The sequence below is a fragment of the Coregonus clupeaformis genome, unplaced genomic scaffold (assembly GCF_020615455.1).
Source record: "Coregonus clupeaformis isolate EN_2021a unplaced genomic scaffold, ASM2061545v1 scaf1423, whole genome shotgun sequence".
In the NCBI taxonomy this organism is placed as follows: domain Eukaryota; kingdom Metazoa; phylum Chordata; class Actinopteri; order Salmoniformes; family Salmonidae; genus Coregonus; species Coregonus clupeaformis.
In genome coordinates, this window is record NW_025534877.1 from 1 (window position 1) to 142,023 (window position 142,023).

At 43.8% G+C, this 142,023-nt stretch overlaps 1 protein-coding gene across 1 annotated transcript; it reads right to left on the minus strand.

Annotated features, from left to right (window-relative positions):
- Positions 1-48,765: 48,765 nt before the first annotated feature.
- On the minus strand, positions 48,766-97,416 carry LOC123486999 (zinc finger protein ZFPM2-like). Its single transcript, XM_045218184.1, has 4 exons — positions 97,302-97,416; positions 70,347-70,529; positions 68,537-68,779; positions 48,766-51,230 (listed from the first exon to the last, which is right to left on the minus strand). Exons 1-4 carry the CDS (start codon positions 97,414-97,416, stop codon positions 48,796-48,798), a joined length of 2,976 nt encoding a protein of 991 aa, XP_045074119.1. The 3' UTR covers positions 48,766-48,795.
- Positions 97,417-142,023: the final 44,607 nt, after the last annotated feature.

Below are 142,023 nucleotides of genomic sequence, written 5' to 3' on the forward strand. Positions count from 1 at the left end.
GGGACGGCTTGTTCAATATGGGCGATATGGGCGACGCACTGCCAAACGGGAAAAGGAAGGGATTTTTTCTAATCAATTATAAAAAAATAAAAAATAAATAATTATTTAAAAAAATTATAAATTTATAAAAAATTATATCACGGCAACAGCAGTTATCAGTGTTCACGTCTGATCTGACAGCCACTAAATGTCAAATCAGGCTAAAGTCGTGCTTCAAATGGCCCCGCCCGTTTTTGGGGCGATTTCAGTCAGGTTGAAAATCGCCCAGAAGTCTCTCATAGCCTGTCATGTAAAATCTATTTGTTTCACATTTCAAAGCTTTCAACACATTCTCTATGGGTGTCTGTGGGCTTGCACTTACGCGCTTTCGTCATACATAACGTAACCACGAATGAACGTAACTAAGAAAAGACCAGGTAGCAGCCTCAATCAATTCACTACTACTATCAAAATGGCTAGGCTTCCAGTCCAACTCGATTGTGTCTTTGAAAGAAGTTCCTTTTTGTCGCGAACAAATGAAGATAAATTGGCATCGAAACAATTAGGACCTCCCAGACCAAATTTAATAATTCAACAGGTTTCTACTAAAGGCGGAAAGTCCCACACCCGAGGATTTTCCAAAAATTGGTACTGAACGAAAAGACATTGCCACTCACTCAACTGGATGACGAGGGATACAGGCTAGCTGTCCGCCGCCACAACGATGAGGTTAGTGTTGATAATCACAAGTTTACTGGATGTGGATATGGTGTAATAAAGGCAGTTTATTCAGAGGTAAATATATCTGGAATCGCGTTCACGGACCCGTTCGTCAAACTCTTAGGAGCTATAAATTAAGCCCCATTACTTACCATATCAGATAAGAGAAATTGCTGCAGCTACATATATTTTACATCCTGGCCCTACATAGTTCACTATTTGCATCACTTACCAAAATATTAGCGTTTGCTAGCGAAGAGATTTGTGTGGCAAATGAACTTGGGCTGGGAATTGCCAGGAACCTCACGATAAGATATATGCATCAGCATTGCGAGTCTCATGATTCTATACGTATTGCGATTCGATACTGTGATTTTATTGCGCACCATATGTCTGTTGCAGAGGGATCAGAAAGCCATGAGAACGAGTTTTGATCAGTCATGGAAATAAAAGTGCTGAAAACTAATTGGCTCCCAATGTGAAAAGATTGAGAACAAGCTATGAAGGAACAATAATGGTGTTTTTGGTGCAGGTACAGCCAACTAGCGCTAAAATATTGCGATATTGTCAATACAGTATATCGTAAAGTATCACTATGTAACTCGATTTATTTCACCCCAATCCCTCAAATTAACGGTAAATAACTGAATTGTTTGCCCCACATTTAGCTAAGATGATTAGCTAGCCAGCTAAAATGTTTTATTTAGTTAGCAGTCGCATCTACAATAGTTTACTGTCAATAACATGTCTCCAAAATGACGTGGTGTCTCCAATTGTGTTGACATTTTACAATTGCAATGCGCATCCATGAGTATCCACTTTCTGTAGCTCAGCTGGTAGAGCATGGTGCTTGTAACGCCAAGGTAGTGGGTTCGATCCCGGGACCACCCATACACAAAAATGTATGCACGCATGACTGTAAGTCGCTTTGGATAAAAGCGTCTGCTAAATGGCATATTATTATTATTATTATTATTATTATTATCTGAAGAGAGCCCCGAAACATTGTGTGCAGACATTTTATGCAATAAATGAAGTAGGTTCAATCTAGTAGTTCTGATCTTCTGATTGGTCCTGATGAGTTGGGCGAGGTCACCTCAGGCTACTGTCACTGTTGCATTGGCTCTGAGTCGGGTTCTCTGTCTTCAAATGTTCAGCCTAAGAGAGGGATTTTTGTGTGTGTGTGTGTGTGTGTGTTTAACAGTGATGATGTGTGTGTGTGTGTGTGTGTTTAACAGTGATGATGTGTGTGTGTGTGTGTGTTTGTGTGTGTGTGTGTCCTCAGAGCAAGAACTCGTGAGTTGGAAGAACTGAGAGGCCTATGGCGTGGGTGTTGTCCTTGGCCACCTGCTGACAAGGCTGACAAGATAGGACCCTTTTGTCCATTGTTATTGGATAGGAACAGAACTTATAACCAGCTCCTGACCTAAATAGATCTTAGCACAACATTTTACTCAACATATCATATTCCATATTCACTATAACAAATATATTTACTACGACATTAGCAAGAACCGCCACATCCTCAGCCGGCTAATCCAGTGTGTGAAGTTTTGCGGAGTGTTTGAGTTAGCTTTGCGAGGCAAAGATGAAACTGAGGGGCTCCACCAACCCTGGTAAGCCAACACTTTTGAGATCAGTCAATAAATGCTTCTGGTATTGACTTATATGCTGCCCCTGTCTTCATGTTGTTGCTGGACATATCTTTTTTTTAAATGTGTGTAGGTCACCTAAATCATCAGAAAAATTGCCCCTCCTGAGAATTTTTTCAGGAGCCGCCACTGGTGACAGGGTTTAGTGTGTGTATGCAAGGTGACAGGGTTTAGTGTGTGTTTGCAAGGTGACAGGGTTTAGTGTGTGTATGCAAGGTGACAGGGTTTAGTGTGTGTATGCAAGGTGACAGGGTTTAGTGTGTGTATGCAAGGTGATAGGGTTTAGTGTGTGTATGCAAGGTGACTTCGCTCTCACTGGAGCAGGAGCTCAATAGGTCAGAGGGTTATTAGTTTGGTGTCATTTAATCAGAGACTAAAGCCTGTATAGCTGTAATCTATCACATCAGTGTTGAAACACAAGCTCTTTAACCAATTCACCCTCCGATCATCCTGTCAGTGGTAATAGAGAGTTACATGGCTGAATCAAATTAAACCAGGGGTAGCCTACATCCTGAATGGCTCCCTACTCCGTTTATAGTGAACTACTTTTGACCATGGCCCATGGGGAGGATCTGAGAATGGGTGAAAGCGCTTGTGGGCCCTGGTCTAAAGTAGTGCCCTATAAAGTGTATATATATATAAACTAGTGCCCTATAAAGGGAATAGGGTACCATTTGGGATCCAAATGAAGAGTTAACTCGCATTGGCTCAATTCCAGGATACTTTCTACTCATTTTTCTTTTTTTTCTAGCCATCTTCCTGGATATTACCATGGTAACTGGATGGCTGTAGAAGATGTCAAGTAGCTCGATCTGGTGGGAAAACGAATCTGACAAATCCTCAAAACAGGACAGGAAAATAAAATATTGTTTTATATTTGGAAGGTTTGGATGCTGATTTGTGAATAGGCAATTGGTAGGATTTTAAATAAACAACTAATTAAAATGTACCAAAACTTAAATGAGAGGAATTACATCAGCTTTTGTTACTTTCTTAGTTGATTGATGTATCCTACTGTTGTAACCTCTGTAGCCTACTGCTTTCTGATTCATTACAATGTAGGCCTATTCTCATTCTCTCTCTCACTGTAAATACACTATTGACTTATCATGGGAGTCCTCCATTCAATTGACTGTTATTATGCGTGTGCTCCATTCAATTGACTGTTATCATGCGAGCCCTCCATTCAATTGACTTATCATGCGAGTCCTCCATTCAATTGACTTATCATGCGAGTCCTCCATTCAATTGACTTATCATGCGAGCCCTCCATTTAATTGACTGTTATCATGTGAGTCCTCCATTCAATTGACTTATCATGGGAGTCCTCCATTCAATTGACTGTTATCATGCGAGTCCTCCATTCAATTAACTGTTATCATGCGAGCCCTCCATTGAATTGACTGTTATCGTGGGAGTCCTACATTTATGAAAAAGTATTTGCCCCCTTTCTAATTTTCTCTACTTTTGCATATTTGTGATACTGAATGTTATCAGATCTTCAACCAAAACCTAATATTAGATAAAGGGAACTTAAGTGAACAAATAACACAACAATTACATATTTATTTCATAAACAAAGTTATGCAACACCCAATTCCTCTGTGTGAAAAAGTAATTGCCCCCTTACACTCAATAACTGGTTGTGCCACCTTTAGCTGCAATGACTCCAACCAAATGCTTCCTGTAGTTGTTGATCAGTCTCTCACGTCGCTGTGGAGGAATTTTGGCCCACTCTTCCATGCAGAACTGCTTTAACTCAGTGACGTGTGGGGTTTCAAGCATGAACTGCTCGTTTCAAGTCCTGCCACAACATCTCAATTGGGATTAGGTCTGGACTTTGACTAGGCCATTCCAAAACTTCCAATTTGTTGCTTTTTAGTAATTTTCATGTAGACTTGATTGTGTGTTTTGGATCATTGTCTTGCTGCATGACCCAGCTGCGCTTCAGCTTCAGCTCACAGACGGATGGTCTGACATTCTCCTGTAGAATTCTCTGATACAGAGCAGAATTCAGGCAAGTCGTCCAGGTCCTGAGGCAGCAAAGCATCCCCAAACCATCACACCACCACCACCATGCTTGACCTTTGGTATGATGTTCTTACTGTGGAATGCAGACTTAGGTTTTCGCCAGGCATTACTGGAACCATGTCGTCCAAAAAGTTATAGTTTTGAATAATCTGTCCATAGAACATTCTTCCAAGAGTCTTGATGATCATCCAGGTGCTTTTTGGCAAACTTGAGACAACTTTTTGGACGAGATGGGTCCCATTATGCCTGGCGAAAACCAAACGCTTTTTTTTTTTTCATAGCATTTAGGTTGGAGTCATTAAAACTCGTTTTTCAACCACTCCACAAATTTCTTGTTAACAAACTATAGTTTTGGCAAGTCGGTTAGGACATCTACTTTATGCATGACACAAGTAATTTTTCCAACAATTGTTTACAGACAGATTATTTCACCTATAATTCACTGTATCACAATTCCAGTGGTTCAGCAGTTTACATACACTAAGTTGACTGTGCCTTTTAAAAGCTTTGAAAATTCTGAAAAATGATTTCATGGCTTTAAAAGCTTCTGATAGGCTAAAAAAAGCACACAACTACTGACCAAAACTGATGACCACTACAGACCCCAACTTCTGAACACAACTACTGACCACAACAACTACTGACCACACAACTACTGACCACAACTACTGACCACAACCACACAACTAATGACCACAACCACACAACTACTGACCACAACCACTGAACATAATTACTGACCACAACCACGAACCACAACTACTGAACCACAGACCTACTTAATAACACTACTGACCACCACTGACCACCAGTACTGACCACAGATAAAACTACTGATGACACAACTACTGAACACATCCACTGAACATAACTACTGACCACAAAAATACTGACCACAACTACTGACCTAACCTACTAACCACAACCACATAAATGCTGACCACAACTACTAACCACATTTACTGACCACAACCACACAAATATTGACACCAACCACACAGCTACTGACCACATCTACTGACCCAAACCACTGACAACAACTGACCACAACTATTGACCACAACCAAACAACTACTGACCACAACTGCTGACCACTACTGACCATAAATACCGACAACACAACTACTGACCACAACAACTGACCACAACCACACAACCACAGACCACATACCACAATTACTGAACCACATGACTACTTACCTAAACTACTGACCAAAACGGATGACCACTACTGACACCAACTACTGACCACAACTACTGGCAACCACAACTACTTATCACAACCACACAAATACTGAAAACACAACTACTGACAACAACTACTGACCGGACAACTACTGACCACAACACCTGACCACAACCACACAGCTATAGACCACAACTACTGACCACAACCACTGACCATAATTACTGGACACAACCACACAGCTACTAACCACACAACTACTGACCACAACTACTCACCAAAACCACACAATTACTGACCAAAACTGATGACCACTACTGACCCCAACTACTGACCCCAACTATTGAACACAACTACTGGCCACAACAACTACTGACCACACAACTACTGACCACAACCACTGAACATAATTACTGACCACAACCACACAACTACTCACCAAAACAACACAACTACTGACCCAAACTACTGACCACAACTACTGGCCACCACAACTACTTGGAAAAAATGTCACGCAGGGGAGGGGACATTGAGAGGAAACTTCTTCAAAGGGAATCTTTCTGGATCCACAGGCTCAACACACTGTCTCATCTTGGCCTTAACGAGGAGTTTGACTTGAAACCGTTTTTATAGTTTCACAATGTCCAAATTGTGTTTTCAAAAAAATCCTAAATGAACATTGTATGAACATTGTATATATATTACTGTAAATATTCATTGCATTCCTTGTATATGATCATATATTTTCATTTATTGAATGTTAATATTGTGAACCTATGTTATACATTTTTAATCTCCTTTTTCAGGAAGTGATGTCACTGAGTACTGCCCCTATATATAGGACCTTCCACCCCTACCTGGGATATGGATGCCTGATGAATACCTAAGGGTTGAAACGTTGTTATAAATAAATATCACCTGGGAGCATGAGCAGCAGTGTGCTGCGTTTTCCTTTCTGTTTTTCATGTATTTGCCTACAACTCCAGCACCTGCGGAAAATACCTGGATGTGCGTATGTTCTTCAGCTTTTGTACATGAACTCTCTACCATAGAGAGTTTGAAATAGCAGACTCTCAAATGGCGGGCCAAAGTAAGTCATTTGAGTTCTCAGAGGATGATTATTCCCAGATCATAATGAAGGATTCGCTTTTTGATGAAACTGACCCAACGATAGACTGCAATGCAGACTCAATTATCACATCTCTCAAGAATCTACGGATCCGTGAGACAAAACAATACTATCATGCAGTGATTATCTAAGGAATAAAATAATTCCACGAGGATTACGGATACAGAAAGCACCTGCTCTTGGTTCGAACAATCCCTCTTTTTGTGACCGATGGTGTGAGATTCTTAATAAATACTCATTTGATTTAATGGCGCTCACCATCAGTGGCGGCTCCTGAAAAAATTCTCAGGAGGGGCAATTTTTCTGATGATTTAGGTGACCTACACACATTTAAAAAAAGATATGTCCAGCAACAACATGAAGACAGGGGCAGCATATAAGTCAATACCAGAAGCATTTATTGACTGATCTCAAAAGTGTTGGCTTACCAGGGTTGGTGGAGCCCTCAGTTTCATCTTTGCCTCGCAAAGCTAACTCAAACACTCCGCAAAACTTCACACACTGGATTAGCCGGCTGAGGATGTGGCGGTTCTTGCTAATGTCGTAGTAAATATATTTGTTATAGTGAATATGGAATATGATATGTTGAGTAAAATGTTGTGCTAAGATCTATTTAGGTCAGGAGCTGGTTATAAGTTATGTTCCTATCCAATAACAATGGACAAAAGGGTCCTATCTTGTCAGCCTTGTCAGCAGGTGGCCAAGGACAACACCCACGCCATAGGCCTCTCAGTTCTTCCAACTCACGAGTTCTTGCTCTGAGGACACACACACACACAAACACACACACACACACACATCATCACTGTTAAACACACACACACACACACATCATCACTGTTAAACACACACACACACACACACACACACAAAATCCCTCTCTTAGGCTGAACATTTGAAGACAGAGAACCCGACTCAGAGCCAATGCAACAGTGACAGTAGCCTGGAGGGGACCTCGCCCAACTCATCAGGACCAATCAGAAGATCAGAACTACTAGATTGAACCTACTTCATTTATTGCATAAAATGTCTGCACACAATGTTTGGGGCTCTCTTCAGAAATAATAATAATAATAATATGCCATTTAGCAGACGCTTTTATCCAAAGCGACTTACAGTCATGCGTGCATACATTTTTGTGTATGGGTGGTCCCGGGATCGAACCCACTACCTTGGCGTTACAAGCACCATGCTCTACCAGCTGAGCTACAGAAAGTGGATACTCATGGATGCGCATTGCAATTGTAAAATGTCAACACAATTGGAGACACCACGTCATTTTTGGAGACATGTTATTGACAGTAAACTATTGTAGATGCGACTGCTAACTAAATAAAACATTTTAGCTGGCTAGCTAATCATCTTAGCTAAATGTGGGGCAAACAATTCAGTTATTTACCGTTAATTTGAGGGATTGGGGTGAAAGAAATCGAGTTACATAGTGATACTTTACGATATACTGTATTGACAATATCGCAATATTTTAGCGCTAGTTGGCTGTACCTGCACCAAAACACCATTATTGTTCCTTCATAGCTTGTTCTCAATCTTTTCACATTGGGAGCCAATTTGTTTTCAGCACTTTTATTTCCATGACTGATCAAAACTCGTTCTCATGGCTTTCTGATCCCTCTGCAACAGACATACAGTGGGGAAAAAAAGTATTTAGTCAGCCACCAATTGTGCAAGTTCTCCCACTTAAAAAGATGAGAGAGGCCTGTAATTTTCATCATAGGTACACGTCAACTATGACAGACAAATTGAGGAAAAAAATTCCAGAAAATCACATTGTAGGATTTTTAATGAATTTATTTGCAAGTTATGGTGGAAAATAAGTATTTGGTCACCTACAAACAAGCAAGATTTCTGGCTCTCACAGACCTGTAACTTCTTCTTTAAGAGGATCCCTGTCCTCCACTGTTACCTGTATTAATGGCACCTGTTTGAACTTGTTATCAGTATAAAAGACACCTGTCCACAACCTCAAACAGTCACACTCCAAACTCCACTATGGCCAAGACCAAAGAGCTGTCAAAGGACACCAGAAACAAAATTGTAGACCTGCACCAGGCTGGGAAGACTGAATCTGCAATAGGTAAGCAGCTTGGTTTGAAGAAATCAACTGTGGGAGCAATTATTAGGAAATGGAAGACATACAAGACCACTGATAATCTCCCTCGATCTGGGGCTCCATGCAAGATCTCACCCCGTGGGTCAAAATGATCACAAGAACGGTGAGCAAAAATCCCAGAACCACACGGGGGGACCTAGTGAATGACCTGTAGAGAGCTGGGACCAAAGTAACAAAGCCTACCATCAGTAACACACTACGCCGCCAGGGACTCAAATCATGCAGTGCCAGATGTGTCCCCCTGCTTAAGCCAGTACATGTCCAGGCCCGTCTGAAGTTTGCTAGAGTGCATTTGGATGGTCCAGAAGAGGATTGGGAGAATGTCATATGGTCCGATGACTTTTTGGTAAAAACTCAACTGTCGTGTTTGGAGGACAAAGAATGCTGAGTTGCATTTAAAGAACACCATACCTACTGTGAAGCATGGGAGTGGAAACATCATACTTTGGGGCTGTTTTTTCTGCAAAGGGACCAGGACGACTGATCCGTGTAAAGGAAAGAATGAATGGGGCCATGTATCGTGAGATTTTGAGTGAAAACCTCCTTCCATCAGCAAGGGCATTGAAGATGAAACGTGGCTGGGTCTTTCAGCATGACAATGATCCCAAACACACCGCCCGGGCAACGAAGGAGTGACTTGGTAAGAAGCATTTCAAGGTCCTGGAGTGGCCTAGCCAGTCTCCAGATCTCAACCCCATAGAAAATCTTTGGAGGGAGTTGAAAGTCCGTGTTGCCCAGCGACAGCCCCAAAAACATCACTGCTCTAGAGGAGATCTGCATGGAGGAATGGGCCAAAATACCAGCAACAGTGTGTGAAAACCTTGTGAAGACTTACAGAAAACGTTTGACCTGTGTCATTGTCAACAAAGGGTATATAACAAAGTATTGAGAAACTTTTGTTATTGACCAAATACTTATTTTCCACCATAATTTGCAAATAAATTCATTAAAAATCCTACAATGTGATTTTCTGGATATTTTTTTCTCATTTTGTCTGTCATAGTTGACATGTACCTATGATGAAAATTACAGGCCTCTCTCGTCTTTTTAAGTGGGAGAACTTGCACAATTGGTGGCTGACTAAATACTTTTTTCCCCCACTGTATGGTGCGCAATAAAATCACAGTATCGAATCGCAATACGTATAGAATCATGAGACTCGCAATGCTGATGCATATATCTTATCGTGAGGTTCCTGGCAATTCCCAGCCCAAGTTCATTTGCCACAACAAATCTCTTCGCTAGCAAACGCAATGTGTCTCCAGCAATGTTTACTTTTTTGACGTTCTATGGCATCTCCACTTTCCAAGCATATATGACCACATGTAATATTTTGGTAAGTGATGCAAATAGTGAACTATGTAGGGCCAGGATGTAAAATATATGTAGCTGCAGCAATTTCTCTTATCTGATATGGTAAGTAATGGGGCTTGATTTATAGCTCCCTAAGAGTTTGACGAACGGGTCCGTGAACGCGATTGCAGATATCTTTACCTCTGAATAAACTGCCTTATATTATACAATTATCCACCTTGTCCAAAAGTCTCTACTTTTTCTCCGTTCTCCAGTAAACTTGTTTTATCAACAATAGTAAGGTTCAATGACACAGAAAGCAGTTCAATGTCGGGGTACAGTCGCTCTCTTACCAGGATCGCGGTCCGCTCTGACCAGGGTGAAGGTGGCCGGCTCCACCTCTCTGCCAGCAGCGTTTTCATTATTTAGTCCGTTCGTGAGCGGGTATGTACCACGATCAACAAGATCAGTCCAAAACCGAAGATCAGTCCAAAGCAGAATGTTTGCAGAATGTTTGTAAACTAAGTCTACAAATTAAAAACATAAAATAACGCCACACTGCAGGTCGCAACATAGACGCTGATAGCCGCCATTGTCTTAGTTACGTTCAACGTTACGTCACGTATGACGAAAGCGCGTAAGTGCATGCACACAGACACCCATAGAGAATGTATTGAAAGCTTTGAAATGTGAAAAAAATAGATTTTACATGACAGGCTATGAGAGACTTCTGGGCGATTTTCAACCTGACTGAAATCGCCCAAAAAACGGGCGGGGCCATTTGAAGCACGACTTTAGCCTGATTTGACATTTAGTGGCTGGCAGATCAGACGTGAACACTGATAACTGCTGTTGCCGTGATATAATTTTTTATAAATTTATAAAAAAAAATTATAATTTTTTTATTTTTTTATAATTGATTAGAAAAAAAATCCCTTCCTTTTCCCGTTTGGCAGTGCGTCGCCCATATCGCCCTATTGAACAAGCCGTCCCTGCTCACCATACAAGAAGTGACAGAACAATTGAGCATGACTAGAGATCAAGTGATACAGTTAAATGTTGATCTAGAAAGCAAGATCACCAATAAGAACAAAAGAGAGAACATTTTGACCAATGTGGAAAAGCATTTGGGGGACGTTCATTGAGGTAGAACTTGAGGGCCTCAACGCCACCCTGACGGGGGATATTAGTATATAGACTGGTAACATCAAAAGTACACAGAATAGAATTCTCAGGTATATGGTTAGGAGTTGTGTGGTTCAGTAGTTGTGTGGTTGTGGTCAGTAGTTGTGGTCAGTAGTTGTGTGACAACCACACAACTACTGGCCATAACTACTTACCACAATTACTGACCACATCCACACAACTACTGACATCAACTACTGACCATAACACAACTACAGAATAAAACGACTTACTACTTACTACAACTACTGACCACAACCACACAAGTACTGATCACAACCACTCACCAATACCACACAGCAACTGACCACAACCACACAACTACTGACCACAACTACTGGCCAAAACAACTGATGACAACTACTGACCACATCCACACAACTTCTGACCCAAAACACTCAACACAACCACAAAACTACTGACTACAACCCCACAACTACTGACAACAACTACTGACCACAACCACACAACTACTGACCACATCTACTGACAAAACTCTTGACCACTAATAACCACAACTTCTGACCACAACCAAACAACTACCAACCACACAACTACTGACCACAGCCACACACCACAACAACACAACTACTGACCACAACTGCAAATCTACTGACCACAATTACTGACCGCAACCACACAACTACTGATGACAACCACATAACTTCTGATCACACAACTACTGACAATAACTACTTACCACAACTACAAACTACAACTACTCACCAACATCACACAACTCTTAACCACAAACACACAACTAATGACCACAACTACTGACCACAATTACAGACCACAAATACACAACTACTGACCAAGACCACACAACTTCTGACCGCACAACTACTGACAATAACTACTTACCACACCTCCTGACCACAACTACTAACCACAACCACACAACTGCTAACCACAAACAAACAACTGCTGGCCATAACTACTGACCACAATTACTGACCTCATACACACAACTACTGACCACAACTACTGACCACAACAGAACTACAAACCAAAACTTCTTACCACAACTACTGACCACAACCACACAGCTACTGACCACAACTACTGACCAAAACTACTGACCACAACTACTGATCGAAAGCACACAACTACTGACCCAAACTATTGAACACAACTGCTGACCGAAACTACTGACCACTACTACCTGCCACAACCACAAAACTGCTGACCACAACTACTGACCAAAAATACTGACCACAACTATTGACCACGACCGACAACAACTACTGAACCACATAACAACTTATCAAAACTACTTACAAAATCTGATGACCACTACTGACCCCAACTACTGGCCACCTCAACTACTTACCACCACCACACAGCTACTAATCACACAAATACTGACCACAACTATTGACCAAAACCACACAACTACTGAACAGAACTACTGACACACTAGTGACCAAAACTACTAAAAATGACTGACCACAACTACTGACCACATCCACACAACTTCTGACCACAAAACTAGTGACCATTATTACTTACCACAACTCCTTACCACAAATACTGACCACAACCACACAACTACTGACCACACCTACTGACCACTACTACTTACCACATCCATACTGTAGGGAAACCTGCAAAGAACCTGCAACACAACCACACAACTACTGACCATACAACTACTGAACCACCAACTACTTATCAAAACGACTTACCAAAACGACTGACCACTACTGACCACAACTACCGACCACAACTACTGAACCACAACTGCTGACAACAACCACAAAATGTCTGACCATTACTGTCCACAACTAGCTACTGACCATAAGCACACAACTACTGACCACAACTCCTAACCAAAACCACACAACTACTGGCCATAACTACTGACCCCAACTACTGACCACATCCACACAACTACTGACCACAACACAACTACAGACCCAATCTACTTCCCAACACTACAGACCACAACCACACAACTACTGACCACAACCACACATCACAACAACAGAACTACTGACAGCAAACACACAGCTACTGACCACAGCTACTGACCACAACTACTCACCACAACCACATAACTGACTATATTAATTTCCCACTGAGCAAACAGTTTCTGTACTTACAGCATTCATATAAATTCATTTGTTATCAGGTTTTTACATTTGACAGACCTTTTTTTAATTGATATTTGTCAATATAACTCATTCATTCAACTGTTTATGTCAAATTGTTTTGTATTCTACTTTTAGCCTTGGTTGTCCTGAAAAGATAATGGTAAAACATTTCATTTTGAGGCTAATTACTTAGATTTAGCCTCATAATGAAGTGGTTTACCATTATCTTTTCAGGACAACCAAGGCTAAAAGTAGAATGGACATGCGAATAAATGAAAGTAAGTTAAATGAAAAGCTTATTTTTGCTGGGGTCTCGGGACTGATACCTTGTGCCTTGTAATTCCGTTACCAAAAACCCACATATCTTTAAGATATTTTCTCATGAGGAAGGAGGATAATGAAAGTTCACAGAAGTAACAAGTAAAGGTAGATCTACCAATTAGTCGTTGTGTTTTTACTGATATCAACTACTGACCACAACCACACAACTACTGACAAAATCTCTCGACCTCATAATTCTGTTACCAAATCAGTAATGGAATTACCGAAAAATCAGTAATGGAATTACTGTAATTGAAATGGCTACAATGGGATATCATAGTAGTCACAAACCATAGTTGGGGTCACCTGCTACCGTCCACCCTTCCACTGTGGTCTGGTGGTCAAAGCAAGACTGTGAAAACAGTCTGGACAACCTCTCCCTCTCCCACGCTCTTTCTCTGCTGCTCTCTCTCGCTCTTCTCTCTCTCTCCAATTAATGTCACCTCTCCTGGCTCTTATTGACACCTACCATGACACCTACCTCCTACCCTCTTTCCATTTACTGAAACAAGCATCTTCACCCACTGAGAACTGACCGACACCGGACGTCCATGGACTTGAAAGTAGTTGAAATTTGGTCGGTCTGTCCTGGCCAGACCAAATGTGGTCTTGTTTGGGGACAGAGCTCATTACAATCACAACCAGTGTGAAGAATATTACCCTTATGTAAAAGAAGGATATTGCATATTTCTACCTTTGTCTACCTATTCGGGATACATCACTATAAAGAGAATGATATTCATATCCATAATTGCAAATGTCGGATGTAATTCTATTACCGTAATTCCGTTACCGGAGGTAAATCCACTTCACCTACTGTAGTTCAATAACCAAAATACTTTTTTTCAAACTCGAGGTGTCATGTCATAGCTGACACCCCATTCTTTCTTCAGACATCTTTGAATCTTAATTTGGAGCAGATATTTAAGAGTTTTTGGAAAATGTGGTAGCATAAAAAACTGAGGGAGATTTTCCCGTAATTCTGTTACCAAACTTTGCATCTGCATAGTTTTTCCAGTAAATGTGTTTTTCTAAAATGTTCTGTGTAAATTGTTCAAAGTAGTCCTTGGTTTTTGTTTTGCATATATTTTATGGAATAAAAGTAAAAGTGTAATTCCGTTAATGTGTAGTCGTAGTCTCCAAAGTAACTACGATAGTTTGAATCTCTGTCTCTCCCTTCCATTCTGACCCCTCCACTACCCAAGCATTCATGCTAATGTTAGTCCAGTCCACTAGTGATCTATTTTAATTGTATTACGTTAGTAATCAATAACCTATGTGTGTTTGTATTGTGTTATTTTTTAGTTAGTTAGTAAATAAATAATTAAGCCAATTAGTGTTTTGCTGATTCATCAATAAGGTTAGTGTTCTTGCAGGTTCAAGGATTATGCGATGTTCAGAATGAGACTGATAAGAGGTAATTATTTAATAAGTGACTGTTAGAAGATATATGTTATATATATTGATAAGAGTTTAATTCGGGAGATGGTAACTCGTTAAACAACTTCTTCTGTGGTGCCACAAATTCCTAATGAGTTAATTGTTACATGATTAATTTAATCAAGTGACAATTCAACATAGTTAGGTGATTCGATAAATAACAGTCATACATTAAAGTAAGTCACATCACAACGTATTGGAGCCCCCTTGCGAGGAATCTAAGATGAGGCCTTACTGTTGAATTTAGTCTATATGAATTGTCCAGCACAATATGTTATACACCCAGGTTATGTTATACACCAGTAGAGACGTAGGCAGGATTTGTTGTTGAGGTGTCTGTGTTTCCATTTGAACAAGACACTAGAGGTTGCCTCCGGTGTTGTATATCTGATGATAAGTCAGTGTGTAGAGTGAATTACTGAATGCTACGAGCAAGGACATATTGGGCCGGCCGATTGAGGTATTGTCAGATATAGTCCCGTTGGGCCAAACGGGTACTATTTCTTCTGTCTCTCGCGTCTCAGGAGCGAGGTGACTCGGTCAGTATTAATTTCTAGAGCGAGGACATAGGGCCAGCAATGATAGACATTTGGATAGATATATTAGTTCACCAGGCCGGAGTTATTATTGATCTGCCTATCACGCTTCGGTAGCGTGGGTAGGCCGCAGGCAAATCTCTTATGTTACCGCACGTTCTGGTAATATAGTGCTAGCAAAGAGAATGCAGAATGGGTTTGAATGTGAGACGTCACTAGTAAACCCCTTCCCGTAGTGTATGGGATCCTGTTGTGTGTTTTAAACAAGTATAAGAAAGGTTAGCTGTGTACTAGATGCTAAGCTAACAAAGGGAGAGCAGACAATTTGTTTTTCTTGTGTCACGTTGAAATCCCCGTCTTGGGCGACGGAAATCCCGCCCCTCTGTACTCCCGTTCGAGTTCAGCTTTCTGCAATCAGTGACCCCTAGTGGTGAAGAATCTCAAGAAAGTAATTGTTTTTGGAAAAATAATTATTCTATGTGAGGGCAAAACGTGTTCTTATAGTGTGTAACTACATGCTACACTGATGATAATCCAACCAATCTCAACTGATTGGATATCGTTGTCTCATTCAATTTAATAAGTTAAATTGCCTAACATACCTTTTCAGGTTCTTCCAACTAATGAGACATTTGAAACTTTTCCATATTAATCTAGATAAAGCAACACTTTTCAGGTTAATTAAAGTTTAATTCCCAGATAGCCAATACAGGTATGATTAATCATTAACATTGATTAATCAATTCAATTTGCTTTTGCAAGCTCATTGGAGCCAACCCCCACAGTACTGAACCAGTATTGACGGAAGTCCCGCCTTCACGGGAATCCCACGTACCCTCACATTTGAACTACTGGTTACACTGATGATAATCCAACCAATCTCAACTGACTGGATATCATTGTCTCATTCAATTTAATAAGTTAAATTGCCGAACATACCTTTTCAGGTTGATCATTTGGATAAGATCCAAATGGATTTGGTTCAACAAAGGAGACATTTAAAACTTTTAAAGTTTAATGTGCAAGCTATCGGAGGGGGTGGTCCCCACTCCCCCGCTAATTAGTGAACCCTCACCCATAAAATGATTGATCGCTGACCTCTGCAGAGATACCAACCCTAACTCTGCCATTAGCGGAAAAACAGCAGAAATTGCAACAAACGCTCTCCAAAATCAACCATCGGGCGCAGGCCTTGTAAAGGTCCTCTCCAGTTTAGCCCTGATGTATCGCCATTAGAGATTGGCATCGGTCCAATACCGCAGTGCACAGCAGAAGCACGAGCAAGAAATGGTTGATATGAAAGGAAAGGTGGCGAGAAACGGGAAACTAATGACAAAAGCAGATGAGGAAAACATTCTGTTAACCGAGGAACTGTGTTTGAAAACTGAACAATTTAAAGTAATTGCAAAAACTGATGATGACGAACGAGCACAAACTCTTCAACAAAATCGTCTTCTACAGGAACAAAATTGTCTTCTACAGGAACAACTCGATTTAGCAAAAACTAGTCCACGCCGAACTAGATAAATCTGACGAGTTATCTACAAACAGGAGCATGCAATTTGATAACATACATGCAGTTTTGATGAACGTTACCCAAAGCAATAATGTTCTAGTCCAAATGCTGCACACCAAAGACGATCAGTTAATGAACACAATGACCAAGTTGGACGACAAATCAGTGAAACTCATTGAAGTCGCTGACCAAATGAATGATGTGAGAACTCAAGCGGAGGAAATCTCATAACTGAATCTCTCGCTCCGTACTCAAGACCTCTACCTGCAAACCATGTCAGATAAGTATGAGGCAACCGGAGCTCAGTACACAAAGGAGTGAAGACGACAGAAGGTTTCAGACTTTGCCTCTCGCAAATGTCCCTCAGTCTTCCCCTCTTGGTCATTCGGCACAGGGTAATATGGTGCCTCCTCGCCAACAAAGCCAAAGCTTCACTTTTCCTCTTGGCCCTTCGGCCCACAATTCCCCACAGGATGAAGCCAACCCTCCCCGCGCACTTGACACGGAACGCCTTGACAAACTCGTCAAAAACATCTGCACCTTTGACCCTGTTCCAGGTAAGCCAAACGACACTGAGACGTTCCGTGCAGACATAGAGGACGCCTTGAATGGCTACCCGAACGCTACGGGTGCTGACAGGCTTTACTTGTTGAAGTGAATGTTGAATAGACACGTGACAAGGTCTATTCGTCTCTAACAGCAACACGTGCAAAACGATTACGCTAAACTTGCCACAGCTTTGAAAATAGAATTCAGTGGTTCTGTGACTCGTAAACACGACAGCTCGCTGGCTAACACTGTCAAGCAAGCTCGGAATGAACACCCACAAGCTTACTATCATAGGCTTCGTACCAAAGCTTACTTTGGCCTACTCACTGAAACTGGAATGGAAGAGCTATTACCATTCAAACAAATGTTTATGTCGAACATGTATCCCACCTTCATTACCTACTTGGGTCCTACAGCCCACGTTGGTTTGCCAATCTCAGAACTCAGAGAGCTTGCGAGCACAGCTTTTGAGGCATCAAAAGTGCGCAGCGCTAAGAGCACTGACATCTACATTTTGGAGTTTGAACAGGAGCACTCACTCCAGTTAGAGGGTGCATTATCAGGTATTGAAGCGTCAAGAGATGACGTACAACAACGGTTTCTACCACGAAACCACGATACCAATACCCACCACGGTCGAAATAACTGTACAGTACGTCGCCAGCGAAACGACTACCGCCACAATCGACCGGATCGCTACGTTCCTGCACCCAATCCAACCAAAGTGTCACAGCACAAGGGTAACAAGGGTGAAAACAGGTTCAATGACGACAGAAGTCTACGCCAATACTCACTAAAAGCTCTGCTAAGAGAAATAAAGAACCGGAAATAATTTGATAAACAGGAAAAAGACAAGTCACTATGACTAGATTTGGAATTGCCGGACAACAGGTCCGCCAGAGTTAACACCCTTAGCAAGGACATTAACAATCAAATTACTCCCGCTCTCACTCGAGACCCTATCCAAGACCCGCTCGATCAAGACACAAGCCCACAAGCTTTGTCTATAGTCTCTGATACAAATGATGCGAAGAAAAAGGTCAAACACATCTCAAGAGCCAATTCCACTTGAAACCCGATAAGTCAATCTGTTTTCACCATGAACAGAAATGAGACATCACGTCGTTACGAACGACCACTCCACTTTGTGGGGAATATGACCACACAATATCGCTCATCTCTCAAACGTTGTTCAATGATCTCAAAAGGGCTTTGAACCCAGCTAAACGTTTGTTGAAAACGGATCGATGCGATACTTCAATTCGAGGTTTCACCCAGACTACCTCGCCTCTCACAATGCGACTCATGCTGAAACTACACTTCCAAGACGTATCGCTTGTTCACCCTGTGTATGTTACCAGCCTCGAAAGTGAACCCCTGCTACTTGGAGTAGACTTGATGGATCGGATGATCCCACTGACGGTTTGGAAGACCAACCAAGTGTGGTCCCAGGCAACCGTGCCGTCTCCACTGACCATACTGTCGTCTCCTACCGCTGACTGCGACACAGTCATCCACAAAGAGCATCTATCAAAAGAACCCTTTCGAAAAAGATGTCTCTAAACTTCTCTGTGAAGCATCTGACCCAAGGAGATATTACGATATCTCGTCACATTCAATCAGCAAACCTGATTGACCAGTCCTTTCATGATTTCAAGCCAGCAGTCTCTGTGAATGAGCAACTTCACTCCTCCTTGGAGTCATGCGATACTGTAGCTGAGATTAATTTATCCACAAGCACTGCAGCCATCTCAGGAATAAAAGCATCGACGTGCAGAGTGTACTCTGCTTCCGATGTTACATTTTCCGCTTTGAGGGGGACTGAAACCACTTACAATGAAACTAACGACGTCAGTCCTGCAACTGACCCGATGATTCCCACTGGTGAAATACTGTGCCATATCGCAGAAAATATCCTCGTCTCAGTTCGCAGGTACTGGAACGGTCGCCACACACAGACGCTGTGGTGACTGACAGGCCACGACAGCCACTGAGCGTTTTCAAGCACAAACACCAGGAGATTTGGTTGAATGGTTACAGCCAATCTACTAACTACGTGGCTGCTGACAACTCGTACAAAGGGTCTGACCTTTTCGTTTGTACCTCGGACACCAACACCCACCGCTGGAGCGGGGGTCCCAAAACACAAAGGGGGGGAATACTAGCCCAGACCCATGATGAGCCTCGTCGAGGCAGGTGGGGGGGTCGAGACTACGTGCAACACTGTACGAGACCGCCAGAGCAGGAAACAAATCTAGTTGTAAACTTCCCCATGACAACAAAAAGCGGACAAGCCCCTCGACCGGGATAACCTTAGAACACATCTGAGATATCACTGAGGGGTACCACACTGGTCGTAAAATAACTCCAGTGGACTTTCCACCTCCAAAACAAATGGCAACAATAATAATTCCTTGCCATGTGTAGTTTAAACTACAATGCAACTAGTAAAATACTCTAATCATGTTTTCCGGTAGGATAACATTTCAGAATAAATCGGTAGGATAGCTGGTCCCCTTGAGTACCAGTACCAATGCCAGCAACAGTCAGTCCAGCCACGATCAGTAAGAAGGTTAGAGACCTAACAAGTCAAATGGCCCTTGACAACAGCAACAGAGGAGTTAGTAGTCACTCAGATTGTAGTCAAACAGACGCCTCAGAGGTCCTCAACTGGCAGCTTCATTAAATGGTACCCATAAAACACCAGTCTCAACGTCAACAGTGAAGAGGCGACTCCGGAATGTTGACCTTCTAGGCAGAGTTGCAAAGAAAAAGCCATATCTTAGGTGATCACCTGAACCAAATCTTATTTAACGAGGAAAAGTATAAAAACCACTGCTGTGGTCATCACTATCCTCTTGCAATAGGACCAGCTGGATGGCAAAAACAGTGCTAATAGTACCTCAAAAGTAATATTAATCAAAAAATAACTATTGACCATACCAAAAGAGTTGAAAAGGAAAGTTTTGAGTGAGGAAAATAAGGGTTCAATTCTGGCTTTACTGGCAGAGGGATACAGTGAGCGTCAGGTTGCTTCCATCCTTAAAATTTCAAAGATGGCGGTTCATAAGAACAAGGTCAAGCAGCAGACATTGGGGACAACAAAGCTACAGACCGGCAGAGGGTGAAAACAACTCTCTACTGACCGGGATGACCGCCAACTCATTCGAATGTCACTCAACAACCGTAGGATGACATCAAGTGACCTACAAAAAGAATGGCAAACGGCAGCTGGGGTGAAGTGCACGGCGAGGATGGTTCGAAACAGGTTCCTAGGGACAGGGCTGAAGTCGTGCAAAGCTAGAAAAAAGCCCTTCATCAATGAGAAGCAAAGAAGAGCCAGGCTGAGGTTTGCAAAATACCATAAGGATTGCACCGTAGAGGACTGGAGTAAGGTCATCTTCTCTGATGAGTACAATTTTCAGCTTTACCCAACACCTGGTCGTCTAATGGTTAGACGGAGACCTGGAGAGGCCTACAAGCCACAGTGTCTCACACCCACTGTGAAATTTGGTGGAGGATCGGTGATGATCTGGGGGTGCTTCAGCAAGGCTGAAATCGGGCCAATTTGTCTTTGTGAAGGACGCATGAATCAAGCCACCTACAACGTTTTCCTGGAAGAAAACTTGCTTCCTTTTGCTCTGACATTGTTCCCCAACTCTGAGGATGGGTTTTTCCAGCAGGACAATGCGCCATGCCACACAGCCAGGTCAATCAAGGTGTGAATGGAGGACCACCAGATCAAGACCCTGTCATGGCCAGCCCAATCTCCAGACCTGAACCCCATTGAAAACTTCTGGAATGTGATCAGGAGGAAGATGGATGGTGACAAGCCATCAAACAAAGCCGAGCTGCTTGAATTTTTGCGCCAGGAGTGGCATAAAGTCACCCAACATCAATGTGAAAGACTGGTGGAGAGCATGCCAAGACGAAAGCTGTGATTAAAAATCAGGGTTATTCCACCAAATATTGATTTCTGAACTCTTCCTTAGTTAAAACATTAGTATTGTGTTGTTTAAAAATGAACATTATTTTCTTTGCATTATTCGAGGTCTGACAACACTGCATCTTTTTTAGTTATTTTGACCAGTTGTCATTTTCTGCAATTAAATGCTCAAAATGACAATATTTTTTATTTGGAATTTGGGAGAAATGTTGTCAGTAGTTTATAGAATAAAACAAAAATGTTATTTTTCCCAAACACATACTTATAAATAGTAAAACCAGAGAAACTGATAATTTTGCAGTGGTCTCTTAATTTTTTCCGCAGCTGTATATATTCTTACAATAATTTTGTATAGTAATTTAAATTGAACAATTCTAAGTTTTGAATCCGGCGTCGTTTTGTGTATCAGTTCATAAACCATGTGCCATGGAATCGGTACATCGAAAATCTCTTCCCAACTATTTTGCAATCTACATGACACAGCTGTCAATTTTTTGGTCCTTAAATGAAACTGGTATACTTTTTTATTCATCACAATTTTCTTAAACCAATTTTGGTCTTTAATACAGGGCCGACAAACAAGTTCTTTACTTTTCCCCCTTCCACTTGCTTCTTCCATTTTTGCGGTAATACTGCCATTAGTTGGTTGTAATTTTGGGTAGAGCAGACATTTCCATATATTTCTGTTAGCTGCATGTGTGACATACAGTGGGGGAAAAAAGTATTTAGTCCACCACCAATTGTGCAAATTCTCCCACTTAAAAAGATGAGAGAGGCCTGTAATTTTCATCATAGGTACACGTCAACTACAACAGACAAAATGAGAGAAAAAAAATCCAGAAAATCACATTGTAGGATTTTTTATGAATTTATTTGCAAATTATGGTGGAAAATAAGTATTTGGTCAATAACAAAAGTTTCTCAATACTTTGTTATATACCCTTTGTTGGCAATGACACAGGTCAAAGGTTTTCTGTAAGTCTTCACAAGGTTTTCACACACTGTTGCTGGTATTTTGGCCCATTCCTCCATGCAGATCTCCTCTAGAGCAGTGATGTTTTGGGGCTAACGCTGGGCAACACGGACTTTCAACTCCCTCCAAAGATTTTCTATGGGGTTGAGATCTGGAGACTGGCTAGGCCACTCCAGGACCTTCGTTGCCCGGGCGGTGTGTTTGGGATCATTGTCATGCTGAAAGACCCAGCCACGTTTCATCTTCAATGCCCTTGCTGATGGAAGGAGGTTTTCACTCAAAATCTCACGATACATGGCCCCATTCATTTTTTTCTTTACACGGATCAGTCGTCCTGGTCCCTTTGCAGAAAAACAGCCCCCAAAGCATGATGTTTCCACCCCCATGCTTCACAGTAGGTATGGTGTTCTTTGGATGCAACTCAGCATTCTTTGTCCTCCAAACACGACGAGTTGAGTTTTTACCAAAAAGTTATATTTTAGTTTCATCTGACCATATGACATTCTCCCAATCCTCTTCTGGATCATCCAAATGCACTCTAGCAAACTTCAGACGGGCCTGGACATGTACTGGCTTAAGCAGGGGGACACGTCTCGCACTGCAGGATTTGAGTCCCTGGCGGCGTAGTGTGTTACTGATGGTAGGCTTTGTTACTTTGGTCCCAGCTCTCTGCAGGTCATTCACTAGGTCCCCCGTGTGGTTCTGGGATTTTTGCTCACCGTTCTTGTGATCATTTTGACCCCACGGGGTGAGATCTTGCGTGGAGCCCCAGATCGAGGGAGATTATCAGTGGTCTTGTATGTCTTCCATTTCCTAATAATTGCTCCCACAGTTGATTTCTTCAAACCAAGCTACTTACCTATTGCAGATTCAGTCTTCCCAGCCTGGTGCAGGTCTACAATTTTGTTTCTGGTGTCCTTTGACAGCTCTTTGGTCTTGGCCATAGTGGAGTTTGGAGTGTGACTGTTTGAGGTTGTAGGACAGGTTGTCACGCCCTGGCTCTGGGGACTCTAGTATGTTGAGCCAGGGTGTGAGTTTTCATGTGTGTTGGTTCTAGTTGTTGTATATCTATGTTGGCCAGGGTGGCTCCCAATCGGAGACGGCTGTAGCTCGTTGTCTCTGATTGGGAGTCATACTTAGGTAGCCGTTAGGCATTCATTCATTGTGGTTTCTTGTTCTGTGTTGGTTCGTGTATGTAACCAGGGACATCACGTTTTCGTTTTGTTCGTGTGATCATTATATAAATAAATATGTTCACATTCAACGCTGCGCCTTGGTCCTCCTCTCTCACCGACGATCGTGACAGAAGAAACCACCAAGACTGGACCAAGCAGCGTGTCCAGGAGCCATCGCCAGGGAGATCTCTAGCAGATCTCCTTCGCCTCCTCGACTGGGTCAAGCCGGGTGAGGAAGAGAAGGGCTTGACATGGAAGCAGAAGGGCGAAAGGCTGGCGAGGGACATGGAGACCTGGTCCACGGGTAGGAGAGACGCCCAGAAATTTTTTTAGGGGGGCTAACGCCGTGGACGACGGGCCAGCAGGAGACCGCGGCAGAGCGGCCCAGCGGGTTGGCAGAGGAGGCCGCCAGGTTACGGGGCCACTGGTCAAGAGGGGATGGAAGGTGTAGAGGCACGGCGAGAGGTACTGGGGTGTGTTACCAGTCCGGTCCGGCCCATTCCAGATCCCTGCGTATGACCAGTGGTGTGTGTCCCCAGTATGGTCCGGCCTGTTCCTGCTCCCCGTACCAGGCCAATGGTGCGTGTCGTCAGCCCGGCTCGGCCCGTTCCTGCTCCCCGCACCAAGTCAGTGGTGCGCTTCGTCAGCCCGGCTCGGCCCGTTCCTGCTCCCCGCACCAAGTCAGTGGTGCGCTCGTCAGCCCGGCTCGGCCCGTTCCTGCTCCCCGCACCAAGTCAGTGGTGCGCTCGTCAGCCCGGCTCGGCCCGTTCCTGCTCCCCGCACCAAGTCAGTGGTGCGCTTCGTCAGCCCGGCTCGGCCCGTTCCTGCTCCCCGCACCAAGTCAGTGGTGCGCTTCATCAGCCCGGCTCGGCCCGTTCCTGCTCCCCGCACCAAGTCAGTGGTGCGCTTCGTCAGCCCGGCTCGGCTCGTTCCTGCTCCCCGCACCAAGTCAGGGGTGCGTTTCGTCAGCCCGGCTCGGGCCGTTCATGCTCCCCACACCAAGCCAGTGGTGTGCGTCGTCAGTCCGGCACAGCCCGTGCCTGTTCCACTGGTGCCTGGTTCAGCACGGGTCAGCTGCTTCACGCCGGAGCTAGAGCAATCCGCTCCACCAGTGTGCAGTCCAGCTCCGGTCAGCAGGGCCAGACCGGACCAGGGGTACTTTGGGGGGTTAGAGAGCGAGTGGGGATCATGCCCGAGCCGGATCCGCCGCCAAGGCGGAGTGCCCACCCGGTCCCTCCCCTGTGGATTGGTTGGCGCGGTCGGAGTCCGCGCCTTTAGGGGGGTACTGTCACGCCCTGGCTCTGGGGACTCTAGTATGTTGAGCCAGGGTGTGAGTTTTCATGTGTGTTGGTTCTAGTTGTTGTATATCTATGTTGGCCAGGGTGGCTCCCAATCGGAGACGGCTGTAGCTCGTTGTCTCTGATTGGGAGTCATACTTAGGTAGCCGTTAGGCATTCATTCATTGTGGTTTCTTGTTCCGTGTTGGTTCGTGTATGTAACCAGGGACGTCACGTTTTCGTTTTGTTGTTTTGTTCGTGTGATCATTATATAAATAAATATGTTCGCATTCAACGCTGCGCCTTGGTCCTCCTCTCTCACCGATGATCGTGACACAGGTGTCTTTTATACTGATAACAAGTTCAAACAGGTGCCATTAATACAGGTAACGAGTGGAGGACAGAGGAGCCTCTTAAAGAAGAAGTTACAGGTCTGTGAGAGCCAGAAATCTTGCTTGTTTGTAGGTGACCAAATACTTATTTTCCACCATAATTTGCAAATAAATTCATTAAAAATCCTACAATGTGATTTTCTGGATTTTTTTCCCTCAATTTGTCTGTCATAGTTGACGTGTACCTATGATGAAAATTACAGGCCTCTCTCATCTTTCTAAGTGGGAGAACTTGCACAATTGGTGGCTGACTAAATACTTTTTTCCCCCACTGTAGCACTACTGGGTGATCTGAAAAGTCATAGTCAATCGATCAATAATATAATAATACTTTTAGCAAAGATGTTTATTTTCAATTCACAAACTGTAGAAACAATGAGAATATAAATGTTTTTCACAGTACAGTTGAAAAATATATGGCAAATAGAAATCCAATATGGATGGTGTTAAGAGATAGATGGGAGGTGTTGAATGGAGCTGAAGGATGGGACTAATAACAACAACTAATAACAACAAGATAACTAGTGTAAGACATGCTGTGTCCATAATAAGTATATAGGTTATACAGTGGGGAGAACAAGTATTTCATACACTGCCGATTTTGCAGGTTTTCCTACTTACAAAGCATGTAGAGGTCTGTAATTTTTATCATAGGTACACTTCAACTGTGAGAGACGAAAATCACATTGTATGATTTTAAAGTAATTAATTTGCATTTTATTGCATGACATAAGTATTTGATACATCAGAAAAGCAGAACTTAATATTTGGTACAGAAACATTTGTTTGCAATTACAGAGATCATACGTTTCCTGTAGGTCTTGACCAGGTTTGCACACACTGCAGCAGGGATTTTGGCCCACTCCTCCATACAGACCTTCTCCAGATCCTTCAGGTTTCGGGGCTGTCGCTGGGCAATACAGACTTTCAGCTCCCTCCAAAGATTTTCTATTGGGTTCAGGTCTGGAGACTGGCTAGGCCACTCCAGGACCTTGAGATGCTTCTTACGGAGCCACTCCTTAGTTGCCCTGGCTGTGTGTTTCGGGTCGTTGTCATGCTGGAAGACCCAGCCACGACCCATCTTCAATGCTCTTACTGAGGGAAGGAGGTTGTTGGCCAAGATCTCGCGATACATGGCCCCATCCATCCTCCCCTCAATACGGTGCAGTCGTCCTGTCCCCTTTGCAAAAAAGCATCCCCAAAGAATGTTTCCCACTCCATGCTTCACGGTTGGGATGGTGTTCTTGGGGTTGTACTCATCCTTCTTCTTCCTCCAAACACGGCGAGTGGAGTTTAGACCAAAAAGCTATATTTTTGTCTCATCAGACCACATGACCTTCTCCCATTCCTCCTCTGGATCATCCAGATGGTCATTGGCAAACTTCAGACGGGCCTGGACATGCGCTGGCTTGAGCAGGGGGACCTTGCGTGCGCTGCAGGATTTTAATCCGTGACGGTGTAGTGTGTTACTAATGGTTTTCTTTGAGACTGTGGTCCCAGCTCTCTTCAGGTCATTGACCAGGTCCTGCCGTGTAGTTCTGGGCTGATCCCTCACCTTCCTCATGATCATTGATGCCCCACAAGGTGAGATCTTGCATGGAACCCCAGACCGATGGTGATTGACCGTCATCTTGAACCTCTTCCATTTTCTAATAATTGCACCAACAGTTGTTGCCTTCTCACCAAGCTGCTTGCCTATTGTCCTGTAGCCCATCCCAGCCTTGTGCAGGTCTGCAATTGTATCCCTGATGTCCTTACACAGCTCTCTGGTCTTGGCCATTGTGGAGAGGTTGGAGTCTGTTTGATTGAGTGTGTGGACAGGTGTCTGTTATACAGGTAACGAGTTCAAACAGGTGCAGTTAATACAGGTAATGAGTGGAGAACAGGGGGGCTTCTTAAAGAAAAACGAACAGGTCTGTGAGAGCCGGAATTCTTACTGGTTGGTAGGTGATCAAATACTTACGTCATGCAATAAAATGCAAATTAATTACTTAAAAATCATACAATGTGATTTTCTGGATTTTAGTTTTAGATTCCGTCTATCACAGTTGAAGTGTACCTATGATAAAAATTACAGACCTCTATATGCTTTGTAAGTAGGAAAACCTGCAAAATCGGCAGTGTATCAAATACTTGTTCTCTCCACTGTATATTGTGAGCTTTTGTGAAAGAGCACAGTTAGAAAGATATGGCATATAGAAGCATACCAGATGGACATCATGAAAATGATCGGAGGAAGTTCAGGAGTAAAAACAAACAAAATATAATTATTGACTGTGTCCATAAAATGTATATAGTATGCATAAGCATGAAGTAGAGGCCTAAGCATTGTTGTTCACTAGTTTACTCCAATTAGGGAAGGGATGGTGGGGTTGGAAAGTAATAAAGGGAAATATATATATTTTTAAAGGATATGTATGTATATATGTATATATGTATATATATATATATATATATATATATATATATATGTATATGTATATATATATATATATATATATATATATATATATATATATATATATATATATATATGTATATGTATATATATATACGAGAAAGAAAAAAAAACATATGGGGGATTGGAAGTGATGCAGACAATTACATTGATGGAAGTTACAATCTATCTGCAATATTAAAGCTGATCTACCCCCTAAAGAAAAGAAAAAAAAAAGAAAAAAAAAGACATTCCACAAATTAACTTTTAAGAAGGCACACCTGTTAATTGAAATGCATTCCAGGTGACTATCTCATGAAGCTGGTTGAGAGAATGCCAAAAGTGTGTAAAGCTGTCATCAAGGCAAAGGGTGGCTATTTGAAGAATCTCAAATATAAAATATATTTTGATTTGTTTAACACTTTTTTGGTTACTACATGATTCCATATGTGTTATTTCATAGTTTTGATGTCTTCACTATTATTCTACAATGTAGAAAATAGTACAAATAAATAAAAACCCTTGAATGAGTAGGTGTTCTAAAACTTTTGACCGGTAGTGTATATGCCAATTATTTGATTTTCCGACCGCATTCTGTCCCTTACCAACACTTTTGCATGAGGGTGATAGTTTGTAGTGTGATTTCCTTTACGGTCCATAGAGGTATTTAAAACCGTATTATAATCTCCCACCATAATAATAGAGTCTTGTATTGCTTGTAGGGTTGCTAAATTATTATTTATTTTTTAAAAGAAGCGTGGATCATCATTATTTGGACCGTAAAGGTTAATGAGCCATATCTGTTTATGGTCCAATAACATATTTTTAAAAAATCTATCTACCTTGAGGATCTGTTTTGACAATTTGCACATTCGGTTCAAAATTATTGTTAATTAATATCATCACCCCTTTTGAATTTCTTTGCCCATGGGATAAATATATTTAGCCCCCCCAGTCCTTTTTGCATACAACTTCATCTAAAATTGTGGAATGAGTTTCCTGTAAACAATATATATTATTTTCCTTCTCTTTTAGCCAGGTAAATACTGATCGTCTTTTTTTATTATCTGCTAAGCCATTACAATTATAACTGGCTATACTTATGTCACCATTTACCATAATGAGATACAAGTTTCAAATCTATTTATCATAATATATGTTTGTAAACTCACCATTAAAAAGTACCATAGTGAACCCCATCACCATTTATTGTAGTGTAGCGTCGCCTGCTGGTGAAAGTTTAAATTTGTCTGTTTGTGCATAATAGCGACAAGGCTGTGGTCTAAAAGATCCATTATAAGAAAAAATATATGAAAATAAGATGACTGAAAAATCTAGCAAAGTACCTAGACCTACTTAGGCCTGATGACAAAGTAGGGTACACAAAGTACATTTTGACTGATGCCAATGATATGTTCACCTATGGTCCCGTGTGGCTCGGTTGGTAGAGCATGGCACTTACAACGCCAGCGTTGTAGGTTTGATTCCCATGGGGGACCAGTACGAACGAATATGAAAATGTATGCACTCACTACTGTAAGTCACTCTCGATAAGAGCGTCTGCTAAATGACTAAAATGTAACTATGGCTAGAGGTTTACTTCCAAACGTTAATAAGACCTCTGTGTTGATGTATTAAATAAAACAAGTGAGGTGGGCGATATGGACATTTAATTAGTCAATCGGACAAATACAAAGCCACCTTACCAGGCGAAAAACAAACAAACACGCGTATCAAGTGTATCATGACCTCAACAAGACCAGTTTAAATGGGGAAAAACAAGATCGAGTATAGTATACATTTTTAAAAACATTCCTGTGAGATAATAAAGCCTAGGAGGATGCAAAGATGATGATGGTAAAGTACCATGGGCCACACCCTCTCGTTCAATGCCATGCTAATTGGCCACATGGTGGCGCTATAACAAACGATTGAAAATGCTAACTTTGAAAGCTGACACCCCTCACGCTGATATATAGCATCTATGGACCAAGGACTCTCAACGCAATATTTTTCAGGCCAGCATCTAAAAAACATGGCCGCTACTGACCAATAAACATTCACATTGACGTGGTCTGGCACATAAATTCATATTTATCAGACAAGGAGAAATATGTTTCTATTGATGTCTTCGCCCAAGATATTAGTGACCATTGCCCAGTTGTTTGTGTTAGAGATGTGAGAATACAAAAATCTACGCCTCGTGTCATCACAAAGAGGAACTTAAAAAACTTCAGTGAACAGACATGGCAGCTCTGCTTCTAGCTTCTAAGCAACTTCGCAGTACATTGTTTTTTTGTGTTATTTCTTACATTATTAGCCCAGAACGTTTTTTGTGTTATTACATACAGCCGGAAAGAATGTTTGAATATCAAAGCTGCGGTAACTCACCATCATTACAACCAGAAATACGACTTTCCTGAATTGTATACTTTGTTCGTACCCCCCAGGGCAATTGAATGGATCCCAGAGGCTGCTCCAAGACGCCGCTGGCGGAGAAGAGGTATTCGGAGTGGACTTCTAGTCCGACTCAGGAGGCGTGCACACCATCCACTGCTTCCGAGTATATTACTCGCTAATGTTCAGTCCCTGGACAATAACGTAGATGAGCTCAGGGCGAGGATCTCCTTCTAGAGAGACATCAGGGACCGAAACATACTATGTTTCACGGAATCATGGCTCTCTCCGGATATACTGTCCCCATCCATACAGCCATCTGGGTTCTCAGTACATCGTGCAGACAGGAACAAATAACTCTCCAGGAAGAAGAAAGGCGGTGGTGTATGTTTCATGATTAACTGCTCATGGTGTAATTGTGATAACGTACATTAACTCAAGTCATTTTGTTCACCCAACCTAGAATACCTCACAATCAAATGCCGACTGTATTACCTCCCAGGAGAATTATCTTCGGTTATATCCACAGCCGTGTATATTCCCCCTCAAGCCGATACCACGACGGCCCTCAAGGCACATTAACATGGATGAAGTGAAGTGAACAAGTATGAAGTGCTTTAAGGTCAGTACAGGTTTATCAAAGCTGTGACCAAGAGACTGTTAAATAGCCATCACTAGCCGGCTACCACGATCACTAGCCGGCTACCTCATAATGACAAAGCAAAAACAGGTTTTTAGACATTTTTGCTAAGTTGTTATAAATAAAACACAGAAATATCACATTTACATAAGTATTTAGACCTTTACTAAGTACTCTGTTGAAGAACCTTTGGCAGCAATTACAGCCTCGCGTCTTCTTGGGCATGATGCTACAAGCTTGGCACACCTGTATTTGGGGAGTTTCTCCCATTCTTCTCTACATATCCTCTCAAGCTCTGTGAGGTTGGATGGGGAGCGTCGCTGCATAGCTATTTTCAGGTCTCTCCAGAGATGTTAGATCGGGTTCAAATCCGGGCTCTGGCTGGGCCACTCAAGGACATCCAGAGACTTGTCCCGAAGCCACTCCTGCATTGTCTTAGCTGTGTGCTTAGGGTCGTTGTCCATTTGGAAGGTGAACCTTGGCCCCAGTCTGAGGTCCTGAGCGCTCTGGAGCAGGTTTTCATCAAGGATCTCTCTGTACTTTGTGCCATTCATCTTTCCCTCGATCCTGACTAGTCTCTCAGTCCCTGCCGCTGAAAAACATCCCCACAGCATGATGCTGCCACCACCATCCTTCACCGTAGGGATGGTGTCAGGTTTCCTACAGACGTGACGCTTGGCATTCAGGCCAAAGTGTTCAATCTTGGTTTCATCAGACCAGACAATCTTGTTTTTCATGGTCTGAGAGTCCTTTAGGTGCCTTTAGGCAAACTCCAAGTGGGCTGTCATGTGTATTTTACTGAGGAATGGCTTCCGTCTGGCCACTCTACCATAAAGGCCTGATTGGTTGAGTGCTGCAGAGATGGTTGTCCTTCTGGAAGGTTCTCCCATCTCCACAGAGGTACTCTGGAGCTCTGTCAGAGTGACCATCGGGTTCTCCCTGACCAAGGCTCTTCTCCCCCGATTGCTCATTTTGGCCAGGTGGCCATCTCTAGGAAGAGTCTTGGTGGTTCCAAACTTCTTCCATTTAAGAATGATGGAGGCCACTGTGTTCTTGGGGACCTTCAAAGCTAAAGAAATTGTTTGGTACCCTTACCCAGATTTGTGCCTCGACACAATCCTGTGTCGGAGATTTACGGACAATTCCTTTAACCTCATGGCTTGGTTTTTTCCTCTGGTATGCACTGAGGGACCTTATATAGACAGGTGTCTGCCTTTCCAAATCATGTTCAATCAATTTAATTTACCACAGGTAGACTCCAATCATGTTGTAGAAACATCTCATGGATGCCTCTGTGCTCAATTTAGAGTCTCATAGCAAAGGGTCTAAATTCTTAAGTAAATAATGTATTTCTGTTTTTTATTTTTTATACATTTGCAAAAATTTCTAAAAACCTGTTTTTGCTTTGTCATTATGGGGTATTGTGTGTAGATTGATGAGAAAAAAATACTTAATTTTAGAACAAGCCTGTAACGTAACAGGTCAAGGGGTCTGAATACTTTCCGAATGCACTGTACATAGACAAGGAATCACTGGTCAATTTAATAATGGAACGCTGGTCACTTTAATAATGTTTACATACTGCATTACTAATTTCATATGTATATACTGTATTCTACTGTATTTTAGTCAATGCCACTCAGGCATTGTGAATTGTTATATACTACTACACGGTTGGAGCTAGGAACACAAGCATTTCACTACACCTGCAATAACATCTGCTAAATATGTGTATGTGACCAATACAATTTGATTTGATTTTACATTATTATTATTTTTTGTGATCTTGATTGTATTTCAGCTATCTCTGAACCTGATTCAGCTTTTAACCTTTTTTCAAATGTATTCACTACTATTGTGGATAATTATGATCCCTTCAAAAACTAAGGGTTAAAGGTAGGTTGAATGCCTGGTACACTCCGGAATTATCAGAAGTCATTCATAAAAGAGATTTTACATTTACATTTACGTCATTTAGCAGACGCTCTTATCCAGAGCGACTTAGAAATTGGTGCATTCACCTTATAGCCAGTGGGATAACCACTTTACAATATGTATTTTATTTATTATTATTGAAAACATTTTGGGGGGGGGTAAGGGGGGGTAGAAGGATTACTTTATACTATCCCAGGTATTCCTTAAAGAGGTGAGTTTCAAGTGTCTCCGGAAGGTGGTGAGTGACTCCGCTGTCCTGGCATCGTGAGGGAGCTTGGTCCACCATTGGGGTGCCAGAGCAGCAAACAGTTTTGACTGGGCTGAGCGGGAACTGTGCTTCCGCAGAGGTAGGGGGGCCAGCAGGCCAGAGGTGGATGAACGCAATGCCCTCGTTTGGGTGTAGGGACTGATCAGAGCCTGAAGGTACGGAGGTGCCGTTCCCCTCACAGCTCCGTAGGCAAGCACCATGGTCTTGTAGCAGATGCGAGCTTCAACTGGAAGCCTGTGGAGTGTGTGGAGGAGCGGGGTGACGTGAGAGAACTTGGGAAGGTTGAACACCAGACGGGCTGCGGCATTCTGGATGAGTTGTAGGGGTTTAATGGCACAGGCAGGGAGCCCAGCCAACAGCAAGTTGCAGTAATTCAGACGGGAGATGACAAGTGCCAGACGGCAGATGCTTGGAATTTAGAGTGGTAGAAAGTGGCTTTAGCAGCAGAAACAGATTAAGAAAATGTAGAGAGGAGGGAGTGAAAAGATGCCAGGTCCGCAGGGAGTCTAGTTTTCCTCCATTTCCGCTCGGCTGCCCGGAGCCCTGTTCTGTGAGCTCGCAATGAGTCATCAAGCCACGGAGCAGGAGGGGAGGACCGAGCCGGCCGGGAGGATAGGGGACATAGAGAGTCAAAGGATGCAGAAAGGGAGGAGAGGAGGGTTGAGGAGGCAGAATCAGGAGATTGGAGGGAGAAGGATTGAGCAGAGGGAAGAGATGATAGGATGGAAGAGGAGAGAGTAGCGGGAGAGAGAGAGCGAAGGTTGCGACGGCGCATTACCATCTGAGTAGGGGCAGAGTGAGTTGTGTTGGAGGAGAGCGAGAGAGAAAAGGATACAAAGTAGTGGTCGGAGATATGGAGGGGAGTTGCATGCTTGAGAAGATGCTTGGGTAAAGGCCAGGAACACAGGCGTAGGCCAGGACTGGCAACCTTTTAAGCAACTGAGGAATCATTGTGTAAGACAAATCAGAAAGGCTAAATCTGATTATTATGTAACCGCTCTTTCGGATTGTAATGGGAACCTGGCTAAATTCTGGAAAACGGTCAAATCCCTGAAGGGTTCTACTTCCTCTTCTCTGCCACAACAAATTAATTCAGGCCTCATTACGGAAAAAAATGCCATCATTGATGAATTTAATCACCATTTTATTTCAGCAGGCTAGGTCTTTGAAATAACTTATTCACAATGATACTGGGCTGGATGCTGATAGGGGAAACTTGCTGAATAATCAGAGAAATTATAGTCAAAGCTTTTCTTTTAGGCTATTTTCAGAAAAAGAATTCCTGGATTCTTTGATAGCAATAGACAACTAGAAATACACAGGGGCAGACCAATTGGATCCCAGTCTGCTTAAGTATGCAGCGGCCATCATAGTTGGCTCAATAACCCACATTTGTAATTTAACATTGTTATCAGGAAATGTTCCAAAAGTATGGAAATCATCTCTTGTGCTCTTAATAATTATTAACCCATTTCAAGGCTTCTTTGTCTAGCTAAGATTCTTGAATCCTTGGTAAATATACAACTTTGCTCTTTTCTTTTATCTGAGAAATGTATTTTGATTTTACACCAATTAGGGTTTAGGCCTGGGCATAGCACTGTTTTTAATTATCTTGTTAATGCTTTAGACACTAAAATAAAATGTGCTGCTATGTTTGTGGACCTGTCAAAAGCTTTTGATACTGTTGATTATGCTATTTTATTGAATAAATTGCCCTCGATAGGCCTGAGCTCTGACGCCTGTTCATGGTTTCATGATTATCTTAGTGACAGAAATCAGGCCATCGTGATTGATGGGGTTAAGTCTGAATTTCTTGAAGTGCATAAAGATGTACCACAGGGGTCAATATTGGGACCAGTTCTCTTCACTATTTATATAAACAACATTGGTCAATCTGTTAAAAATGGTAAACTTCATCTATATGTGGATGATACTATTATGTATGCTATTGCCGTGACTGTAGATCTGGCTGTGTCAAAACTACAGTCAGATTTTATAGCCATGCAGGAATCCCTTGCTGATTTAAAACTTGTGCTTAACACGGGCAAAACGAAACATGTTGTTTTCAAACTTTCTTAAAAAAGTTTCAGATAAACTACATGTTCAATAATTAGATGGTTCTCCAATTGAACGTGTTCCCGCATATAAATACTTAGGCTTTTGGATTGATCTGGATTTGACGTTTAAAAAACATATAGATGAGCTTGTTAAGAAGCTAAGATTTAAAGTTGGCTTTTTCTAAGCAGTAGGAAGCAGATTATTCAGTCAACCTTTTTATCTGTTCTTGATTATGGTGATATTATTCATCAAAGTGCAGCTGCTCCTACTCTTAAACCTTTGGATGCCATCTACCATAGTACACTTCATTTAGTTACAGGTGACAGTTTTGATACTCATCACTGCATCCTGTATCAAAAGGTTGGCTGGACTTCGCTAAAGACCTGTAGAGCTCTACATTACTCTCTATTTGTTTACAAGGCCCTACTTCATAAACCTCCGTCTTATCTAACTTTGCTGTTGAAATATGGACACCTAAGTTGCCTAACCCGTTCACAGGATTGGTTAACTCTTGAGGTTCCTAGGGTTTCCACCGAGCTAGGTAAATCTGCTTTTAGTTTTAATGCACCGTATTGCTGGAACAAAATGTAATGTAATCTTAATGTTCTGGTGCCATTCGGGCAGTTTAGAGTATTGATTGGGGACTTATTTGTGGAGGAATGTAATTTGATTTGACATTTTACTTGTGCTTCCCATGACTGTGATTTTGCATTTTAATGTGTATATGTGACCGTCCGACTCGATTAGGTCTTATGTAGCAACATTTGAAATTGTGTTTTTTACATTGGATAAAGTAGAGACTCAGAGCTACAAAATGGTATGTCATACACTACAGTTGAGGAACAGTGGGAAAGTAATTCTGATTTGAAAGTTGATCAACTTGTAACCCCACTTTTGAGAAAATGGCCCTTGAATGTTTTGGTACACCTACTGGAGAGCTCTTCTTTGTCTACACCCATTCAGCATAGTTCACACCCTCTTAAGCCTTATCCCCACCCATATCTTTAAGGATTCACATGTGAAGCCATGTGCTAAACAGTGTGAGTACGGTAGTGTACTAAACAACCAAAGATTTCAAGACTATAGCTGGTTTATGCTACGTCTATCAACATGTCTGTAGACAGTTGTCGCAGTGACATCATTAACATTCTATTGCCGTCCGACATCAAACTTGTCGTTGTCGTTATGAAAAAGTATAAACACAAACAAGACAGGCTGCATGACATCAGCAGCCTGGTGGTCCAAAATAGAATAACTGGTGTATTTTAACACCAATATACTCATCCGTTTAAAAATGAATTTAGTATATGTCAGTCTAGCAAACCAGGCAACTAAAAGCAACTTTCTAAACAATGTTTTGGTTCGTTTCTAGCTTGTTAGCTAGCTAGCTAATGTTAAGTTAGTTGGCTAGCCAGTTCAAATAATGACCATGTCATAGCTGACAATGTCTTAACTTTAGCTAATTTTATTCATTATTACAGGAAGATAAACTCACAGCAAGATCATTATTTAGAAGTTAATGGCAAGCTAATTACAGAAAATAGCTTACGGTTGTGAGTGTGAAAATAAAAGCAGGGCATTCTACCGGATAATTTTAGAACTTGGACACTGTCTCGTTGGCCTAACGCTATACCCTAATCTGATTTAGGTGCAGGTAATGTTGTTCTTCACATTACTGTATCTGGTAAACACACACTATATCAAATAAAATCAAAGTTTATTTGTCACATGCACAGCATACAGAAGATTTAAACGTACGTTGAAATCGGTTGCATAGTGGAGTCTTTTGTTTAGACATGTAGCTAGCTAGCTAAACAATGAACCATAATCCCAACTCATACCCTTCCTACCATGCATGAATCTGCAGGTAGCTAAAGCTAAGCAACTAGGTTCAATGTTAGCTAGCAAGCTAACATTAGGCTATAACTAACAATGCAAATGGCTTTCTGAGATACGAATAATATTACTACACAGACCAGATACGTAACTTTAGCTAGCGAGCCAGCCAGCTAACGTTAGCTAGCTATCTAACAGTACAATTTAACTTGCAATAAAAATGACTGTGACAAAACTAGAAACGTATAATATCTGAAAATGTAGCTAGCTAGATTATTTTACCCTTATACATGGATGAACGCTTCTCTCTGTCACTGATACCATGGTTGCCCTTAGTTTGAAGATCTAATCCGGAGACAGATGTTTTATACAACAGCCTTCTTCTGTGTGTTCTCTTTGACTTCCTCTGCATTTTTTGCATTCAAACGCCAGAATTTTCTCCATCTCCTTAGCTATCATACTCTGCTTCCACTGGGCATTCCACTAATTTCAAAACTCTGTCAACTTCTTCCGTGACAACAACACTGTTGATCGCCATTTCAGAATGTCTGGTTCAATGAAAACATTTTTACATAAATCAGGGATTTCCTCATTGTCTGATTTATTTTCAGAGTCAGAGAGAGTCACCATCGCACGATTGTCCTCCAGAAAGTGGAGAGCATTAGCAATACTTTTGCAGTTCTTGGTGATATCTTTTTTAAAAAGCCACGTTGGAAAGGATTACCTACACATACTGAGCAGCTCATGTTATAAACAGAAGCATGCTACATGGCAGACCACTCTGAACTCATCTCTCGGCATGTCCAGCCCATCCATTATCTCAGCCAATCATGGCTAACAGGAAGGTTCCTGTCTTTTTCCGTGGCTAAACCAACTAGGCTCGTAATTTAACCATTTTATTTGTATTTACAGATGGAATACAAGTTTGTTATTAAGACATATGAAAGTTCACATGTTCCAGAAGGTATTTCTGCCAAAAAACTATATATACAGTGAGGGAAAAAAGTATTTGATCCCCTGCTGATTTTGTACATTTGCCCACTGACAAAGACATGATCAGTCTATAATTTTAATGGTAGGTTTATTTGAACAGTGAGAGACAGAATAACAAAACAAAAATCCAGAAAAACGCATGTCAAAAATGTTATAAATTGATTTGCATTTTAATGAGGGAAATAATTATTTGACCCCTCTGCAAAACATGACTTAGTACTTGGTGGCAAAACCCTTGTTGGCAATCACAGAGGTCAGACGTTTCTTGTAGTTGGCCACCAGGTTTGCACACATCTCAGGAGGGATTTTGTTCCACTCCTCTTTGCAGATCTTCTCCAAGTCATTAAGGTTTCGAGGCTGACGTTTGGCAACTCGAAACATCAGCTGCCTCCACAGATTTTCTATGGGATTAAGGTCTGCAGACTGCCTAGGCCACTCCAGGACCTTAATGTGCTTCTTCATGAGCCACTCCTTTGTTGCCTTGGCCGTGTGTTTTGGGTCATTGTCATGCTGGAATACCCATCCATGACCCATTTTCAATGCCCTGGCTGAGGGAAGGAGGTTCTCACCCAAGATTTGACGGTACATGGCCCCGTCCATCGTCCCTTTGATACGGTGAAGTTGTCCTGTCCCCTTAGCAGAACCCCCCACCCCCCAAAGCATAATGTTTCCACCTCCATGTTTGACAGTGGGGATGGTGTTCTTGGGGTCATAGGCAGCATTCCTCCTCCTCCAAACACAGCGAGTTGAGTTGATGCCAAAGAGCTCGATTTTGGTCTCATCTGACCACAACACTTTCACCCAGTTCTCCTCTGAATCATTCAGATGTTCATTGGCAAACTTCAGACGGCCCTGTATATGTGCTTTCTTGAGCAGGGGGACCTTGCGGGCGCTGCAGGATTTTAGTCCTTCACGGCGTAGTGTGTTACCAATTGTTTTCTTGGTGACTATGGTCCCAGCTGCCTTGAGATCATTGACAAGATCCTCCCGTGTAGTTCTCGGCTGATTCCTCACCGTTCTCATGATCATTGCAACTCCACGAGGTGAGATCTTGCATGGAGCCCCAGGCCGAGGGAGATTGACAGTTATTTTGTGTTTCTTCCATTTGCGAATAATCGCACCAACTGTTGTCACCTTCTCATAAAGCTGCTTGGCGATGGTCTTGTAGCCCATTCCAGCCTTGTGTAGGTCTACAATCTTGCCCCTGACATCCTTGGAGAGCTCTTTGGTCTTGGCCATGGTGGAGAGTTTGGAATCTGATTGATTGATTGCTTCTGTAGACAGGTATCTTTTATACCTTTAAGAGTGTGCTCCTAATCTCAGCTCGTTACCTGTATAAAAGACACCTGGGAGCCAGAAATCTTTATGATTGAGAGGGGGTCAAATACTTATTTCCCTCATGAAAATGTAAATCAATTTATAACATTTTTGACATGCGTTTTTCTACATTTTGTTGTTGTTATTCTGTCTCTCACTGTTCAAATAAACCTACCATTGAAATTATAGACTGATCATTTCTTTGTCAGTGGGCAAACGTACAAAATCAGCAGGGGATCAAATACTTTTTTCCCTCACTGTATATATATTATTTTAATGTTTAAGTTCAAATGCCTCTCCTGTAAAATCAAATCAAATCAAATCATATTTTATTTGTCACATACGCGTGTTTAGCAGATGTTATAGCGGGTGTAGCGAAATGCTTGTGCTTCTAGCTCCGACAGTGCAGTAATATCTAACAATTTCACAACATATACACACAAAACTGGTAAGGAATGGGATTTAAGAATATATACATATATGGACAAGCAATGACAGAGCGGCATGGACTAAGATACAGTAGAATATTATAGAATAGAATGAGTAGTGCAAGATATGTAAACATTATTAAAGTGACTAGTGTTCCATTCTTAAAGTGGCCAGTGATTTAAATAGGCAGCAGCAGCCTCTAATGTCCTAGTGATGGCTATTTAACAGTCTGATGGCCTTGAGATAGAAGCTGTTTTCATTCTCTCGGTCCCAGTTTTGATGCACCTGTACTGACCTCGCCTTCTGGATGATAGCGGGGTGAACAGGCAGTGGCTCGGGTGGTTGATGTCCTTGATGATCTTTTTTGGCCTTCCTGTGACATCGGGTGTTGTATGTGTCTTGGAGGGCGGGTAGGTTGCCCCCGGTAATGCGTTCAGCAGACCGCACCACCCTCTGGAGAGCCCTGAGGTTGTGGGCAGTGCAGTTGCCGTACCAGACGGTGATACAGCCCGACAGGATGCTCTCAATTGTGCATCTGTAAAAGTTTGTGAGGGTTTTAGGTGCTAAGCCGAATTTCTTCAGCCTCCTGAGGTTGAAGAGGCTCTGTTGTGCCTTCTTCACCACACTGTCTGCATGGGTGGACCATTTCAGTTTGTCGGTGATATGTACGCCAAGGAACTTGAAGCTTTCCACCTTCTCCACTGCGGTCTCGTAGATGTGGATAGGGAGGTACACCCTCTGCTCTTTCCTGAAGTCCACGATCATCTCCTTTGTTTTGTTGATGTTGAGTGAGACGTTATTTTCCTGGCACCACACTCCCAGAGCCCTCACCTCCTCCCTGTAGGCGGTCTCGTCATTGTTGGTAATCAAGCCTACTACTGTTGTGTCGTCTGCAAACTTGATGATTGAGTTGGAGGCGTGCTTGGCCACGCAGTCATGGGTGAACAGGGAGTACAGGAGGGGGCTGAGCACGCACCCTTGTGGATCAGTGACGTGGAGATGTTGTTTCCTACCTTCACCACCTGGGGGCAGCCCGTCAGGAAGTCCAGGAACCAGTTGCACAGGGTGGGGTTCAGACCCAGGGCCTCGAGCTTAATGATGAGCTTAGAGGGTACTATGGTGTTGAATGCTGAGCTATAGTCAATTAACATAATTCTTACATAGGTATTCCTCTTGTCCAGATGGGATAGGGCAGTGTGCAGTGTGATGGCGATTGCATCGTCTGTGGATATTTTGGGCGGTGAGCAAATTGAAGTGGGTCTAGGGTGACAGGTAAGGTAGAGGTGATATGATCCTTGACTAGTCTCTCAAAGCACTTCATGATGACAGAGGTGAGTGCTACAGGGCGATAGTCATTTAGTTCAGTTACCTTTGCTTTCTTGGGTACAGGAACAATGGTGGCCATCTTGAAGCATGTGGGAACAGCAGACTGGGAAAGGCAGAGATTGAATATGTCCATAAACACACCAGCCAGCTGGTCTGCGCACGCTCTGAGGACGCGGCTAGGGATTCCGTCTGGGCCGGCAGCCTTGCGGGAGTTAACATGCTTAAATGTCTTAATCACGTCAGCCATGGAGAAGGAGAGTCCACAGTCCTTGGTAGTGGGCCTCGTCAGTGGCACTGTGTTATCCTCAAAGCGGGCGAAGAAGGTGTTTAGCTTGTCTGGAAGCGAGACGTCGGTGTCCGCGACGTGGTTGGTTTTCTTTTTGTAGTCCGTAATTGTCTGTAGACCCTGCCACATACGTCTCGTGTCTGAGCCGTTGAATTGCGACTCCACTTTGTCTCTATACTGATGTTTTGCCAGTTTAATTGCCTTGTGGAGTGAGTAGCTACACTGTTTGTATTCTGCCATATTCCCAGTCACCTTGCCGTGGTTGAATCTGTGGTTCGCACTTTTAGATTTGCGCGAATGCTGCCATCTATCCACGGTTTCTGGTTAGGGTAGGTTTTAATAGTCACAGTGGACACAACATCATCTATACGCTTCCTGATAAACTCAGTCACTGTTTCAGTGTATTCGTGTAAATTATTTTCGGAAGCTACCTGGAACATATCCCAGTCCTCGTGATCAAAACAATCTTGAAGCGTGGATTCCGATTGGTCAGACCAGCGTTGAATAGTCCTTAGCACGGGTACTTCCTGTTTGAGTTTCTGCCTATAGGAAGGGAGAAGCAAAATGGAGTCGTGGTCAGATTTGCCGAAAGGAGGGCGGGGGAGGGCCTTATAAACATCCCGGAAGTTTGAATAGCAATGGTCGAGGATTTTAGCAGCACGAGTACAACAGTCAAATGTCAATAACATTGAACATTTCTTCAAGTGCAGTCGCAAAAACCATCAAGCGCTATGATGAAACTGGCAGAGTTACCTCTGCTGCAGAGGATAAGCTCATTAGAGTTACCAGCCTCAGAAATTGCAGCCCAAATACATGCTTCACAGAGTTCAAGTAACAGACAAATCTCAACATCAACTGTTCAGAGGGGACTGTGTGAATCAGGCCTTCATGGTCGAATTGCTGCAAAGAAACCACTACTAAAGGACACCAATAATAAGAAGAGACCTGCTTGGGCCAAGAAACACGAGCAATGGACATTAGACCGGTGGAAATTTGTCCTTTGGTCTGGAGTCCATATTTGAGATATTTGGTTCCAATGGTGTGGGTGAACGGATTATCCCCGCATGTGTATTTCCCACCATAAATCATGGAGGAGGAGGTGTTATGGTGTGGGGGTGCTTTGCTGGTGACACTGTCTGATTTATTTAGAATTCAAGGCACACTGAACCAGCATGGATACCACAGCATTCTACAGCGATATGCCATCCCATCTGGTTTGGGTTTAGTGGGACTATCATTTGTTTTTCAACAGGACAATAATCCAACACACCTCCAGGCTGTGTAAGGGCTATTTTACCAAGAAGGAGAGTGATGGAGTGCTGCATCAGATCACCCGGCCTCCACAATCCCATGACCTCAACCAAATTGAGATGGTTTGGGATGAGTCGGACCGCGGAGTGAAGGAAAAGCAGCCAACAAGTGCTCAGCATATGTGGGAACTCCTTCAAGACTGCTGGAAAAGCATTCCAGGTGAAGCTGGTTGAGAGAATGCCAAGAGTGTGCAAAGCTGTCATCAAGGCAAAGGGTGGCTATTTGAAGAATCTCTAATCTCAAATATATTTTGATTTGTTTAACACTTTTTGTTTACTACATGATTCCATATGTGTTATTTCATAGTTTTGATGTCTTCACTATTATTCTACAATGTAAAAAATGGAAAAAATAAAGAAAAACCCTTGAATGAGTTGGTGTGTCCAAACTTTTGACTGGTAGTGTATGTCACAGGATGCTCCTCGCCCCCTCAAATCTGAGACAGCATGGCCCCAAGGCCCACCTGTGAGGCATCGGTATGGACCACAAAGGGCTCCTGGAAGTTGGGGGTGACGAGTACCGGTTCCACAAAAAAAATAATCCTGGTTCACCAATTTCTTCCAAGTGATGTGGTAGGGCAGGTGTTGTCTGGTCATGTCATGGAGAGGGGCAGCAGTCGTGAGAATCTGGGGACTAAACCGTTGATAATACCCCACCAACTTCTTTATGGTGAGTTTAGGCCAGGTTGAAATAGCCTCCACCTTTAGCTGCTGAGGTGTGACACTCCCCCAGCCAATCATGTAGCCCAGATATTCAGCCTCTAGGCCTGCATTTTCTCTCGTAGGGCCCTCAAGACTGCGTCCAGCCGTGCTAATTGGGTGGTCCATTCTGAACTATGAATGACTATGTCATCCAGGTAGGCTGCTGCATACTCACGGTGTGGTCGCAGGATCCGGTCCATCATGCATTGGCATGTGCACCCCGAACGGAAGGACCAGATAGTGGAATAGTCCCTCTGGGGTGGAGAAGGCCATTTTTCTTTGGCGGCTTCTGTCAGGGGTATGTGCCAGTACCCCTTGGTCAGATCTAATGTGGCGATAAAGCGGGCAGGCCCTAATCTCTCGGTTAGTTTGTCTACTCTGGGCACGGGGTAAGCATCAAACTTTGAAATCTCTTTTAACTTCCGGATGTCATTACAGAACCGAGTGCTACCATCGGGTTTGGGCAATAGTATAATGGGGCTAGTCCAAGAACTGTGGGATTCTTCAATGATGTCTAGTTCTAACATCTTCCTCACCTCCTCTCGGATGGTCTCTCTTTTAGCCTCTGGGATGCGGTATGGCCTTAATCTCACCTTCTTACCAGGTTCCGTGACGATGTCGTGCTGGGCCACTGTGGTGCTTCCTGGTATCTCTGAGATGACATCCAGGTTTTGGCTGATCAGCTCCTGGAGATCCTGTCGTTGGCTGGGGCCAAGCTGGGGACCCATCGGCACCTCTGGGAGCCTTGGGGAGGGGGGTACACCAGATAGGGCAGTCACTCTCTCCCGGGAAGGGGCATGCCACTGCTTTAGCATGTTCACGTGATATAACTGGGTAGGTTTGCGTCTCCCTAGTTGCTTTACTTTGTAGTTCACCGCATTCACAGTTCCTGTGCCATGGCACGGGCACTGGTGGCATGTAGTGGGATGGCATCAGGGTAGTGGGTGGCGTAGTCCATGATTACCAAGATGTACCTATGTCCTCAATTGGACTTGGGCAGAGGTCCCACTATGTCCATGGCTATTCTCTGAAAAGGGGTCTCGATTATTGGTAAAGGAATTTTGATAGATTACCTTTGGGGCTGTTTTCTGGCATTCCTCGCACTACCGGCAGTAATCCTGGACAGCCCTCTTCACTCCAGGCCAGTAGAACCGAGCCAGGATCCGATCATGTGTTTTCTCCACTCCTAGGTGTGCTCCAAGTAAACTCTCCTTCCAGACTCACATTAAGAATCTCCAATCCAAAGTTAAATCTAGAATCGGCTGCCTATTTCACAACAAAGCCTCCTTCACTCATGCTGCCAAACATGCCCTCATAAAACTGACTATCCTACCGATCCTTGACTTCGGCGATGTCATTTACAAAATAGCCTCCAACACTCTACTCAGCAAATTGGATGTAGTCTATCACAGTGCCATCTGTTTTGTCACCAAAGCCCCATATACTACCCACCACTGTGACCTGTACGCTCTTGTTGGCTGGTCCTCACTACATATTCGTCGCCAAACCCACTGGCTCCAGGCCATCTATAAATCACTGCTAGGCAAATCCCTGCCTTATCTTAGCTCATTGGTCACCATAGCAACACCCACCCGTAGTATGCGCTCCAGCAGGTATATCCCCAAAGCCAACACCTCCTTTGGCCGCCATTCTTTCCAGTTCTCTGCTGCCAATGACTGGAACGAATTGCAAAAATCTCTGAAGCTGGAGACTCTTATCTCCCTCACTAACTTTAAGCATCAGTTGTCAGAGCACCTTACCGATCACTGCACCTGTACACAGCCCATCTGAAATTAGCCCACCCAACTACCTCATCCCCATATTGTTATTTATTTTGCTCATTTGCACCCCAGTATCTCTATTTGCACATCATCTCTTGCACATCTATCATTCCAGTGTTAATACTAATTGTAATTATTTTGCACTATAGCCTATTTATTGCCTTACCTCCATAACTTGCTACATTTGCACACACTGTTTATATATTTTCTGTTGTATTTTTGACTTTATGTTTTGTTTTACCCCATATGTAACTCTGTGTTGTTGTTTTTATCGCACTGCTTTGCTTTATCTTGGCCAGGTCGCAGTTGTAAATGAGAACTTGTTCTCAACTGGCTTACCTGGTTAAATAAAGGTGAAATAACAAAAAGAAAAAGAAAATACGCACACAAGCGCTGCCACACGCATTCTACACACAAGTACATTGTAATATTGTTGTATGGTGGTATTATACATTTTGTATTATAGATATGTAGTGGTGTAATAATGTTATATGATGTACTGTTTTATATTTTGTTTTATATGTATTGTAAGTGCCTTAATGTGTTTGGACCCCAGGAAGAGTCAGCAGCTAATGGGGATCCCTAATAAATACAAATACAAATCATGTGGTTATTCTGTAAGGGTAGGATTTTTATTTATTTATTATTACCTTTATTATTCTTTATTTATTTATTCAGGGAAAACCCATTGAGACCATGTTGTCATTCCCACGGATGCCCTGATCACAACAATACAACAACCAATAAATACAATGTAAAACAAAACAGCAGTCAATACAAAACTCAACATTCATGAAAAACAGTTACAGTCCTCAGCTACTAGGTTCTCATCAAGTATGGATCACTCAAAAATGTATTATGTTACATCATGGAGAATGAATGGCCTGGTGTCTCCAGAAGCACTATGACAAGGACATCAAAGGTGTTAAGATGGACTGGTATTTCCTTAGCAGCCTGTGCTGTAATACCATAACACAGCTTTTCTTTGACATGGACCTAGTCGACTATTCTGTATGATGAGAAATAGATTACAGAGGGACATTGACAAGTAAGAAAGATTTGTGTCGTGTGATTTCTTCATTGTCGTCGACTGACCTTATGTGAGCACCTTCCACTGTTTCAATATTGATCATACAGTAACTCACCATATAACATGGCTTTGTTAAAGTATAATAAATAAGAAAGTAAGAAAGTTCTAACAAACTCACTGCTTAGTATCCAAATATTAGGTTATAGTCTTTCTATTATAGCATACAAATACTGTCATTTAGACCTGTGTAATGCCTCTGAGTCTAGAGTCCAATTCTACTGCTGGCTGCATGAATAGTCTAGTCGCCAGTGTTTTAATGGACAGCGCTGTGGTGGGTCTGTCTACCTGATACTGAATTTTCCATATCCATAAGACAGCAATCCATGCTTTGGTTTTGTTTACCTGGCCACTGTCTTTTAAATGCTAACTTTTTAGCATCCCAATAAAGCCCAGATACTGTATAAGCATTTTTCCCATTTTATGTCAAAACCAAAGCATGGATTGCTGCCTTACCTTGTCCAAAGACTGCTTACAGGGTATGGAAACCAAAATGTAAATGAGTTATTTGGGTGTACTATCCCTTTAATAGTCTAGTCCCCTCAAAATCAACTCTGGACCTCGAACCTACTTACTCTAGATGAAGGCTCTCTCCTGTGTGTGTGTGTGTGTGTGTGTGTGTGTGTGTGTGTGTGTGTGTGTGTGTGTGTGTGTGTGTGTGTGTGTGTGTGTGTGTGTGTGTGTGTGTGTGTCGGAACAGAACCATTAGAAGCTTGAAATTTAGAGTGATATAAAGTGGCTTTAGCAGCGGATACAGAGGAAGAGAAGATTGAGTGGAGGGAGTGAAAAGATGATAGGTCCTCTGGAAGTTTAGTTTTCCTGGAGGGGGGTTGAAGTGAAATTAGTAGGCGAACAACCTCTAGTAAAGATGAGATCAAGCGTATTGCCTGCCTTGTGAGTTGGAGGGGATTGGGAAAGGGTGAGGTCAAAAAAGGCAAGGAGGGGAAAGAGAGAGTTGGAAAGAAGTTTATCGAAGGCAGACGTCAGGCGGTTGAAGTTGCCTAATAAGAAGAGCAGTGAGCCATCGTCAGGAAATTAGCTTATCAAGGTGTTCATTGAGGAACTCTCCAAGGGCACCTGGTGGGTGATAGATGACAGCTTGAGTGGACAAGTGACAGTGACATCATGGAATTCAAATGAGGAGATGGACAGGTGAGAGAGAGACTTTGTAATACATTTTGTACGACACTTTATAATGCTTCTGTAAATTACATGTTTGTAAAACACCCATATCTTGTGGTACATGACATGTTGCAAAAACATATTTAGTGTTCTTGCTTGATATTTCAGGTCATATATATTGAAATCTGCACTGTAATGTAGGCTGAGGAGGTGAAATGCACAAAAGTATAAAATGCCATGAGGCCATTCAACCCTTACTAAGCTTAATGGAATGGTCAGACTGCAGAACATTGTTGAATTTATTTCTTCCATTTCCTTACTTTGCATTTTGAAATAGCCAAAAGCCCCCTGTATATATTAGTGTGCATAGAAGTGATGTCCAAGTCAGTCTTAAGTAAGATAGATATTATTTGATAACTCTTCTTCTATTAATTCAATATATAATTCAATATACACCCACTAGGTGGTGATGTAACATCATGTGTGTATTGTGAGGATGCATACTTGAGGTAGGATATACTGTAGATATACATCACAAAGCAAATTGTGCCTGAGATTTTAATTTACATTTCCACAACACATAAAGTAAAAATATCAAACATTTTGATGAATTTCATTCCGAACACAGGCATGCATAGCAACACATTTTGACAATGTATTTTTTGACATTGGAATGATCACATCACCCAAACTTCATGGTCAATACTCATAAACATTTGATCAACAATTCATCAAATCACTCTTTCATCATACTGCAATAAGAGAACAACATCAACAAACAGAGGTACACTTTAAAAAGAAGTTTCGCATCAGAGTAAAATCAGACATTTAAATGAATATATAAACTAACATTTACAGATTAAGTACATTACAAAGTTCTACACTGAAATATAAGATTAACAAACGTGTCCTATAATTTCAAAAACAGTATTGTTTTATCACTTCATGATGGTAAACATACTAAAATAATAATCTGTATAGATAGACTAGTGCTTCTGATGCTTTTCAACCAAAAATAGTTTTTGTTGTACATCTCTTCATAATCAATATATAAATATGCATTCAAAAGTCAACTATTCTCTGTGTGTATGACACAAGGCTTTAAATATAATTTTTTTCAATAAAATATCTATTAAAATCTTAACACTGGAAGTATTTTTCAAATGAAATAAATCAATCACAAAGAGGGAAAAAAATATGACACATTTATTTTGTCCCACAAACATGTTTGCATTTTGCTATCAAACTGAAGGGAGATGCTACTCTTGATTGTCCACCAGCAGTGCTCTATTTATCCTATGTGAGTCAGGTTTAGGAGGAGAGAGACTGGGCACCGAACCAAACTCATTTGACGTGCTCGGTGGTGTGTGACGAGCAGTAGAATTTCTTGTGCGTTATGAAGTTGGACAGGTTGTTGAACTGGATGTTGCACAGGCGGCAATATTTGACGTTACCCTGTGTTGCCTGGATGGAGCCGTTTAGGCTTCTTTTCATACAGGAGGGTAGGACCTCCTCTGTCTTAGATACTGCTGGGGAGGACGAGGATGAGGAAGTGCTCTTCTTGGGGTTGACACTGACAGGACTCTCTGAATCTGACAAGGATGATACGTGGCTGTCTGGGAGATGGGAGTTAACAAGCTTGTTGTCCTGGAGTGTGTTCTCTGTGTTCTCAGGCTCCTGGCAGCCATTTTGCGGCAAAACACCTTTTGTTTCCTGGTAGCCATCAGGAATAGGCTGATCTTTTTCCACCTCACTCCCTTCATTGGGGCTCTGTCTCTGCTCGCTGAGCTCTCTCTGCATCACCACTGTACCTGTGGTGTAGTCGGCAGGCTTGATTCCATAAAAGTGTGAAATCTGTTCATCACGTCTAATTTTCTTAAATAAAGGAGGGTTAAATTCTTGGGACAGAAACTGGTCCCTGCTTTCCTCTTTGATGACAGCGAGCTGATCCCCTTTAGTGCTACCTGTTTGAACAGACACCTTATTGACTCCATTGGTGGCACATTTCTCCAGGTTTATTTCGTTGTCATCTACTGGGTTGTTAAACCCTACTATTTTTACAACCGCAGATGTTTTGTGATCTGGAGCAGTGATGGGGCAAGAGCTCAGTTTGTGCGCAAGGTAGTCTTCCACTTTGTTGAAGCTGATCTTGCACACTGTGCACTCGTGATAGTCCGTGAGTCTTTTAGGAGTGGTAGATAATTTACCAGGGCTTGATGATAAACACTTTTTACTAAGATCGATAGGGCTGTTCAAATCATCTTGAGCTATGGCGTTGCACTTAGATATCAGAGCTGATTTAGTGACAGGGAGATTAGCCTCTGGATGCTTCGGAACCATGCCAAGAAACATATTGTAACTGGGGTGAAACTGGTTACCATATATCTTCCCTGGGTCATGGTACATGCCTCGTCCTCCAATGGGTGCTATCCCAAAGTAATGTGGATGATGACTCATGGGAGACCTCTGTTGTTCGTGGTTGGGAACATTCATTTCTAAGTTCTTCCTCCGTTTCCGCGTACGCACCATTCTCTGGGTGGCGGGCAGTTTGTTTCCATGCACTCGTTTCATTGGCGGATCATGACGCGTGGCGCAGTAATACTGCTTGTGAACCATGTAAGTCTCGGTACGACTGAAGGTGATCTTACAGGGCTCGCATGTCGTCTTGTTAGGGTCTAAGATATCTGTCTCGGGCGTTTGGGACGTTTTGGGACTTGTCACATCTCCCTCTATAGAGGGGTTCTCATCTGAAGTGGTGGGGGTGGAGCGGTTCTTCACGCTATCTGGGAACTCAGCATGTACCTGTGCCTTCCCCTCCCCAACGTCCAGTCCTGACAGGTTCAGGCGGGGGGACATGAGATAACTGTTGTGGTCAGATAGATGACCATGACCCATCATGTTCAGGCTGCCCAACCCACCCAAACCCCCACATTTAGGGCTCCCTGTATCAGCCACTTTGTCCAGGACACCTGTGTAATCATGTGGCTTGGCCATGTGCTGCCAACGGCTAATACAGTAGTCCTTTTTATGAACTAAGTAGTTGTCCAAGTTACCGAAAGTGATATTGCATTCGAAACACGTGGCCCCTTTGGGGACAAGGGTGCTGTACATGACATGAGGGGGGTAGTTGTTAGTACCTCCATGCCTCAGTCTACGGTGGACCAGCTCGGACATCTTAGCCAGGATCTCCGAGGCCTGGGGGGCGGCTGTTATGTTGTGTGAGAAGGGGAAATGGGGTAAGAATGGCCCCATGGGGAAAGCAGCGGGGCCCATGCAGTTCTGGATGGGCGAGGTTGCCTGGCGAGGGCTGGAGGGTTCCGATTTGACACTGGTGTAGGAGAAACTAGCCCTGCTCCCTGAGTTAGGGTCAGCTTTCACCAGGGAAGTCTCCATCTTCTCCAGGTCCGCATTGGGACTAGTCCTGGTGTCAAGGCTGCTACCCAGAACTTGGCTCAGAAGGAACTCCTTTTCCTGCTCCACAATGGCCTGATGGGGGCTCCTCTCCACGCTGCTGCCTTCCCTGGGAGAGCACTCTGTCTCGACCTGCCTGGGACCGTGCTGTCTGAGTGGGCTGTGGTTGTGTCCGTGATTCTCCCGGTGCTTGTCCAGTTCCCTGGGGGAGGTGAAGCTGAAGTGGCAGTGGGAGCACTGGTAGCTTGTCTGAGACAGGTGGGCGAGAATGTGCTGCTGGAGGCTGGGGAGGGAGTCCACTGTGTAGTCACAGATTGTGCATTTCATACTACCCCCGCCAGTGGACACCGCCTCCTCCATCTTAACACCTGGGGAGAAGATTACAAAGACATTTTAGATTGTTAATATACAGTGCCAATATTCATCCCTCTTGGCATTTTTCCTATTTTGTTGCATTACAACCTGTAATTTAAATGGATTTTTATTTGGATTTCAAGTAATGGACATACACAAAATAGTCCACATTTGTGAAGTGAAATGAAAAAAATAACTTGTTTCAAAAAATTCAAGAAAATAAATGACAGAAAAGTGGTGCGTGCATATGTATTCACCCCCTTTGCTATGAAGCCCCTAAATAAGATCTGGTGCAACCAATTACCTTCAGAAGTCACATAATTAGTTAAATAAAGTCCACCTGTGTGCAATCTAAATGTCACATGATCTGTCACATGATCTCAGTATATATACACCTGTTCTGAAAGGCCCCAGAGTCTGCAACACCAATAAGCAAGGGGCACCACCAAGCAAGCGGCACCATGAAGACCAATGAGCTCTCCAAACAGTTCAGGGACAAAGTTGTGGAGAAGTACAGATCAGGGTTGGGTTATAAAAAAATATATCAGAAACAATCCCACGGAGCACCATTAAATCCATTATTAAAAAATTGAAAGAATGTGGCACCACAACAAACCTGCCAAGAGAGGGCTGCCCACCAAAACTCACGGACCAGGCAAGGAGGGCATTAATCAGAGAGGCAACAAAGAGACCAAAGATAACCCTGAAGGAGCTGCAAAGCTCCACAGCGGAGATTGGAGTATCTGTCCATAGGACCACTTTAAGCTGTACACTCCACGGAGCTGGGCTTTACGGAAGAGTGGCCAGAAAAAAGCCATTGCTTAAAGAAAAAAATAAGCAAACACGTTTGGTGTTCACCAAAAGGCATGTGGGAGACTCCCCAAATATATGGAAGAAGGTACTCTGGTCAGATGAGACTAAAATGAGCTTTTTGGCCATCAAGGAAAACGCTATGTCTGGCGCAAACCCAACACCTCTCATCACCCCGAGAACACCATCCCTGTGGGGATGTTTTTCATCGGCAGGGACTGGGAAACTGGTCAGAATTGAAGGAATGATGGATGGCGCTAAATACAGGGAAATTCTTGAGGGAAACCTGTTTCCGTCTTCCATAGATTTGAGACTGGGACGGAGGTTCACCTTCCAGCAGGACAATGACCCTAAGCATACTGCTAAAGCAACACTTGAGTGGTTTAAGGGGACACATTTAAATGTCTTGGAATGGCCTAGTCAAAGCCCAGACCTGGTATGACTTAAAGATTGCTGTACACCAGCAGAACCCATCCAACTTGAAGGAGCTGGAGCAGTTTTGCCTTGACGAATGGGCAAAAATCCCAGTGGCTACATGTGCCAAGCTTATAGAGACATACCCCAAGAGACTTGCAGCTGTAATTGCTGCAAAAGGTGGCTCTACAAAGTATTGACTTTGGGGGGGTGAATAGTTATGCACGCTCAAGTTTTCAGTTTTTTTGTCTTATTTCTTGTTCGTTTCACAAGAAAAATTATTTTGCATCTTCAAAGTGGTAGGCATGTTGTGTAAATCAAATGATACAAATCCCCCAAAAATCCATTTTAATTCCAGGTTGTAAGGCAAGCAAAATAGGAAAAATGCAAAGGGGGGTGAATACTTTCGCAAGCCACAGTGTGGGGTATAATTTTTTTTGTCAACAATCTACGCAAAATTCTTGAACATTATTCTTTAAAAGATTCTTCAAGGTCTATCAAGTTGGTCGTTGATCATTGCTAGACATCCATTTTCAAGTCTTGCCATAGATTTTCAATCAGATTGAAGTCAAAACTGTAACTAGGCCACTCTGGAACATTCAATGTCATCTTGGTAAGCAACTCCAGTGTATATTTGGCCTTGAGTTTTAGGCTATTGTACTGCTGAAAGGTGCATTTGTCTCTCAGTATCTGTTGAAAAGCAGACTGAATCAGGTTTTCCTCTAGGATTGTGCCTGTGCTTAGCTCTTTTCTGTTTATTTTATCCTAAAAAAACTCCATAGCCCTTGCCGATGGCAAGCATACATGATGCAGCCACAACCATGCTTGAAAATATGAAGAGTGGTACTCAGTGATGTGTTGTGTTGGATTTGCCCCAAACATAACGCTTTGTATTCAGGACATAAAGTTCATTTCTTTGCCATTTTTTTTTGCAGTTTTACTTTAGTGCCTTATTGCAAACATTATGTACAGGCTTCCTTCTTTTCACTCTGTCAATTAGGTTAGTATTGTGGAGTAACTACAATGTTGTTGATCCATCCTCAGTTTTGTCCTACCATAGCCATTAAACTCTGTAACTGTTTTAAAGCCACCATTGGCCTCATGGTGAAGTCCCTGAGAGGTTTCCTTCCTCTCCGCAACTGAGTTAGAAAGGACACCTGTATCTTTGTAGTGACTGGGTATATTGATACACCATCCAAAGTGTAATTAATTCACCATGCTTAGGGATATTCAATGTCTGCTTTTTTTTACCCATCTACCAATAGGTGCCCTTCTTTGTGAGGCATTGGAAAACCTCCCTGGTCTTTGTGGTTGAATCTGTGTTTGAAAATCACTGCTCAATTGAGGGACCACCCTCAGACTTAGGAAGATGTAAAACTTTCCTTTTTATTCTATGAAATGTATTTGCCCAATTGTCTGTTATGAACGAGAATACTTTTTTAAAGAATGTCTTCGGTGGGGTCATTGGTATTACCAAAAATAAATACAAAAACTTTGGCAGCAATGCCATTGTTATAGTCACGGGAGACAAATTCACCTGGGAGACTATTGTCCTGCTGAAAGGTGAATTTGTCTCCCAGTGTCTATAACAATGGCATTGCTGCCAAAGTTTTTGTATTTATTTACCTATTACACTGGAGTTGCTTATTAAGATGGGACATTGAATGTTGCTGAGTGGCCAAGTTAGAGTTTTGACTTGAAAATCTTTATCAAGACTTGAAAATGGCTGTCTAGCAATGATCAACAACCAACTTGACAGAACTTGAATAATTTTTTAAAGAATAATGTGCAAATATTGTACAATCCAGGTGTGCAAAGCTTTTAGACTTACCCATAAATTCTCACAGCTGTAACTGCTGCCAAAGGTAATTATAACATGTATTGACTCAGGGGTGTGAATACTTATGTAAATTAGATATTTCATTTTCAATAAGTGCTAAAATGTCTAAAAACAAGTTTTCACTTTGTCTTTATGGGGTATTGTGTGTAGATGGGTGAGAGAAAAAAATATCTGACAGAGCTCCAGAGTTCCTCTGTGGAGATGGAAGAACCTTCCAGAAGGACAACCATCTCTGCAGCACTCCACCAATCAGGCCTTTATGGTAGAGTGGCCAGATGGAAGCCACTCCTCTGTAAAAGGCACATGACAGCCCGCTTGGAGTTTGTCAAAAGGCACCTGAAGACTCTCAGACAATAAGAAACAAGATTCTCTGGTTGGCCTGAATGCCAAGCGTCAAGTCTGGAGGAAACCTGTTGTCTGGCTTCTACATATAATCACAGTTTTGACGGTACAACACGGAGCTACTCCCTCCACATGTATCCTATCGGTACGCGCATGCGTCTAAAGACTGGGTGTGAATACTTTCTGAAGGCACTGTATCTAAACTCTTAGAAAAAATACACATAATGTACCTTCAGAGGTACACATAATGATCTCACATGGTTCTGTTCAGTACCTTTTAGGGTACATGTGCAGATAAAGAGTATAATGGTAAATATTTGTACAAACAATATTTTGAATATAACGGTACAATAATCACTCTCACTCTCAAAAAAGGGATACGGTGTGAAAATACATTTCCATTTCCCGGGTACAAAAGTATTTTTGTCCCGTCAATACCCTCAATATCTACCTAAAAGGAACTAACAGCTTTGTCACTGGGTTGGTACCCTAAAAAGGCACATTTGTACCATAACTATTATCATATTTCCCAGCATGCTCTACTGCAGGTAGACTTTTTACAATTGTTTTTAATATCTGTGCTTTTGCATGTACATTGATTAATTGATTAATCTTATGCTACACAAAGATCAATAGCATACATTTTCTAAACTAAACCAATCAGCTAGTTAGATTTTTTGCACCCGTTACTGAAATAAATGGTTGTTCCAATTTAAAGGGCTTAGGTAGTCTCCTCACAATGTTCCTGACCTTGGCAGTCATTCTGAACGCAGGTTGTGGGTGAATAAAAATTCCAACTGTTGGATTTCCCTAACTCTGGTTGGATTCCAATAGGAATTAAACATCACTTTGCAAGCCAGCATAATGTGACATACAGTGGGGAGAACAAGTATTTGATACACTGCCGATTTTGCAGGTTTTCCTACTTACAAAGCATGTAGAGGTCTGTAATTTTTATCATAGGTACACTTCAACTGTGAGAGACGGAATCTAAAACAAAAATCCAGAAAATCACATTGTATGATTTTTAAGTAATTAATTTGCATTTTATTGCATGACATAAGTATTTGATACATCAGAAAAGCAGAACTTAATTTTTGGTACAGAAATCTGTGTTTGCAATTACAGAGATCATACGTTTCCTGTAGGTCTTGACAAGGTTTGCACACACTGCAGCAGGGATATTGGCCCACTCCTCCATACAGACCTTCTCCAGATCCTTCAGGTTTCGGGGCTGTCGCTGGGCAATACGGACTTTCAGCACCCTCCAAAGATTTTCTATTGGGTTCAGGTCTGGAGACTGGCTAGGCCACTCCAGGACCTTGAGATGCTTCTACGGAGCCACTCCTTAGTTGCCCTGGCTGTGTGTTTCGGTCGTTGTCATGCTGGAAGACCCAGCCACGACCCATCTTCAATGCTCTTACTGAGGGAAGGAGGTTGTTGGCCAAGATCTCGCGATACATGGCCCCATCCATCCTCCCCTCAATACGGTGCAGTCGTCCTGTCCCCTTTGCAGAAAAGCATCCCCAAAGAATGATGTTTCCACCTCCGTGCTTCACGGTTGGGATGGTGTTCTTGGGGTTGTACTCATCCTTCTTCTTCCTCCAAACACGGCGAGTGGAGTTTAGACCAAAAAGTTCTATTTTTGTCTCATCAGACCACATGACCTTCTCCCATTCCTCCTCTGGATCATCCAGATGGTCATTGGCAAACTTCAGACGGGCCTGGACATGCGCTGGCTTGAGCAGGGGGACCTTGCGTGCGCTGCAGGATTTTAATCCATGACGGCGTAGTGTGTTAGTAATGGTTTTCTTTGAGACTGTGGTCCAAGCTCTCTTCAGGTCATTGACCAGGTCCTGCCGTGTAATTCTGGGCTGATCCCTCACCTTCCTCATGATCATTGATGCCCCACGAGGTGAGATCTTGCATGGAGCCCCAGACCGAGGGTGATTGACCGTCATCTTGAACTTCTTCCATTTTCTAATAATTGCGCCAACAGTTGTTGCCTTCTCACCAAGCTGCTTGCCTATTGTCCTGTAGCCCATCCCAGCCTTGTGCAGGTCTACAATTGTATCCCTGATGTCCTTACACAGCTCTCTGGTCTTGGCCATTGTGGAGAGGTTGGAGTCTGTTTGATTGAGTGTGTGGACAGGTGTCTTTTATACAGGTAACAAGTTCAAACAGGTGCAGTTAATACAGGTAATGAGTGGAGAACAGGAGGGCTTCTTATAGAAAAACTAACAGGTCTGTGAGAGCCGGAATTCTTACTGGTTGGTAGGTGATCAAATACTTATGTCATGCAATAAAATGCAGATTAATTCATTAAAATCCTACAATGTGATTTTCTGGATTTTTGTTTTAGATTCCATCTCTCACAGTTGAAGTGTACCTATGATAAAAATTACAGACCTCTACATGCTCTGTAAGTAGGAAAACCTGCAAAATTGGCAGTGTATCAAATACTTGTTCTCCCCACTGTACATGTGGTGTTGCAAACAGCCTAATTCATACTCTTCAGAGGGATAATGGACTCTACAGTACCCTGCTATTAAAATGAAGTATACAGTGGGGAAAAAAAGTATTTAGTCAGCCACCAATTGTGCAAGTTCTCCCACTTAAAAATATGAGAGAGGCCTGTAATTTTCATCATAGGTACACGTCAACTATGACAGACAAAATGAGAAAAAAAATCCAGAAAAATCACATTGTAGGATTTTTAATGAATTTATTTGCAAATGATGGTGGAAAATAAGTATTTGGTCAATAACAAAAGTTTCTCAATACTTTGTTATATACCCTTTGTTGGCAATGACACAGGTCAAACGTTTTCTGTAAGTCTTCACAAGGTTTTCACACACTGTTGCTGGTATTTTGGCCCATTCCTCCATGCAGATCTCCTCTAGAGCAGTGATGTTTTGGGGCTGTCACTGGGCAACACAGACTTTCAATTCCCTCCAAAGATTTTCTATGGGGTTGAGATCTGGAGACTGGCTAGGCCACTCCAGGACCTTGAAATGCTTCTTACGAAGCCACTCCTTCGTTGCCCGGGCGGTGTGTTTGGGATCATTGTCATGCTGAAAGACCCAGCCAAGTTTCATCTTCAATGCCCTTGCTGATGGAAGGAGGTTTTCACTCAAAATTTCACAATACATGGCCCCATTCATTCTTTCCTTTACACGGATCAGTCATCCTGGTCCCTTTGCAGAAAAACAGCTCCAAAGCATGATGTTTCCACCCCCATGCTTCACAGTAGGTATGGTGTTCTTTGGATGCAACTCAGCATTCTTTGTCCTCCAAACACGACGAGTTGAGTTTTTACCAAAAAGTTATATTTTGGTTTCATCTGACATTCTCCCAATCCTCTTCTGGATCATCCAAATGCATTTTAGCAAACTTCAGATGGGCCTGGACATGTACTGGCTTAAGCAGGGGGACACGTCTGTCACTGCAGGATTTGAGTCCCTGGCGGCGTAGTGTGTTACTGATGGTAGGCTTTGTTACTTTGGTCCCAGCTCTCTGCAGGTCATTCACTAGGTCCCCCCGTGTGGTTCTGGGATTTTTGCTCACCGTTCTTCTGATCATTTTGATCTTTGATAAAGATGGTGACGCAAAAATAATAAACATTTACAATATATCTAAAAATACATACAGCCAAGTGATATATAAATATATACAGTGGGGAAAAAAAGTATTTAGTCAGCCACCAATTGTGCAAGTTCTCCCACTTAAAAAAGATGAGAGAGGCCTGTAATTTTCATCATAGGTACACGTCAACTATGACAGACAAATTGAGAAGAAAAAAATCCAGAAAATCACATTTTAGGATTTTTAATGAATTTATTTGCAAATTATGGTTGAAAATAAGTATTTGGTCACCTACAAACAAGCAAGATTTCTGGCTCTCACAGACCTGTAACTTCTTATTTAAGAGGCTCCTCTGTCCTCCACTCGTTACCTGTATTAATGGCACCTGTTTGAACTTGTTATCAGTATAAAAGACACCTGTCCACAACCTCAAACAGTCACACTCCAAACTCCACTATGGCCAAGACCAAAGAGCTGTCAAAGGACACCAGAAACAAAATTGTAGACCTGCACCAGGCTGGGAAGACTGAATATGCAATAGGTAAGCAGCTTGGTTTGAAGAAATCAACTGTGGGAGCAATTATTAGGAAATGGAAGACATACAAGACCACTGATAATCTCCCTCGATCTGGGGCTCCACGCAAGATCTCATCCCGTGGGGTCAAAATGATCACAAGAACGGTGAGCAAAAATCCCAGAACCACATGGGGGGACCTAGTGAATGACCTGCAGAGAGCTGGGACCAAAGTAACAAAGCCTACCATCAGTAACACACTACGCCGCCAGGGACTCAAATCCTGCAGTGCCAGACGTGTCCCCCTGCTTAAGCCAGTACATGTCCAGGCCCGTCTGAAGTTTGCTAGAGTGCATTTGGATGATCCAGAAGAGGATTGGGAGAATGTCATATGGTCAGATGAAACCAAAATATAACTTTTTGGTAAAAACTCAACCCTGTTAGGCCTACTGCTGCTAGGTAGCTCTCTCTCTCTGCTCTTCCCTCTCCCCCTAACCAGACACCTAGGTATTTGTAGTTGTCCACATACTCTAGGTCAGACCCGTCGAGAGTAGTGATTCTAGTCGGGTGGGCGGGTGCCAGCAGCGTTCGATTGAAGAGCATGCATTTAGTTTTACTAGTGTTTAAGAGCAGTTGGAGGGTACGGAAGGAGTGTTGTATGGCATTGAAGCTCGTTTGGAGGTTTGTTAACAAAGTGTCCAATGAAGGGCCAGATGTATACAAAATGGTGTCATCTGCGTAGAGGTGGATCTGAGAATCACCAGCAGCAAGAGCGACATCATTGATGTACACAGAGAAAAGAGTCGGCCCAAGAATTGAACCCTGTCGCACCCCCATAGAGTGCCACATCTGGGCTAGACAATCTGGACCCTTTACTTTCTAAAATTAGCAGCCGAAAATGTCGCAACCCCTATTACTAGCCTGTTCAACCTCTCTTTCGTAACGTCTGAGATCCCCAGAGATTGGAAAGCTACCGCGGTCATCCCCCCTCTTCAAATGGGGGTGACACTCTAGATCCAAACTGTTACAGACTTATATCCAGCCTGTCCTGCCTTTGAAAGTTTTTGAAAGCCAAGTTAACAAACAGATCACCGACCATTTCGAATCCCACGTACCTTCTCCGCTATGCAATCCGGTTTCGAGCTGGTCATGGGTGCACCTCAGCCACGCTCAAGGTCCTAAACGATATTATAACTGCGATCGATAATAGACAGTACTGTGCAGCCGTCTTCATCGACCTGGCCAAGGCTTTCGACTCTGTCAATCACCGCATTCTTATTGGCAGACTAAATAGCCTTGGTTTCTCAAATGACTCCCTCGCCTGGTTCACCAACTACTTCTCAGATAGAGTTCAATGTGTCAAATCGGAGGGCCTGTTGTCTGGACCTATGTCAGTCTCTATGGGGGTGCCACAGGGTTCAATTCTCGGGCCGACTCTTTTCTCTGTGTATATCAATGATGTCGCTCTTGCTGCTGGTGACTCTCAGATCCACCTCTACGCAGATGACACCATTTTGTATACATCTGACCCTTCATTGGACACTTTGTTAACAAACCTCCAAACGAGCTTCAATGCCATACAACACTCCTTCCATAGCCTCCAACTGCTCTTAAACACTAGTAAAACTAAATGCATGCTCTTCAATCGAACGCTGCTGGCACCCGCCCACCCGACTAGAATCACTACTCTCGGCGGGTCTGACCTAGAGTATGTGGACAACTACAAATACCTAGGTGTCTGGTTAGACTGTAAACTATCCTTCCAGACTCACATTAAGCATCTCCAATCCAAAGTTAAATCTAGAATCGGCTGCCTATTTCGCAACAAAGCCTCCTTCACTCATGCTGCCAAACATGCCCTCGTAAAACTGACTATCCTACCGATCCTTGACTTCGGCGATGTCATTTACAAAATAGCCTCCAACACTCTACTCAGCAAATTGGATGTAGTCTATCACAGTGCCATCCGTTTTGTCACCAAAGCCCCATATACTACCCACCACTGTGACCTGTACACTCTTGTTGGCTGGTCCTCACTACATATTCGTCGCCAAACCCACTGGCTCCAGGTCATCTATAAATCACTGCTAGGCAAATCCCCGCCTTATCTTAGCTCATTGGTCACCATAGCAACACCCACCCGTAGTATGCACTCCAGCAGGTATTTCTCACTGGTCATCCCCAAAGCCAACACCTCCTTTGGCCGCCATTCGTTCCAGTTCTCTGCTGCCAATGACTGGAACGATCTGCAAAATCTCTGAAGCTGGAGACTCTTATCTCCCCTCACTAAATTTAAGCATCAGTTGTCAGAGCACCTTACCGATCACTGCACCTGTACACAGCCCATTTTAAATTAGCCCACCCAACTACCTCATCCCCCATATTGTTATTTATTTTGCTCATTTGCACCCCAGTATCTCTATTTGCACATCATCTCTTGCACATCTATCATTCCAGTGTTAATACTAAATTGTAATTATTTTGCACTATGGCCTATTTATTGCCTTACCTCCATAACTTGCTACATTTGCACACACTGTATATATATTTTATGTTTTATTTTTGATTATTTGTTCTGTTTACCCCATACATTACATTTACATTTACATTTTAGTCATTTAGCAGACGCTCTTATCCAGAGCGACATACCGTTAGTGAGTGCATACATTATTATTATTTTCTCACATATGTAACTCTGTGTTGTTGTTTTTAATCGCACTGCTTTGCTTTATCTTGGCCAGGTCACAGTTGTAAATGAGAACTTGTTCTCAACTGGCTTACCTGGTTAAATAAAGGTGAAAAAAATAAATACATGTAAACTGAACGATTTAGCAGGTTGCTTCGTTGAAATTAACAGACTAATTTATTCAACATGAATAGCTTGGTGATTTCGAGGTAAGAAGTGCTTGTGTTTTCCAATAGCCTGCTGGAATAGGCTACTGAGGATGGAGGTCGTCATTTCAATCACTTAATTAAATATTAATAATATGTATATGAACTGAATATGCTTGTCAACATCAGCCAGTGTTTATTTTAGATCTTTGAAAACCTTTAGCCTAATCTGACTGACTGTTACAGTCAATCTAATGCGTTCTAACAACTGATCGGCAATTGCGTAGAGCTTTGATAACTTCCAATTTAATTAACCTAACATGGCCATTAATAATTGCATAATAACACAAGGCTATAACATACACTGAAGTTATAGGCTATTTATTAACTTTGTTTTCCAGCTCCAGGTAGGCTACACAAGTGGAACAAATGGATTTGCAATGACTCCAGTAATATAGTAATTTCAATTTATATATTTATTTATTGTATCAAATGGTAGCCTACAGTAGCCTACAATGGCATAACAATTAATAGGCTACTTGATGGCCAACAGATGCAAATGTATCATTCTCTACATTTAATGTTAGATTCATTGAGGACTTTTCCCCATAACAGAAGCATGTGAGGGAGTTCCATAACTTCCATTTCAAATTTCCACTTGCGCATAATGACAAGTTAAATAACCTACCTACAATGGTAAAAAGTTGTCATAACGTGCTCTTTCTCCTCTCCCTCACGTGACTCAGCCAATAGTGGACTAAGCTGCATGCTGCAGCGCTCTCTCAACACACACCCCTCTGGCTCTCCCCACTCACTCCGCAACAGCCTGCCTCATTGCCTGATAGTCAGCAGCAGCAGGTCACAGTGAAATCATTTTATTCTTAGAAGTAGCCCAAAAACCCATCACATTTTCACCTGCGACAACATTTTCAAAGTAGCCCAATTTTGCGGGGAAATGCAGACATGGCAACCCTGGACATAGGCGGATGCAGTGGATTGAGATGCATTCAATGCAAAAATAGATACAGTGGGGAAAAAAAGTATTTAGTCAGCCACCAATTGTGCAAGTTCTCCCACTTAAAAAGATGAGAGAGGCCTGTAATTTTCATCATAGGTACACGTCAACTATGACAGACAAAATGAGGGAAAAAAATCCTGAAAATCACATTGTAGGATTTTTTATGAATTTATTTGCAAATTATGGTGGAAAATAAGTATTTGGTCAATAACAAAAGTTTCTCAATACTTTGTTATATACCCTTTGTTGGCAATGACACAGGTCAAACGTTTTCTGTAAGTCTTCACAAGGTTTTCACACACTGTTGCTGGTATTTTGGCCCATTCCTCCATGCAGATCTCCTCTAGAGCAGTGATGTTTTGGGGCTGTCGCTGGGCAACACGGACTTTCAACTCCCTCCAAAGATTTTCTATGGGGTTGAGATCTGGAGACTGGCTAAGCCACTCCAGGACCTTGAAATGCTTCTTACGAAGCCACTCCTTTGTTGCCCGGGCGGTGTGTTTGGGATCATTGTCATGCTGAAAGACCCAGCCACGTTTCATCTTCAATGCCCTTGCTGATGGAAGGAGGTTTTCACTCAAAATCACATGATACATGGCCCCATTCATTCTTTCCTTTACACGGATCAGTCGTCCTGGTCCCTTTGCAGAAAAAACAGCCCCAAAGCATGATGTTTCCACCCCCATGCTTCACAGTAGGTATGGTGTTCTTTGGATGCAACTCAGCATTCTTTGTCCTCCAAACACGACAAGATCTATTTTGGTTTCATCTGACCATATGACATATGACATTCTCCCAATCCTCTTCTGGATCATCCAAATGCACTCTAGCAAACTTCAGACGGGCCTGGACATGTACTGGCTTAAGCAGGGGGACACGTCTGGCACTGCAGGATTTGAGTCCCTGGCGGCGTAGTGTGTTACTGATGGTAGGCTTTGTTACTTTGGTCCCAGCTCTCTGCAGGTCATTCACTAGGTCCCCCCGTGTGGTTCTGGGATTTTTGCTCACCGTTCTTGTGATCATTTTGACCCCACGGGGTGAGATCTTGCGTGGAGCCCCAGATCGAGGGAGATTATCAGTGGTCTTGTATGTCTTCCATTTCCTAATAATTGCTCCCACAGTTGATTTCTTCAAACCAAGCTGCTTACCTATTGCAGATTCAGTCTTCCCAGCCTGGTGCAGGTCTACAATTTTGTTTCTGGTGTCCTTTGACAGCTCTTTGGTCTTGGCCATAGTGGAGTTTGGAGTGTGACTGTTTGAGGTTGTGGACAGGTGTCTTTTATACTGATAACAAGTTCAAACAGGTGCCATTAATACAGGTAACGAGTGGAGGACAGAGGAGCCTCTTAAAGAAGAAGTTACAGGTCTGTGAGAGCCAGAAATCTTGCTTGTTTGTAGGTGACCAAATACTTATTTTCCACCATAATTTGCAAATAAATTCATAAAAAATCCTACAATGTGATTTTCTGGAGAAAAAAATTCTCAATTTGTCTGTCATAGTTGACGTGTACCTATGATGAAAATTACAGGCCTCTCTCATCTTTTTAAGTGGGAGAACTTGCACAATTGGTGGCTGACTAAATACATTTTTTTCCCCACTGTATCTCTAGCTTAAACTGACAGATTTTGATGAGGATGTTTTTATAATGCTAGTTGTATTTCTGCGGGGGCAGGGACATCGACCTTAGGGGGTTTAACCCTCCCGTTGTCCTAGGGTCAAAATGTCCCGCCACTGTGTTGAACCAACTTTATTTAATTTTTATATTTTTTGGATCATTTGTGAGAAGGAGGCAGTGATACTTTCTTTAAAGTCTCACTGCCTCCTTCTCACAAATGATCCCAAAAATATAAAAATTAAATAAAGTTGGTTCAACACAGTGGCGGGTCATTTTGACCCTAGGACAACGGGAGGGTTTTAATATGGGCCTTGGTCATAATAACTAGCTGACACTAGTAGGATTGTATCGCCCTCTCTCGGCTCTCTCATGTGCTCTTAACAATTTATCTGAATTACTATCTAAGTATGGTAAATCTGAACTATGAATTATGGGAGATATTAATATTGATTGGAGGATGCCAGTGTCAGATACGCTGAAAGATACAGTATTTGCTCTGAGATAAACCTATCTCAGCTGATATCTTGTCACTGTATCTCTGTGCATTCAAATTACCATCGATAAAATGCAATTGTGTTGGTTGTCCGTAGCTTATGCCTGCCCATACCATAACCCCACCACCACCATGGGGCACTCTGTTCACAACGTTGACATCAGCAAACTGCTTGCCCCCACGACGCCACGTCTGTGGTTGTGAGGCCGGTTGGACATACTGCCAAATTCTCTACAACGACGTTGGAGGCGCTTTATGGTGGCGAAATGAACATTAAATTATCGGGCAACAGCTCTGGTGGACATTCCTGCAGTCAGCATGCCAAATGCACACTCCCTCAAAACTTGAGCATCTGTGGCATTGTGTTGTGTGACAAAACTGCACAATTTGGAGTGGCCTTTTATTATCCCCAGCACAAGGTGCACCTGTATAATGATCATGATGTTTAATCAGCTTCTTGATATGCCAGACCTGTCAAGTGGATGGATTATCATGGCAAAGTATACATTTGTGCACACAATTTGAGAGAAATAAGCTTTTTGTGCATATGAAACATTTCTGGGATATTTTATTTCAGCTCATGAAACATTGTACCAACACTTTACATGTTGCGTTTATATGTATAATGTATAATATAGTCTATATTCGGATGATAGACTACATGACCAAAAGTATGTGGACACCTGCTCGTCAAACATCATTCCAAAATGATGGGCATTAATATGGAGTTGGTCCTCTCTTTGTTACTATAACAGCCTCCTCTCTTCTGGGGAGGCTGTTATAAGATTTGGCTTTCCACTAGATGTTGGAACATTGCTGTGGGGACTTGCTTCCATTCAGCCACAAGAGCCTTAGTGAGGTCAGGCACCGATGTTGGGCGATTGAATTCCAATTCATCCGAAAGGTGTTCGATGGGGTTGAGGTCAGGGATCTGTATAGGCCAGTCAAGTTCTTCCACACCGATCTCAACAAACCATTTCTGTATGGACCTCACTTTGTGCACAGGGGCATTGTCGTGCTGAAACAGGAAAGGGCCTTCCCCAAACTGTTGCCACAAAGTTGGAAACACAGAATAATCTAGAATATCATTGTATGCAGTAGCGTTAAGATTTCCCTAAGGGGCCTAGCCTGAACCATGAAAAACAGCCCCAGACCATTATTCCTCCTCCACCAAACTTTATAGTTGGCACTATGCATTGGGGCTGGTAGCGTTCTCCTGGCATCCGCCAAACCCAGATTCGTCCGTCGGACTGCCAGATGATGAAGTGTGATTCATCACTCCAGAGAACGCGTTTTCACTGCTCCAGCGTCCAATGGCGGCAAGCTTTACACCACTCCAGCCAATGCTTGGCATTGTGCATGGTGATCTTAAGCTTGTGTGAGGCTGCTCGGCCATGGAAAGCCATTTCATGAAGCTCCCGATGAACAGTTCTAGTTGCTTCCAGAGGCAGTTTGGAACTCGGTAGTGAGTGTTGCAACCAAGGACAGACCACTTCGCGGCAGAGCTATTGTTGCTCCTAGACGTTTCCACTTCACAATAACAGTACTTACAGTTGACCGGGGCAGCTCTAGCAGGGCAGACATTTTACGAATTGACTTGTTGGAAAGGTGGCATCCTATGACGGTGCCACATTGAAAGTCACTGAGTTCTTCAGTAAGGCCATTCTACTGCCAATGTTTGTCTATTGCATGGCTGTGTGCTCGATTTTATACACCTGTCAGCAATGGGTGTGGCTGAAATAGCCAAATCCACTAATTTGAAGGGGTGTCCACATACGTTTGTATATATGGTGTACTACTATGTATACAACTGCTGACCTGGCTGTGACAAGGCTACAGTCCGATTTTGCAGCTGTACAGGAAGCCCTTACTGACTTAAAACTCATGGTTAATACGAGTAAAACTAAATGCATGCTGTTTTCAAGTTCTCGTAAGATTGTCTCAGATGGATTACATCTTCACTCATCGGATGGTTCTATAATCGAAGAAGTCCCTTCATACAAACACCTTGGTATTTGAATTGACAGTGATTTAACGTTCAAAAAGAATACAAATGAGCTTGTTAAGAAGCTAAGATTTAAAGTGGGCTTTTTTTTATAGAAACAGATATTGCCTCTCTCTAGTCAGCAGGAAGCAGATTGTGCAGTCAAACTTTCTATCTGTTATTGATTATGGCGATACTATTTATCAAAGTGCAGCTGCCACTTCATAGCACCCTTCGTTTTCTCAAAGGAGACTGCATTCTTTACCAAAAGGTTGGCTGGCCCTCTTTAAAGTCACATAGATCACATCATTATGCTATTTTTGTTTACAAAGCACTGCTCCATAAGCTTCCGACTTACCTAACATCACTGTTAAGATTTAAAACTACAAGTTGGTTAACTTTGGCGACTCCTTTTGTGTCTACAGAGGTAGGTAAATCGGCCTTTAATTCCCTTTGCACCCTATGTATTATTATAAAAAAAAAAAAAAAAAAAAAAAATGTATTCATAATTTTTTTTTTTTGGGGGGGTGGATCAGCTTAATATTGCAGATAGATTGTATCTTCTATCAATGTAATTGTCTGCATCACTTCCAATCCCCCATGTTTTTTATATATATACTCCCCTTTATTACTTTTCAACCCCGCCATCCTTTCCCTACTTGGAGTAAATTAGTGAACAACAATGCCCAGGCCTCTACTTCCGATCTATACTTACTATCTACACCTTATGGACAGAGTTAATATTACTATAATTCCATTATATATATATATATATATATATATATATATATATATATATATAATTATTATTTTTTTGGCTCCTGAACTTCTTCTACTCTCAACCTCTCAGATCATTTTCATGATGTCCATCCAGTTTGCTTCTATATGTCATATCTTTCTAACTGTGCTCTTTCCCAAAAGCTCCCAACATACAACCTATATACTTATTATGGACACAGTATGCTTACATTATTAGCTATCTTTGTTATTATTTGTTGTTATTTGTTATTAGTCCCATCCTTCAACTTTATTCAATACCTCCCATCTATCTCTTAACACCATCCATATAGGATTTCTATTTGCCATATATATTTCAACCGTACTGTGATGTTTTACAAAAGTTCTGAACCTTTCTATTCTCATTGCTTCTACAGATTGTGAATTAAAAATAAACATTTTTGTTAAAAGTATTATTATATTATTGATTGATTGACTATGACTTTTCAGATCACCCAGTAATGCTATCTGCAAGGTTAGCTCCAGGTAAATATTGCAATCCTTTAACCATTCCTGGACCTGTGTCCAAAAACAAGCTACAAATGGACAGAACCAAAACAAATGATCTAATGATTCTGTCTCTTCACAGCAAAATCTGCAGAGCTGGGAAGATTGTATCCCCCATATAAATAACACCCTATGTTTGGAATAATCTCCAAAAGACGTTTCGATTGGAAGTCCCTAAGACAATTCAGACAGCTGACAGAGGATTTTTATAATGAAGGATGTGTTTGTTTTAATTGACTGTGTTTTGTAGCTTAATGTGTATTTCATGTGTCTATATTTATGTTTATCTATACTTGCCTGTTGTATGTGCTTGTTTTTGTACTGTGCAGGGCTCATTTGTAAAATAGGAGGAACAGACACAGTTCTTGCCCAGCAACAGAGATTGATTGTTTATCCTAGAAATACAAGGAGGTGATTCCGCCTAATCGGAAGGTATAAATATATGTTTGTGTGATTTGTATGAGTGCTTTTGCAGCTGCAACGCCCAGTGTGGTGAATAAATCTAGTTTGAGCGTCTTTTGGTGGCCGACTGGATTTGTACCAGAATTTAGAACCTAACAATGTCAACATATTCTCCTCTCTGCTCACCATTGTGGGTGTTCAAGTGCATCTCCAAGGCCTGCTGTGCTGGTCCAGTTATATTGCAGTGTGGGTAGGGGCCAGGGCCTATGTTGGGCATGTGATGGGGACCAGTCTTCCTGTCTAACTGCTCTGCCTTCATGTCTGAGACTGAGTCCCTCAGTCTCCCGCTGCAATAGTACATCAGATGAGCCTGCAGGTTCCTCTCACTGCGGTACCATATCCCACACGCCTTACACGGGAAGATGTCCTCTGCAGAAAGACAGAGATGAATACAGAGATGAAGTGAGTTCACCCACTTAGGCCTACCATTTAGAGTGCTTTGAGCACTGGAAAAGCATGATAAATCTGACCAATCATGATGAATTCACACACATAGACATTAGAATCACATTTCACTGTACTTAGTCTAATCTCTAAAAATCAGGCTTTATTTATATCTAGTGGAAGGAGAGGGGGTTGGGCCTGGATTAACAGAAGCATCAATGCTGTCTCTTGGGTGAGGAAAGCGTAGGTTAACTTTCATTTTTCACCAGGGCTGGAATAGACTGTCAAACAGTGATGACCTGAACGCAACAGACCTTAATCAGAGTAAATGGGCTGTTATTTGATGTGGGTGCTGTCTATGTGGGTGAAGAGTAAATACTTCATTTCAACACAAACTGAAGGTCAAGGAGAACCCCTAGGCTATTATCCCTGCCAAACAGACTAATCTAAGCTGAAATAGCTAATTGAGGATTGTCACAAATTCAGCCGAGGCTGCCCCTCCTCCTTGCTCGGGCAGGTTTCGCTGTTCGTCGTCACCAGCTTACTAGCCACTACCACACCATTTATCATCACTCCATTTGTCTTGTTTTGTCTTGTCTTGTCAATCACACACACCTTTCAGCGTTCAACAACAAACAACATACGTCGCGCTCAGACGACGTGTCATTCGCACGCACAAACACAAAAATACACAAACCTACGTACACACACACACCTACGAATGCATGCATACACACACACACGCCTACACACACAAACACACACAACTATGCATGGATGGACGCATACCCACACGCACGCACAAACACACACCAATACAGACGTGAAGAGGGCACAACAACACCTCTTCCCCCTCAGGAGGCTGAAAAGATTTGGCATGGGCCCTCAGATCCTCAAAAAGTTATACAGCTGCACTATTGAGAGCATATTGACTGGCTGCATCACTGCTTGGTATGGCAACTGCTTGGCATCTGACCACATGGCGCAACAGAGGGTACAGCCCAGAACATCACTGGGGCCGAGCTCACTGCAATCCAGGACCTCCATACCAGGCGGTGCCAGAGGAAGGCCCTTAAAATTGTAAAAGACTCCAACCACCCAAGTCATAGACTGTTCTTTCTGCTACCGCATGGCAATCGGTACCGATGCATCAAGTCTGGAACCAACAGGACCCTGAACAGGCCCCAAGCCATAATACTGCTAAATTGTTTGTTAAATAGTTACCATATAGCTACCCAGACTATCTGCATGGACCCTTTTTGCACTAACTTTTTTGTCTCATCACATACACTGCTGCTACTGTTTATTATCTGACACTTTATTCCTAGTTATATGTACATACCTACCTCAATTACCTCGTACCCCTGCACATCGACTCTGTACTGGTATATATATTTTCTTTCTCTCTGCATTGTTGGGAAGGGCCCGTAAGCATTTCACTGTTAGTCTACACCTGTTGTTTACCTAGCATGTTACAAATATTTTTGTTGTTGTTGATTTTATTTTATTTTACACACATTTCATAGTCTCCTAGGCTTTAAGTTGTACTTACTATTGACTATAGCGTTGGGAAGTATGGATGCCATGTTGGCCTGTTGGGGCAATAGTTGGATGGAGTCCAGCAATCTGGCCGGGTACATTCCCTCAGCGAGACCTGCATGGCTGACCACAGCAAACGCAGCTAGCTCCTCTCCTTCCATGATAGGTTTGGTTGTAGTGCACCAAAGTTGTCCACCTGTGAAAAAAAACATGGTGGGAATTCAGCACTTCAATTCTAAATATGTGTTCTTCTTTGTAGTAATCAGGTAGACACTGTGTACGGATACTGTCTGAATATCAGTTAAAATGTGTATTGTAGAAAAAACACACTATGCCTGCAACAATACAGCAATGTTGTGTATGATGTATCATAAAGTATATGGTATGCTCTCTGCTTCAGTTAGCACACTGTACAATTGCTTAGGGCTTAGACTACATGATTTATAGGTCATATTCAGATACATTAGATTGAAAATGAATTAAATGAATTCTCTCTGTGCAAGTCAAACATGAGTAAAACCCATGTAGTCCACTTCACCGCATTCAATATACATCCTAGAACGAACACTTTTCATATGAAAGTCCTGGATAATGAAATTCTAGAAGCCTTGGCATAGAACATTCCACAGGAGTCCAGAGAACAAACTAATTAGGCAGAAGAACAAGAAAGGAGGGCTTTGGAGCCGTGATAACATTTATCTCTCTCCCAATGACAGCCTCTCCGTCTTTTAATATGACTATTTACAAAAGTCTGGCTGCCGAGATAACGAGCCAACCATGATACTCTGGAGCTAAACACTAGAGGAAAGAGACAGGGTACTGACAGACCAGCTGGACAATGCTTCTGCTGGATTCTAGTACCTTTCCATTTGGAGATGTGCACGGCAAACACACAAAACAATCATACGCATGTGAATGGAGCTAGTATGATTGATTTCAGCTGAAGCCAGAGCCTTATGTTGAGAATATAAGGCTCTGACAATTGCTATTTCAACATTACGTGTACACGTTCACCCATTACATGTAATGTGATGTATTTACATAACCTTCAAATTATAATTGCAGGTGATTTCTTAGCAAGGTACTACATTTTGAAATATACTGTTTATAGTACCAAGTAAGAATTCAAATACAATTGTGCCAATCACTTCTCAAAGCAAAGCAGCAACAGCAGCAATAAAGGTTTATAAAGGATGAAATTGGCCTGAGGAGGAGGGAATCAAAATGTTGTTTTTGTGTAAACAGCAAAAGTCTTTAATAGTCTGCTACAAAATGTGCAGTCAAGCGCGTCAGCTGTGGTACTATGCCATCTGTCCACACACACTCACACGCACATGCACACACACACACACACACACACACACACACACACACACACACACACACACACACAGCAGAAAGGCTATTCAAAGTTCACAATTAATTAGGTTGGAATTGAACCCTGAATCAGATGCTACAGTTAAATAACAGTTACTTTTCTCTGATCATAGAGCTATGCCAATGGTATTTAACTTATTACTAGTGGCCACTAATTTTCTCAACTTCGTCCCTCTCCTTGCCCCATTCTGGGCTCGAACCAGGGACCCTCTGAATACATCGATACTGTCAACCACGAAGCATCGATACCTATCACTCCACAAAACCCACAGCCCTTGTGGAGCAAGGGAAACAACTACTTCAAGGTCGTAGAGCCGGTGATGTCACCGATTTAACGCTACTTCTTGAAGTGGCGCCGGAAAAGATGGCTGCCGTTTTACAGCCCTCTAACCAATTTTACTATTATGTGTGTTTTTTCGCGTTATTTGTAATTTATTCTGTACATAATGTTTCTGCCACCGTCTCTTATGACCAAAAAGAGCTTCTGGATATCAGGACAGCGATTACTCACCTCGTATTGGACAAAGATTTTTTCTTCAACGAGCCGGACGCGAAGGATATCCTACAGACACCCGACAAGGCCAAAATCCCCGTCATTCGCATGAGAAAGAGACAGAGATATCGTGGACATATGTCGGGGTGCATTGTAAGGATCCGACAGCGAGCGAGTAAACTGCCTCTTCCATCAATCCTATTAGCCAATGTTCAATCATTTGAGAACAAATTGGACGACCTAAGATTACGCTTATCCTACCAACGGGACATTAAAAACTGTAATATCTTATGTTTCACCGAGTTGTGGCTGAACGACAACATGGACAACATACAGCTGACGGGATATACACTACATCGGAAGGATAGAATGGCTGACTCCGGTAAGACAAGGGGTGGCGGTCTGTGTATATTTGTAAACAACAGCTGGTGCACAAAATCAAATACTAAGGAAGTCTCGAGGTTTTGCTCGCCTGAGGTAGAGTATCTCATGATAAGCTGTAGACCACACTATTTACCAAGAGACTTTTCATCTATATTTTTCGTAGCTGTTTATCTACCACCACAAACCGATGCTGGCATTAAGATTGCACTCAATGAGCTGTTTAAGGCCATAAGTAAACAGGAAAACGCTCATCCAGAGGCAGCGCTCCTAGTGGCCGGGGACTTTAATGCAGGGAAACTTAAATCCGTTCTACCTAATTTCTACCAGCATGTTAAATGTGCAACCAGAGGAAAAAAAACTCTAGACCAACTTTACTCCACACACAGAGATGCATACAAAACTCTCCCTCGCCCTCCATTTGGCAAATCTGACCATAACTCTATCCTCCTGATTCCTGCTAATAAGCAAAAACTAAAGCAGGAAGCACCAGTGACTCAGTTAATAAAAAAGTGGTCAGATGATCCAGATGCTAAGCTACAGGACTGTTTTGCTAGCACAGACTGGAATATGTTCCGGGATTCTTTAGATAGCATTGAGGAGTACACCACATCAGTCACTGGCTTCATCAATAAGTGCATCGATGACGTCGTCCCCACAGTGACCGTACGTACATACCCCAACCAGAAGCCATGGATTACAGGCAACATCCACACTGAGCTAAAGGGTAGAGCTGCCGCTTTCAAGGAGCGGGACTCTAACCCGTACTACACCGGCTCTGACACTCGTCGGATGTGACAGGGCTTGAAAACTATTACAGACTACAAAAGGAAGCACAGCCGCGAGCTGCCCAGTGACACAAGCCTACCAGACGAGCTAAATCACTTCTATGCTCGCTTCGAGGCAAGCAACACTGAAGCATGCATGAGAGCATCAGCTGTTCCGGATGACTATGTGATCACGCTCTCCATAGCAGATGTGAATAAGACTTTTAAGCAGGTCAACATTCACAAGGCCGCAGGGCCAGACGGATTACCAGGAAGTGTACTCCGAGCATGTGCTGACCAACAGGCAAGTGTCTTCACTGACATTTTCAACATGTCCCTGACTGGGTCTGTAATACCAACATGTTTCAAGCAGACCAGCATAGTCCCTGTGCCCAAGGACACTAAGATAACCTGCCTAAATGACTACCGACCCATAGCACTCACCTCTGTAGCCATGAAGGGCTTTGAAAGGCTGGTCATGGCTCACATCAACACCATTATCCCAGAAACCCTAGACCCACGATTTGCATACCGCCCCAACAGATCCACAGATGATGCAATCTCTATTGCACTCCACACTGCCCTTTCCACCTGGACAAGAGGAACACCTACGTGAGAATGCTGTTCATTGAGTACAGCTCAGCGTTCAACACCATAGTGCCCTCAATGCTCATCACTAAGCTAAGGATCCTGGGACTAAACACCTCCCTCTGCAACTGGATCCTGGACTTCCTGACGGGCCGCCCCCAGGTGGTAAGGGTAGGTAACAACACATCTGCCACGCTGATCCTCAACACGGGGGCCCCTCAGGGGTGCGTGCTCAGTCCCCTCCTGTACTCCATGTTCACCAATGGCCAGGCACAACTCCAACACCATCATTAAGTTTTCTGACGACACAACAGCGGTAGGCCTGATCACCGACAACGATGAGACAGCCTACAGTGAGGGAAAAAAGTATTTTATCCCCTGCTGATGTTGTATGTTTGCCCACTGACAAAATAAATGATCAGTCTATAATTTTAATGATAGGTTTATTTGAACAGTGAGAGACAGAATAACAACAAAAAAATCCAGAAAAACGCATATCAAAAATGTTATAAATTGATTTGCATTTTAATGAGGGAAATAAGTATTTGACCCCTCTGCAAAACATGACTTAGTACTTGGTGGCAAAACCCTTTCACCCAGTTCTCCTCTGAATCATTCAGATGTTCATTGGAAAACTTCAGACGGGCATGTATATGTGCTTTCTTGAGCAGGGGGACCTTGCGGGCACTGCAGGATTTCAGTCCTTCACGGCGTAGTGTGTTACCTGTATAAAAGACACCTGGGAGCCAGAAATCTTTCTGATTGAGAGGGGGTCAAATACTTATTTCCCTCATTAAAATGCTAATCAATTTATAACATTTTTTACATGCGTTTTTCTGGATTTTTGTTGTTGTTATTCTGTCTCTCACTGTTCAAATAAACCTACCATTAAAATTATAGACTGATCATTTCTTTGTCAGTGGGCAAACGTACAAAATCAGCAGGGGATCAAATACTTTTTTCCCTCACTGTATATATGTACAGTATATATGTGTGTGTGTGTGTTTGTATGTGTGTGTATATATATATATATATATATATATATATATATATATATATATATATATATACACAGTGGGGAGAACAAGTATTTGATACACTGCCGATTTTGCAGGTTTTCCTACTTACAAAGCATGTAGAGGTCTGTAATTTTATCATAGGTACACTTCAACTGTGAGAGACGGAATCTAAAACAAAGATCCAGAAAATCACATTGTATGATTTTTAAGTAATGCATTTGCATTTTATTGCATGACATAAGTATTTAATCACCTACCAACCAGTACGAATTCCGTCTCTCACAGACCTGTTAGTTTTTCTTTAAGAAGCCCTCCTGTTCTCCACTCATTACCTGTATTAACTGCACCTGTTTGAACTCGTTACCTGTATAAAAGACACCTGTCCACACACTCAATCAAACAGACTCCAACCTCTCCACAATGGCCAAGACCAGAGAGCTGTGTAAGGACATCAGGGATAAAATTGTAGACCTGCACAAGGCTGGGATGGGCTACAGGACAATAGGCAAGCAGCTTGGTGAGAAGGCAACAACTGTTGGCGCAATTATTAGAAAACGGAAGAAGTTCAAGATGACGGTCAATCACCCTCGGTCTGGGGCTCCATGCAAGATCTCACCTCGTGGGGCATCAATGATCATGAGGAAGGTGAGGATCAGCCCAGAACTACACGGCAGGACCTGGTCAATGACCTGAAGAGAGCTGGGACCACAGTCTCAAAGAAAACCATTAGTAACACACTACGCCGTCATGGATTAAAATCCTGCAGCGCACGCAAAGGTCCCCTGCTCAAGCCAGCGCATGTCCAGGCCCGTCTGAAGTTTGCCAATGACCATCTGGATGATCCAGAGGAGGAATGGGAGAAGGTCATGTGGTCTGATAAGACAAAAATAGAGCTTTTTGGTCTAAACTCCACTCGCCGTGTTTGGAGGAAGAAGATGAATGAGTACAACCCCAAGAACACCATCCCAACCGTGAAGCATGGAGGTGGAAACATCATTCTTTGGGGATGCTTTTCTGCAAAGGGGACAGGACGACTGCACCGTATTGAGGGGAGGATGGATGGGGCCATGTATCGCGAGATCTTGGCCAACAACCTCCTCAGTAAGAGCATTGAAGATGGGTCGTGGCTGGGTCTTCCAGCATGACAACGACCCGAAACACACAGCCAGGGCAACTAAGGAGTGGCTCCGTAAGAAGCATCTCAAGGTCCTGGTGTGGCCTTCCCAGTCTCCAGACCTGAACCCAATAGAAAACCTTTGGAGGGAGCTGAAAATCCGTATTGCCCAGCGACAGCCCCGAAACCTGAAGGATCTGGAGAAGGTCTGTATGGAGGAGGAGGCCAAAATCCCTGCTGCAGTGTGTGCAAACCTGGTCAAGACCTACAGGAAACGTATGATCTCTGTAATTGCAAACAAAGGTTTCTGTACCAAATATTAAGTTCTGCTTTTCTGGTGTATCAAATACTTATGTCATGCAATAAAATGCAAATTAATTACTTAAAAATCATACAATGTGATTGTCTGGATTTTTGTTTTAGATTCCGTCTCTCACAGTTGAAGTGTACCTATGATAAAAATGACAGACCTCTACATGCTTTGTAAGTAGGAAAACCTGCAAAATCGGCAGTGTATCAAATACTTGTTCTCCCCACTGTATATATGCGATGAAAAAAAACATATGGGGGATTGGAAGTGATGCAGACAATTACATTGATGGAAGTTACAATCTATCTGAAATATTAAAGCTGATCTACCCCTAAAAAAAATAAAAAATAAAAATACAAAAAAGCATTTCACTGTAATACCTGTTGTATTCGGCGCATGTGGAATATAACATTTGATTTGATGTGACTAGCCCACACCGCTAACTAGCTAGCCATTTCACATCGGCAACACTCACCCCCCTTTGACCTCCTCCTTCTCCGCAGCAACCCCAGCAGTCGGACAGAGCCCAACTGAGTGATTCAGGTCACGGCACCAATGTAACAGTGTTGCTTCCCCCTCTCCTTGCCCCATCCTGGGCTCAAACCCGGGACCCTCTGAACACATCGACAACCTTCACCCACACGGAGCAAGGGAATACTACTTTCATGGTCTTAAAAGAGGTGACTTCACCACTTGAACGATACTAGCGTGCACCGCTAACTAGCTAGCCTAAACCAACCAAATGCATTTTTACAGATGCCTGTTTAGTCATAAAAGCAAGAGATCATAAATATTACCATTAATCACAATGATTATGCAAAATATATTGGAAAACATTAAAACTTCATTCATACATTTGATTGGAAAATAGGCGTGGGGAAAACATAAAAGAATCCTAGTAGTTAGGTTACTGTTTGTCTCTCTGGGAAATATGCAAATAAGGCTTTACGCTAAGCAGTGTGTTAATTTAACACTGAAAAGGGTGGACCCAGTATAGACACTGGACCAGTGTTCAATTTAACACTCTCAGTGTTGATTTAACACTGGAGATTTTGCTGTGTACTCAACTAATGGGCTCTTTTCTTTGTATGTGATCTCAGATCTGTGAGCAGGATGGCAATGGCACTTTAGCTGTAATTAAATTTCTCAACTTGAAATGAGCTGTATAAATCAAACACCCTTCTGAGAGTGCAGTGCAGAAAAACATCCACTATCTGCAATGATTGTAGCAGTTGATCAAGAGGTGACACCTCTTCTCCACAAGATGGCGTTCTCTCCATGGATCACTGTTACCACACTGCACTTCGTCATAAACAAGTGTTCAGCAATGAGATGAGAATTAAGAGTATCTCGAAACCTTATTAGTATCTGATTTGTCTCTAATTCATAATTTTCTTGCTCATATACCATAATCAATTGCATCCTCAGTTTGTGAATCCAGATTACACAGAGATTCACATGGCATTAGACATACCATAGCATACAGAGGGGAGTAGCCTAACATTCCACACCTTTGACAGTTAAGCTTTAACATGAGTCACTTTTTACATAGTATTGGACTATTAAAACCAGTGTTAAATGGACACTACAGTGGTAATAGGCTACCCTTGCTACTTTGTTATGATTAGCTCCCGAGGAGACCTAAGCCTTTTATGTCCAAGGATCTATTAAATTGGAACTCAGAACACTAAAACTATGCTTCAGAGTGCAGTTTCCCTTTGCTTGAACCATAAATCAAAAGTTTGTATTGAGAACATAACAACAACAACCTCCATTAGTGAAGATGGGACTGCATGGTTTCCAGGAGGTGGGAGGGTGGGGGGTAGCCATTCTGTCATCGTGGCTCGGTCTCTGAACCCCCCTCCACTCCCCCTCCAGCCAACCCGCACCCCCCTGGTATCAGCACGCTGCCATCTGCGCCCCGCACCTGTGTCCTCATTGATCGCGAGGCCAGAGTACTAGAACAAACAGACGGCGGAAGCAACTGAACATCCGCTACAATCCCAGGGCCAGGACGCTTGTTTAGGGGCAACGCACCTGAGCATAAAGGTGGCAAGGTGAGAGACATATATGCACATTTCATATTCATATTTATATTCTGTCCTACAGATGGGTGGGGCAGGGGGGTGGGGGTGCAGTGAGTTTTGAGGGTCTTGACGCATATGCCCCAAAATTCAACCTGTGTCCAATTTTCTCCTTTTTTGTTGGAAGAGCGAGTTGAGGGAGTTGGGGGAGTTTCTTGACGGACAGTTATTGGTGTGGGTAACCAGTTGCTGTCAGCCTGCTTTACTGTCTGGATGAGCTAAGCTCCTGCAAAGTGACAGTCAGACAGACAGTCCTCTCCTAGTCTCCAACTAACTCTTGTCTTCTTCCAAAGACCCAGAGCCAACAAATGTCCACTTCCTTCTAATTTAACATTTAGGACTGTGAAAACAGCTTCCAAATGTGTTCTGTAGATCAAAAGTTATGTATGGTTATTTTCCAGTGACCCTGAGCTTCTCTCATGATTGCTTTCAGAGAACCATGTGTAGAAGCCATGTGTAGAATGGCTGCTGCAAGCAATGACCGCCTTGCAGAGTTGGATGATTACAACTTTTATAAAGTTTTGTTGAATGATCAGAATCAGAATCACCTTTATTCGCCAAGTACATTTACACATACCCGGAATTTGACTTAGTGAGAAGGTGCTGCCAGCAATAGACAATATACAAACAGAAAACACAGAATACAAAATCGGAACAGTAAACAATAAAACATAAAACCCCGGAGTATAGGCTGATTAGTTTGTCAGTTTTGTTGGACCTGGCTCCCAAGTGGCTGTGCCCCTGCCTAGTCTTATGAAATGCATAGATTAGGGCCTAATTAATTTATTTCAATTGACTGATTTCCTTCTATGAACTGTAACTCAGTAAAAGCTTTGAAATTGTTGCATGTTGCGTTTATATAATTTTCCAGTATATTAATGCTGCATACCCAAATAAAGGTTCAAATCTCACCTTTCTGGTAAAAATAGTTATAAATTGCTCTGAGGTGTAGTCACTTTTGAAGACACAAGCTCAAGTACACAGTACAAATATGGTAGAAATATGAAAATATTATATTTTATATGATTTATTTCCTATTCAACAAAACTATGAATCAGGCTTGAAATGACTTACAGTATGTGCTTTCTAAATACAGCATAATCACATTATAAAACTATTAACTATAAGATTTCACTTTCCTTATAACTGTAAAATACATTTTTGTATATTTAGAGAAAATGTGCATATTTTCTAAAGGTCTCTCTTGATCAAAAGGTCAGCCACCATCATTGTGAACTTTTTACAGAGCTCTAGCTTGGCTTCCTGAGCCTGTTCATCTTATATTAAACTTGTCCATCTATGACAAACAGGAAGTGTGTTTTGTTTAAAATCTATATCAATTATTTTAGATGAATGGCTATAAATCGATCTCTGAATGTGCTACCATGATGAAATCGCTCTCTCCTGCTGCACTATGATGTAACGATTGCTGTCACGATCGTCGGGAACAGAGGACCAAGGCACAGCGTTGAAGGCGAACATACTTTTTATTAATGCTTACACGAACAAAACAACAAACGATAACGTGACGTCCTCGGTCTAACACAAACCACACTGGAACAAGATCCCACACCATACTGTGGGAAACAGGCTGACTAAGTATGGTTCCCAATCAGAGACAACAAGCAACAGCTGATTCACGTTGCCTCTGATTGAGAACCACACTGGCCAACATAGAAACACAATACTAGACCGAACACAAATGAAAACTCACACCCTGGCTCAACATACTAGAGTCCTCAGAGCCAGGGCGTGACAGTACCCCCCCCCAAAGGCGCGGACTCCGGCCGCGCCAACCAAACACCACAGGGGAGGAACCGGGTGGGCACTCCGCCTTGGCGGCGGATCCGGCTCCGGGCCGACGAGCAGGAACAGGCCGGGCCGGGCTGGCGACGCGCAACATAGGCTTGGTGCGGGGAGCAGGAACAGGCCGGGCCGGGCTGGCGACGCGCACCATTGGCTTGGTGCGGGGAGCAGGAGCGGGCCGGACCGGGCTGACGAAGCACACCACTGACTTGGTGCGGAGAGCAGGAATGGACCGGACTGGGCTGGCGACGCGCACCACAGGCTCGGTGCAAGGGACAGGAACAGACCGGACCGTACTGGGGACACACACCACTGGCCCTACGCAGGGATCAGGAACGGGCCGGACCGGACTGGTAACACACCCCAGTACCTCTCGCCGTGCCTCTACACCTTCCTTCCCCTTTTTGACCAGTGGCCCCCGTAACCTGGTGGCCTCCTCTGCCAACCCGCTGGGCCGCTCTATCGCGGTCTCCTGCTGCCCCGTCGTCCACGGCGTGAGCCCCCCCCTAAAAAATGTCTGGGAGTCTCTCCTCCCCGTGGACCAGGCCTCCATAGTTCTCGCCCAACTCTCGCTCTTCTGCTTCCAAGTCAAGCCCCTCTCTTGCTCACACGGCTTGACCCAGTCGAGGAGGCGCTGGATATCCGCTAGAGATTTCCCTGGCGATGGCTCCTGGACCCGCTGCTTGGTCCAGTTCTGGTGGGATCTTCTGTCACGATCAGCCGGAACAGAGGACCAAGGCGCAGCGTTGAAGGCGAACATACTTTTTATTAATGCTTACACGAACAAAACAACAAATGATAACGTGACGTCCTCGGTCTAACACAAACCACACTGGAACAAGATCCCACACCATATTGTGGGAAACAGGCTGACTAAGTATGGTTCCCAATCAGAGACAACAAGCAACAGCTGATTCACGTTGCCTCTGATTGAGAACCACACTGGCCAACATAGAAACACAATACTAGAACGAACACAAATGAAAACTCACACCCTGGCTCAACATACTAGAGTCCCCAGAGCCAGGGCGTGACAATTGCAGGCATGTGCTTTGTCTGTGGCTGCGATGTAGGGTACAGCCAGGAGTTGATAGACAGTCGGAAGAGCGAATGAAATGGTAGGAGGGACATCCCAGCTTCAAGTGGTTTCAGATTTCAGAAAACATATTAATGTGTCTGTGGGAACCAGGGCTGTCGCTCAATGCAAGCCATTTCGATCTACGGTATCCAAAAATCAATTTATAAGCTAAAATGTTGGTCGGAACCGGTACCAGAACCACACAGGTCCCCTAAAAAGGGCACCTTACATCTAAGAGGATAAATTATTAAGGAAAACCTAAAAACAATGTGAACAGAGAAACATATTCACCAGATCCACATATTAGTCCAATAGGGGTAGAATAGATATTGGTAGAGAGTATCAAATAATGACAGAAAAATGACCTACAGTGGGGAAAAAAAGTATTTAGTCAGCCACCAATTGTGCAAGTTCTCCCACTTAAAAAGCTGAGAGAGGCCTGTAATTTTCAGCATAGGTACACGTCAAATATGACAGACAAAATGAGAAAAAAAAATCCAGAAAATCACATTGTAGGATTTTTAATGAATTTATTTGCAAATTATGGTGGAAAATAAGTATTTGGTCACCTACAAACAAGCAAGATTTCTGGCTCTCACAGACCAGTAACTTCTTCTTTAAGAGGCTCCTCTGTCCTCCACTCGTTACCTGTATTAATGGCACCTGTTTGAACTTGTTATCAGTATAAAAGACACCTGTCCACAACCTCAAACAGTCACACTCCAAACTCCACTATGGCCAAGACCAAAGAGCTGTCAAAGGACACCAGAAACAAAATTGTAGACCTGCACCAGGCTGGGAAGACTGAATCTGCAATAGGTAAGCAGCTTGGTTTGAAGAAATCAACTGTGGGAGCAATTATTAGGAAATGGAAGACATACAAGACCACTGATAATCTCCCTCGATCTGGGGCTCCACGCAAGATCTCACCCCCGTGGGGTCAAAATGATCACAAGAACGGTGAGCAAAAATCCCAGAACCACACTGGGGGGACCTAGTGAATGACCTGCAGAGAGCTGGGACCAAAGTAACAAAGCCTACCATCAGTAACACACTACGCCGCCAGGGACTCAAATCCTGCAGTGCTAGACGTGTCCCCCTGCTTAAGCCAGTACATGTCCAGGCCCGTCTGAAGTTTGCTAGAGTGCATCCAGAAGAGGATTTGGGAGAAAGTCATATGTTCAGATGAAACCAAAATAGAACTTTTTGGTAAAAACTCAACTTGTCGTGTTTGGAGGACAAAGAATGCTGAGTTGCATCCAAAGAACACCATACCTACTGTGAAGCATGGGAGTGAAAACATCATACTTTGGGGCTGTTTTTCTGCAAAGGGACCAGGACGACTGATCCGTGTAAAGGAAAAATGAATGGGGCCATGTATCGTGAGATTTTGAGTGAAAACCTCCTTCCATCAGCAAGGGCATTGAAGATGAAACGTGGCTGGGTCTTTCAGCATGACAATGATCCCAAACACACCACCCGGGCAACGAAGGAGTGAGCTTCGTAAGAAGCATTTCAAGGTCCTGGAGTCTCCAGATCTCAACCCCCATAGAAAATATTTGGAGGGGAGTTGAAAGTCCGTGTTGCCCAGTGACAGCCCCAAAACATCACTGCTCTAGAGGAGATCTGCATGGAGGAATGGGCCAAAATACCAGCAACAGTGTGTGAAAACCTTGTGAAGACTTACAGAAAACGTTTGACCTGTGTCATTGCCAACAAAGGGTATATAACAAAGTATTGAGAAACTTTTGATATTGACCAAATACTTATTTTCCACCATAATTTGCAAATAAATTCATTAAAAATCCTACAATGTGATTTTCTGGAATATTTTTTCTCATTTTGTCTATCATAGTTGACGTGTACCTATGATGAAAATTACAGGCCTCCCTCATCTTTTTAAGTGGGAGAACTTGCACAATTGGTGGCTGACTAAATACTTTTTTCCCCACTGTATTCTTGTTGACCTTTGGATGGTCTTTTAAAAGTTGGTCAAAACACTCCACTGAAAGGTTCTAAATTCCTGCTTTTAATTTCAAAACGAGCTAAATAAATAACAATACATACAGTTGAAGTCGGAAGTTTACACCTTAGCCAAATACATTTAAACTCAGTTTTTCACAATTCCTGACATTTAATCCTAGTAAAAATTCCCTGTCTGAGGTCAGTTAGGATCACCACTTTATTTTAAGAATGTGAAATGTCAGAATAATAGTAGAGAGAATAATTTATTTCAGCTTTTATTTATTTTCATCAATTTGTATTTGGTAGCATTGCCTTTAAATTGTTAAACTTGGGTCAAACGTTTTGGGTAGCCTTCCACAAGCTTCCTCCAAACAGAACTGGTGTAACTGAGTCAGGTTTGTAGGCCTCCTTGCCTTGATTTTGTTGTCCTTAAGCCATTTTGCCACAACTTTGGAAGTATGCTTGGGGTTATTGTCCATTTGGAAGACCCATTTGCGACCAAGCTTTAACTTCCTGACTGTTGTCTTGAGATGTTGCTTCAATATATTCACATAATTTCCCTTCCTCATGATGCCATCTATTTTGTGAAGTGCACCAGTCCCTCCTGCAGCAAAGCACCCCCACAGCATGATGCTGCCACCCCCGTGCTTCACGGTTGGGATGGTGTTCTTCGGCTTGCAAGCTACCCCCTTTTTCCTCCAAACATAACGATGGTCATTATGGCCAAACACTTCTATTTTTGTTTCATCAGACCAGAGTACATTTCTCCAAAAAGTATGATCTTTGTCCCCATGTGCAGTTGCAAACCGTAGTCTGGCTTTTTTAAGGCGTTTTGGAGCAGTGGCTTCTTCCTTGCTGAGCGGCCTTTCAGGTTATGTCGATATAGGACTTGTTTTACTGTGGATATAGATACTTTTGTACCTGTTTTCTCCAGCATCTTCACAAGGTCCTTTGCTGTTGTTCTGGGATTGATTTGCACTTTTCGCACCAAAGTACGTTATCTCTAGGAGACAGAACGCGTCTCCTTCCTGAGCGGTATGACGGCTGCGTGGTCCCATGGTGTTTATACTTGCATACTATTATTTGTACAGATGAACGTGGTACCTTCAGGCGTTTGGAAATTGCTCCCAAGGATGAACCAGACTTGTGGAGGTCTACCATTTTTTTCTGAGGTCTTGGCTGATTTCTTTTGATTTTCCCATGATGTCAAGCAAAGAGGCACAGAGTTTGAAGGTAGGCCTTGAAATACATCCACAGATACATCCACAGGTTGACTCAAATTATGTCAATTAGCCTATCAGAAGCTTCAAAAGCCATGACATCATTTTCTGGAATTTTCCAAGCTGTTTAAAGGCACAGTGAACTTAGTGTATGTAAACTTCTGACCCACTGGAATTGCGATACAGTGAATTATAAGTGAAATAATCTGTCTGTAAACAATTGTTGGAAAAATGACTTGTGTCATGCACAAAGTAGATGTTCTAACCGACTTGCCAAAACTATAGTTTGTTAACAAGAAATTTGTGGAGTGGTTGAAAAACGAGTTTTAATGACTCCAACCTAAGTGTATGTAAACTTCCGACTTCAACTGTAGCTTTCTTCTGTTCTTCTGATTAATTTACCACTGACGTATGGAATCAGTATAAAACCCTCACAAACAGCTAAATAAATATGAGCAGATTATCCACCCCATTATCCTCCTCTAGTCCTCACACCCTGAATCCCCCAAGCATTCTGTAATGGAAAGCAATGTCTCTCACTTAACACACGGATCCAGACGCTCCCTATGATAGAGACCCAGGCAGCTCTGTTTATTAATGATGGAATTTGGAATGTTGGCGCAACGCAGAACGTTATCGGCCCCCAAACAATCCCCACTGTCAATGGTTCCAACCCTGACAGGCTAGCCCCGTGCCTCATTAGCCCAGGCATATCTCAACCAGAAGTTTATTATCAAATGTGACACCTGCATCTCCGAATGGCACTTCCGCCTTCATTGGTATGTATTTGGGTGAGCGGTCTCCAAGGTGCTTTGTGGAGATTAAGAGGGAGAAAAACAGGTAGTGAGAGAATGAATGCTTATTTTATTTTATCCTTTAGCAGGTCTGGACTGAATCCAAAGGAGTTGTTGTCTTGTTGTTGTAATTAGAAAGACGTTTAAGTGATAACACAGCTGCTGGAGGAATATGAATATGGAGAGAGTGCGGCAGAGCTGCCTGAACCCTTCCAACCTCACTATGCACTCCCTCCATTTTTGGCAAATGCTTATTTTTCCAAACAGCAGAGGCTGCGGGAAGGGGGGCTGGGGGAGAAAACTTGAAGGCAGTAATTTTGATTGAAGTTATTCTGAGCTACTGTTTGAATTAATGAGTGTCATGTTTGAGGCATTTATGCCGTGACATTTCTGACAGGTATCCACATGATATTTCCATGGAAGAGTGTGCAATTACACTGAACAAAAAAAGTAAACGCAACATGCAACAATTTCAAAGAATTTACTGAGTTACAGTTCATATAAGGAAATCAGTCAATTGAGTGTGCAGCTGAACACTGTATGCGGAAACACTTGGTTTGTTATTTTTGACTAAAACATAACAAATATTCAATAAATATAAATACCGAACTTGATTTTGCATGGATTCCACAACGAGGTTAGCTTTTAACATCTAGGAGCGCTATTTCTTGTCCCGGAATCGCTCTTAACAGACAGGTTGAAGCCTGCTTGACAGAGACGCTAAGCTGCTAGCCATCAAACTAAGGAAGTTAGTCCCAGATGAGTTTTGCAATGGAGTCCTCTTTGTCTGGATAAATAAATGAATGGTTCCAGTGCTGTAGGAGCTGCATCTACTATGCTTTGTTTCGGAACAAACCGGATCACTCAGAGTTCCAATGCGGCAATTGTTTGCTTGCCGAGGATTATAGGCTTGAGGTGGCTTCCTTGAAAACGCAGAGTGGAATGTTGACCTTTTCTATGCCGGTGGCTAAACGGCGTTTGCGCTTGTTGGATGCATCTCCGCCTTGTCGTTTGTCGTTATCCAACTGGCTGGTGTTGCCCGTAGCTCCCCCATTTGATAGCGGAGTCGAAGGAGCAGAGCAAGAGGAGCATGGCAATCAATGATGGTCGCATGTCACGAGCCGTGGAAGCCGAAGACAGCAGCCTTCTGCAAAGCAGTCTACACTCCCAACGAGAGGCCCAGAGCTGATACAAACAACAAATAGTTTCACCGTCCTGGAGCCTGATCTTCCTGCACCTTCATCGCTGGGGGTACCTGTGTCTGCGGACGCAGTGCCTACTCCTACGATTTCGAAGTCGACATCGGAAACCTTCAGTCCCTGATCTGGATCAAGCGGGGCTTCTCAATCTGTAGGAGGCCTGCACCAGGCGCCGGGAGCAACGGGCTCAAGTTATCCTGCCTCTCGCCCATCCACAAAGGGTTCTCAGAATCCTGTGAAGCATGGGAGTGGGCGGATTTCCTTGTCCTTCTCGCCAGCTGTGATTTTGGGCAGCTCCATGGTAAGAAATGTGACCGTTCCTGGTGCAAAAACAATGTCCTATCCCGGAGCTTGAGTAAATGACATTACTAAGCTGCTCCTGAATGTACTACGTAAGAACATGGAAATCGATTCTATTGTAGTCCATGTGGGTTTTAATTACATTATGAAGGGCAGCTCTGAACAGTTGAAACTGGATTTTAAAGAGACTCTCTGCTAGACACTAACAAAAGACCCTTCATATCTGGCCCTATGCCCTCTCTGAAACGTGGCATTGAACGCTTTAGCAGGATTAATTCTCTTTACAACTGGCTACGTGATTATTGCAGCTCAACGGGTGTAACTTTTGTTTACAATTTTGACACATTTTGGAAACAAAACACATTTTATAAGGACGATGGGATCCATCCAAATAATTTGGGTTCCTGGATCCTTTCGCAGCATTATAAGGCTGAATTGAGAAACTGACGTATCAATGACCCAAGCCCAGCTCAGTTAATCCCTACCATTGTGACGCTGAGTTGTCAAAAGGCTTCAGCAAATGTACATTATACCAGGGGCGTTGGAAGACACAATGTAAGTAACCTAATTTATGTCCCTCTAACTGCCCTGAATGCCTCTGCTGATCCTACAGCTTTTGTATGCAGTAATCATGTGCCTATGAATTAGATTTATACTGTTAGCACTGAGGCGTTGCACTGAGGCGTTGTGCTCTAGTAGGAAGTCCACTGTGTGCAGCTCACCCTCCGCTGGATTGATGAAGAATTTAACAATTGTATGGTTGAGAGGGATGAGGCAAAAGGAATGGCAAATAAGTCTGGCTGCACAACCGATTGGCATACGTATTACAAATTGAGAAATCATGTGACTAAACTGAATAAAAAGAAGAAGAAGAAACTAAACTATGAAACAAAGATAAATGACATAAAGAATGATAGTAAAAAGCTTTGGAGCACTTTAAATGAAGTTTTGGGCAAAAAAGGCAAACTCAGCTCCATCATTCATTGAATCAGATGGCTCATTCATCACAAAACCGACTGATATTGACAACTACTTTAATAATTTAGCAAATTTAGGCATGACATGCCAGTAACAAACGCTGACAGTACACATCCAATTATATCTCACCAAATTGTGAAAGACAAGCATTGTAATTTTGAATTCCGTAAAGTGAGTGTGGAAGAGGTGAAAAAGTTATTGTTGTCTATCAACAATGACAAGCCACCGGGGTCTGACAACTTGGATGAAAAATTACTGAGGATAATAGCGGACGATATCGCCACTCCTATTTGCCATATCTTCAATCTAAGCCTACTAGAAAGTGTGTGCCCCTAGGCCTGGAGGGAAGCAAAAGTAATTCCGCTACCTAAAAATAGTAAAGCCCCTTTTACTGGCTCAAATAGCCGACCAATCAGCCTGTTACCAACCCTTAGTAAACTTTTGGAAAAAATTGTGTTTGACCAGATACAATGCTATTTTACAGTAAACAAATTGACAACAGACTTTCAGCATGCTTAAAGGGAAAGACATTCAACAAGCACTTACACAAATGACTGAGAAATTTATGATAAAAAGATAGTGGGGGCTGTTTTGTTAGACTTCAGTGTGGCTTTTGACATTATCGATCATAGTCTGTTTCTGGAAAAACGTATGTGTTATGGCTTTACACCCCCTGCTATTTGTGGATAAAGAGCTACCTGTCTAACAGAAAACAGAGGGTGTTCTTTAATGGAAGCCTCTCCAACATAATCCAGGTAGAATCAGGAATTCCCCAGGGCAGCTGTCTAGGCCCCTTACTTTTTTCAATCTTTACTAACGACATGCCACTGGCTTTGAGTAAAGCCAGTGTGTCTATGTAGGCGGATGACTCAACACTATACACGTCAGCTACTACAGCAACTGAAATGACTGCAACAATTAACAAAGAGCTGCAGTTACTTCCAGAGTTGGAGGCAAGGAATAAGTTAGTCCTAAATATTTCTAAAACTAAAAGCATTGTATTTGGGACAAGTCATTCACTAAACCCTAAACCTCAACTAAATCGTGTAATACATCATGTGGATTTTGAGCAAGTTGAGTTGACTAAACTGCTTGGAGTAACCCTGGATTGTAAACTGTCATGGTCAAAACATATTGATACAACAGTAGCTAAGATGGGGAGAAGTCTGTCCATAATAAAGCGCTGTTCTACCTTCTTAACAGCACTATCAACAAGGCAGGTCCTACAGGCCCTAGTTTTGTCGCACCTGGGCTACTGTTCAGTCGTGTGGTCAGGTGCCACAAAAGGGAGCTCAAATTAATACTATGCATGTCAATCTCTCCTGGATCAAAGTGGAGGAGAGATTGACTTCATCACTACTTGTATTTATGAGAGGTATTGACATGTTGAATGCACCGAGCTGTCTGTTTGAACTACTGGCGCACAGCTCGGACACCCATGCATACCCCACAAGACACACCACAAGAGGTCTCTTCACAGTCCCCAAGTCCAGAACAGACTATGAGAGGCGCACAGTACTACATAGAGCCATGACTACATGGAACTCTATTCCACATCAAGTAACTGGTGCAAGCAGTAACATTTGATTTAAAAAAAAACAGATACAAATACACCTTATGGAACAGCAGGGATATTACTTACCTTAATTTTGCTGGACCCCAGGAAGAGTATCTGCTGCCTTGGCATAATAAATACAAATTTAAATAAATAAATTAGGCCCTAATGTATGGATTTCACAACCGTTAATACATATTGTAAAGTGGTTATCCCACTGGCTGTAAGGTGAATGCACCAATTTGTAAGTCGCTCTGGATAAGAGCGTCTGCTAAATGACGTAAATGTAAATGTAAATGTACATATATGCATCACAGATATCATTAAAAAAGAGGTAGGTGCGTGGATCAGCAAACCAGTCTGTATCTGGTGAGACCCCCATTTGCCTCACGCAGCGCAACACATTTCCTTTGCATAGAGTTGATCAGGTTGTTGATTGTGGCCTGTGGAATGTTGTTCCACTCTTCAATGGCTGTGCGAAGTTGCTGGACATTGGCAGGAACTGGAACACGATGTCGTACACATCGATCCAGAGCATCCCAAACATGCTCAATGGGTGACATGTCTGGTGAGTATACGGGCCATGGAAAAACTTGAACATTTTCAGCTTCCAGGAATTGTGTACAGATCCTTCCGACATGGGGCTGTGCATTATCATGCTGAAACATGAGGTGATGGCGGCAAATGAATGGCACGACAATGGGCCTCAGGATCTCGTTCCGGTATCTCTGTGCATTCAAATTGCCATCGATAAAATACAATTGTGTTCGTTGTTCATAGCTTATGCCTGCCCATACCATAACCCCACCGCCACCATGGGGCACTCTGTTCACAACGTTGACATCAGCAAACCGCTCGCCCACACGGCGCCATACGGTGTTCTGCGGTTGTGAGGCCGGTTGGACCTACTGCCAAATTCTCTAAAACAACATTGGAGGCGGCTTTTGGTAGAGATACAGTGGGGGAAAAAAGTATTTAGTCAGCCACCAATTGTGCAAGTTCTCCCACTTAAAAAGATGAGAGAGGCTTGTAATTTTCATCATAGGTACACGTCAACTATGACAGACAAAATGAGAAAAAAAATGTATTTGCAAATTATGGTGGAAAATAAGTATTTGGTCAATAACAAAAGTTTCTCAATACTTTGTTATATACCCTTTGTTGGCAATGACACAGGTCAAACATTTTCTGTAAGTCTTCACAAGGTTTTCACACACTGTTGCTGGTATTTTGGCCCATTCCTCCATGCAGATTATCCTCTAGAGCAGTGATGTTTTGGGGCTGTCGCTGGGCAACACGGACTTTCAACTCCCTCCGAAGATTTTCTATGGGGTTGAGATCTGGAGACTGGCTAGGCCACTCCAGGACCTTGAAATGCTTCTTACGAAGCCACTCCTTCGTTGCCCGGGCGGTGTGTTTGGGATCATTGTCATGCTGAAAGACCCAGCCACGTTTCATCTTCAGTGCCCTTGCTGATGGAAGGAGGTTTTCACTCAAAATCTCATGATACATGGCCCCATTCATTCTTTCCTTTACACGGATCAGTCGTCCTGGTCCCTTTGCAGAAAAACAGCCCCAAAGCATGATGTTTCCACCCCCATGCTTCACAGTAGGTATGGTGTTCTTTGGATGCAACTCAGCATTCTTTGTCCTCCAAACACGACGAGTTGAGTTTTTACCAAAAAAGTCTTGCTTGTTTGTAGGTGACCAAATACTTATTTTCCACCATAATTAGCAAATAAATTCATTAAAAATCCTACAATGTGATTTTTTTTTTCCTCAATTTGTCTGTCATAGTTGACGTGTACCTATGATGAAAATTACAGGCCTCTCTGATCTTTTTAAGTGGGAGAACTTGCACAATTGGTGGCTGACTAAATACTTTTTTTCCCCCACTGTATGAACATTAAATTCTCTGGTAGTCAGCATACCAATTGCATGCTCCCTAAAACTTGAAACATCTGTGGCATTGTGTTGTGTGACAAAACTCCACATTTTAGAGTGGCCTTTTATTGTCCCCAGCACAAGGTGCACCTATGTAATGATCATGCTGTTTAATCCGCTTCTTGATATGCCACACCTGTCAGGTGGATGGATTATCTTGGCAAAGGAGAAATTCAAACTAACAGGGATGTAAACAAATTAGTGGCAAAAAATTGAGAGATATGAGCGTTGGAAAATTTCTGTGATCTTTTATTTCAGCTCATGAAACATGGGACCAACACTTTACATGTTGTGTTTATATTTTTGTTCAGTATAATTAAGTCACATGACATGATGCTCAACCAGCACTCCACATGGTTCCTGACAGGTGTATGATGCTAGCTTAGACTTGGAGTAAATGGAGTCCTAGCAAACATGATTCCTTGTCACTTAAAAGCTGGTATAAAAAAACTGCGGATGTAAGGGAAATTCTTAAAAGCGGGCTGCTGAGAGTTACTACCACAGCTCACATACTCAGTGGTGCTAATCAGAGACTTTTCCTGGCTCACCCCCCTGCCAGCCAAAGCTCATAAATAAGAAGGAGATGCAGAGCAGAGCAGACTGCAGGGATGATGATGCCACGTGATTGCCATTTATTGCAAATGCTGTTATTATCTGACAGGCAGGAAGCTACACTATATATACGAAAGTATGTGGGCACCACTTCAAATTAGTGGATTTGGCTATTTCAGCCACACCCCTTGCTGACAGGTGTATATAATCAAGAATACAGTCATGCAATCTCCATTAACAAACATTGGCAGTAGAATGGCCTTACTGAAGAGCTCAATGACTTTTAACGTTGCACCATCATATGATGCCACCTTTCCAACAAGTCAGTTCGTCAAATTTCTGCGCTGCTAGAGCTGCCCTGGTCAACAGTAAGTGCTGTTATTGTGAAGTGGGAAACGTCTAGGAGCAACAACGGCTCAGCCGTGAAGTGGTAGGCCACACAAGCTCACAGAACGGGACCGCCGAGTGCTGAAGCGCGTAGCGTGTAAAAATCGCCTGTCCTTGGTAGCAACACTCACTCCCGAGTTCCAAACTGCCTCTAGAAGCAACGGCAGCACAAGAAGGTGTTTGTCGGGAGCTTCATGAAATGGGTTTCCATGGCCGAGCAGCCGCAATCCCATCGAACACCTTTGGGATGAATTGGAACGCTGACTGCAAGCCAGGCCTAATCACCCAACATCAGTGCCCGACGCAAGTCCCTGCAGCAATGTTCCAACATCTAGTAGAAAGCCTTCCCAGAAGAATGGAGGCTGTTATAGCAGCAAAGGTGGGACCAACTCCACTTTTGGTCATGTAGTGTATTTCTGCTCTGATCATTAACAGTCAAACAGAGACTGGCCAGGTTTACTCTCAGGGTTTCGGTATACTATACTATACTATACTTTTCTGGGGCCACGGTTGGTGCAGAAGGTGGTAAAGTTGATTGTGAGTAGAGGATACATCATTTGATCTATGGCATCTAGTTACTGTATAAGCCCTGGCTCCTGTTTGATTACAGCAAGGATGTAGCCCTGGTTAGTAGGTCCTTGGTTATTGTAACCAGTAACACTATGATCAAATTGAGGCACATGTGGCACATCATTATGTTCCTGGAAATAGAATTCTTATGTTTTTGTTTTTCATAATTTAAACAGAAGAGGTGGTACTGTAGCATATTCATGCACACAGATATTTTCAATGGCGTTTAAAAATGACCTATTTTGAGGTAAGGAGGAATGCTCTGGAACACTTAAAAGAGGGATATGCATGATGTATAATAAAAGACAAAGCACATCATCATCTTTGTGTGGTTAAAAAAAGGAAAGAGTGAAATACAAAGAGAGAGAGGCATCCTCCGTTCCTGAAAAGCTTAAGGGATCACTCCTCCTGTCCTGTCAGATACTTTCCTCCTTCTCTCCCTCCCTTCTTCCCTCCCTCCATCCAGGATGGTTGCCCATCTCTGATCTCTGTGCCAGTAGGATTCCTGTTGGGCCTGTTACTTTTCACTCCATCTGCCAGGATCTCTGGGGCTGTTACTTCTCACTTCCTCATCAAAGTGTGGGAGTGTGATAGCAAAACATTGATATCAAACTTCTACAACATCCAAGATCCAATAAGACGTTTAACTGCAAAACACAGCTGCACCATAATGTATTACCTATATATGTACGTAATATAGACCCACTACTGCACCCACTAATTAGACCCAGTTCTACAACATCCAAAATTCAACTTAAACTAAAAAACATAGCTGTACCATATTACTGTATACCTGCACCACTGTAAAGCACAGCCTCCATACGTAATACAGCTAGAAGCTACAACAGCCTGCCATCGCCCAAAACAGGAACTGTACTGATAAGCCACTACCAATTTCTTTCTTCCTGTTGCAACGCCAGACATTTTTCTGCCATTGCCCTCAGTTTCACCCTGCTGCGTCCCGACCCCGCACTTCCATTACGTTCCCTCAGAGCAAGCAACTTCCATAAGGCTGTCACATATCCGTCAGGGAGAAGGGGGATGAAGGGAGGACGAGCGAGACGGGAGAGAGAGGTGATAAATCTAAGTGCAGCGACCGGGGCCTAGCTACCATCTAATGAACAGTCTCAACCCAGCCTAGTCCTAACAACTGTCTATGAGCATCAGGGACTGGGGTACGATAGGGACTTAAGTCTTGTCACCTCGTCCAGCATTGATCAAACCAGGCTTCATGACGTGTCGTCAGACATTCCGACAACATCCAGCAAAGCTTAATAATCTCATATATTTCCTTCCTTTCCTCTGACATCCCATGCAGCCCCTGACAGTCACTCAAGATAAGCCAAAAGCCTTCTGACAGGATAGAGAGCATATAAAACATATAAAGAATATTTGCTGCCATTTTGGCACCAGGAGTCAACAGAGTAAGAGATTCTGTTTCTCCATTTCTGTTTGAGTGAATTCTCACAATCAAATCTGGTAACAATCCTGACACGATTAAAATAAAAACTATTTTAAAGCAATGAACCTCAACGTAAAAGGCATTTGAAAACCTCTATGGAAAGTCACATAGAAGTCACCAGCAGAGGTTAAATTATGTGAGGCACCCTGCTTTATGAATGTGTTTTGAAACAAACACCAAGAACAGTTGGCATATACAGTATTAATCTCGGAAACCCAGAACTAAAATCTGGAGAAAATGCATCAGATGCTCAATTAGGTTCTGGGGGAAGATGTATGAGAAAAGATACTAATGAGACTAGTGAAGTCTCCTCCCCCTTAAAAGGAAACTCTTAGCCAAAGCATGGGCCAAATGTCCCCTCCCATTCCAACATTTGAAAATATACGAACACCTGCTAAATCGTGATTTGTCCAAATGATCAGTGACGAAACAATTGGCGCACTGGAACAAAGTTCCTCATTAATCGTTGCATACCACAGTCTGTTGACAGAAGCTAACACAACAGGTATAGATAGACCTTACAGTGAAATGCTTACTTACAAGCCCTTAACCAACAATGCAGTTTTAAGAAAGAATACATTAAAACAAATTAAAAAAAAGTAACAAATAGTCTGGGTAGCCATTTGATTAGATGTTCAGGAGTCTTATGGCTTGGGGGAAGAAGCTGTTAGGAAGCCTCTTGGACCTAGACTTGGTGCTCCGGTACCGCTTGTCGTGCGGTAGCAGAGAGAACAGTCTATGACTAGGGTGGCTGAAGTCTTTGACAATTTTTAGGGCCTTCCTCTGACACCGCCTGGTATAGAGGTCCTGGATGGCAGGAAGCTTGGCCCCAGTGATGTACTGGGCCGTATGCACTACACTCTGTAGTGCCTTGCGGTCGGAGGTCGAGCAGTTGCCATACCAGGCAGTGATGCAACCAGTCAGGATGCTCTCGATGGTGCAGCTGTAGAACCTTTTGAGGATCTAAGGACCCATGCCAAATCTTTTCCGTCTCCTTAGGGGGATAATTTGTAAGTCGCTTTGGATAAGAGCGTCTGCTAAATGACGTAAATGTAAATGAATAGGTTTTGTCGTGCCCTCTTCATGACTATCTTGGTGTGCTTGGACCATGTTAGTTTGTTGGTGATGTGGACACCAAGGAACTTGAAGCTCTCAACCTGCTCCACTACAGTCCCGTCGATGAGAATGGGGGCGTGCTCGGTCCTCTTCTTTTTCCTGTAGTCCACAATCCTCTCCTTTGTCTTGATCAGGTTGAGGGAGAGGTTGTTGTCCTGGCACCACACGGCCAGGTCTCTGACCTCCTCCCTATAGGCTGTCTCGTCGTTGTCGGTGATCAGGCATACCACTGTTGTGTCACGTGCGTCTGTCCACGAGATATTAATACAGTATTAGCATGTTACAGCAGCTACAATAGATCAACCAGACGAGTCAACTATCAATATTTAAAACATCTTCAAAAATCACCCATCCACAGCCAATCTACTATACAGTGGCATTATCTCAGTGATAGTACTACCCACTGCCCAGCTCTAGATTATAGGCCTCCATTTTCTGTCTGATACTCTGCCACCCCATCCAGCCTCTATCCAGCCCGACTATAACGACAGAACCTGTGGCTAAACCAATCAATTACCGCTGTGTACAATTCATTACTAACTTCCCTTTGAATTAAACACAATCGCAGCACACTGACTGGCTGCTGCTGTCGCTGCTGTGTCTGTGGAGTCTCCCCCAGGATGCAATTCTGTTTCAACGGACTGATAATAGAATATGACATTGGTGGAGATGTTCTGTTATTCTTCACTCTCAGTATTGCTCTGTGTCCTAAGATAACTGATAGTGACCTGAAAAGCTTCTCGTTGCCTGAAGTCTTCATATTTAAAAAAAGCATTTAGAGATAGCAGATTTAGTCAAACAATGATAACTGAAGTAAATTATTAACATTATGGCTATAACATTTTAGAGGTGTTTAGTTCATGGAAATGTCATGTTTATGTTTGTTGTTAATAAGGAATTATTCTATAGATTAAATGTTGTTGCTTAATATACAGTACAGTTTACAGTTGCAAATCACTCTTCTGAGTGTTGCCCTCAAATTGCAACTGTAAGCGGTATATTAAGCAACAACATTTAATCTAAAGAATCATTGAAAACTGTAAAGGAATTGATATGTTGAATAAATGCACAACTTCTTACAATAAACGATAGTCAGTGCCTTGAAAAATTGCTGCTCTTGAATTGGAAAAATTGTCAACTGAGAGCAATTAGACTCAAATGCAAAACAATGCATTAAATCTCCAAAGAATGACATGAGGGAGGGAGAGGAAATGTCATTTTCCCAGTCAGGATGTTGGTAAGATGCCCACAAAATTAATTTTTTCAATCACATCCTGAGCTGAGCTGTGGGAAAATATTGGCCAAGATCCAGATAGTACAGTGCCATCGTTGAAATAAATGTTGGTCTACAGGCTTGCATTGAAATTAGGCTCCTTCAGATTGGAGTCAATTGTATAATTGTTTGGCTGCATATGACAATGGAAAGTGGCTCAACACTAATATGGCGGCAGGTAGCTTAGTGGTTAAGAGCGTTGTGCCAGTAACCGAAAGGTTGCTGGTTCTAATCCCCGAGCCGACTAGATGAAAAATCTGTCGATGTGCCCTTGAGCAAGGCACTTAACCCTAATTGCTCATGTAAGTCGCTCTGGATAAGAGCGTCTGCTAAATGACTAAAATATAAATATAAATAAATATAAATATAAATATAAACAAACCCCAACTCAGGGAAGGATAATAGTGGTCAGGTACTAGCCTATAGGGAAATCTCTCCTATGTAAAAACCTCCAAAGAAACATCCCTGCTCCCTCAGTCTCCAGGGAAGTTGATTACTACAGTGTGTGTTAAAGACAATATTTTCTATTCTAGCTTTTACTAAACCTGGAAGTCCCCTCAGGTCAATAGACACATTTACGAGGGAGACCTGTTCCCAATAGTACAGTGTTAGTGAAAAGACAAATAGGGTACATACCCATGCTGTACACTACACAGTTGTTCTTGCCGTCTTCTGCTGCCAGCCAGGTGATGTCCTGAAGCCACCTGGGACCACCAGTCAGAACCACGGGGACAGGCCGCATTGGGGACATGGCGCTCTGTAGGACAGGAAAGACAGTGGTGGCACGTTAGCATTTTGCTGTCTAAAAACCTGTGATCGCTCATACTCATTCATCAATCAGGCCTGTCGCTCTTATGGAAAGTGAGTTTTCATAGTCTTTTTCACAGTTGACCTGACTGTGAGATTGAATGATGGCATGTGTGGTGTGTGTGGTGGGGAGTGTCTTATTGAGTACAGCCCGGGCCGAGGCGTCACTCGAATCTGTCCTTCCTCAGTGACAATGGGGTTACGGGGCTCTTTTGAATTTTCTTGTCCTTCAGGGGGCTTTGGAATCCTGAAGAGAATTCAGATGAAGAAGAAGAAGAAGAAGAAGAAGAAGGGAGGAGAGCTGCTTTAGAAGTAATCTTTAGACACATTGTACCTCACTATCGGTACGATCGCCGCTGCCTGCTGAAGACTGGCAGGGAAGGGAAAGAATCTAAAGAATTGGTGTGCATTTCAAAAGAGTGACCCAGGTATACAGATCACAATGCAGGGATAAATGATTGTGTCAATATCTTGGACTATATTTCACTTCCTGCCTAGTTCAGATATGGTATGTAATTTCTCATAAATACCGGTTGAATGTGCTTTCAGAGAGACAGAGAGACATAATACCACTGCTTGACACATTCTCTGTCTAATTGTAAGTGTTCCTAATCTGTAACAAGTTGACCCTCGCCTCTGAGCTAAACAGCAATACTGGGCATCCTTGAACTGAAATGATCTACAGTACCAGTCAAAGGTTTGGACACGCCTACTCATTCAAGGGTTTTTCTTTATTGTTACTATTTTCTACGTTGTAGAATAATAGTGAAGACATCAAAACTATAAAATAACACATCATATAGTAACCAAAAAAGTGTTAAACAATTCAAAATATATTCTATATTTGAGATTCTTCAAATAGCCACCCTTTGCCTTGATGACAGCTTTGCACACTGTTGGCATTCTCTCAATCCTGGAATGCTTTTCCAACAGTCTTGAAGGAGTTCCCACATAAGCTTAGCACTTGTTGGCTGCTTTTCCTTCACTCTGCCGTCCGACTAATCCCAAACCATCTCAATTGGGTTGAGGTCGGGGGATTGTGGAGGCCAGGTCATCTGATGGAGCACTCCCTCACTCTCCTTCTTGGTAAAATAGCCCTTACACAGCCTGGAGGTGTGTTGGGTCATTGTCTTGTTGAAAAACAAATCATAGTCACACTAAGCCCAAACCAGATGTGATGGCGTATCGCTGCAGAATGCTGTGGTAGCCATGCTTGTTAAGTGTGCCTTGAATTCTAAATAAATCACAGACAGTGTCACCAGCAAAGCACCCCCACACCATAACACCTCCTCCTCAATGCTTTACAGTGGGAACTACACATGCAGAGATCATCCGTTCACCCACACCACGTCTCACAAAGACACAGCGATTGGAACCAAAAATCTCAAATTTGGACTCCAGACCAAAGGACAAATTTCCACCGGTCTAATGTCCATTGCTCATGTTTCTTGGCCCAAGCAGGTCTCTTCTTATTATTGATGTCCTTTAGTAGTGGCTTCTTTGCAGCAATTCGACCATGAAGGCCTGATTCACACAGTCCCCTCTGAACCGTTGATGTTGAGATGTGTCTGTGACTTGAACTCTGTGAAACATTTATTTGGGCTGCAATTTCTGAGACTGGTAACTCTAATGAACTTATCCTCTGCAGCAGAGGTAACTCTGGGTCTTCCATTCCTGGGGTGGTCCTCATGAGAGCCAGTTTCATCATAGCGCTTGATGGATTTTTGCAACTGCACTTGAAGAAAATTGTCCGTATTGACTGACCTTCATGTCTTAAAGTAATGATGGACTGTCTTATTTGAGCTGCCATTATATGGACTTTGTCTTTTACCAAATAGGGCTATCTTCTGTATACCCCCTACCTTGTCACAACACAACTGATTGTCTCAAACGCGTTAAGAAGGAAAGAAATTCCACAAATTAACTTTTAAAAAGGAACACCTGTTAATTGAAATGCATGAAGCTGGTTGAGAGAATGCCAAGAATGTGCAAAGCTGTCATCAAGGCAAAGAATCTCAAATATAAAATATATTTTGATTTGTTTAACACTTTTTTGGTTACTACATGATTCCACTTGTGTTATTTCATAGTTTTGATGTCATCACTATTATTCTACAATGTAAAAAAATAGTAAAAATAAAGAAAAACCCTTGAATGAGCAGGTGTGTCCAAACTTTTGACTGGTAGTGTATATCCAATTGTGCGTACTGTAGAGACTCTGAGTGCATCCGAAATGACACTCTATTCCCTATATAGTGCACTTCTTTTGGCAATGGAATAGTGAATGTGTATAAGAAATAGTGCATGTAATTAAAAATAACACATTTGATGTATCTCTATGGAAGAGGGTGCCATTTCAGACGCAGGCTCTGCCATGGTTTTAGGAAGCTCGTAGAAAAATCAATACAACAACAAGTTGACTCACATTTTAAAAATAACCCTCATTGATTTTTAGTTTTTGTAGACTTTGGCCGACTGTTGTTCAATCTAATGTGAATTTTCAACCGCTAGATTAGGATCACAGGGAGTGGATCAGGTCAGGACATCAGTTCCAATGTATCTCTGTGAGCTGATCTCTACCTCATGTTCAGCAATAGGCTGGTATACCATCAATTACTGCTTCTAGAAGAAGGAAGAAGGGGTCTGTTCCCATACAACCCAGATCAAACTGGTTTTAAAGATACATTCTGGTATTTGAAAAAGAACAACGCGGTAGTGACAGAGTATACTGTATATCAAGAATTTAAATGATCATTAAACACATTCCCAGATCCCAGGCTGTAGCTTTAAGTATCTAATTCTGCTTCATACATACAAGGGAAAGGGAAGGGAAGGGGAACCTAGTCAGTTGCAGGGACGGCCTGTTCAATAGGGCGATATGGGCGACGCACTGCCAAACGGGAAAAGGAAGGGATTTTTTTTCTAATCAATTATATCACGGCAACAGTAGTTATCAGTGTTGTAATCTGATCTGACTGCCACTAAATGTCAAATCAGGCTAAAGTCGTGCTTCAAATGGCCCCGCCCGTTTTTGGGCGATTTCAGTCAGGTTGAAAATCGCCCAGAAGTCTCTCATAGCCTGTCATGTAAAATCTATTTTTTCAAATTTCAAAGCTTTCAATACATTCTCTATGGGTGTCTGTGGGCTTGCACTTACGCGCTTTCGTCATACGTGACGTAACCATGAACGTAACTAAGCAAATAGCGGCTAGCAGCGTCTCTGTTGCGACCTGCAGTGTGGCGTTATTTTATGTTTTTAATTTGTACACTTAGTGGCGTTATTTTATGTTTTTAATTTGTACACTTAGTTTACAAACATTCTGCCAACCATGGATTTCCAGTGGTGGGTTTTGGACTGATCTTGTTGATCGTGTACATACCCGCTACGAACGGACTAAATAATGAAAACGTTGCTGGCAGCGGAATCCAATACAGCTGGGAGACTTGGCTGGATGACAGAGTCCCGGACAGAGAAGTGGAGCCGGCCGGCTTCACCCTGGTCGGAGCGGACCTCGATCTGACAGTCACAGGGAAAATCGATCCTGGTAAGAGAGCGACTCTGTACCCCGAGCCCCGACATTGAACTGCTTTCTGTGTCACTGCGACCTTACTATCTGCCCCGTGAGTTCCCCCAATTGTTTGTTACCGTTGTGTACTGTTGATAATCACAAGTTTACTGGAGAACTGAGACCAAGTAGAGACTTTGGACAGGGTGGATATGGTATAATAAAGGCAGTTTATTCAGAGGTAAAGATATCTGGAATCGCGTGCACGGACTCGTTCAGTCAAACTCTTAGGAGCTATCTGAAGAGAGCCCCGAAAACATTGTGTGCTGACATTTTATACAATAAATGATGTAGGTTGAATCTAGTAGTTCTGATCTTCTGATTGGTCCTGATGAGTTGGGCGAGGTCCCCTCCACTGTTGCATTGGCTCTGAGTCGGGTTCTCTGTCTTCAAATGTTCAGCCTAAAGAGAGGGGATTTTTGTGTGTGTGTGTGTGTGTGTGTTTAACAGTGATGATGTGTGTGTGTGTGTGTGTTTAACAGTGATGATGTGTGTGTGTGTGTGTGTGTTATCAGTGATGATGTGTGTGTGTGTGTGTGTGTGTCCTCAGAGCAAGAACTCGTGAGTTGGAAGAACTGAGAGACCTATGGCGTGGGTGTTGTCCTTGGCCACCTGCTGACAAGGCTGACAAGATAGGACTCTTTTGTCCATTGTTATAGGATAGGAACAGCATTGATTGAAAACAAACGCCCAACACAAAATGGGTCATGCACAAGATTTTAGTCAGACCAAGCTATAACATTATATATTTACTACGACAGTACATTCAACCAAAAGCTAATATAACAAAGGCATCAGAGATTATTTATAATCTGTCACAGAAACTGGAATCCATCTCCCCAGATCAGTCAATAAATGCTTCTGGTATTGACTTATATGCTGCCCCTGTCTTCATGTTGTTGCTGGACATATCTTTTTTAAAATGTGTGTAGGTCACCTAAATCATCAGAAAAATTGCCCCTCCTGAGAATTTTTTCAGGAGCCGCCACTGGTCAGTTGTACAATTGAATGCATTCAACTCCTACTGAGCGTTAGTGACTGACTGTAACACACCCAGCTGATGCATATATTTGCATGTCATATGAATTATAAAATCATATGAATTATAGTGTCCCATAAGGAACATTTTTAGCAATTATTTTAACATAAGATTTGGCTATATTTAACCATGAAAGAAAGAGCTCTCTAAATTTGCTCTCAGATATTTGTTATTTAATTATAGCATTGATTTTTCATTAGCCTAAAATCTGCATTTATGCTGAATGCTGCCATTTCTATTCTCCCTCATCTCTTCAGTCACCTGGTTGGCCAATTTGACAGGGCTTTGTCTCAGGGCCCTGGCACTGCACAGGACGGGGGAGATGAGAGGCAGGGGTGAGGCGGGTGAGGGACACTTATCAGGCCTCGACAGCAGCAGGGGCTTGCCACCTCATGGTCAGACTGGGCTGTTTTTTTGCAGGGGGGCGTCCTCCACATTAGGATTGTGCTGACTTTAATATGTCATTCTAGCTTCTCACCACTTATCCAGAGAAACAGCATCACGGTTAAACATTTTTTAACAACAACTGGATACAGGTCTTCCATGTTTCTCATTCTATTCACTGAGAGGCAACAGTGTGCTGAACGCGGAACGAGGGAGAGCTTGGTTTGTTGTTTTGAAAGTCTCTGAAAAAGTGTTCTATTGAAAAAGTTTGTTCAATCCGCCGTCCTTAACACAATGGAAAAATCGAATGATTTATTATTTAAATAGCATTGGTAACTGAGAAAAATAAATTGGTACAATTTAAGGCCATGTGGCAAACAATAATGCAGGCACTAGGGATGAGGTTGTGAGCATGGAGGTCTGGGCAGAGGAGATGTAGTCGTTGTTTGTGTGCGTCTGTAAGTTGTTGTTTGTATATATATGTTTGTATTTGGTGTAAAATATATATATATATATACAGTGGGGAAAAAAAGTATTTAGTCAGCCACCAATTGTGCAAGTTCTCCCACTTAAAAAGATGAGAGAGGCCTGTAATTTTCATCATAGGTACACGTCAACTATGACAGACAAATTGAGAAAAAAAAATCCAGAAAATCCCATTGTAGGATTTTTAATGAATTTATTTGCAAATTATGGTGGAAAATAAGTATTTGGTCACCTACAAACAAGCAAGATTTCTGGCTCTCACAGACCTGTAACTTCTTCTTTAAGAGGCTCCTCTGTCCTCCACTCGTTACCTGTATTAATGGCACCTGTTTGAACTTGTTATCAGTATAAAAGACACCTGTCCACAACCTCAAACAGTCACACTCCAAACTCCACAATGGCCAAGACCAAAGAGCTGTCAAAGGACACCAGAAACAAAATTGTAGACTTGCACCAGGCTGGGAAGACTGAATCTGCAATAGGTAAGCAGCTTGGTTTGAAGAAATCAACTGTGGGAGCAATTATTAGGAAATGGAAGACATACAAGACCACTGATAATCTCCCTCAATCTGGGGCTCCACGCAAGATCTCACCCCGTGGGGTCAAAATGATCACAAGAACGGTGAGCAAAAATCCCAGAACCACACGGGGACCTAGTGAATGACCTGCAGAGAGCTGGGACCAAAGTAACAAAGCCTACCATCAGTAACACACTACGCCGCCAGGGACTCAAATCCTGCAGTGCGAGACGTGTCCCCCTGCTTAAGCCAGTACATGTCCAGGCCCGTCTGAAGTGCATTTGGATGATCCAGAAGAGGATTGGGAGAATGTCATATGGTCAGATGAAACCAGTGGCGGCTCCTGAAAAAATTCTCAGGAGGGGCAATTTTTCTGATGATTTAGGTGACCTACACACATTTTAAAAAAGATATGTCCAGCAACAACATGAAGACAGGGGCAGCATATAAGTCAATACCAGAAGCATTTATTGACTGATCTGGGGAGATGGATTCCAGTTTCTGTGACAGATTATAAATAATCTCTGATGCCTTTGTTATATTAGCTTTTGGTTGAATGTACTGTCGTAGTAAATATATAATGTTATAGCTTGGTCTGACTAAAATCTTGTGCATGACCCATTTTGTGTTGGGCGTTTGTTTTCAATCAATGCTGTTCCTATCCTATAACAATGGACAAAAGAGTCCTATCTTGTCAGCCTTGTCAGCAGGTGGCCAAGGACAACACCCACGCCATAGGTCTCTCAGTTCTTCCAACTCACGAGTTCTTGCTCTGAGGACACACACACACACACACACACACATCATCACTGATAACACACACACACACACACACATCATCACTGTTAAACACACACACACACACACATCATCACTGTTAAACACACACACACACACACACAAAAATCCCCTCTCTTTAGGCTGAACATTTGAAGACAGAGAACCCGACTCAGAGCCAATGCAACAGTGGAGGGGACCTCGCCCAACTCATCAGGACCAATCAGAAGATCAGAACTACTAGATTCAACCTACATCATTTATTGTATAAAATGTCAGCACACAATGTTTTCGGGGCTCTCTTCAGATAGCTCCCTAAGAGTTTGACGAACGAGTCCGTGCACGCGATTCCAGATATCTTTACCTCTGAATAAACTGCCTTTATTATACCATATCCACCCTGTCCAAAGTCTCTACTTGGTCTCAGTTCTCCAGTAAACTTGTGATTATCAACAGTACACAACGGTAACAAACAATTGGGGGAACTCACGGGGCAGATAGTAAGGTCGCAGTGACACAGAAAGCAGTTCAATGTCGGGGCTCGGGGTACAGAGTCGCTCTCTTACCAGGATCGATTTTCCCTGTGACTGTCAGATCGAGGTCCGCTCCGACCAGGGTGAAGCCGGCCGGCTCCACTTCTCTGTCCGGGACTCTGTCATCCAGCCAAGTCTCCCAGCTGTATTGGATTCCGCTGCCAGCAACGTTTTCATTATTTAGTCCGTTCGTAGCGGGTATGTACACGATCAACAAGATCAGTCCAAAACCCACCACTGGAAATCCATGGTTGGCAGAATGTTTGTAAACTAAGTGTACAAATTAAAAACATAAAATAACGCCACTAAGTGTACAAATTAAAAACATAAAATAACGCCACACTGCAGGTCGCAACAGAGACGCTGCTAGCCGCTATTTGCTTAGTTACGTTCATGGTTACGTCACGTATGACGAAAGCGCGTAAGTGCAAGCCCACAGACACCCATAGAGAATGTATTGAAAGCTTTGAAATTTGAAAAAAATAGATTTTACATGACAGGCTATGAGAGACTTCTGGGCGATTTTCAACCTGACTGAAATCGCCGAAAAACGGGCGGGGCCATTTGAAGCACGACTTTAGCCTGATTTGACATTTAGTGGCAGTCAGATCAGATTACAACACTGATAACTACTGTTGCCGTGATATAATTGATTAGAAAAAAAATCCCTTCCTTTTCCCGTTTGGCAGTGCGTCGCCCATATCGCCCTATTGAACAGGCCGTCCCTGGATGAAACCAAAATATAACTTTTTGGTAAAAACTCAACTCGTCATGTTTGGAGGACAAAGAATGCTGAGTTGCATCCAAAGAACACCATACCTACTGTGAAGCATGGGGGTGAAAACATCATGCTTTTGTGCTGTTTTTCTGCAAAGGGACCAGGACGACTGATCCGTGTAAAGGAAAGAATGAATGGGGCCATGTATCGTGAGATTTTGAGTGAAAACCTCCTTCCATCAGCAAGGGCATTGAAGATGAAACGTGGCTGGGTCTTTCAGCATGACAATGATCCCAAACACACCGCCCGGGCAACGAAGGAGTGGCTTCGTAAGAAGCATTTCAAGGTCCTGGAGTGGCCTAGCCAGTCTCCAGATCTCAACCCCATAGAAAATCTTTGGAGGGAGTTGAAAGTCTGTGTTGCCCAGCGACAGCCCCAAAACATCACTGCTCTAGAGGAGATCTGCATGGAGGAATGGGCCAAAATACAAGCAACAGTGTGTGAAAACCTTGTGAAGACTTACAGAAAACGTTTGACCTGTGTCATTGCCAACAAAGGGTATATAACAAAGTATTGAGAAACTTTTGTTATTGACCAAATACTTATTTTCCACCATCGTTTGCCAATAAATTCATTAAAAATCCTACAAAGTGATTTTCAGGAATTTTTTTTCTCATTTTGTCTGTCATAGTTGACGTGTACCTATGATGAAAATTACAGGCCTCTCTCATCTTTTTAAGTGGGAGAACTTGCACAATTGGTGGCTGACTAAATACTTTTTTTCCCCACTGTATAATAATAATTGGTTACTATACTGAACATTTCTGGGATCTTTTATTTCAGCTCATGAAACATGGGACCAACACTTTACATGTTGTGTTTATATTTTTCTTCAGTGTAGCTATATTCTGTATTTGGGTCCTGCGACGCGGTTAGCATCAGTTGCTGGGACCGATACTATCTGTCTAGGGATCCTGCCAACCAAAAGTCTGAAGAGCTGCTTGGAGTAGCAGCTAGCCTAGCTGCTAACTAGCTATCAAGCTAGCAAGGTTTCCTGAAAGTTTGAACACAGTCTGCGATGCGGTTCGCCCCTTGTGGCTGGGACCACAGATTGTCCTGGGCTTGTGGCTGTCTAAATCCCTGCTGTTTGTTGAAGTTTCCATCTGCCCTGAAACCTGCCTTGTCTGGAACTGAGTGGAGTCCAGCATTAGCCTACGTTGCTACCATGACATCCAAAACCAAAGCCGGTGGGAGTAACGGAGAGGACAGTGTTTCTCTATCACAGGGGATGGATCTTTTAAACAAACAAAAACGGTTCTATAAGCAGTTCTTACAACAACAGGAAAATAGCTTCAAGAGCTTTGTCCAAATACTGATGGACTCAACTAACAAAAGAATGGACGATCTGACCAGAGAGGTCCAGGACATTAAGAACAATTTGCAGTTCTCCCAAGGAGAGGTGGATGTCCTGAAATAGACTTGCAACAATATGACAACAAACAGTCCATGCGAGATGACATCAGCACTGTCTGTGAATCATTATTAACAATGACTGGGAAAAAAAGGCTATCTAGAGGGACAATCCAGGAGGCATAACATCGTTGTGGATGGCATACCAGAGTCTTCAAATGAGAACTGGGCCAAGTCTGAGGAGAAAGTAAGAAAATGTGTCACTGAAAAGCTGCAGGTGGATCATTGTTAGATTGAGGTGTAGCGCACCCACAGGTCTGGAAAACCTGTAACAAGCCCAGGTGACAGACCCAGGCTGATAGTGGTCAAGTTCCTAAGGTTTAAGGACAAGATGTCTCTCCTGTAAAGAGCCAAGAACTTGAGAGGAACCGGGACATTGCTTACATCCGCTACGACAGGCTAATTGTCCACCCTACATCCCAAAAGACTGGGAGAAGTGAGAGAGCCTACCTTCCGGGTCAGTAGCTTCAGCCCCACATCACACACATTCACCCACTGACACTCACATTAGCCTGATTGGCTGATTCTATTAGTCAAACAATGTTCTTTCTAGGGAGTTTTTCCAAGCCACCATGCTTCTACATCTGCATTGCTTGCTGTTTGGGGTTTTAGGCTGGGTTTCTGTACAAGCACTTTGTGACATCTACTGATGTAAAAATGGCTTTATAAATACATTTGATTTGATTCTTGTCATTTGTTTTTTTTCTTCATATTATGTCTATCTCCAATAAGCTACCCAGGAAAGGACCTTATAAATAAGGTTTATGAAATCATAGCATTTCAGGGATATACTGTAACATCTATGTTTTTTGTTAGCTAGCACTACTGGCTGCTGGCCAAATTAGCTAATGTTCTTGATTCTAGTTACTAAGACAAATAAAACATCTCGAATTAGCTACTCACTTTAGCGTTAACTTCTTTCAGGTATTTTCTGAACAGCTTCTCACTTCTTTGTTTCTCCAGTTGTCAGTTCGACCACACACTGTTTACACACTCATTTGTGGCGCCCAAATTCAAAAATGACAGTTGGAACTCTTGCTAGGCTACCAGTTACAGTGCCTTTAGCTTGAGGTTTGCGTGCGCCTTTATCCAGAGGGAATACAACAATTATAGCTAGTGTCTGAAAGAATGATATGGAGCATAAGAAATTGTCCTTATTTAGCATATGAAAATGCATATCAAGATCCTGATATGGACCTCAGTCAAGAGTATATGCAATGTACGTGCTGTGAAAATATACCATACTGTCAGTATTTGTCATCATATAGAGAAAATAAGATGTCCAAATAGGCCTATCTCAGGATATCTAATGAGTCAATATCCGGCCATACCATGTCTGATATCTGGAGGGTATCCAAAAATGATGTGCATGAAAGAAAATTATGGATCACATATTTGTCAAATTATTGAGCATGTGCTGAAAATTCTGAAATGCATCAGATATTGTCCTTATCTTCAGCATATCAAGAGAAGCTTATCTGGAATCAATATAAACTATATATACAAAAGTATATGGACACCCCTTCATATTAGTGGATTCGGCTATTTCAGCCACACACGTTGCTGACAGGTGTATAAAATTGAGCCATGCAATCTCCATACACAAACATTGGCAGTAGAATATAGTAATGAAGAGCTCAGTGGCTTTCAACGTGGGACCGTCATAGGATGCCACCTTTCCAACAAGTCAGTTCGTCAAATTCCTGCTCTGCTAGAGCTGCCCCGGTCAACTGTAAGTGCTGTTATTGTGAAGTGGAAACGTCTAGGAGCAACAACGGTTCAGCTGCAAAGTGGTAGGCCACACAAGCTCCCAGAACGGGACTGCCGAGTGCTGAAGCGCGTAAAAATCGTCTGTCTTCGGTTGCAACACTCACTACCGAGTTCCAAACTGCCTCTGGAAGCAACATCAGCACAAGAACTGTTCGTCGGGAGCTTAATGAAATGTGTTTCCATGGCCGAGCAGCCACAAACAAGCTTAAGGACACTATATGCAATACCAAGCGTCGGCTGGAGGGGTGTAAAGCTCGCTGCCATTGGACTCTGGAGCAGTAAAACTTGTTTTCTGGAGTGATCAATCACGCTTCACCATCTGGCAGTCCGATGGACAAATCTGGGTTTGGTGGATGCAAGGAGAACGCTACCTGCCCCAATGCAAAGTGCCAACTGTAAAGTTTGGTTGAGGAGGAATAATGGTCTGGGGCTGTTTTTCATGGTTCGGGCTAGGCCCCTTAGTTCCAGTGAAGGGAAATCTTAACACTACAGCATACAATGACATTCTAGACGATTCTGTGCTTCCAACTTTGTGGCAACAGTTTGGGGAAGGCCCTTTCCTGTTTCAGCATGACAATGCCCCTGTGCACAAAGCAAGGTCCATACAGAAATGGTTTGTCGAGATTGGTGTGGAAGAACTTGACTGGCTTGCACAGAGCCCTGACCTCAACCCCATCGAACACCTTTGGGATGAATTGGAATGCCGACTGCGAGCCAGGCCTAATCGCCCAACATCAGTGCCCGACCTCACTAATGCTCTTCTGGCTGAATGGAAGCAAGTCCCCACAGCAGTGTTCCAACATCTAGTGGAAAGCTTTCCCAGAAGAGTTGAGACTGTTATAGTAGCGAAAGGGGGACCAACTCCATATTAATGCCCATGATTTTGGAAAGTGATGTTCGGCGAGCAGGTGTCCACATACTTTTGGTCATGTAGTGTAGCTTCATATCTTCAGAAAACATATATGTATACAGTCAGTATTTGTCAACATTAAGAGAGATAATAGGATGTCACATATCCGACCATAGGAAATGTCCATGTGTGATATTCGAAGTAATCCCAATATCATATTTGTCTAAAAGACACATCTGGATTCAGAATTTGTCAAGATATGGTGCATATCCACAAAACTGAAAACATGCATTGGAAATGGTCTGTATTCTCTAGAATATAAAAAACGTGTAATGTAAAGATCTCCCCTGATATGGACCCTTTTCGCCCTGTGCAGTACCTGTAATCTGGTCCAGGTAATTAATCAACCTACCAAGGTGTTTACAAACAGTACAGGAACTATATCATACACATGTATTGATTACATTTTTACCAGTGCTACAGGACTCTGCTCAAAGCTGTATCCATACCCATTGGATGTACTGCTCATAGCATAGTGGCCATATCTAGAAAAGCCAAAATTCAAAAAGCCGGGTCTAAAATAATGTACAAGAGATCATACAAAACTTTTTGTACTGATTCCTATGTTGAAGATCCAACAAAATATTTGTTGGTCTGATGAGTGTAACGAGGAGCATCCAGACACTGCACTAGATGCATTTATGAAATTGTTTCTTCCAGTTATTGACAAGCATGCACCTATTAAGAAACAGACTGTTATAACTGTTAAGGCCCCGTGGATTGATGAGGAATTGAACATCTGTATGGTTGAGAGGGACAAGGCAAAAGGAGTGGTGAATAAGTCTGGCTGCACATCTGACTGGCAAACTTCCTGTAAATTGAGAAATTATGTGACTAAACTAAACAAAAAGAAGAAGAAATTGTATTTTGAAACTAAGATAAATGACAAAGTATGATAGAAAAAAATCTTGGACCGCTTTAAATGAAATTATGGGCAGACAGACTAATTCAACTCCATCTTTCATTGAGTCAGATGGCTCATTTATCACAAAACCTGCCAACAACAAACTGTGAGCCATCACATTCATGCATAAAATACCTAATAATGAAAGAAATGCATTGTCATTTAGAATTCTGTAGTCATTGTGGGTGAGGTGGAAACATTATTGTTGTCCATCAATAATGAGAAACCACCTGGTATTGACAACTTAGATGGAAAGCTACTGCGGATGGTAGCGGACTACAGTGGGGAAAAAAAGTATTTAGTCAGCCACCAATTGTGCAAGTTTTCCCACTTAAAAAGATGAGAGAGGCCTGTAATGTTCATCATAGGTACACGTCAACTATGACAGACAAATTGAGATTTTTTTTCTCCAGAAAATCACATTGTAGGATTTTTAATGAATTTATTTGCAAATTATGGTGGAAAATAAGTATTTGGTCAATAACAAAAGTTTCTCAATACTTTGTTATATACCCTTTGTTGGCAATGACACAGGTCAAACGTTTTCTGTAAGGTCAAAGCGTGTTTGTCTATGAATGCTGAAGATTCAACCATATACACGTCAGCAACCACAGCTAGTGAAATTTACATTTACATTTTAGTCATTTAGCAGACGCTCTTAACCAGAGCGACTTACAGTTAGTGAGTGCATACATTTTCATACTGACCCCCGTGGGAATCGAACCCACAACCCTGGTGAAATCACTGCAACCCCAAACAAAGAGTTTCAGTCCGTTTTAGAATGGGTGGCCAGTAATAAACTGGTCCTGAACATCTCTAAAACTAAGAGCATTGTATTTGGTACAAATCATTCCCTAAGTTCTAGACCTCAACTGAATATGATAATGAATAATGTGGCTGTTGAGCAAGTTGAGACTAAATTACTTGGTCTTACTTTGGATTGTAAACTGTCATGGTCAAAACATATCTGTAAGTCGCTCTGGATAAGAGCGTCTGCTAAATGACTTAAATGTTAAAATATTGATTCAATGGTTGTAAAGATGGTCTGTCCATGATAAAGAGATGTTTTGCTTTTTTGACACCACACTCCACAAAGCAAGTCCTGCAGGCTCTAGTTTGATCTTATCTTGATTATTGTCCAGTCATATGGTCAGGTGCTGCAAAGAAGGACCTAGAAAAACTGCTACTGGCCCAGAATAGAGCGGCACGTCTTGCTCTTTGTCACGGTTTCGGGCCGAGGCTGCTCCTCCTCCTGGTTCGGGCAGGCTTCGGCGGTCGTTGCGTCCCCGAGTACTAGCTGCCACCCGATCTATGTTTCATGTTCGTTTGGTTTTGTCTGGATGTTGTACACCTGTGTCTTGTTAGTCCTCGTTAGTGTCCTATTTAGTTCTCGTTGTGTGTGCTTGTCGTTGTGTGTGATTGCGCTTCTGTTTCGTGTTTGGAGCTACATTTTCCCTCCAGTGGTTTGGAGAGGTTATTTTGCACATGTTTGTGCGCCGTTTGTTTTGTCGCCTGTGTGCGCCGTGTATTCGCCTTCGGGCTTATTGTGCTTCTGTCTTTTATATATATTGCACTAAAGCCTTTGGACTGAGCCTCTGCGTCCTGCGCATGATTCATACACCACACCCACCTTCAACACGCCTTGACAGAATCACACACCATAATGGAATCAGCAGGATCGGCAGTGACGCCTGTGTCGCTCGAGGAGCATCTCCGTGGGCAAGAGGGCCAGATAAGACAACTGGAGACCGCTCTACAGGAGGTAATCAACACCTTGCACCGATGGGAGGCCAGCAGGGTACCCACACCTCCACCTACCCTGCCCACCCCATCGGTCGGTCCACCAGTCCCAGGTTCGGAACCCAGGGGGATTCGGCTCTCGCTCCCGAGGGCGTATGACGGAACAGCTGCCGGGTGTCAGGGGTTCCTCCTGCAGGTGGAGCTCTACCTGGCCACTGTACACCCGGTGCCCTCGGGATACGAGAGCGTTTCCGCCCTCATCTCCTGTCTCACGGGCAAGGCGTTGGAGTGGGCTAACGCCGAGTGGAGGAAAATGGACGCCAACACCATCACCTACGCCGAGGGGAGCGTCTAGTCCATTTGAGACAGGGGAAGAGGAGCGCTCAGGTGTTCGCTCTAGAGTACCGGACTCTAGCGGCGGATGCAGGGTGGAATGAACGGGCTCTCATCGACCATTTTCGATGTAGCCTACGAGAGGACGTTCAACGTGAGTTGGCCTGCAGGGATACCCATCTTACCTTCGACCAGTTGGTCGATATGTCCATCCGTCTGGACACCCTGCTGGCCACCCGTGGACGTCCCGAGGGGAGTCCGTCCATTTCGCCCTCCGGCACCTCCGAGCCGAGCCCTATGGAGCTCGGGGGTGCCGGCGCTAGAGAACGGAGGAGGAGGAGCCCGAGGGGGCCTGTCTCCTGCACCAAGTGCGGTCGTGGAGGGCACACTGCGGCCAGGTGCTGGGGAGGGTTCTCCGGGGGAGAAGACAACAGGCCACGCACTGGGGGGCCTCCCAGGTGAGTAGACGTCCCACTTACGCAGAGCTTTCTGTTGCGCACTTTTGTATACCTGTTTGTTTTCCACAGGTTGCACCTCATTCCCAGCATAAGGCGCTAGTAGATTCAGGCGCAGCTGGGAATTTTGTTGATCGGAAGTTTTGTTTTGAGTTAGGGATCCCTCTCCTACCTGTTGACAAACCTTTTCCCGTTCATGCCTTAGATAGCCGCCCGTTGGGGTCGGGGTTGATCAGGGGAGATCACAGCGCCACTTCGGATGTGTGCGCAGGGGGGTCATGAGGAGACTATACAGCTGTATCTGATCGACTCTCCTGCGTACCCAGTGGTGCTGGGGATTCCCTGGTTAAGCACCCATAACCCTGCTATTTCGTGGCAACAGAGGGCTCTCGATGGGTGGTCTGCTCAGTGCGAGGGGCGATGTCTGGGTGTTTCCGTGGGGGCGACTTCGGTGGAAAGTCCAAACCAAGTGCCCGCACTGCACATTCCGCCTGAATATGGGGATTTAGCTCTCGTGTTTAGCAAAACTAGGGCAACGCAGTTGCCTCCTCATAGACAGGGGGATTGTGCGATTGATCTCAAGGCAGGAGCAGCGCTCCCACGGAGCCATGTGTATCCTTTGTCTCAAGAGGAGAGAAAAGCTATGGAGACTTACATAGCCGAATCTTTGAGACAGGGATACATTCGGCCCTCCACTTCTCCCGCCTCCTCAAGCTTCTTTTTTGTGAAAAAGAAAGATGGAGGGTTGCGCCCGTGCATTGATTACCGTGGTCTCAATCAGATTACTGTGAAATACAGTTATCCACTCCCCTCTGATTGCGACCATGACGGAGTCATTGCATGGAGCGCGGTTTTTCACAAAACTGGATCTCAGGAGCGCGTATAACTTGGTGCACATTAGGGAGGGTGACGAATGGAAGACAGCGTTTAGTACCACGTCAGGTCATTTCGAATATCTCGTCATGCCATATGGGTTGATGAATGCTCCATCAGTCTTCCAATCCTTCGTAGATGACATTTTCCGGGATATGCAGGGACAAGGGGTGGTCGTGTACATTTTGATGACATTCTGGTGTACTCGTCTACCCGAGCCGAGCATATAACCCTGGTGCGTTGTGTATTGAGGAGGCTGTTGGAGCACGACCTATATGACAAGGCAGAGAAATGTCTGTTTTTCCAGGAGTCGGTCTCCTTTTTGGGTTATCGGTTGTCCGCGTCAGGGGTGAGAATGGAGGTGGATCGTGTGTCCGCTGTGCGTAATTGGCAAACCCCAACTACTGTAAAAGAGGTGCAGCAGTTTTTGGGCTTTGCGAATTACTACCGGAGGTTTATCCGGGGTTTTGGACAGGTGGCAGCTCCCATCACGTCCCTTCTGAAGGGGGGTCCGGTGCGCCTGCAGTGGTCAGCCGATGCGGACAGGGCCTTTAGGAGACTGAAGGACCTGTTTATGTCGGCTCCAGTGCTGACGCATCCGGATCCCGCATTACCCTTTCAGGTCGAGGTAGATGCGTCTGAGGCTGGTATAGGGACCGTTCTCTCTCAACGGTCCGGCACGCCACCTAAACTCCGCCCCTGTGCTTTTTACTCAAAGAAGCTCAGCCCGGCGGAGCGTAACTATGACGTTGGGGACAGGGAGCTGTTAGCTGTAGTTCAAGCCCTTAAGGTGTGGAGGCATTGGCTTGAGGGGGCTCAACACCCTTTCCTCATTTTGACTGACCATCGGAACCTGGAGTACATCCGGGCAGCGAGGAGACTGAACCCTCGCCAGGCTCGATGGAGTATGTTTCTCACCAGGTTCGTATTTAAAATCACGTACATCCCTGGGTCCCAGAATGGTAAGGCGGATGCGCTGTCCCGGCGGTATGACACGGAGGAGAGGTCCGTTGAGCCCACTCCCATACTACCGGAGTCTTGCCTTGTGGCACCGGTGGTGTGGGAGGTCGATGCCGAGATCGAGCGAGCGTTGCGTGCACCGACCCCAGCCCTCCACAGTGTCCTGAGGGTCGGAAGTACGTTCCGCTCGAGATTCGGGATCGACTCATTTACTGGGCTCACACGTCACCCTCCTCTGGACATCCGGGTATCGGCCGGACGGTGCATTGCCTTAGCACTAAATACTGGTGGCCCACTTTGGCTAGGGGATGTGAGGGTTTATGTCTCCTCCTGCTCGGTGTGTGCCCAGTGTAAGGCGCCCGACATCTGCCCAGGGGTAAGTTACAACCCCTGCCCGTTCCACAACGACCATGGTCCCACCTCTCGGTGGATTTTGTGACAGACCTTCCCTCTCTCTCAAGGGAATACCACCATCCTGGTCGTTGTGGACCGGTTCTCTAAGGCCTGTCGTCTTCTCCCTATGTCGGGTCTTCCTACTGCCCTACAGACCGCTGAGGCCCTATTTACCCACGTCTTCCGGCATTACGGGGTACCCGAGGATATAGTGTCTGATCGAGGCCCCCAGTTTACCTCTCGTGTTTGGAGAGCGTTCATGGAGCGTTTGGGGGTCTCGGTTAGCCTTACCTCAGGGTACCACCCGGAGAGTAACGGGGCAGGTAGAACGTGTCAACCAGGATGTGGGTAGGTTTCTGAGGTCGTATTGCCAGGACCGGCCAGAGGAGTGGGCACGGTACATTCCCTGGGCCGAGATGGCCCAGAACTCTCTCCGCCACTCCTCTACTAACCTAACCCCCTTCCAATGTGTGTTAGGTTACCAGCCGGTTCTGGCACCTTGGCAGCAGAGCCAGATCGAGGCCCCTGCGGTGGATGATTGGATGAGGCGCTCGGAAGAGACGTGGAACGCTGCCCACGTCCATCTGCAGCGGGCCGTCCCTTCGTCACAAGGCGAGCGCCCGATCTCCACCGCAGTGAGGGGCCGGTGTACGCACCCGGAGATCGAGTCTGGCTCTCTACCAGAAACCTACCCCTCCGCCTGCCCTGCCGGAAGCTGGGTCGGCGGTTTGTGGGGGCCCTTTAAAGTCCTGGAGAAGATTGAACGAGGTGTGTTATAGGTTACATCTACCTGTTGAGTATAAGAATATTAACCCCTCGTTCCATGTGTCTCTTCTCAGGCCGGTGGTAGCTGGTCCACTCCAGGACAATGAGATAGGGGAGACTCCTCCGCCCCCACTGGACATCGAGGGGCTCCGGCGACACCGTTCGGTCCATCTTGGACTCTAGACGCCGGATGGGGGGTCTCCAGTATCTCGTGGAGTGGGAGGGGTACGGCCCGGAGGAGCGGTGCTGGGTGCCGCGGAGGGACATCCTAGACCCATCTCTCCTGTCGGAGTTCCACCGGGACCATCCCGCGCGCCCTGCTCCGCGTCCTCCTGGTCCGCGTCCTCCTGGTCGTCCCCGAGGCCGGGGTCGGCGCACGGCTGGAGCCGCGCGTCAAGGGAGGGGTACTGTCACGGTTTCGGCCGAGGCTGCTCCTCCTCCTGGTTCGGGCAGGCTTCGGCGGTCGTCGTCCCCGGAGTACTAGCTGCCACCGATCTATGTTTCATGTTCGTTTGGTTTTGTCTGGATGTTGTACACCTGTGTCTTGTTAGTCCTCGTTAGTGTCCTATTTAGTTCTCGTTGTGTGTGCTTGTCGTTGTGTGTGATTGCGCTTCTGTTTAGTGTTTGGAGCTACATTTTCCCTCCAGTGGTTTGGAGAGGTTATTTTGCACATGTTTGTGCTCCGTTTGTTTTGTCGCCTGTGTGCGCCGTGTATTCGCCTTCGGGCTTATTGTGCTTCTGTCTTTTATATATATTGCACTAAAGCCTTTGGACTGAGCCTCTCGTCCTGCGCATTATTCATACACCACACCCACCTTCAACACGCCTTGACACTCTTCAATGTAATCAGAGGGCTAATATCAATACTATGCATGCCAGTCTCTCTAAAAGTAGAGGAGACCGACTGCATCAATTCTTCTTTTATACGAAACAATATGTTGAAAATTCCAAATTGTTTGCATAGTCAACTTACACACAGATCTGACACACACACTTATCCCACTATACATGCCACCAAGGGGTCTTTTCACAGTCCCCAAATTCAAGAAAACGTACAGTATTATATAGAGCCATGATTGCATAGAACTCCCTTCCATCTCAGATTGCGCAAGTGAAAAGCAAAACTGGTTTAAAAAAACAGATAAAGCAACGGCTGACGGCACAACACCTCTCCCCTATTTGACCTAGATATTTTGTGTGTATGTACTGATATGTAGGCTATGTGTAATGTTTTAAATGAACAAAACTATGAACGCAACATGTAAAGTGTTGGGCCCATGTTTCATGAACTGAAATAAAAGATCCCAGAAATGTTCCATACGCACAATAACCTTATTTCTCTCAAATGTGGTGCACAAATTACATCCCTGTTAGTGAGCATTTCTCCTTTGCCAAGATAATCCATCCACCTGACAGGTGTGGCATATCAAGAAGCTGATTAAACAGCATGATCATTACACAGGTGCACCTTGTGCTGGGGACAATAAATGGCCACTCTAAAATGTGCAGTTTTGTCACACAACACAATCCCCACAGATGTTTAAAGTTTTGAGTGAGCATGCAATTGGCATGCTGACTGCCAGAGAATGTAATGTACATATCTCTACCATAAGCCGCCTCCATCGTTGTTTTAGAGAATTTGGCAGTAGGTCCAACCGGCCTCACAACCGCAGACCACGTGTATGGTGTCATGTGGGCGAGCGGTTTGCTGATGTCAAAGTTGTGAACAGAGTGCCCCATGTTGGCAGTGGGGTTATGGTATGGGCAGGCATAAGCTGTGGACAACGAACACAATTTGTAACGATCCCGGCAGTCTGAGTCGGGTCCTGTCTGGTGACTAGTTTTTCTGTTCGTGATCTCCAGTTTCCCGAGGGTTCGGGAACGCTCCGGGGAGCTCTCTTGATTTCCGCACCTGCATCCCATCAGCAATCTGCACACCTGGTCCTGATCATCACCCTTCTTAGGCTCTGGCCTAACATCCAGTCCCTGCCGGATCGTTAGCCATGAACAGTAGGTTTACCAGAGTATCAGTCTTTGAGCCTAGCGTTAGTTTTGTTGTTTTTGCACCGTTGGTTTGTTGCTTACTTACCCCCCCGTTTTGTTCCATCTGCAGTCACCCGTCCGGAACCTTCATCCAACCTCTGCCTGGTGGTCGCGGCTGCCGACCAGGATGGGATCAACCACTGCACCCCCAACAACTAATCAACGCCGCCCCGCTCTGTTCCCCGGATTATTCAGCATCACTCTTGAATTTGTAATAAACACTCACCTTCGTTTCAACTTACCTTGTCCTGGTCTGCTTCTGGGTTCTGGCTTAGCAACTCGTGACAGAACGATCCGGCCAGTAATGAACCCAGCGGACCTGGACTCTGTTCGCCATGCCATTACCCATCAGGAGAAGATGTTGGGCCATCATAGCACGGTACTACAGGAGATCGCGTTGTCAGTTCGAACCGTTCTACCGGTCTGACGGAGGTCCAGAACCAACGCAAGTTTCCGGTGGAGGATCCACTACCGGTTTCACCCATCTCGCCTGCCGCTTCTGGAGCTGTGTCCTTCCGTGAGCCCAAGGTTCCGACGCCGGATAGATATGAGGGGGAGCTGGGAAGATGCCGTTCCTTCCTTATGCAGTGTGGATTAGTGTTCGATCTACAGCCCTACTCTTATGCCACAGACAAGGCTAGGATAGCCTTTTGTGATTGCGTTGCTGCGTGGTCGAGCGCTGGAGTGGGCTTCAGCCGTTTGGGAACGACAAGACCCCTGCATGGCTTCATACCAGGGGTTCACGGCCGAGATGAGGAAGCTCTTCGACCATTCCGTCCGAGGGAGGGACGCAGCTAGGCGCCTGTTTTCGCTTCACCAAGGAACTCGCAGCGTGGCCGACTTCGTGATCGAGTTCAAGACGTTGGCTGTGGAGAGTGGGTGGAACGAGGAGTCTCTGCAAGCGGCCTTTTACCAGGGTCTGTCGGAGCAGCTCAAGGATGAGTTGATCTCCTATCCGGAGCCTAGTGACCTGGACAGCTTGGTAGCCTTGTCTATTCGGGTGGATAATCGAGTCCGAGAGCGAAGGAGGGAGAAGCAATGGGGTCCGGTCCAATCGATCAGCTTCTCAGTTCCCAGTCGGGTCGGGTGGTGGACCAGAACACGTCGATCATTCTCCACCACAAAAGGATTAGTGGAGAGGTCCTCTCTCCCGATTCTGAACCCATGCAAGTGGGGCGGCACGGGTTAACCAAGGAGGAGCGTCAACATAGACGTAAGACCAACTGCTGCCTCTACTGTGGTAGCTCGGGACATTACATCTCCACTTGTTCCCGGCGGTCGTCAAACTGCCCGGCTCGCTAAAGTTGGGAGGACTTTTAGCGAGCCAGTTTCAACCTCTCAGTACCTCTGTCAGACCCGTTTCCCGGCTACCCTTGTGAACAGGAATCAGAGCTTAGCGATTAACGCTTTTATCGATTCAGGTGCCGATGGAAGCTTTCTTGATGCCGAGTTGGTGGAACAGCTGGGGCTTTCCAAGGAGCAATTGCCGAAGCCATTGAAGCGACCACTCTGAACGGCAGTAGTCTGGCACGTATCACGATGAGGACTGAACCGGTTAAGATGCGGTTGTCGGGGAATCATTCTGAGATGATTTCATTCTTCATTCTGCCGTCTTCCCATGTTCCTCTGGTCCTTGGATACCCCTGGCTGAAGGAACACAATCCCACGTTCGATTGGGTGACGGGCAAGGTAACGAGTTGGAGCCTTGATTGTCATGCTAACTGTCTCAAGACTGCCTGCCCCCATTCGGTTCCCAGTCAGGTGATTGAGGCTAAACCCCCAGATTTGTCCCTGGTTCCCGAGACATATCACGATTTGGGGAAGTTTTCAGTAAGCAGAAGGCTCTGTCACTCCCTCCCCACCGACCATATGATTGTGCCATCAACCTGTTCCCTGGAGCTGTCTACCCCAAGGGAAGGTTATACAGTATCTCCCGACCTGAACGTGAGGCTTTGGAGACCTACATCAAGGAGTCCCTAGCTGCTGGTCTCGTTCGTCCTCGTCATCACCCCTGGGTGGCAGGATTCTTCTTTGTGGGTAAGAAGGGATGGCTCTCTTCGACCGTGTATTGATTATCGGGGGTTGAATGACATCACGGTCAAGAACAAGTATCCCCTGCCCTTGATGAGTTCTGCCTTCGACTCCTTACAGGGTGCTACGGTGTTCACCAAGCTAGACCTACGCAATGCGTATCACATGGTCCGGATCAGAGAGGGGGACGAGTGGTTGACGGGTTTCAATACACCGATGGGTCACTTGAGTATCAGGTGATGCCGTTTGGACTGACCAATGCCCCAGCGGTATTCCAGAGTATGGTGAACGACGTCCCTGAGAGATATGATCGGTCTCTTTGTGTTTGTTTACCTGGATGACATTCTGATCTTCTCGAAGGAACCTTCCCGACCACGTCCAGCATGTCCGGCAGGTTCTGCAGCGATTGTTGGAGAATCGCCTGTTCGTGAAGGCCGAGAAGTGCGAGTTTCACGCCCACACGACATCCTTTCTCGGGTACATCATCTCCAGGGGAGAGATTAGGATGGACCAGGAGAAGGTTAGAGCGGTTCTGGAATGGGCCCAGCCCGGTACGAGATTGCAGCTCCAGAGATTTTTGGGGTTTGCGAATTTCTACCGCAGATTCATCCGGGATTACAGCCGTGTGGCCGCTCCGTTAACTGCCTTGACTTCCAGTATCAGGACCTTCAAGTGGAATCCGGAGGCGGATCGAAGCGTTCTGGATTTGAAGAGGCGATTCACCAACGCACCGATTCTCTCTCAACCGACCACGGCCCGTCAGTTCGCCGTTGAAGTGGACGCGTCTGATGTGGGAGTTGGCGCCATCCTGTCGCAGCGATGCTCCACGGACAGTAAACTCCATCCCTGCGCCTACTACTCTCGTCGCCTTTCGCCTGCGGAGAGGAATTACGATGTGGGTAACCGGGAGCTTCTCGCGGTGAAACTTGCCTTGGAGGAGTGGCGCCACTGGTTGGAGGGGGGCGGAGCAACCGTTTATTGTCTGGACTGACCACAAGAATCTTGCTTACGTGCAATCGGCTAAACGTCTCAACTCCCGTCAGGCCAGGTGGGCGTTGTTTTTCGGACGATTCAAGTTTTCCCTGACGTTTCGACCTGGATCTAAGAACGGCAAGGCGGACGCCTTGTCCCGGATGTTCTCCAAGACGGAGGAGAGTGGGTCCAAGACCGAGACAATTCTCCCCCGGAACTGCGTCGTGGGAGCAGTTATGTGGAAGATTGAGGAGGAGGTGCTGGCGGCCCCTTCGGACTCAGCCCGGGCCCGGTAACGGCCCACCCGGTCGGTTGTTTGTGCCTGAGTCGGTTCGTCCTGCTGTCCTCAAATGGTCCCACGCCAGCAAGATGGCTTGTCACCCTGGCGTGGCTCGGACAATGGCGTTTCTTCGCAGACGTTTTTGGTGGCCTGCCATGGCCGAGGATACTCGGGGTTTTGTTGCTGCCTGTCCAGTGTGTGCGCAGAATAAGAGTACCAATCGCCCAGCTCTGGACTACTTCACCCCCTTCCTATTCCCCGGCGACCATGGTCGCATCTGGCCCTGGACTTCGTCACTGGGTTGCCCGCTTCTGAGGGGAACACGGTCGTTCTGACTATCGTGGACAGATTCAGCAAGTTCGCCCACTTTGTGCCAATTGCCAAGCTTCCCTCTGCCTCGGAGACGTCCGAGATCCTGGTTAGGAGGTTTTCAGGGTCCACGGTTTGCCCAGTGATATCGTTCCGACCGTGGCCCTCAGTTTACCTCTGCTGTCTGGAAGTCCTTCTGTTTGGCCATTGGAGCTACAGTCAGTCTCACATCTGGTTTTCACCCCCAATCCAATGGTCAGGCGGAGAGAGCCAACCAGAAGATGGAATCCACGCTACGCTGTCTGGTCTCTTCCAACCCCACCTCCTGGGTCTCTCAGTTGCCTTGGGTTGAGTATGCCCACAATACTCTCCCTACATCTGCCACTGGGATGTCTCCCTTCCAGTGCCTGTATGGCTACCAACCTCCCCTGTTCCCTTCTCAGGAGAAGGAGCTCTCAGTGCCTTCTGTTCAGGCCCATATTCGTCGTTGCCACCGGACCTGGCATCGGGCCAGAAAGGCACTCCTTAGAGTTTCGGACCGGTATCAGCTCCAGGCGAATCGTCGCCGGATCCCCGCTCCCACCTATACCATCGGAGATAGGGTTTGGTTGGCCACACGGGATCTTCCGTTACGGACTGAGTCTAGGAAGTTGTTACCGAAGTTCATTGGTCCGTTTGTGGTGGAGAAGGTGATCAATCCAGTGGCAGTTCGACTCAAACTACCGAGGACGCTCAGAGTCCATCCCACCTTTCATGTCTCCTGCCTCAAGCCTGTCTTCCTCAGTCCTCTGTTGCCTCCTCCGCCTCCTCCTCCTCCTCCTCGGATGATCGGAGGTGGTCCTGCCTACACGGTGCGTCGCATCATGGATTCCAGACGGCGGGGCCGGGGTTTCCAGTATCTCGTGGACTGGGAGGTATGGTCCTGAAGAGAGGAGTTGGATTCCGCGGCGACAGGTCCTAGATGCTGACCTCATCAGTGACTTCTACCGCCTCCATCCTGGCGCTCCGGGGAGTCCGCCCGGTGGCGTTCGTCGGAGGGGGGTACTGTAACGATCCCGGCAGTCTGAGTCGGGTCCTGTCTGGTGACTAGTTTTTCTGTTCGTGATCTCCAGTTTCCCGAGGGTTCGGGGAACGCTCCGGGAGCTCTCTTGATTTCCGCACCTGCATCCCATCAGCAATCTGCACACCTGGTCCTGATCATCACCCTTCTTAGGCTCTGGCCTAACATCCAGTCCCTGCCGGATCGTTAGCCATGAACAGTAGGTTTACCAGAGTATCAGTCTTTGAGCCTAGCGTTAGTTTTGTTGTTTTTGCACCGTTTGGTTTGTTGCTTACTTACCCCGTTTTGTTCCATCTGCAGTCACCCGTCCGGAACCTTCATCCAACCTCTGCCTGGTGGTCGGCGGCTGCCACCAGGATGGGATCAACCACTGCACCCCCAACAACTAATCAACGCCGCCCGCTCTGTTCCCCGGATTATTCAGCATCACTCTTGAATTTGTAATAAACACTCACCTTCGTTTCAACTTACCTTGTCCTGGTCTGCTTCTGGGTTCTGGCTTAGCAACTCGTGACACAATTGCATTTTATCGATGGCAATTTGAAAGCACAGAGATACCGGAACGAGATCCTGAGGCCCATTGTTGTGCTATTCATTCGCTGCCATCACCTCATGTTTTGGCATTATAATGCACGGCCCCATGTTGCAAGGATCTGTACACAATTCCTGGAAGATGAAAATGTCCCAGTTCTTCCATGGCCTGCATACTCACCAGACATGTCACCCATTGAGCATGTTTGGGATGCTCTTGATTATTGTGTAAGACAGCGTGTTCCAGTTCCTGCCAATATCCAGCAACTTCGCACAGCCATTGAAGAGGTGTGGGACAACATTCCACGGGCCACAGTCAACAGCCTGATCGATTGTATGCGAAGGAGATATGTCGCGCTTGAGAGTTATATTATGTGTATTCAAAATGCAAAAATTCCAATGGATTTCTAAGAATAAGATGGACTTTAAACAGGAGGTACAGGAGGAATTTTTCAAAGACATCTTGGACAGGACATGTAAGCCCAATGTTCCAGATGAGAGAGAGAGAGAGAGAGAGAGAGAGAGAGAGAGAGAGAGAGAGAGAGAGAGAGAGAGAGAGAGAGAGAGAGAGAGAGAGAGAGAGAGAGAGAGAGAGAGAGAGAGAGAGAGAGAGAGAGAGAGAGAGAGAGAGAGAGAGAGAGAGAGAGAGAGAGAGGAGAGAGAGAGAGAGAGAGAGGAGAGAGAGAGAGAGAGAGAGAGAGAGAGAGAGAGAGAGAGAGAGAGAGAGAGAGAGAGAGAGAGAGAGAGAGAGAGAGAGAGAGAGAGAGAGAGAGAGAGAGAGAGAGAGAGAGAGAGACTGAGTGAGTGAGTGAGAGAGAGAGATATCTACTGTAGTCCACTCTCCTCTCAAGTCCCACTGATTCTGCTCTTCCCAGCCTGGCTGAATCCTCTTTTCCTTATCAGGCCAGCACAGGCTGCATCTGCCTCTCCCTGCTCTGACAGCAGCGACAACAATGGGCCAGCGATACCACCGTGCTTCAGAGAGGGGAACCTGCCACAGGCGCAGTTTACACACACACATGCAGGTCCATATGCATGCGTGCACACACACACATTCCTTGCTTGCCACTCATGTCTCTCTCAGAAACAAATACAAGCAAACATATTCTTTGCAGAAATCTAAACAATTTAAGTAAGTTAGTAGAATGAGTGTGGTCACAACGGTTGTATCCTACAATGAACAAAAATATAAACGCAACATACAACAATTCCACAGATTTTACTGAGTTACAGTTCATTTAAGGAAGTCAGTCAATTGAAATTAATTAATTAGGCCCTCATCTATGGATTTGACATGACTGGGAATACAGATATGCATCTGTTGGTCACAGATACCTTTAAAAAAAGTAGGGGCGTGGATCATTTGCCTCATGCAGAGCGACACATCTCCTTCACATAGAGTTGATCGGGTTGTTGATTGTGGCCTGTGGAATGTTGTCCCTTTCCTCTTCAATGGCTGTGCGAAGTTGCTGGATATTGGGGGGAACTGGAACACGCTGTCGTACACGATGATCCAGAGCATCCCAAACGTGATCAATGGGTGACATGTCTGGTGAGTATGCAGGCCATGGAAGAACTGGGACATTTTCAGCTTCCAGGAATTGTGTACAGATCCTTGCGACATGGGGCCGTGCATTAACATGCTGAAACATGAGGTGAGGGCCGTGGATGAATGGCACGACAATGGGCCTCAGGATCTCATCACGGTATCTCTGTGCATTCAAATTGCCATCGATTAAATGCAATTGTGTTCGTTGCCCATACCATAACCCCACCGCCACCATGGGGCACTCTGTTCACAACTTTGACATCAGCAAACTGCTCGCCCACACGACGCCATACACACCATCTATCTGTCCGGTACAGTTGAAACGGATGTGGAGGTCTTTGGCTGGCGTGTTTACACGTGGTCTGCGGTTGTGAGGCCGGATGGATATACTGCCAATTCTCTAATACAACGTTGGAGGCAGCTAATGATAGAGAAATGAACATTACATTCTCTGGCAACAGCTCTGGTGGACATTCTTGCAGTCAGCATGCCAATTGCATGCTCCAAAATATGATACATCTGTGGCATTGGGTTGTGTGACAAAACTGCACATTTTAGAGTGACCTTTTATTGTCCCCAGCACAAGGTGCACTTGTGTAATGATTTTTTTTCATCTTCTTTTTTTTACTTTACCACCCCTCCCCTACTTGGAGTAAACTAATGGACTAATGGACAACAACACCTAGGCTTCTACATATTATATACATTTTACGGACACAGTATATTTTACAATAGTTATCTTTTGTTTGTTTTTAGTCCCATCCTTAAGCTACCCTCAACCCCTCCCATATATCTCTGAAGACCATCCAGTTTTGATTTCTGTTTGCCATATCTTATTCAACTGTGGTGTTTCACAAAAGTTCAGAACCCACTGTATATACATTTTACGGACACAGTATATTTTACATTAGTTATCTTGTTATTTTTTGTCCCACCCTTCAGCTCCACTCAACCCCTCCCATCTAGCTCTTAACACCACCCAGTTTTGATTTCTATTTGCCATATATTTTTCAACTATGCTGTGATATTTCACAAAAGTTCTGAACCTTTCTATTCTCATAGTTTCTACAGATTGTAAATGAAAGATAAAAAATTTTGCTAAGAGTATTATTATATTATTGATCGATTGACTATGACTTTTTAAATCACCCAGTAGTGCTATTTGCAGAGTTAGCTCCAAGTAAATGTTACAATTCTTCATCCATTCCTGAAACTGCAACCCAAAACAACCTACATATGGACAGTGCCAAACCAAATGATCTAATGATTCGGTCTCTTCGCAGCAAAATCTGCAGAGCCGGGATGGTTGTATCCCGCAAATATATAACATTCTATTGGTTGCAACATTTTTGTATAATAATTTAAATAGAAAAACTCAACGTTTTGAATCCAGCGTCGTTTTGTTTACCAGTTCATAAATGATGGACTCGGTATATCGAACATCTCTTCCCAACTATTTTGCAATCTATATGGCACAGCTGTCAATTTTTTGGTCCTTAAATGAAACTGGTATTCTTTCTTATTTATCACAATTTTCTTTAACCAATGTTGGTCTTTAATGCAGGGCCGACAGACAAGTTCCTTACTTTCTCCTCCTTCAACATTTTTGCAGTAATGCTGCAATTAGTTGGTTGTAATTTTGAGTAGAGCAGACATTTCCATATATTTTTGTTAGCTGCATGTGTGACATAACTCCACCAGTCCTATTTATGATATAATTTACAAAGATTATACATAAAAATTAAAATAAATGTATAATGTTTTATTTTTATCAATTAGAATATTTGAGTTTAACCATAATATTCGTTGTAATATCTGTTCTGTCTTTTCTGGTGGATTAAACTGAATTTGCAACCAATTTCTATGGCTTATTTTAAAAATAGCAACATTTTGGAGATTATTTCATTTTCAAATAACCAAAAGTTAGAGGTTGTAATCTGAATAAAGGGGAAAAGGCCATTCTTGAACATGGGGTGAGACATACGTACTAATCTGCTAGAGAAACAGTTCAGATTTAAGTATACGTTTTGTATGACTGAAGCCTATAGTGAGAGGTCTAATGCTTTAATATTTAATAATTTCTGTCCTCCGAATTCATATTCATTATATAAATAGGCCCGTTTAATTTTGTCTGGCTTGCCAATCCAAATAAAATTGAATATTTTTTTGCTCATATAATTTCAAAAACAAGTCACTAGGTGTAGGCAAGGCCATAAGCAAATAGGTAAACTGGGATATGACTAAAGAGTTAATCAGGGTGATTTTTCCACAAATAGACAGGTATTTTCCTTTCCATGATAGCAAGAGCTTATCTATTTTTGATAACTTTCTATTAAAATGTATTATAGTGAGATCATTTCTTTCTTTCGGGATATGAATACTTCACCGTCAGACCATTATATTGGTAAACTACATGGTAATGTAAAAGTAGATTTTTTTTTTATCCAATACTGTCACGATCGTTTATAGACGGGACGGACCAAGGCGCAGCGTGATATGCATACATGTTTATTAATGAATAAACACAACGACAAAACAATAAACAAACAATACGTGAAGTCCAAGGCAGCGCAGCACAACACAACATACCTTAACACGGAACAAGATCCCACAACCCACTAGTGCCAATAGGCTGCCTAAGTATGGTCCCCAATCAGAGACAACAAGCGACAGCTGCCTCTGATTGAGAACCACACCGGCCAACATAGATCTAGACATACTAGATTCTACAACAATGAACAAACACAACAAGGAAAATCACACCCTGACTCAACAAATAAGAGTCCTCAGAGTCAGGGCGTGACAGTACCACCCCCCAAAGGTGCGGACTCCAACCGCGCCACATAAACATAACAGGATAGGGGCCGGGTGGGCATTCCGCCTCGGAAGTGGATCCCGCTCCGGGCGTGACCACCACTTACTCTCTACCTCCCTGTTGCGCCCCTGGTCTGGTCTGGACCTCGGCGCGCTGCTTCCCCTCTCCTTCCTCCCACGAAGTACCAAGCCCTGTCTGGACCCTGGTGTGGGAGACCCCGAACCTGGAGAGGGGCTGACGTCTGGGTCTGGACTGGAACCGCTGACTGGAGCTGGACCCGACGATGGTGGATCGAACTGCTCTGGCTCCGGAGTGGAGCCGCTGACCGGAGCTGGATCAGGCACCAGTGGAGTGGACTGCTCTGGCCCCGGAGTGGAGCCACTGACCGGAGCTGGACTGGACCCCGGTGGAGCGGATTGCTCTGGCTCCGGAGTGGAGCAGCTGACCGGAGCTGAACTGGGCACCGGTGGAGCGGACTGCTCTGGCTCCGGAGTGGATCCGCTGACCGGAGCTGGACTGGACCCCGGTGGAGCGGATTGCTCTGGCTCCGGAGTGGAGCAGCTGACCGGTGCCGGACCAGGCACCGGTGGAATAGGCACGGGCCGTGCCGGACTGGACACACGCACCACTGCTTGGTGCGGGGAGCAGGAACGGACCGGGCTGGCGACGCGCACCATTGGCTTGGTGCGAGGGACAGGAACAGGCCGGGCCGGGCTGGCGACGCGCACCACTGGCTTAGTGCGAGGGGCAGGAACAGGCCGGGCCGGGCTGGCGACGCGCACCACTGGCTTAGTGCGGGGAGCAGGAACGGGTCGGGCCGTACTGGGAACACGCACCACTGGCTTAGTGCGGGGAGCAGGAACGGGCCGGACCGGACTGGCGACACGCACCACTTGATTGGTGCGAGGAGCGGGACTGGGTTCCTTCATTAACCCCCGCTCCTTCTGCTGCCTAACCAGCTCCTCTCGCCATGCCTCTACACTTTCCTTCTGCTCCCTCTGAACCAATGGCCCCCCCTAATCTGGTGGCCTCCTCTACTAACCAGCGGAACCGCCCTGTCGCGGCCTCCTGCTGCCTAACCAGCTCCTCTCGCCGTGCCTACACTTTCCTTCTGCTCCCTCTGAACCAATGGCCCCCCTAATCTGGTGGCCTCCTCTGCTAACCAGCGGAACCGCCCTGTCGCAGCCTCCTGCTGCCTCGTCGTCCACACCGTGTGCCCCCCCCAAAAAAATTTTTTTGGGGATTGTCTCTCCACCGTGATCAGGGCCTCCCTCCTTCTTGCCAGCCTCTCTCTCATCTCCTCCCAAGTCCATCCTCTCTGCTCCTCCTCGGCACACTGCTTGGTCCAGGTCTGGTGGGATCTTCTGTCACGATCGTTTATAGACAGGACGGACCAAGGCGCAGCGTGATATGCATACATGTTTATTAACGAATAAACACAACGACAAAACAATAAACAAACGATACGTGAAGTCCAAGGCAACACAACATACCTTAACACGGAACAAGAACCCACAACCCACTAGTGCCAATAGGCTGCCTAAGTATGGTCCCCAATCAGAGACAACGAGCGACAGCTGCCTCTGATTGGGAACCACACCGGCCAACATAGATCTAGATATACTAGATTCTACAACAATGAACAAACACAACAAGGAAAATCACACCCTGACTCAACAAATAAGAGTCCTCAGAGTCAGGGCGTGACAAATACGTAACATAGTAGATTTATCATAATTTGGTTATAATCCAGAGAGTTAGAAAAAATATCTAGATCCTCTATGAGGCTGTGGAGGGATCCAAATTGTGGATTTAAAAGTAAACATGAATCATCAGCGTACAATTACACCTTTTTTTAAGCCCTGAATTTCTAGCCCCTTGATATTATTGTTGGATCTGATTTTAATAGCTACCATTTCAATTCAGTTTAATACTTTCTGAGAAGTAGCCATTATTTACTATTTTACACCTAGGGTTACTATACACAACTTTAACCCATTGTATAAGATATTCTCCAAAATTGAAATATTCCAGGCATTTATATATAAATTCAAGTAGTACTTTATCAAAAGCCTTTTTAAAGTCAGCTATGAATACCAGGCCTGGTTTCCCAGATTTTTCATAGTGTTCTATTGTTTCCAGTCCTTGCCTTATATTATCTCCAATGTATCATCCATGTAAAACACCTGTTTGATTAGGATGAATAATATCTGACAATACCATTTTAATTCTATGCGCTATGCATTTTGGTAGAATTTTTGCATCACAACACTGAAGTGTAAGGGGCCTCCAATTTTTTTAATTGACTGGATCTTTATATTTACCACTTCGGTCATGTTTCAGTAATAATGAAATCAGACCTTCTTGTTGAGTATCTGATAATCTACCATTTTTATTGGAGTCGTTAAAACATGTTAATTAACAGTAGTCTGAGTACATCAAACAAGGTTTGGTATACCAAAACTGGTATGCCATCCAGACCTGGAGTTTTCCTGGACTTAAAGGCTTTAATTGCATCAAGAAGTTCCTCCTCAGTAATTTGGCCTTCACATGAGTCTTTTTTGTACAGCTGTGAATTTGACATTATTAATAGCAAAAAATCCTTACAATTAACTTCGGTTAATGGAGATGGAGGAGACTGAAACGAAAACATTTTTTATTTTGTTTTCTTTTTTGTAATTTAGCAGACGCTCTTATCCAGAGCGACTTACAGTTAGTGAGTGTATAAATTTTTCATACATATGCTTAAAGTACTTTGCTTCCTCTTCCAAGATATTGTTTGGTGAATCATGGGTGACTCCATCATTTGTAACAACTTTCAGTAAATTATTTTTGGTAGCATTTCTATGTTGAAGATTGGGGCATTTTTCTCCATATTCCATCCAGTTTGCTTTATTTTTATAATACATTATACTTGATCATTCTTGAATAAGTTCCTCCTCTCCACAATGGCCAAGACCAGAGAGCTGTGTAAGGACATCAGGGATACAATTGTAGACCTGCACAAGGCTGGGATGGACTACAGGACAATAGGCAAGCAGCTTGGTGAGAAGGCAACAACTGTTGGCGCAATTATTCGAAAATGGAAGAAGTTCAAGATGACGGTCAATCACCCTCGGTCTGGGGCTCCATGCAAGATCTCACCTCGTGGGGCATCAATGATCATGAGGAAGGTGAGGGATCAGCCCAGAATTACACGGCGGGACCTGGTCAATGACCTGAAGAGAGCTGGGACCACAGTCTCAAAGAAAACCATTAGTAACACACTACGCCGTCATGGATTAAAATCCTGCAGCACACACAAGGTCCCCCTGCTCAAGCCAGCGCATGTCCAGGCCCGTCTGAAGTTTGCCAATGACCATCTGGATGATCCAGAGGAGGAATGGGAGAAGGTCATGTGGTCTGATGAGACAAAAATAGAGCTTTTTGGTCTAAACTCCACTCGCCGTGTTTGGAGGAAGAAGAAGGATGAGTACAACCCCAAGAACACCATCCCAACCGTGAAGCATGGAGGTGGAAACATCATTCTTTGGGGATGCTTTTCTGCAAAGGGGACAGGACGACTGTACCGTATTGAGGGGAGGATGGATAGGGCCATGTATCGCGAGATCTTGGCCAACAACCTCCTTCCCTCAGTAAGAGCATTGAAGATGGGTCGTGAATGGGTCTTCCAGCATGACAACGACCCGAAACACACAGCCAGGGCAACGAAGGAGTGGCTCCGTAAGAAGCATCTCAAGGTCCTGGAGTGGCCTAGCCAGTCTCCAGACCTGAACCCAATAGAACATCTTTGGAGGGAGCTGAAAGTCCGTATTGCCCAGCGACAGCCCCGAAACCTGAAGGATCTGGAGAAGGTCTGTATGGAGGAGTGGGCCAAAATCCCTGCTGCAGTGTGTGCAAACCTGGTCAAGACCTACAGGAAACGTATGATCTCTGTAATTGCAAACAAAGGTTTCTGTACCAAATATTAAGTTCTGCTTTTCTGATGTATCAATTACTTATGTCATGAAATAAAATGCAAATTAATTACTTAAAAATCATACAATGTGATTTTCTGGATTTTTGTTTTAGATTCCGTCTCTCACAGTTGAAGTGTACCTATGATAAAAATTACAGACCTCTACATGCTTTGTAAGTAGGAAAACCTGCAAAATCGGCAGTCTATCAAATACTTGTTCTCCCCACTGTATATCTTACTAGGTCAGGATTTGTAATCCTCTATATATCCACTAGTTCCAATATATCTATGTAATTTGTGATTTCCTAAAGTGTATAAGGGTGAAAGTTTGTAGTGTGATTTCCTTTAAGATCCATTGAGGTATTTAAAACCATATTATAATCTCCCACCATAATAACAGAGTCTTGTATTGCTTGTGGTATTCTTGATAAGTTACAGTACATTCAAAAAGTATTCAGAGCCCTTGACTTTTTCCACATTTTGCTACGTTACAGCCTTATTCTAAAACAAATTAAATAAAACATGTTCCTCATCAATCTACACACAATACCCCATATTGACAAAGCAAAAACACGTTTTAAGAAATGTGTCCAAATTTATTACAAATAAAAACAAAAATACCTTATTTACGTACGTATTCAGACCCTTTGCTATGAGACTCGAAATTGAGCTCAGGTGCAACATGTTTCCATTGATCATGCTTGAGATGTTTCTACAACTTGATTGGAGTCCACCTGTGGTAAGTTCAATTGATTGGACATGATTTGGAAAGGCACATACCTGTCTATATAAGGGCCCTGTCAAGATCGTTGAGAGATGGGTCGGACCAAGGTGCAGCGTGAAAAGCGTACATGTTTATTAACTCAATAAACATACAACAAAACAAGAAACAACGTAACGTGAAGTCCTCCGGCTATACACATACAAGCCTAAATGGAACAAGATCCCACAATACAACGTAGGAAATAGGCTCCCTAAGTATGATCCCCAATCAGAGACAACGAGCGACAGCTGCCTCTGATTGGGAATCATACCCGGCCAAACATAGACCTAGAACAACTAGAACCTAAACATAGATATACATAACATAGAACTACAATAGACATTCACACCCTGACTCAACAAACAAGAGTTCCATAGGTCAGGGCGTGTCGTGGCACAGATCTGGGGAAGGGTACCAAAACATTTCTGCAGCATTGAACATCCCCAAGAACACAGTGGCCTCCATCATTCTTAAATGGAATAAGTTTGGAACCACCAAGACTCTTCCTAGAGCTGGCTGCCCGGCCAAACTGAGCAATCGGGGGAGAACAGCCTTGGTCAGGGAGGTGACCAAGAACCTTATGGTCACTCTGACAGAGCTCCAGAGTTCCTCTGTGGAGATGGGAGAACCTTCCAGAAGGACAACCATCTCTGCAGCACTCCACCAATAAGGCCTTTATAGTAGAGGGGCCAGACAGAAGCCACTCCTCAGTAAAAGGCACAATACAGCCCGCTTGGAGTTTGCCAAAAGGCTCCTAAAGACTCTCAGATGATGTGAAACAAGATTCTTTGGTCTGATGGAACCAAGATTGAAGTCTTTGGCCTGAATGCCAAGCGCCACGTCTGGAAGAATCCTGGTACCATGCCTACGGTGAAGCATGGTGGTGGCAGCATCATGCTGTGGGGATATTGTTCAGCGGCAGGGACTGGGAGACTAGTCAGGATCGAGGGAAAGATGAATGGAGCAAAGTACAGAGAGATCCTTGATGAAAACCTGCTTCAGAGTGCTCAGGGCATCAGACTGGGGTGAAGGTTCACCTTCCAACATAACAACGACACACAGCCAACACACTGCCAACACAACACAGGAGTGGCTTCGGGACAACGCAGGAGTGGCCCAGCCAGAGCCCGGACTTGAACCCGGTCGAACATCTCTGGAGAGACCTGAAAATAGCTGTGCAGCGATGCTCCCCATCTAACCTGACAGAGCTTGAGAGGATCTGCAGAGAAGAATGGGAGAAACTCCCCAAATACAGGTGTGCCAAGCTTGTAGCATCATACCCATGAAGACTCCCCCACACCATAACACCTCCTCCTCCATGCTTTACAGTGGGAACTACACATGCGGAGATCATCCATTCACCCACACCACATCTCACAAAGACACGGTGGTTGTAACCAAAAATCTCCAATTTGGATACAAGACCAAAGGACACATTTCCACCGGTCTAATGTCCATTGCTCGTGTTTCTTGGCCCAAGAAGGTCTCTTCTTTTATTGGTGTCCTTTAGTAGTGGTTACTTTGCAGCAATTCGACCATGAAGGCCTGATTCACACAGTCCCCTCTGAACAGTTGATGTTGAGATGTGTCTGTTACTTGAACTCTGTGAAGCATTTATTTGGGCTGCAATTTCTGAGGCTGGTAACTCTAATGAACTTATCTTCTGCAGTAGAGGTAACTCTGGGTCTCCCATTCCTGTAGCGTTCCTCATGAGAGCCAGTTTCATCATTGCTTATTTGAGCTGTTCTTGCCATAATATGGACTTGGTCTTTTACCAAAGAGGGCTATCTTCTGTATACCACCCCTCTACCTTGTCACAACACAACTGATTGGCTCAAATGCATTAAGAAGGAAATAAATTCCACAAATTAACTTTTAAGAAGGCACACCTGTTAATTTGAATGCATTCCAGGTGACTACCTCATGAAGCTTGTTTAGAGAATGCCAAGAGTGTGCAACGCTGTCATCAATGGAAAGGATGGCTATTTTGATTTGTTTAACACTTTTTGGGTTACTACATGATTCCATATGTGTTATTTCATTGTTTTGATGTCTTCACTATTATACTACAATGTAAAAAATAGTAAATTAAAAAAAAACACTTGAATAAGCAGGTGTGTCCAAACGTTGACTTGTAGTGAATTTATCTTAAGAAACAAGGTTCATGGAATCAATAATTTGCTAGAACCAGATGACATTCATATTCTGACAACCTCTGAAACTCACTTAGATAATACCTTTGATGATACAGTTGTAGCAATACAAGGTTATAACATTTACAGAAAGGACAGAAATGTTGTGGTCTATATTCAGAACCACATTCCTGTAAAGCTTAGAGAGGATCTCATGTTAAATAATGTTGAAGTGATATGGCTACATGTTCACCTGCCTCATCGAAAGTCCATTCTGGTGGGAAGCTGCTATAGACCACCAAGTGCTAACAGTCACTATCTGGATAACGTGTGAAATGCTTGATAATATACATTATATCAATAGAGAGGTATACTTTCTGGGTGATTTAAATATTGACTGGCTTTCATCAGGCTGCCCACTCAAGGTCTTGGCACCTGTTTGAACTTGTTATCAGTATAAAAGACACCTGTCCACAACCTCAAACAGTCACACTCCAAACTCCACTATGGCCAAGACCAAAGAGCTGTCAAAGGACACCAGAAACAAAATTGTAGACCTGCACCAGGCTGGGAAGACTGAATCTGCAATAGGTAAGCAGCTTGGTTTGAAGAAATCAACTGTGGGAGCAATTATTAGGAAATGGAAGACATAAAAGACCACTGATAATCTCCCTTGATCTGGGGCTCCACGCAAGATCTCACCCCGTGGGGTCAAAATGATCACAAGAACGGTGAGCAAAAATCCCAGAACCACATGGGGGGACCTAGTGAATGACCTGCAGAGAGCTGGGACCAAAGTAACAAAGCCTACCATCAGTAACACACTATGCCGCCAGGGACTCAAATCCTGCTTAAGCCAGTACATGTCCAGGCCCGTCTGAAGTTTGCTAGAGTACATTTGGATGATCCAGAAGAGGATTGGGAGAATGTCATATGGTCAGATGAAACCAAAATATAACTTTTTGGTAAAAACTCAACTCGTCGTGTTTGGAGGACAAAGAATGCTGAGTTGCATCCAAAGAACACCATACCTACTGTGAAGCATGGGGGTGGAAACATCATGCTTTGGGGCTGTTTTTCTGCAAAGGGACCAGGACGACTGATCCGTGTAAAGGAAAGAATGAATGGGGCCATGTATCGTGAGATTTTGAGTGAAAGCCTCCTTCCATCAGCAAGGGCATTGAAGATGAAACGTGGCTCAACCTTATAGAAAATCTTTGGAGGGAGTTGAAAGTCTGTGTTGCCCAGCGACAGCCCCAAAACATCACTGCTCTAGAGGAGATCTGCATGGAGGAATGGGCCAAAATACCAGCAACAATGTGTGAAAACCTTGTGAAGACTTACAGAAAACTTTTTAACCGCACAGTTGTTGTTTGTGTACATGAATTTTATAATGTTGTATGTTTTTCCCCCAACCCCATTTTCCATCAATTTGTATAGCAGACTCTCATGCCAAATTGAGTCAAAAGCTTTTTTTAAATCAACAAAGCATGAGAAGACTTTGCCTTTGTTTTGGTTTGTTTGTTTGTCAATTAGGGTGTGCAGGGTGAATACGTGGTCTGTTGTACGGTAATTTGGTAAAAAACCAATTTGACATTTGCTCAGTACATTGTTTTCACTGTGGAAATGAACTAGTCTGCTGTTAATGATAATGCAGAGGATTTTCCCAAGGTTGCTGTTGACGAATATCCCACGGTAGTTATTGGGGTCAAATTTGTCTCCACTTTTGTGGATTGGGGTAATCAGTCCTTGGTTCCAAATATTGGGGAAGATGTCAGAGCTAAGGATGATGTTAAAGAGTTTAAGTATAGCCAATTGGAATTTGTGGTATGTATATTTTATAATTTCATTAAGGATACCATCAACACCACAGGCCTTTTTGGGTTGGAGGGTTTGTATTTTGTCCTGTAGTTCATTCAATGTAATTGGAGAATCCAGTGGGTTCTGGCAGTCTTTAATAGTTGATTCTAAGATTTGCATTTGATCATGTAAATTTTTTTGCTGTTTGTTCTTTGTTATAGGGCCAACAAGATTGAAGAAGTGGTTTATCCATACATCTCTGTTTTGGATAGATAGCTCTTCGTGTTGTTGTTTGTTTAGTGTTTTCCAATTTTCCCAGAAGTGGTTAGAGTCTATGGATTCTTCAATTACATTGAGCTGATTTCTGACATGCTATTCCTTCTTTTTCCGTAGTGTATTTCTGTATTGTTTTAATGATTCACCATAGTGAAGGCATAGGCTCAGGTTTTCTGGATCTCTATGTTTTTGGTTTGATAGGTTTCTCAATTTCTTTCTTAGGTTTTTGCATTCTTCATCAAACCATTTGTCACTGTTGTTACTTTTCTTCTGTTTTCTGTTAGAGATTTTTAGATTTGATATTGAAGCTGAGAGGTCAAATATACTGTTTAGGTTTTCTACTGCCACGTTTACACCTTCACTATTACAGTGGAACGTTTTGTCCAGGAAGTTGTCTAAAAGGGATTGAATTTGTTGTTGCCTAATTGTTTTTTGTTAGGTTTCGACACTACTTTCCTTCCATCTATAGCATTTCATAATATTATTCAGTTCCTTTGGCTTTGATGCCTCATGATTGAGTATTGCTCTGTTCAAGTAGACTGTGATTTTGCTGTGGTCTGGTAGGGGTGTCATGAGGGAGGAGGATGTCTTCCCTGTAATGCACAGCGTTGAGATTGCCTGCAACGACAACAGGACAAAGAATGCTGAGTTGCATCCAAAGAACACCATACCTACTGTGAAGCATGGGGGTGGAAACATCATGCTTTGGGGCTGTTTTTCTGCAAAGGGACCAGGACGACTGATCCGTGTAAAGGAAAGAATGAATGGGGCCATGTATCGTGAGATTTTGAGTGAAAACCTCCTTCCATCAGCAAGGGCATTGAAGATGAAACGTGGCTGGGTCTTTCAGCATGACAATGATCCCAAACACACCGCCCGGGCAACGAAGGAGTGGCTTCGTAAGAAGCATTTCAAGGTCCTGGAGTGGCCTAGCCAGTCTCCAGATCTCAACCCCATAGAAAATCTTTGGAGGGAGTTGAAAGTCTGTGTTGCCCAGCAACAGCCCCAAAACATCACTGCTCTAGAGGAGATCTGCATGGAGGAATGGGCCAAAATACCAGCAACAGTGTGTGAAAACCTTGTGAAGACTTACAGAAAACGTTTGACCTGTGCTGTTGCCAACAAAGGGTATATAACGCATGTCAAAAATGTTATAAATTGATTTGCATTTTAATTAGGGAAATAAGTATTTGACCCCCTCTCAATCAGAAAGATTTCTGGCTCCCAGGTGTCTTTTATACAGGTAACAAGCTGAGATTAGGAGCACACTCTTAAAGGGAGTGCTCCTAATCTCAGTTTGTTACCTGTATAAAAGACACCTGTCCACAGAAGCATTCAATCAATCAGATTCAAAACTCTCCACCATGGCCAAGACCAAAGAGCTCTCCAAGAATGTCAGGGACAAGATTGTAGACCTACACAAGGCTGGAATGGGCTACAAGACCATCGCCAAGCAGCTTGGTGAGAAGGTGACAACGGTTGGTGCTATTGTTCACAAATGGAAGAAACACAAAACAACTGTCAAATTCCCTCGGCCTGGGGCTCCATGCAAGATCTCACCTCGTGGAGTTGCAATGATCATGAGAACGGTGAGGAATCAGCCCAGAACTACACGGGAAGATCTTGTCAATGATCTCAAGGCAGCTGGGACCATAGTCACCAAGAAAACAATTGGTAACACACTACGCTGTGAAGGACTGAAATTCTGCAGCGCCCGCATGGTCCCCGTGCTCAAGAAAGCACATATACATGCCCGTCTGAAGTTTTCCAATGAACATCTGAAGGATTCAGAGGAGAACTGGGTGAAAGTAATGTGGTCAGATGAGACCAAAATGGAGCTCTTTGGCATCAACTCAACTCGCCGTGTTTGGAGGAGGAGGAATGCTGCCTATGACCCCAAGAACACCATCCCCACCGTCAAACATGGAGGTGGAAACATTATGCTTTGGGGGTGTTTTTCTGCTAAGGGGACAGGACAACTTCACCGCATCAAACGCACGATGGACGGGGCCATGTACCATCAAATCTTGGAGAACAGAACAGCGCCGGAAGAAGATGGCTGCCGTTTTACAGCCCTCTAACCAATTGTACTATTATGTGTGTTTTTCCGCGTTATTTGTAATTTATTTTGTACATAATGTTTCTGCCATCGTCTCTTATAACCAAAGAGAGCTTCTGGATATCAGGACAGCGATTACTCACCTCGCATTGGACGAATATTTTTTCTTCAACGAGGCGTTCGCGAAGGATATCATACAGACACCCGACAAGGCCCAGATCCCCGTCATTCGTGTGAGGAAGAGACGGAGATATCGCGGACGCAGATCCGGGTGCCTCGTAAGGATCCGACGGCGAGCGAGTAAACTGCCTCTCCCATCAATCCTATTAGCCAACATTCAATCTTTTGAGAATAAAATTGACGATTTAAGATTACGGTTATCCTACCAACGGGACATTAAAAACTGTAATATCTTATGTTTCACGGAGTCGTGGCTGAACGACAACAATGATAACATTCAGCTAGCAGGCTATACGCTACATCGACAGGACAGAACTGCAGACTCTGGTAAGACAAGGGTGGCGGTCTCTGTATATTTGTAAACAACAGCTGGTGCACAAAATCAAATACCAAGGAAGTCTCGAGGTTTTGCTCGCCTGAGGTAGAGTATCTTATGATAAGCTGTGAGACCACACTATTTACCAAGAGAGTTTTCATCTATATTTTTCATAGCTGTCTATTTACCACCACAAACCAATGCTGGCATTAAGATTGCACTGAATGAGTTGTACAAGGCCATTAATCAACAGGAAAACGCTCATCCAGATGCAGCGCTCCTAGTAGCCGGGGACTTTAATGCAGGGAAACTTAAATCCGTTCTACCTAATTTCTACCAGCATGTTAAATGTGCAACCAGAGGGAAAAAAACTCTAGACCACCTTTACTCCACACACAGAGACGCATACAAAGCTCTCCCTCGCCCTCCATTTGGCAAATCTGACCATAACTCTATCCTCCTGATTCCTGCTTATAAGCAAAAACTGAAGCAGGAAGCACCAGTGATTCGGTAAATAAAAAAGTGGTCAGATGACGCAGATGCTAAGCTACAGGACTGTTTTGCTAGCACAGACTGGAACATGTTCGGGATTCTTCAGACAGCATTGAGGAGTACACCACATCAGTCACTGGCTTCATCAATAAGTGCATCGATGATGTCGTCCCCCACAGTGACCGTACGTACATACCCCAACCAGAAGCCATGGATTACAGGAAACATCCGCACTGAGCTAAAAGGTAGAGCTGCCGCTTTCAAGGAACGGGACTCTAACCCGGACGCTTATAAGAAATCCCGCTATGACCTCCGACGAACCATCAAACAGGCAAAGAGTCAATACAGGTCTAAGATTGAATCATACTACACTGGCTCTGACGCTCGTCGGATGTGGCAGGGCTTGAAAACTATTACAGACTACAAAGGGAAGCACAGCCGCGAGCTGCCCAGTGACACAAGCCTACCAGATGAGCTAAACCACTTCTATGCTCGCTTCGAGGCAAGCAACACTGAAGCATGCATGAGAGCACCAGCTGTTCCGGACGACTATGTGATCACGCTCTCCGTAGCCGATGTGAGTAAGACTTTTAAGCAGGTCAACATTCACAAGGCCGCAGGGCCAGACGGATTACCAGGACGTGTACTCCGAGCATGTGCTGACCAACTGGCAAGTGTCTTCACTGACATTTTCAACATGTCCCTGACTGAGTCTGTAATACCAACATGTTTCAAGCAGACCACCATAGTCCCCGTGCCCAAGAACTCTAAGATAACCTGCCTAAATGACTACCGACCCGTAGCACTGACTTCTGCAGCCATGAAGTGCTTTGAAAGACTGGTCATGGCTCACATCAACAGCATAATCCCAGAAACCCTAGACCCACTCCAATTTGCATACCGCCCCAACAGATCCACAGATGATGCAATCTCTATCGCACTCCACACTGCCCTTTCCCACCTGGACAAGAGGAACACCTACGTGAGAATGCTATTCATTGACTACAGCTCAGCATTCCAACACCATAGTGCCCTCTAAGCTCATCACTAAGCTAAGGATCCTGGGACTAAACACTCCCTCTGCAACTGGATCCTGGACTTCCTGACGGGCCGCCCCCAGGTGGTAAGGGTAGGTAACAACACATCTGCCACACTGATCCTCAACACGGGGGCCCCTCAGGGGGTGCGTGCTCAGTCCCCTCCTGTACTCTCTGTTCACCCATGACTGCATGGCCAGGCACGACTCCAACACCATCATTAAGTTTGCCGACGACACAACAGTGGTAGGCCTGATCACCGACAACGATGAGACAGCCTATAGGGAGGAGGTCAGAGATCTGGCCGTGTGGTGCCAGGACAACAACCTCTCCCTCAACGTGACCAAGACAAAGGAGATGATTGTGGACTACAGGAAAAAAAAAGAGGACTGAGCACGCCCCCATTCTCATCGACGGGGCTGTAGTGGAACAGGTTGAGAGCTTCAAGTTCCTTGGTGTCCACATCACCAACGAACTATCATGGTCCAAACACACCAAGACAGTCGTGAAGAGGGCACGACAAAGCCTATTCCCCTCAGGAGACTAAAAAGATTTGGCATGGGTCCTCAGATCCTCAAAAAATTCTACAGCTGCACCATCGAGAGCATCCTGACTGGTTGCATCACCGCCTGGTATGGCAACTGCTTGGCCTCTGACCGCAAGGCACTACAGAGGGTAGTGCGTACGGCCCAGTACATCACTGGGGCAAAGCTCCCTGCCATCCAGGACCTCTATACCAGGCGGTGTCAGAGGAAGGCCCTCAAAATTGTCAAAGACTCCAGCCACCCTAGTCATAGACTGTTCTCTCTGCTACCGCACGGCAAGCGGTACCGGAGTGCCAAGTCTAGGTCCAAAAGACTTCTCAACAGCTTCTACCCCCAAGCCATAAGACTCCTGAACAGCTAATCATGGCTACCGGACTATTTGCACTGCCCCCCCACCCCATCCTTTTTACGCTGCTGCTACTCTGTTAAGTATTTATGCATAGTCACTTTAACTCTACCCACATGTACATATTACCTCAACTACCTCAACTAGCCGGTGCCCCCGCACATTGACTCTGCAACGGTACCCCCCTGTATATATAGCCTCCCTACTGTCACTTTATTTTACTGTATATATAGCCTCCCTACTGTCACTTTATTTTACTTCTGCTCTTTTTTTCTCAACACTTTTTTTGTTGTTGTTGTTTTATTCTTACTTTTTTTGGTTAAAATAAATGCACTGTTGGTTAAGGGCTGTAAGTAAGCATTTCACTGCAATGTCTGCACCTGTTGTATTCGGCGCATGTGACCAATAAAATTTGATTTGATTTGATTTGAAATCTTGGGTGAGAACCTCCTTCCCTCAGCCA

Bases quoted from the DNA above. Each gene is read 5' to 3' on its own strand.
- LOC123486999 (XM_045218184.1), bottom strand. From the start codon at position 97,416: ATGTCCCCAATGCGGCCTGTCCCCGTGGTTCTGACTGGTGGTCCCAGG. The intron at 68,780-70,346 runs GTAAGTACAACT...GTCTTTCTGCAG, and splicing joins TCCCAACGCTATAGTCAATA to AGGACATCTTCCCGTGTAAG. The intron at 51,231-68,536 runs GTGAGCAGAGAG...TCTTCTCCCCAG, and splicing joins GCACTTGAACACCCACAATG to GTGTTAAGATGGAGGAGGCG.